This window comes from Salvelinus alpinus, chromosome 16 (assembly GCF_045679555.1).
Source record: "Salvelinus alpinus chromosome 16, SLU_Salpinus.1, whole genome shotgun sequence".
NCBI lineage: Eukaryota > Metazoa > Chordata > Actinopteri > Salmoniformes > Salmonidae > Salvelinus > Salvelinus alpinus.
In genome coordinates, this window is record NC_092101.1 from 3,598,701 (window position 1) to 3,742,879 (window position 144,179).

At 42.2% G+C, this 144,179-nt stretch overlaps 1 long non-coding RNA gene across 1 annotated transcript; it reads right to left on the reverse strand.

Moving 5' to 3' along the window:
* Nucleotides 1–8,469: 8,469 nt before the first annotated feature.
* Nucleotides 8,470–96,832, reverse strand: LOC139541759 (uncharacterized). The gene is made up of 3 exons (XR_011668394.1): nt 96,740–96,832; nt 10,163–10,418; nt 8,470–10,056 (listed from the first exon to the last, which is right to left on the reverse strand). It is a non-coding gene; the product is annotated as an uncharacterized lncRNA (long non-coding RNA).
* Nucleotides 96,833–144,179: the final 47,347 nt, after the last annotated feature.

Sequence of the window (144,179 nt, forward strand, 5' to 3'; positions counted from 1 at the left end):
TCTAGTGAGATTGCTAAGGCGAACACCGCCATGTTTAGTTTTGCCCAACCCAGGTCGAGGCACAGACACGGTCTCAATGGGGATAGCTGAGCTGACTACACTGACTGTGCTAGTGGCAGACTCCACTAAGCTGGCAGGCTGGGTAACAGCCTGCTGCCTGGCCTGCACCCTATTTCATTGTGGAGCTAGAGGAGTTAGAGCCCTGTCTATGTTGGTAGATAACTTCTTTGGGGTAGAAGGCAGCATTTTCACGTCCGGATGAAAAGAATGCCCAGAGTAAACGGCCTGCTACAAAGCCATAAAAGATGGAATATGCATATTATTAGTATATTTGGATAGAAAACACTCTGAAGATTCTAAAACTGTTTGAATGACGTCTCTGAGTATAACATAACTCATCAGGCAGGCAATAACCTGAGAAAAAATCCAACCAGGAAGTGGGAAATCTGAGGTTGGTCGATTTTCAACTCAGCTCCTTTTGAAGATACAGTGGGATATTGGTAATGTTGCACTTCCTAAGGCTTCCACTAGATGTCAACATTCGTTAGAACCTTGTCTGATGCCTCTACTGATTAGTGGGGCCGAAGGAGAGAGGAATGAGTCAGGTCTGCCATGAAGTGACCATGCTCTGTCCATGCGCGTTCACATAAGAGCGAGCTCTGTTCCATCGCAATTCTGAAGACACAGGAATACTCCGGTTGGAACAATATTGAAGAATTATGTTAAAAACATCCTAACGATTGATTCAATACTTAATTTGTCATGTTTTTACGGACTGTAATATAACTTTTTTAACTTTTCGTCCGTACTGTCCGCTGGACATGCCCGCGCGTTGTGAGTTTGGAAAGTGTACTGAACGCTAGAACAACAAGGAGGAATTTGGACATAAATTATGGACATTATCGAACAAAACAAACATTTATTGACGAACTGTGATTCCTCGGAGTGCATTCTGATGAAGATCATCAAAAGTAAGTGAATGTTTATATTGTTACTTCTGACTTCTGTTGACTGTATAATATGGCGGCTATATTTGTGTCTTGATTGGGGTCTGAGCACCGAATCAGATTATTGTATGGTTTGCTTTTTCCGTAAAGCTTTTTAGAAATCTGACACAGCGGTTGCATTAAGGAGAAGTGCATCTAAAATTCCATGCATAACAGTTGTATCTTTTAGCAATGTTTATTATGAGTATTCCTGTAAATTGATGTGGCTCTCTGCAAAATCAAAGGATGTTTTGTGACTTCTGAACGTAAGGTGCCAATCTTTGAATATAAATATGAACTTTACCGAACAAAACATACATGTATTGTGTGACATGAAGTCCTATGAGTGTCATCTGATGAAGATCATCAAAGGTTAGTGATAAATTTGATCTATATTTCTGCTTTTTGTGAATCCTCTCTTTGGCTGGAAAAATGGCTGTGTTATTCTGTGAATAGGCACTCACCTAACATAATCGTTTGGTTTGCTTTCGTCGTAAAGGATTTTTGAAATCGGACACTGTGGCTGGATTTACAACAAGTGTATCTTTAAAATGGTGTAAAATACATGTATTTTTTAGGAATTTTAATTATGGGATTTTTGTTGTTTTGAATTTGGCGCCCTGAAGTTTCACTGGCTGTTGAAGAGGTGGGACGCTAACGTCTCACGTACCCTAGAGAGGATAAGATGAGAGCACCCCTCCAGCTAGGATGGAGTCTGTCACTCCTCAGCAGGCCAGGCTTGGTCCTGTTTGTGAGTCCCAGAAAGAGGGCCAATTATCTACAAATTCTATCTTTTGGGAGGGGCAGAAAACAGTTTTCAACCAGCGATTGACTCTGCTGTAGAGCTCATCACTCCCCCTAACTGGGAGGGGGCCAGAGACAATTACTCAATGCCGACACATCTTTCTAGCTGATTTACACGCTGAAGCTATGTTGCTCATACAATGTGAGCAAATGAGGTGAGATAAGGGAGGTAAAGGCAAAAAAAGGCCATGGTGGCGAGGTAAATACAATATAGCAAGTAAAACACTGGAATGGTAGATTTGCAGTGGAAGAATGTGCAAAGTAGAAATAGAAATAATGGGGTGCAAAGGAGCAAAATAAATAAATAAATACAGTAAGGGATGAGGTAGTTGTTTGGGCTAAATTATAGATAGTCTATGTACAGGTGCAGTAATCTGTGAGCTGCTCTGACAGCTGATGCTTAAAGCTAGTGAGGGAGATAAGTGTTTCCAGCTTCAGAGATTTTTGCAGTTCGTTCCAGTCATTGGCAGCAGGGAACTGGAAGGAAAGACAACCAAAGGAGGAATTGGCTTTGGGGGTGACCAGTGAGATATACCTGCTGGAGCGCGTGCTACGAGTGGGTGCTGCTATGGTGACCAGTGAGCTGAGATAAGGCGGGGCTTTACCTAGCAGAGACTTGTAGATAACCTAGAGCCAGTGGGTTTGGCGACGAGTATGAAGCGAGGGCCAGCCAACGAGAGCTTACAGGCCGCTTTGGTGACAAAACGGATGGCACTGTGATAGACTGCATCCAATTTGTTGAGTAGAGTGTTGGAAGCTATTTGGTAAATGACATCGCCGAAGTCGGGGATCGGTAGGATGGTCAGTTTTACGAGGGTATGTTTGGCACCCTGAGTGAAGGGAATAGTAAGCTGATTCTAGATTTCATTTTGGATCCAGGTCTCATGTGGAGATTCTGCAATTCCGTCCACAACAATGTTGTTCCGCCTTGATTGTCCTTCGGGATATGATTTTTCTTTCATTGTTATCATGGATTAACATACAGAACTAATGTTCTTTCTCAATAGCCTACATATTGCTGTCATCTTGCCATTCTCATGTTTAAACTCATCAAGCTGACCCTCGGAGAACTGCAAACTGTACTTCATGTCCTGGACCTCTCTGGTCAGGTCATCTCTTGTTTTATTAGTTGACTCCACCAGTATTTGGACACAACACTTGAAGCTATTTTCTTGTTTTTGTGACAACTGCTTGTAGAACTATTTGTGTTCGTTTAAAAGATCCTTCACCTGTGATAAAAGGACACCACTGTCCTCAACGGTGCTACTGCAGGCTTTGGTCTTTGTCATGGTAGAAACGTAGGTTAACTGTTACTCCTCGCATTTCCAGACAGGACAGGTCACAGGGAAGAAACAACAACAACTAACAGCAGGAATCTAGACAGCCACAAGACCGGGACAATCCGCGGTCCCAGCTACAATAGCTAACCGCCTCACGGGCTGCGTTCCAGCCCTCAAGAAAACCTGCTAGCTTGATAGCCAGCTAGCTACGCCAAGCAGCTCCTCAGACCCGGCCTTAATCAGAAGGATCAGTGGACAGATAGTAGCAGTCCCAGTAACTGATGCCAACTGCGTCCAAACTCAAAAGGTAGCTAGATATTCACCAAACTTTCCAAAGCAAAGCCCACCACATGCACCATTTTCTTAACCACAACTGAATGGATCCATAAAGAATATCTGTGGGAATAAATATCCTTGATTGATGAAAATATTGTAATAAAGTAGACAAATGCAATTGACGGCTAGAAATTCTTGCTTACTGAAACTCCCAAAGCCAATCCAATTGTTATAATACATTTGAAGCAATAGCCTACCCGTGTGCGTGTTCAACTATTTCAGCAACGCTTCACGCAGCTTTGAGACAGGCGTGGGGACTCGTCTTGATAAATCAATGTACCAGCTGTGAGAGAAGCACCAGCTGTGAGAGACCTGATTACTGTAGCGTTAGTGGTGGAGTTACTGACCACTCTCACACACACTAACACTCTCTCGCTGCCTGTCTCTCTCTCTCGCTCTCATTTTCTATGTCTTGTTCTCTCTCTCCCTCTCTCTTTGGTACTTATCTCACAGCTGGTACCTCCACATTTCCACCACACACAGTTTGCACAGATTCACCACTGCTGAGTACTTCGGTATGTGGTTAGACAATTCTGGCTTGCTGAGTCAGTGGCTAAATGGTCAGGGTGAGGACTACAGAAAGTCAGGTACAAGAGCTATGGCTCATCTGCCTGCTCATCCTAGGATGCAAGAGGTGGCAAGGAGAGGCTCATGCTGGCTGTCAATCTTTTATAAAAAGAACGGCAACCTAATAGCCGATACAAATAATATAAAATATATACCCAATACACACAGGTATTTGCAATCAATGAGTCTAGCTCAAAACAATCCAGTCATTAGCAGGAGCTCTGTGAACAATTTACAATACAGTGTATTCAATCAAAGCATACTGAACAAAACATGAACGCAACATGTAAAGTGTTGGTCCTATGTTTCATGAGCTGAAATAAAATATAGCACAAACAGGTGTCTCACTGAACAAAAATATAAATGCAAGATTTTACTGAGTTACAGTACAGAACAGTACAGAAATCAGTCTATTGAAATAAATTCATTGGTCCTTAGTCCCATATGTTCACTTGGCTACGCATGCCTCTCTCTAATATCAATATGCCTCGTCCATTACTGTCCTGGTTAGTGATTACTGTCTTATTTCCCTGTAGAGCCTCTAGCCCTGCTCAATATGCCTCAACCAACCATGTTTTTCCACCTCCTACATATGCGATCACATCACCTGGTTTAAATGTCTCTAGAGACTATATATATCTCATCATTACTCAATGCCTAGGTTTACCTCCAATGTACTCACATCCTACCGTACCTTTGTCTGTACACTATGCCTTGAATCTATGCTATCGAGCCCAGAAACCTGCTCTTTTTACTCTCTGTTCCGAACGTGCTAGACGGCCAGTTCGTATAGCATTTAGCCGTACCCTTATCCTACTTCTCCTCTGTTCCTCTGGTGATGTAGAGGTTAATCCAGGTCCTGCAGTGCCTAGCCCCACTCCCACTCCCCAGGTGCTCTCATTTGTTGACTTCTGTAACCGTAAAAGCCTTGGTTTCATGCATGTTAACATTAGAAGCCTACTTCCTAAGTTTGTTTTACTCACTGCTTTAGCACACTCTGCCAACCCGGATGTCTTAGCCGTGTCTGAATCCTGGCTTAGGAAAACCACCAAAAACCCTGAAATCTCCATCGCAAACTATAACATTTTCCGCCAAGATAGAACTGCCAAAGGGGGCGGTGTTGCAATCTACTGCAAAGGTAGCCTGCAGGGTTCTGTATTACTATCAAAGTCTGTACCCAAACATTTCGAGCTACTACTTCTAAAAATGCACCTTTCCAGAAACAAGTCTCTCACTGTTGCCGCTTGCTATAGACCTCCCTCTGCCCCCAGCTGTGCCCTCGATACCATATGTGAATTGATTGCCCCCCATCTATCTTCTGAGCTCGTGCTACTAGGTGACCTAAACTGGGACATGCTTAACACCCCGGCCATCCTACAATCTAAGTTTGATGCCCTCAATCTCACACAAATTATCAATGAACCTACCAGGTACAACCCCAAATCCGTAAACACGGGCAACTTCATAGATATCGTCCTAACCAACCTGCCCTCGAAATACACCTCTGCTGTTTTCAAACAAGATCTCAGCGATCACTGCCTCATTGCCTAGATCCGTAATGGGTCTGTGGTCAAACCATCACCACTCATCACTGTCAAACGCTCCCTAAAACACTTCAGCGAGCAGGCCTTTCTAATCGACCTGGCCGGGGTATCCTGGAATGACATTGACTTTATCCCGTCAGTTGAGGATGCCTGAGTATTCTTTAAAAGTGCCATCCTCACCATCTTAAATAAGCATGCCCCCATCACTGCAGTGGTCTTCCCCCTCTTCAAAGGGGGTGACACTCTATTCTCAGACTGTTAAAACTTCTTGTCAATATGGGGGCGCTGTTTCCACTTTGGAAAAAATCGTGCCCAAATTAAACTGCCTCGTACTCTATTCTAGATCGTACAATATGCATATTATTATTACTATTGGATAGAAAACACTCTCAAGTTTCTAAAACTGTTTGAATTATATCTGTTTATCTTTCATTTGCTGTACACCATGTATTTTTCATAAATGTTGATCTGAGGTCGAACAAGAGCTCTTGGAATGACTTGTCCAGAATTTCCTTTCTCTACCTAGGCGCGGGAAGCACCTCCGTATTGTCTTTATGATAAGCGTTCGTTATACACGGCTAATATCTCCGGCTTGTTTTTATTTGATACATATTAGAAAAACATCAAAGTAGGTTTTTTCAACCGAGTTTCATCAGTTTATTCAACGTTTAATGGGACTTTTGGAGTTTTCCGTTCTCTGCGTCGAGAGAAATTGGGAACGTCATCAACATTGGCTAGCCTTGTGGAGCGAATTCGACAGGAGAGAAGGACATTCTAAAACCAAACAACGATTTATTCTTGACCAAGGACTCCTTGTACAAGATTCTGATGGAAGCTCAGCAAAAGTAAGAACAATTTATGATGTTATTTCGTATTTCTGTGGAAAATGTTGAGTCCTATTATCCGTGTTTTGGTGGGCGCTGTCTCGCTATAACGTAAGCTGTTTGTTATGGTAAAGTTATTTTTAAAAATCTAACACGGCGGTTGCATTAAGAACCAGTGTATCTTTCATTTGCTGTCCAACATGTATTTTTTAGTAAAGTTTATGATGAGTTCTTTGGTCAGATTAGGTGAGTGTCCAAACTAGCTCTGGACATTCTGGTGAATCAATGCTACATATTCACAATGTATAACCACGGTTTGCAGCTCTAAATATGCACATTTTCGAACAAAACATAAGTGTATTGTATAACCTGATGTTATAAGACTGTCATCTGATGAAGTTGGTCAAGGTTAGTGATTAATTTTATATATTTTGCTGTTTTTTTTCATTTGCTGTACACCATGTATTTTTCAAAAATGTTTTATGATGAGTATTTAGGTATTTCACGTTGCTCTCTGTAATTATTCTGGCTGCTTTGGTGATATTTTTGATGGTAGCTGCAATGTAAAACTATGATTTATACCTCAAATATGCACATTTTCGAACAAAACATACATTTATTGTATAACATGTTATAAGACTGTCATCTGATGATATGCGGTTGAGTCTTTTGCTATTGTGGTTAGCTAATAGAAATACATATTGTGTTTTCGCTGTAAAACATTTGAAAAATCGGAAATGATGGCTGGATTCAGAAGATGTTTATCTTTCATTTGCTGTTTTGTACTTGTGATTTCATGAAAATTATATTATATGATATCCCTGTCGCGTTAGGCTAGGCTATGCTAGTCAGCTTTTTTGATGAAGAGGATCCCGGATCCGGGAGAGAGAAGCGGTAGAGTTAAAGACCTATATCCATTCTGCCCTGCCTTTCTAAAGTCTTCGAAAGCCAAGTTAATAAACAGATCACTGACCATTTAGAATCCCACCGTACGTTCTCCGCTGTGCAATCTGGATTCCGAGCTGGTCACGGGTGCACCTCAGCCACGCTCAAGGTACTAAACGATATCATAACCGCCATCGATAAAAGATGCAGCCGTCTTCATCGAACTGGCCAAGGCTTTCGACTCTCTCAATCACCGTATTCTTATCGGCAGAATCAATAGCCTTGGTTTCTTAAATGACTGCCTCGCCTGGTTCACCAACTACTTCTCAGACAGAGATCGGTGTCAAATCGGAGGGCCTGTTGTCCGGACCTCTGGCAGTCTCTATAGGGTTACCACAGGGTTCAATTCTCGGGTGCGACTCTTTTCTCTGTATATATCAACAATGTCGCTCTTGCTGCGGGTGATTCCCTGAGCCAACTCTACGCAGACGACACCATTTTGTATAAATCTGGCCCTTCTTTGGACACTGTTAAAACAAACCTCCAAACGAGCTTCAATGCCATACAATATTCCTTCCGTGGCCTCCAACTGCTCTTAGATGCTAATAAAACTAAATGCATGCTTTTCAACCAATCACTACCCGCCCGCCCGACTAGCATCACTACTCTGGACGGCTCTGATTTAGAATATGTGGACAACTACAAATACCTAGGTGTCTGGCTGGACTGTAAACTCTCCTTCCAGACTCATATTAAACATTTCCAACCCAAAATTAAATCTAGAACCAGCTTTCTATTTCGCAACAAAGCCTCCTTCACTCACTCCGCCAAACATACCCTAGTGAAACTGACTATCCTACCGATCTTCGACTTTGGCGATGTCATTTACACCATTGCTTCCAACACTCTACTCAGTAAACTGGATGCAGTCTATCACAGTGCCATCCGTTTTGTCACCAAAGCCCCATATACCACCCACCACTGCGACCTGTATGCTCTAGTCGGCTGGCCCTCGCTACATATTCGTCTCCACTCGTAGCACGCGCTCCAGCATGTATATCTCACTGGTCATCCCCAAAGCCAACACCTCCTTTGGCTGACTTTTCTTCCAGTTCTCTGCTGCCAATGACTGGAACGAATTGCAAAAATCGCTGAAGCTGGAGACTTATATTTCCCTCACTAACTTTAAACATCAGCTATCTGAGCAGCTAACCGATCGCTGCAGCCGTACATAGCCCATCTGTAAATCACCCATCCAATCTACCTACCTCATCCCCATATTGTTTTTTAAATGTACTTTTCTGCTCTGTTGCACACCAGTATTTCTACTTGCATATCATCATCTGCACATCTATCACTCCAGTGTTAATTTGCTAAATTGTAATTACTTGCTACCATTGCCTATTTATTGCCTTACCTCCTCAAGCCATTTGCACACACTGTATATAGACTTCGTTTTTTCTATTGTGTTATTGACTGTTCGTTTGTTCATTCCATGTGTAACTCTGTGTTGTTGTTTGTGTCGCACTGCTTTATCTTGGCCAGGTCGCAGTTGTAAATGAGAACTTGTTCTCAACTAGCCTACCTGGTTAAATAAAGGTGTAAAAAATCAAAAATAAGTTTTGTAGTGATTCCTATGTTGTTGATATAAATATTAGTTGCTGGTCTGTGGTGTGTAATGAGGGGCAACCAGATGCTGCGCTTGACAAATTTCTGAATTAGTTTTTTACAATGACTAAAAAGCACGCACCCATTCAAGAAAATGACTTTAAGAACAGTTAAATCCCCTTGGATTGATGGGGAATTGAGAAATGTTATGGTTGAGAGGGATGAGGCGAAAGGTATGGCAAATAAGTTTGGCAGCAAAACTGATTGGCAAACATACTGCAAATTGAGAAACCATGTGACTAAACTGAATAAAGAAGAAACTCTACTATGAAACAAAGATAAATGACAAAGATTGATAGTAAAAAGCTTTGGAGCACCTTAAATAACATTTTGGGCAAAAAGACAAACTCAGCTCCGTCATTCATTGAATCAGATGGCTCATTCATCACAAAACCCAAAATCAACTCAAATAATTTTTTTTAATTGGGAAGATTATCACATTTTGGCAAAACATTGACACTACACATCCAAGTATATCTGAACAAATTATGAAAGACAAGCATTGTAATTTTGAAATCTGTAAAGTGGGTGGGGAAGAGGTGAAACATGTATTGTTGTTTATCAACAATGACAAGACACTGTGGTCTGACAACTTACTGAGGATAATAGCGGACGATATTGCCACTCCTATTTGCCATATCTCCAATTTAAGCCTACTAAAAAGTGTGTGCCCTCAGTCCTGGAGGGAAGCAAGTATAGTTACCTAAGAATAGTAAAGCCCCTTCACTGGCTCAAATAGCTGACCAATCAGACTGTTCCCAACCCTGAGTAAACCTTTGGAAAAAAGAGTGTTTGACCAGATACAATTCTATTTTACAGTAAACAAATTGACAGACTTTCAGCACGCTTATAGGGTAGGACATTCAACAAGCACAGCACTTACACAAATGACTGATGATTGGCTGAGAGAAATTGATGATAAAAAGATTGGGGGCTGTTTTGTTAGACTTCAGTGCGACTGAATTATTTGACTTCAGTACATTTCTAACACAAGACCTCATGCAACCACAAAGTGTCGGAGAGCAATATAGTTTGCAAAATAGTTGGGAGGAGATTCCATGGCACATGGTTTATGAATTGACACGCAATTCTTCATAGCCCAGCTGCTGTACGTGTGAAAATCCCCCAATTTGGCCCTAACAGTTCTTCATCAACATGATACCTGAAAAAGGAGGCAAAAGTGAATTATTGTGGAACACGTAGCAGTCCGTGAGGTGTAGGCTACAACATGTTATGTACCTTTTTGCTTTGTAAATAGCTAAACTTACCATCAAAAATCAAATATGGGCCTGGTCCCTGTTGAGAAATTGCCCCCCACACATGGAGGTTGAGGGGATGCTTGCGTTTCGGCTTGCTTGATCTTCTTTCTTTTTTTTCCTGTTGCAACTTTGAGCAAATTGCTCAAAGGCCACGGTTGATTCATCTTTGAAGATGGCGTCATTGAATGTCTCGCCAGCTTGGATCCATGCCTGGTCCTGCAGGACGTGAAGTTCTTTGTTTGTCAGACGAATCACTGGGTCGAAACTATAGAACAGTACAAAACAAGAGAACGCACATGTTTAATGTTCTGAAAAATAAAATACATACACTACCATTCAAACATTTAGGATCTCTTAGAAATGACCTTGTTTTTGAACGAAAATCAACATTTTTGCCCATTAAAATAACATCAAATTAATCAGAAATACAGTGTAGACATTGTTAATGTTGTGAATGACTATTGTAGCTGGAAACGGCAGATTGTTTATGGAATATCTACATAGGCGTACAGAGGCCCATTATCAGCAACCATCACTCCTGTGTTCCAATGACACGTTGTGTTAGCTAATCCAAGTTTGTCATTTTAAAAGGCTAATTGATCATTAGAAAACCCTTCTGCAATTATGTTAACACAGCTGAAAACTGTTGTCCTGATTAAAGAAGCAATAATACTGGCCTTCTTTAGACTAGTTGAGTATCTGGAGCATCAGCATTTGTGGGTTCGGTTACAGGCTCTAGTTTGAGAAACAGATGCCTCAGAAGTCATCAACTGGCAGCTTCATTAAATATTACCCGGAAAACACCAGTCTCAAAGTCAACAGTGAAGTAGCTACTCCGGGATGCTGGCCTTCTAGTCAAATCCTCTAATTTGAAGGGGTGTCCACATACTTTTTGCATATATGGCGTATAAAAAAGATTAACATATTTTCATTAAAAACATTAGTAAATTTGTTTTATTTAATTCTTCCACCAGACGATATACAGTGCATTTGGAAAGAATTCAGACCCCTTGAATTTTCCCACATTTTGTTATGTTACAGCCTTATTCTGAAATAGATTAAAACGTTGTTTCCCCCCACATCAGTCTACATACAATACCCCATAATGACAAAGCTAAATTATGTTTAACATTTTTTTCTCCCCAAAAAATCCAAAATTAAATGGAAATATCACATTTACATAAGTATTCAGACCCTTTACTCAGTACTTTGATGAAGCACCTTTGGCAGCGATTACAGCCTCGAGTCTTCTTGGGTATAACACTACAAGCTTGGCACACCTGTATTTGGGGAGTTTTTCCCCATTCTCCTCTGCAGATCCTTTCAAGCTCTGTCAGGTTGGATGGGGAGCTTCACTGCACAGCTTCTTTCAGGTCTCTCCAGAGTTCAATCGGGTTTATGTCCGGGCTCTGGCTGGGCCACTCAAGGACATTCATAGACTTGTCCAGAAGCCACTCATGCATTGTCTTGGCTGTGTGCTTAGAGTCGTTGTCCTGTTGGAAGGTAAACCTTTGCCCCAATCTGAAGTGCTGAACGCTCTGGAGTAGATGTTCATCAAGGATCTCTCTGTACTTTGCTCCATTCATCTTTCCCTCGATCCTGACTAGTTTCCCAGTGCCTGCAGCTGAAAAACATCCCCACAGCATGATGCTGTCACCACCATGCTTTACCGTAGGGATCGTGACACTTGGCATTCAAATCAAATTAAATCAAATTTTATTTGTCACATGCACCGAATACAACAGGTGTAGACCTTACAGTTGTCATGACTCTCGCTCCTTGGTGAGGATCAAAGGTGCCGGATCAACTAGGCCAAATGCTGACAGATAGCCAAACTCTCTCTCTCTCCTGGGGGAGTTGGCCCAGTTTCATGACTTTACAAATACCTGGCAGAAACTCTCCCTTTGGCTCTGCTGTATGGAGAATGGAATGTCTGAGTGTTACAGAGAGACTCTTGCCAAAGAACTTCAACATCAAACAATGAACATTGAAACAATTTTTGTAATGATGACAGATGGAATATGGGAAATTAATGTCTATTTTGTGATGTCATTAAAATGATCAGAAAGACGTTATAACGGAAATATTTGTAACTTTAACTTGTTACGGCTAGACGTTCTGCTAACGGAATCCCTCGACAACATCAGGTGAAATGGCAGAGCGCCAAATTCAAATTAAATTACTATAAATATTCAACTTTCATGAAATCACACATGAAATACACCAAATTAAAGCTACACTTGTTGTTAATCCAGCCAACGTCTCAGATTTCAAAAAGGCTTTACGGCGAAAGCACACCATGCGATTATCTGAGGATAGCACCCCAACAAACAAACACATGACATTCATATTTTAATCCGCCAGGCGCAACACAAAACGCAGAAATAACGATATAATTCATGCCTTACCTTTGAAGATTTACTTTTGTTGGCACTCCAATATGTCCCATAAACATCACAAATGGTCCTTTTGTTCGATTAATTCTGTCGTTATATCTCCAAAATGTCCATTTTATTTGGCGCGTTTGATCTAGAAAAACAACGGTCCCAACAAGCGCAACATGACAACAAAATATCTAATAAGTTACCTGTAAACTTGTTCCAAACAACTTTCCTAATACAACTAGGTATTTAACGTAAATAATCGCTAAAATTTAAGACGGAATAAACAGTGTTCAATAGCGGATAAAAACAAAGTGGAGCGAGCTTTCATGTCGTGAGCCCCAACCACAACAGTACACTAGACTCGACCCTCGTTCTGAACTGCCCTACTTCTTCATTTCTCAAAAGAAAAACATCAACCAATTTCTAAAGACTGTTGACATCCAGTGGAAGCGACAGAAACTGCAAGCAAGTGCCTTAGATGCCCATAGAAAATCCATTGAAAGAGAGTGACTTCAATTTTTTTACCCTTGATGGATTTTTCACAGGTTTTTGCCTGCCATATCAGTTATGTTATACCCACAGACGTTATTCAAACAGTTCTAAAAACTTTAGAGTGTTTTCCATCTAAATCTACCAATTATATGCATGTCCTAGCTTCTGGGCCTGAGTAGCAGGCAGTAACTTTGGGCACTCTTTTCATCCGGATGTGAAAATACTTCCCCCTAGCCCGAAAAGGTTAAGAGCTTTCACAATGTATAGATCAGATTTGCATCAAAATGTTGTATAAAATAAATGATTCAGTAAAATAATACTTTTGAAAAGATAGAAATGTGATTTTATCCTTCTAAATGAGATAATGGCTTTTCATATGAACCTGGGCCAAATTAGTAACCACTCCCACGTGAGCACAGACATTGTGTCAACAGGACGGGACGCCCTCCAAGGCCAATGTGCTTAAAATATAATATAATTTCATGAAATCACAAGTCCAATACAGCAAATGAAAGATAAACATCTTGTGAATCCAGCCAACATGTCCGATTTTTTAAATGTTTTACAGCGAAAACAGAACATATTTATGTTAGCTCACCACAATATCCAAAAACACACCGCCATTTTTTCACAGAAAAGATAGCTTTCACAAAACCCACAAATAGAGATAAAATTAATCACTAACCTTTGAACAACTTCATTTGATGACAGTCATATGACATCAATTTATACAATACATTTATGTTTTGTTCGATTATGTGCATATTTATAGCCACAAATCGTGGCTATACATTGGCGCCATGTTCAGAAATGGCTCCAAAATAGCGAAAGTAATTACAGATAGCCACGTGAAATACAGAAATACTCATCATAAACTTTGATGAAAGATACATGTTTAACATATAATTAGATACACTGGTTCTTAATGCAACCGCTGTGTTAGATTAAAAAAATTACTTTAGTAAAAAGCACAGCATGCAATAATCTGAGACAGCGCTCAGCCATTGTCCTCCATGTTGGAGTCAACAGAAATACGAAATTACATCATAAATATTCCCTTACCTTTGATGATCTTTCATCAGAATGCAGTGCCAGGAATCCTAGTTCCACAATAAATCGTTTTTTTGTTTTATAATGTCCATTACTTCTGTCGAATTAGCAACTTTGGCTAGCATGTGTAGTTCACGTGTCCATCGAACTTTACGCTAATGAATGAAAACTTCAAAAAGGGATATTACAAATCGAATAAACTGGTCAAACTCAGTTGAGAATCAATCTTCAGGATGTTTTTCTCATATATATCCAATAACGTCCCAGACGGAGCATTTCTTCATGTCTATCTAACGCATTGCAGACAAGGACATCACATGCGTAGTGTGCGTGGCCAAGAACTGGCAATATGCCTGACCAGTCACTCCATTGGCTCTCATCCGGTCAGTTTTAAAAGGAGACCAGACAGCGTGGAGTGGTAGCTAGACGGTTGGAAATGGTTAAAACTACAAAACCAGAAAATGGTAAGACCCTTTGAAACTCTCGACGAGTGATAAAGGTGAAGACTAGACGAAAATATGCAGTCTAGGACTATTGACCAATACGAGAGGGAAGGACAAATTCCTCTCACCATCATAGGTACCTCTGAAGTATATAGTCTAACGGACATAAGGAAATACAGATCCCTTTGGACACCGCGTGGTACACCTCTGATGTATCCATTCTAATGGACACTCCAGAACAAAAGAAGCCTACAATTAAAAAGGACATTGTGACCTCTGGTGGAAACCAGAGACTTACATTGAACCACTTCCCATAGATGGATCGAGTTCAAAAGAGAGACGACAAAGACACCCTTGCGTGAATATATACATTAGTGGTTGTTCATGAGTGGTCGTGGTCGAGTGGTCGTTCATGTGGAAAGTATTCATATTCCAATAATCATAGCTTCCGCAAGTATATACGATAAGTCCACTCTCTTTGTCCCTCCCACTCTTTATTTTTCCCCACCCCTTTCCATTGTGTAACAAGCCATCATGTCGGGTTTGTCCACTAGGGACTTTTCATATGCACTATGTTAGTAATCGATAACCTATACTGTGTGTTTGTGTGTGTGTTTATGTATTTGTGTGTGATTATTTAGTTAGTAAATAAATAAGCCAATTTGTGTATCACTGATTCACCACTTAGGCTAGGGTTCGTGCAGATTTACGGCGTCAACGATGTTCAGAATGAAAATGATATGAGGAATTGACTGCTATGATGTCGATATATATTCTTGAGTTAATTCGGGAAACGGTAACTCATTAAATTAACTTTTCCCTTGGTGCCCCAAATTTCTAATTAATTAATTGTTACATGATTAATTTAATTGGGTACTAATTAAACGTAGGGGGTAATTATTTGATGAATAGCAGTCAACACAATGATAGACACGTCACAATATATTGTAGCCCCGTGCGAGGAATCTAAGATAGGCTTAATTCAACATGAAAGGCTCATTCTATTTGAAATTATAAAGCAGATTACGTTATACACCCAGATTACATTATACACCATTGGAGCTGTAGGCAGGAATTGTTGAGGTGTGTGTGTGTTTCCATTTGAAAAAAGATACATGGAGGTTAACTCCGGTGTTGTTTCTCTGACATTGTCAGTGTGTAGGGTCAATTACTGAATGCTACGAGCCAGGTCAGACATGGGCTGACCGGTTTAGGTATACTGAGATATAGATTCGTTGGGCCAGGCGTAGTACTATTTCTGTCACTTTCAGGAGCGAGTAGACTTGGTCATTATTAATTTCATGAGCGAGGACATATAAGCCGGCCAATTAGAGACATTTTAGGAGAGATATCAGGTTGACCAAAGCGAGTAATTATCTCTCCATCTCTCGCGTTTCAGTAGCGTGAGTAGACTATGGTGTATTCCTTTGTTCCTGTAAAACATTGCAAAAAATACTGAACGTAAGACGTTATTAGGAAAATCGTTCCCTTGTTGAAGGGGATCCTATTTTACTCGGAAGTAAGAATTCCGGTACAGAGTAGGATTAGCTTTACACAAAATGCTAAGCTAACAAAAAGAGAGCAGCCAGTTTTCCTTTGTTCAGTGGGAAACGGAAGTTCCGCCTCCTTTAGACTCCCGTTTGATTTCAGTTTTCTGCGATGAGTGACCCCTAGTGGTGAAGAATCGGAAGCAATTTTCTTTTAAACCTCTTAAGGATCCGCCCCTTTTTAAAATGTTCACTTAAAATGACATACCCAAATCTAACTGCCTGTAGCTCAGGCCCTGAAGCAAGGATATGCATATTATTGGTACCATTTGAAAGGAAACACTTCAGGTTGTGGAAACGTGAAAGGAATATAGGAGAATATAACACATTAGATCTGGTAAAAGATAATACAAAGAAAAAAGCTACCGTTTAAAAAAAAATGTTGTACCATCATCATTGAAATGCAAGAGAAAGGCCATAATGAATTATTCCAGCCCATTCCAGCCCATGTGCCGTTTTGATTTTTGCCACTAGATGGCAGCAGTGTATGTACAATGTTTTAGACTAATCTAATGAATCATTGTATTTCTGTTTCTGTCAAAATGTTGTATTAAGACTGCCCAAATGTGCCTAATATGGTTATTAATAACTTTTCATGTCCAAAACTGTGCACTCTCCTCAAACAATAGCATGGTATTCTTTCACTGTAATAGCTACCGTAAAATGGACAGTGCAGTTAGATTACCAAGCATTTAAGCTTTCTGCCAATATTAGATATGTCTATGTCCTGGGAAATGTTCTTGTTACTTACAACCTCATGCTAATTGCATTAGCCACCGTCCCACCGATCAATTTCTTCATCTGTTTATGCGTCAGGTCCACAGACAGCAAACAGCTTTGGATTTTGTGTGAGCAAGCCTCACAAACAAAATCGGTTGCACTGCACAGAGTTTTCATGCACCTGCCGATTTGACATTTCCCGAGTGGGAGCTGTGATGCTTGTGGAAGAGAGAGAGCAGACCCTGCTGCTGCCTTGGCGGCCTGCTTGGCAGCTGTAGCTTCTTTCTTGGCGTTCATGTGGTTGTCACAAAGCTCACATGCCAGATCCATGATGAAATGTCTCCTGCTGACTCTCTTGTCAAGGCATAGCTTGTATAACACGTGCACATTGATAGCAGCCATGTCGAGGACGTTGTAAAACACTGCAACAAGTCAGCGGTGAGTACCTCCTTTTACAGACTACAGTCTTGCCATCTGGTCGAGTGCATCCACACCAACCTACTGCATGAAATAGAAAATGATAGAATTATATAGAATAATACTACTAATAGTAATAACAATATGAATTTAAAATAATAAAAGGAGATCATATTTGGTGTTTGGCAGATGGAAAGGCTATCTGTATATGGCAGAAATATACACTACCATTCAAAAGTTTGGGGTCACTTAGAAATGTCCTTGTTTTTGAATGATGGTGTTGGAGTTGTGCCTGGCCGTGCAGTCATGGGTGAACTGGGAGTACAGGAGGGGACTGAGCACACACCCCTGAGAGGCCCCGGTGTTACCTACCCTCACCACCTGGGGGGCGGCCCGTCAGGAAGTCCAGGATCCAGTTGCAGAGGGAGGTGTTTAGTCCCAGGGTCCTTAGCTTAGTGAAGAGCTTTGAGGGCACTATGGTGTTGAATGCTGAGTTGTAGTTAATAAATAACATTCTCACATAGGTGTTCCTTTTGTCCAGGTGTGAAAGGGCAGTGTGGAGTGCAATAGAGATTGCATCATCTGTGTATCTGTTGGGGCGGTATGCAAATTGGAGTGGGTCTAGGGTTTCTGGGATAATGGTATTGATGTGAACCATGACCAGTCTTTCAAAGAACTTCATGGCTACAGACGTGAGTGTTACAGATTTCGACATCGAAACTCAATCAAAACTTAATTTCAAATTTTCCGGTTTGTTGGTTATGTATTGGGTAAAACGGCACCGAGCTTTCGTTGGGAACAGTTGCTCATCAACAAGTGATGCAATTATTTACATAACTTTTCTAGGTGTCTGAGACGGTTGGTAAACTTGTCTGTCATGAAAATGCAGGTGACAATCTCCGAAGCGATTGCGTGTCATGGTCTCTCTGAAAAAGTCCACCCCATACCCATCAGACCAAAATGACTCCACATCCATGCTCCTTCCGCAAAATGCTCAGAGGACATAGAAGAGTGCAATAAATGCTTTGAGGTCATCCATAGACATATCCCACGTAATGTTTCCTTTTATGTGCGAATGAGCGACAGTACAATCTCTGATGTGCTGCAACATCTGCATGTCACATAAACAAAGAAAACTGTTTAGTGCGCAGGCAATTTGTCTCTTTGCGTAACGTGTAGGGCCTGCTCTCTCTGTGAGAATATTCTAGGAAGGTCGCCTTCCTGTTGTGCTCTCGTCACTATTTATACCCAAAACATGCCATCCCTCCCAGACTCCTGTCTCACCTAGGCAGTGGGGATCACTGTCTCAGTTGGCTCTGTTCTGGTTAATCTGCAGCGAGGCTCAGGTATCGGAGGCGGAGGCTCGAAGTTAACATCAGAATCAGACGAAGACTCATCATCAGCAGCATCGATTTCAAGCTCAATATCCGATCCTCCATCTGACCTGATCTAAATTCTGCAGCGTTTGCAATATTGTCAGTGCGTCCATTCGTTTGGTTCTGCTTGCCATTGTAAACATTGTATGTTGTACTCAGAGTCTGAATTGACTCTCTGAGGGATGATTAAATACCATTTACAGCCTTTCATAATAAAATAATGAGATCGCCCACAACGCCCACAATTCTTCATAATTTAACTATTGTTCTAAATTCAATCATCCTCTTCACCCTCATCTTTCAGATCAATCACCCTCTTCACCCTCCTCCTCATTCAGTTCATTGAAGTCACATGCACCATTATCAGTTTCTATCTGGTTTCTATCGCCCATTCATCCATTAATGACAGAATAGCATATTTTAATTTTAAATTCTTTATGTTACTAGTTTTTGCTTAGTAGGCAGAGAAATGCTGCTGCACGAGTGGCCATGTGCTGAATGCACGGACAGCACGGATATTCTCGGGAAAAAAATGTATGTGGAAATAGTGCTGCACCTCTTGAATTATATTTGACAACGGTAAGTGTAATAGTAACTGCAGAATATGCTCAACAGATTGTCAATAGGCTAACTCGTATTATGACTGAAATAATGTTCGGTATAGTTTAGGTGTAGTGTCGATTGGCCAGCTGTGCAGGCTGACTGGCTATATTTGTTTTTCGCTCATCAAATTGGATAGAGTCAAGGATATGGTTTGCATTATTCTAAAGGCCTACTGCAACACATAGCATGGTTTTGTTTTTGTTTCCCTTACAATACATTCAATTAGTAATAGAGTTAAAGTAAATAAAAGTCCGATAACAGCTTCTTTTTACAAAGTAAAATGTAAAAAGGGAATTGGTGTCAACCCCCAAGACGCGTGGTCAAATGATTTGCTGCTGATAAATAGGCATAACACAAACTCATCATTGCACTATTGTCTTTCTAAATTAAATCAACCCATTCACCCGCCTTATTATTCAGTTAGGCCTCATTTAATTTCAATTGTGAAGTAAGGTGCACAATTATCACCCATTCTATCCATTTGTCATTCATTAAGTGGGCTGGCATTGTTTGCGTCGCTGGATAGTCAGGGATATGTTTTGCATTATTCAAAATGACTTCTGCAACATGTAGCAAGTTTTTGTTTCCCTTACAATACATTTCATTAGTAATAGAGTTATAGTAATTAAAACAGTCCCATTACAGCTTATTTTTCTTACAACCCCTTCACCCTCCTTGTCAATCATGTTAGGCCCAATTTAAATTCATTTTTGAAGGTGTACAATTATCACCCATTCATCTATTTGTCATTAATTCAGTGAGGAGAAAGAGAAGCATTAGCTGGGTACCAACGTGCTACAGCACATTGTCTTGGCAGGTTAAGTTAGGAATAGGTGTGAAAAAACTGGTAAAAAGGCACTAAATACTTTTCTGTTTGTGATGTAAAAATGCAGACAAATGAGCAGTGCGCAATACAAACATTTAGGAAAAGTCAGGGAAGGAGCGGACATTTTTGGCAAATATTGTATTTACAAAATCAAATGTCAGTGGCCGTTGGACTAAGGCGGTTCTAGTGTTGATGGGCGGGGCAAAGGTTTATGAGGGTGGGAATTATGCTGAATGTGTGTTGACAAAGAAGAGCTCTTCAGTATGCGTACCAAAACATTCAAGGGCCATTTTGCTTATAAATTGGGATTATAAATGTATCATATTTCAAAGCAGAATTACTATCCCATTGTTCCTCAAATGCAGTGTATGATATACCATTTTGTAGCTCTGAGTCTGTACTTTTATCCAATGTAAAAAGCACAATTTCAAATTTTGCAACGTAAGACTGAAAAGAGGTGCCAAAATATTTAGCCAATCAGCTCTGGGTAGTCCTGGAGCAACAAAACCACCCTACAGGGAGTGCCAGTTTGGATTTGGCTTCACACCAATCTAATCACATCAAAAGCAAAATGAAATTGTCTAAAAAAACATGTCTGTTTCTTGTCTGCTTGCGTTGTCCTGCAGTATCTAGCTAGCTAAATCATACCTTTCCTAAGCCATAACTTGTGGTTTTGAATTAAGTCTCCATACAGGCCAAATATTATAACGGCTATTCTGATCTAATCATAAATTAATATATTGTGACACTAGCCTGATACAATTTAAGTTCATTATGTAGTCTAGATGTAGCCTAGTAGGCTCATTTTAATAAGCTAGCTAACATGGCTAGTTCATTTTTAACCATATGAGTAATCCAAGATGGCGCAGCAGTGCAGATGTGGTTTGTAGTCCTCTCATGTACTTTTGTATGTGTCTTTAAAAAAAATATATTTCAATTTATTCTCAATCTATTTTCCATTTTTTTTATTAAATATACCTTCCGGTAACCCGCCTCACCCAATGTGAATTTTCCGAGAAGTTAGAACTGCCAAAGGGGGAGGAGTTGCAATCTACTGCACACTTTCAAACAGTTCGAGCTTCTAATTTAAAAAATGAATCTCTCCAGAAACAAGTCTAACTTTTGCCGCCTGTTATAGACTCCCCTCAGCTCCCAGCTGTGCCCTGGACACTGTATGTGAAATGATTGCACCCCATCTATCTTCAGAGTTTGTTCTGCTAGGTGACCTAAACTGGGATATGCTTAACACCCCGGCAGTCCTACAATCTAAGCTAGATGCCCTCAATCTCACACAAATTATCAAGGAATCCATGAGGTACAACCCTAAATCTGTAAACATGGGCACCCTCATAGATATTATCCTGACCAACTTGCCCTCCAAATACACCTCTGCTGTTTTCAATCAGGATCTCAGCGATCACTGCCTCATTGCCTGCATCCGCTATGGGTCCGCGGTCAAACGACCACCCCTCATCACTGTCAAACGCTCTCTAAAACACTTCTGCGAGCAGCCTTTTCTAATTGACCTGGCCAGGGTATCCTGGAAGGATATTGACCTCATCCCGTCAGTCGAGGATGTCACGCCCTGGCCTTAGTTATCTTTGTTTTCTTTATTATTTTAGTTAGGTCAGGGTGTGACATGGGGGATGTATGTGTTTTGTATTGTCTAGGGTTTTTTATATGTTTATGGGGCAGTGTTTAGTCTAGGTGTATGTATGTCTATGGTTGCCTAGATTGGTTCTCAATTAGAGACAGCTGTCTATCGTTGTCTCTGATTGGGAGCCATATTTAGGCAACCATAGTCATTAGGTAGTTTGTGGGTGATTGTCTATGTCTAAGTTGCCTGTGTCTGCACTTTTGTTTATATAGCTTCACGTTCGTCGGTTTATTATCTTGTCTAGTTTGTATAGTGTTTGTTTCGTTTTGTTTTCGTCTTCATTAATTAATAAAGATGTATTCATTTCACGCTGCGCCTTGGTCCTCCTCTCTTTCACGTTACGACGATCGTGACAGAATCACCCACCAAAATCGGACCAAGCAGCGTGAAAGGAGGGAACAGCGCTTTGTGGAGGAATGGACCCGGGAAAAGGATGAGGGGAGAACAACCTGGGAAGAGATAGACAGGTGGGCGATTGATCCAGAGAAAGTGCCGGAGCCCGCCTGGGATTCACTGGAGCAGTGCGAGGAGGGTTACAGGATAATGGAGTTGGAGAAAGGAGCACGACGGCGCGGTAGGAAGCCCGAGAGGAAACCCCAAAAAGTTTCTTGGGGAGGGGCACATGGGGAGTGTGGCGAGTTCAGATAGGAGACCTGCGCCAACTTCCCGTGCTTACCGTGAGGAGCCGAAGAAGGAACCAGAGCCAGTCAGGCTGATATTGGAGGTGAGCAATGGGAGTGATACAGAGACTGTGAAGGATTTAATGGGGAGTTTGGAGGAGAGTGAAATGAAGGAGCTGCTGTGTTGGTGCTTGAGGCATAACATCCACCCGACAGAGCGTGTGCGGGATGTGATGTTACCTGAGTCAGCTCTCTATACTCGTCCTGAGGTGCGTGCTAACCGTCTGGGAATGACAGTGCCAGTCCCACGAACCAGGTCTCCTGTGCGCCTCCCTAGTCCTGCACCTCCTGTAGCAGCCCCACGTACTAGCTCTCCTGTGGCAGCCCCTCGTACCAGTCCTCCGGTTCCGGTACCACGCACCAGGCCTACAGTGCACCTCGACAGTCCAATACGCCCTGTTCCTCTTACCCGCACTCACCCTGAGGTGCGTGTCCTCGGCCCAGTACCACCAGTGCCAACACCACGCACCAAGCTTCCTGTGCGTCTCCAGAGTCCAGTACGTCCTGGTCCTCCTCCCCGCACTAGCCTTGAGGTGCGTATCCCCAGCCCGGTACCACCAGTTCCGGCACCACGTACCAGGCCTATAGTGCGCCTCGGCAGTCCAGTACGCCCTGTTCCGCCTCCCCGCACTAGCCTTGAGGTGCGTGTCCCCAGTCCGGTACCACCAGTTCCGGCACCACGCACCAGGCCTACTGTGCGCCTCAGCCGGCCAGAGTCTGCCGTCTGCCCAGTGCCGTCTGCGCTGTCCAGCGTCGTCTGAGCTACCTGTCTGCCCAGCGCCGCCAGCGCTGCCCGTGTGCCAAGCGCCATCTAAGCTGTCCGCCTGCGCTGCCCGTCTGCCCAGCGCCGTCTGAGCCGCCCGTCTGTCCTGAGCCACTAGAGCCGCCCGTCTGTCAGGAGCCGCCAGAGCCGCACGTCTGTCAGGAGCCGCCAGAGCCGCCCGCCAGTCAGGAGCCGCCCGCCAGTCAGGACCTGCCAGAGTCGTCGGTCAGCCAGGACCTGCCAGAGTCGTCGGTCAGCCAGGACCTGCCAGAGTCGTCGGTCAGCCAGGACCTTCCAGAGTCGTCGGTCAGCCAGGACCTGCCAGAGTCGTCGGTCAGCCAGGAGCTGCCAGAGCCGCCAGTCAGCCAGGAGCTGCCAGAGCCGCCAGTCAGCCAGGAGCTGCCAGAGCCGCCAGTCAGCCAGGAGCTGCCAGAGCCGCCAGTCAGCCAGGAGCTGCCAGAGCCGCCAGTCAGCCAGGAGCTGCCAGAGCCGCCAGTCAGCCAGGAGCTGCCAGAGCCGCCAGTCAGCCAGGAGCAGCCAGAGCCGCCATCCAGTCAGGAGCTGCCAGAGCCGCCCGCCAGTCATGAGCTGCCCGCCAGTCATGAGCTGCCCGCCAGTCATGAGCTGCCCGCCAGTCATGAGCTGCCCTCCAGTCATGAGCTGCCCGCCAGTCATGAGCTGCCCTCCAGTCATGAGCTGCCCTCCAGTCATGAGCTGCCCTCCAGTCATGAGCTGCCCTCCAGTCATGAGCTGCCCCTCAGTCATGAGCTGCCCCTCAGTCCGGAGCTGCCCCTCAGTCCGGAGCTGCCCCTCAGTCCGGAGCTGCCCCTCAGTCCGGAGCTGCCCCTCAGTCCGGAGCTGCCCCTCAGTCCGGAGCTGCCCCTCAGTCCGGAGCTGCCCCTCTGTCCGGAGCTGCCCCTCAGTCCCCTCAGTCCAGAGCTGCCCCTCAGTCCGGAGCTGCTTCTCAGTCCGGAGCTGCCCCTCAGTCCGGAGCTGCCCCTCAGTCCGGAGCTGCCCCTCAGTCCGGAGCTGCCCCTCAGTCCGGAGCTGCCCCTCAGTCCGGAGCTGCCCCTCAGTCCGGAGCTGCCCCTCCGTCCAGTGGCGCCCTCTAGGATGGTCTTCAGTCCGGGACTCGCTGTAAGGGTCCTCGCTCCAGAGGCGCCACCAAAGCGGGTATTGACTATGGTGGAGTGGGGACTACGTCCCGCACCCGAGCCGCCGCCGTAAGAAGGCCCACCCGGACCCTCCCCTTCTATGTCAGGTTTTGCGCACCTTTGGGATGGCACCTTTGGGATGGGGTACTGTCACGCCCTGGCCTTAGTTATCTTTGTTATTTTAGTTTGGTCAGGGTGTGACATGGGGGATGTATGTGTTTTGTATTGTCTAGGGTTTTTTGTATGTTTATGGGGCAGTGAATAGTCTAGGTGTATGTATGTCTATGGTTGCCTAGATTGGTTCTCAATTAGAGACAGCTGTCTATCGTTATCTTTGATTGGGAGCCATATTTAGGCAACCATAGTCATTAGGTAGTTTGTGGGTGATTGTCTATGTCTAAGTTGCCTGTGTCTGCACTTTTGTTTATATAGCTTCACGTTCGTCGGTTTATTATTTTGACTAGTTTGTATAGTGTTTGTTTCGTTTCGTTTTCGTCTTCATTAATAAAGAAGATGTATTAATTTCACGCTGCGCCTTGGTCCTCCTCTCTTTCACGTTACGACGATCGTGACAGAGGATGCCTGGTCGTTCTTTAAAAGTAATTTCAACACCATCTTAACCTCTCTTGGGTACGTGAGACGTTAGCGTCCCACCTCTTCAACAGCCAGTGAAACTGCTGGGCACCAAATTCAAATACAGAAATACTCATTATAAAAATTCAGAAAACAAAACATATTTTACATAGGTTTAAAGATGAACTTCTTGTGAATCCAACCACGGTGTCAGATAAAAAAAAAAGCTTTACAGCGAAAGCATACCTTACGATTATTTGAGAACATAGCCCACTAGACAAATCATTACAAACAGTAACCAGCCAAGTAGAACAGTTACACAAGTCAGAAATAGATATCAAATTAATCCCTTACCTTTGATGATCTTCATCAGCAGACATTCATTTACTCAATAAATGTTCCTTTTGTTCAATAAAGTCTCTTTATATCCAAAAACCTCAGTTTTGTTCGTGCGTTTTCTTCTGTAATCCACAGGCTCAAATGCAGTCAAAACAGGAAGACAAAAAAAATCAAAATTGTATCCGTAAAGTTCATAGAAACATGTCAAATGATGTTTATATTCAATCTTTAGGTTGTTTTTAGCCTAAATAATCGATAACATTTCAACCGGACAATAACGTCGTCAATTTAAAAGGTAAACAAGAAAGGCACTCTCTCGGTCTCGCGCATGAAAAAGCTCTGTGACACTTTAGGGTCCACTCATTCAGACTGCTCTTACTTATTCATTTTTCAGAATACAAGCCTGAAACAATTTCTAAAGATTGTTGACATCTAGTGGAAGGCATAGGAACTGCAATTTGAGTCCTAAGTCAATGGATACTGTAATGGCATTGAATAGAAAACTACAAAACCAAAAAATAAACTACTTCCTGAATGGATTTTTCTCAGGTTTTCGCTTGCCAAATCAGTTCTGTTATACTCACAGACAATATTTTAACAGTTTTGGAAACTTTAGAGTGTTTTCTATCAAAATCCACCAGTTATATGCATATCATATCTTCTGGGCCCGAGAAGCAGGCAGTTTAATTTGGGCATGCATTTCATCCAAATTCCGAATGCTGCCCCCTACCCTAGAGAAGTTAAATAAGCATGCCCCTTTCCAAAACAATTGAACTAAGAACAGATATAGCCCTTGGTTCACTCCAGACCTGACTGCCCTCGACCAGCACAAAATCATCCTGTGGCGTACTGCACTAGCATCGAATAGTCCCCGCGATATGCAACTTTTCAGAGAAATCTAAAACCAATACACGCAGTCAGTCAGGAAAGCAAAGGCTAGCTTTTTCAAACAGAAATGTGCATCCTGTACCTCTAACTCCAAAAGGTTTTGGGACACTAAAGTCCATGGAGAATAAGACCACCAGCTGCCCATTGCACTGAGGCTAGGTAACACTGTCACCACCGATAAATCCACGATAATCGCAAATTTCAAAAAGCATTTTTCTACGGCTGGCCATGCATTCCTCCTGGCCACCCAAAACCCGACCAACAGCCCCGCAACCCCCGCAGCTACTTGCTCAAGCCTCCCCAGCTCCTCCTTTACCCAAATCCAGATAGCATATGTTCTGAAAGAGCTGCAAAACCTGCACCCATACATACAAATCAGCTGGGCTAGCAAATCTAGACCCTCTCTTTCTAAACTTATCCACTGCCATTGTTGCAAACCATTTTACCAGTCTGTTCAATTTCTCTTTCGTATCGTCCGAGATCCCTAAAGATTGGAAAGCTGCCACGGTCATCCCCCTCTTCAAAGGGGGTGACAGTCTAGACCCAAACTGTTACAGACCTATATCCATCCTACCCTGCCTTTCTAAAGTCTTCGAAAGTCAAGTTAATAAACAGATCACTGACCATTTCGAATCCCTCCGTACCTTCTCCGCTGTGCAATCCGGTTTCCGAGATGGTCACGGGTGCACCTCAGCCACGCTCAAGGTACTAAACGATATCATAACCGCCATCGATAAAAGACAGTACTGGGCAGCCGTCTTCATCGACCTGACCAAGGCTTTCGACTCTGTCAATCACTGTATCCATATCGGCAGACTCAACAGCCGTGGTTTCTCAAATGACTGCCTTGCCTGGTTCACCAACTACTTATCAAACAGAGCTCAGTGTGTCAAATCGGAGGGCATGTTGTCCGGACCTCTGGCAGCCTCTATAGGGTTACCACAGGGTTCAATTCTCGGGCCGACTCTTTTCTCTGTATATATAAACAATGTCGCTCTTGCTGCGGGTGATTCCCTGATCCACCTCTATGCAGACGACACCATTCTGTATACATCTGGCCCTTCTTTGGACACTGTCAACTAACCTCCAAACGAGCTTCAATGCCATACAACACTCCTTAAGTGGCCTCCATTTGCTCTTAAACGCTACTAAAGCCAAAGGCATGCTTTTCAACTGTTCGCTGCCAGCACTCGCCCGCCCGACTAGCATCACTACACTGGACGGTTCTGACTTAGAATATGTGGACAACTACAAATACCTAGGTGTCTGGCTAGACTGTAAACTCTCCTTCCAGACTCATATTAAACTTCTCCAATACAAAATTAAATCTAGAATCGGCGTCCTATTTCGCCACAAAGCATCCTTCACTCACGCCGCCAATCATACCCTCGTAAAACTGACTATCCTACTGATCCTCGACTTCGGCGATGTCATTTATGAAATAGCTTCCAATACTCTACTCAGCAAACTGGATGCAGTCTATCACAGTGCCATCTGTTTATCACCAAAGTCACTTATACCACCTACCACTGCGACCTGTATGCTCTAGTTGGCTGTCCCTCGCTACATATTTGTCAGCAGACCCACTGGCTCCAGGTCATCTATAAGTCTCTGCTAGGTCTCAGCTCATCTCAGCTCACTGGTCGCGATAACAACACTCACCTGTTGCACGCGCTCCAGCAGGTATATCTCACTGGTCGTCCCCAAAGCCAACACCTCATTTGGCCCGCCTTTCCTTCCAGTTCTCTGCTGCCAATGACTAGAACGAATTGCAAAAATCGCTGAAGCTGGAGTCTTATATTTCCCTCACTAACTTTAAACATCAGCTATCTGAGCAGCTAAACGATCGCTGCAGCTGTACATAGCCCATCTGTAAATAGCCCACCCAATCTACCTACCTCATCCCCTTATTGTTTTTATTAACTTTTCTGCTCTTTTGCACACCAGTATTTCTTCTTGCACATCATCATCTGTTCATCTATCACTCCAGTGTTAATTTGTTAAACTGTAATTACTTCACTACGATGGCCTATTTATTGCCTTACCTCCTCACGCCATTTGCACACTATATAGACTTTCTTTTTTTTATATTGTGTTATTGACTGTACGCTTGTTTATTCCATGTGTAACGCTGTGTTGTTTGTTTCGCACTGCTTTGCTTTTTCTTGGCGGTTTCCGAGTTGGAAGTTTCCGAGCTGGAAGTTAGGCTAGCAAGCATTTTAGCCAGGTAGCCTATGACAACAAAAACGAAAAGCGTGTTCTACTGTATCACGGAGTCATAGACCGTTTTACCAAGATGAAAGAGAGGAGGATGGCATGGCCTACAAGTAGGGTTATTCAACATGTTTTTTCTACTTGCACACACACACACAGAAATCAGTGCCATGGAGAGCCACATGTTATTTAGCAATTGTTATGTTTGTTCCTTATGTAATGACAAACCGGGGCGTAGGTTTAACTACTTTTAATGAACATATACTTCAGCTAGAACACTCCATGTTTAGACATGCAAGGCATTCTTTAACCATCTCCCCCGCCCGCATAGCCTGCTGGGTAACGTAGTCTAAATGATATTAACACATAACAACACAGCAATGTTGTTCTTTTATCTTTAAGTTTGTTTTCGCTGTATTAGACTTAGCATATAGCCTAGTTGATTTAATGATGTTTAAATGTTTAAGTTGAAATGGTTGTAAAGTCTGCTTCCAACTCACACCCTCAAACACGTAGATCCCCTGAATGCAGCTCACTTTCCAGCTCACACTCTCAAACACCTAGATCCCCTGAACGCAGCTCAATCTCCAGATCCCAATCACCTGAATTCTAATCACCTGTTCACACACATGTCATTACTACACATTAATTGGTTCAGTTCTTTGCACCCCATCCCTGTGAGGTATTGTTTGTTTTGTGGCACACGTCTTTCAGAGCTCAGTTTTTCCCCATGAATGATAGTTGCCTGCCTCACTAAAGATGCCTTTTGCCTATTCCCTGCCTGTACTGGATTTTCTATTTTCTACCTATTGCCTAATATCCTGGACTACGTTACTAGCCTTTTCCCTGGACCCAGCTACCCCCCCCCCCATGTGGTCCTTTGCAATAAACACCTGCTGCGCACTGCGCTTAAAACTAGCTCTTGATCTCCCCTCGTGTTCACTACAATGGTGCTGTAATAGCAGATGTAGTACTGTTTTCTTTGTGCTGACTTGCTGTCACTCTCCGTGCTTGTAAATCAGTAGTTGTTTGGTAAACTATTGGAAACATTAACTTGCTTGACCATGCTGTAGGTCATGTAACTGTTTGTTAAATGCAATATTTGCATTGTGGATTTCACCGGACAGATGTTGATCTCCGGTTTAATGATGAAACAAACATATGTGATTGTCCGCAGGCCGCAGGCAGTGTTTGGTACACGAACACACACACATATTCATCATGCCTCCCTGCTCCGTTATCAGCACGTTAACAATGTGGATAGACACACAAGTTAACGTCCCTATCTTAGTACATCCATTTCTCACATTATTCTTACCTCCCGTCAGTAACAGTTTATGGTATAAAGAATATACAGACAAGCGTTCATGTTTAATTTAAGTAACGTTTATTGTACTTATAAATGTTATGGATGAGCACGTTCTTTGGTTCTGTTCCTCTCTCCATCTCTGTAGCTGCCGGGTATGCTGGGTTAGGGACCAGAGCTACGCTATTCGGGCTGGCTTTGTAGTGCCTGTCCTGAATGGCTCGTTCATGTAAATTGGCATATTGAAAGGCACCATGTCAGTAGTGGTGTGATTTTGTAAATGTTATATTGGTATATTGTATCATGAGAAACGTGTTGCAATGTGTATATAATTCATTGTGTTTACCTGAGGGGAAAATAAAGGTAATTGCTTAATTAATTAGTGCTGGGTATGTTCTAATGGGAGGGGTTTACCCTACAAAAGGAGCCTCTCTTTCAGTTCAAGGGAGGAACCATTTTGGATTGAGCTGTGGATGGGGCAGCATTGTTTTGAGCTGTCCCATAATGGATACTTTGGATGGCAGTACTGTTGTTTTTCTTCCGGATTCACTATGTAAATAAACACCTTTTCACAGAAGAACTTTTCCGTTATCTTTTTATTTGACAGTTCGGTTTTTTTCAGTTTAGCCTTCTGGCCTACTCTACCTGACAGTGATGCTGACTTTATTCTGCCACTGTGTGCATGTTGTCTCAGCCTTATTGTATATCACGGTGGCTTATGAATTAATGGGTTACAGAGCAAAAATAACAAAATGTACTGAATAAGAATCACATGCCTTTCAATATTTTACCTAGATTTTAGCTGATGCAGAGAAGCATATTTTGTTTATAGTAAAAATGACCCCAAATCAAAATCTGATCAAATGTATTTGTCACATGCTTCATAAAAAACAGGTGTAGACTAGCAATGAAATGCTTACTTACGGGTCACTTTACAACAATGCAGAGTTAAAGATAAAAACATATGTACAGTTAAAGTCGGAAGTTTACATATACCTTAGCCAAATACATTTAAACTCAGTTTTTCACAATTCCTGACATTTAATCCCAGTAAAAATTCCCTGTTTTAGGTCAGTTAGGATCACCACTGAATTTTAAGAATGTTAAATGTCAGAATAATAGTAGAGATAATGATTTATTTCAGCTTGTATTCTTTCATAACATTCCGAGTGGGTCAGAAGTTCACATGCACTTAATTAGTATTTGGTGGCATTGCGTTTAAATTGTTTAACTTCTTTGGGGTAGGGGGCAGTATTTTCACATCCGGATGAAAAGCATGCACAGAGTAAACTGCCGGCTACTCAGGCCCAGATCCTAGGATATACATAATATTAGTAGATTTGGATAGAAAACACTCTGAAGTTTCTAAAACTGTTTGAATGATGTCTGTGAGTATAACAGAACTCATATGGCAGGTAAGAATCTGAGAAAAAATCCAACCAAAAAGTGGGAAATCTGAGGTTTGTAGGTTTTCAACTCTTTGCTTATCCAAGATACAGTGGAAATGGGGTCATGATGCACTTCCTAAGGCTTCCACTAGATGTCAACAGTCTTTAGAATCTTGTTTGAGGCTTCTACTGTGAAGTGGGGGCAAATGAGAGGAGATTGAGTAAGGTCTCTCCCAGAGTGCCACGAGCTGACCATGCTCTGACCATGCGCGTTCAAGTGAGAGTTAGCTGCGTTCCATCGCATTTCTGATGACAAAGGAATTCTCCGGTTGGGACATTATTTTAGATTTTTGTTAAACATCCTAAAGATTGATTCTATACATCGTTTGTGTCACGATCGTCTATAGGTGGACCAAGGCGCAGCGTGATTAGAATACATTCTTCCTTTTAATAATGAAGAACACTTAACAAACAATACAAAATAACAAAATGAACGTGACTGCTATACCACTGAGTGCAAACATGCAACATCACATAGACAATTACCCACAATAGCCTAATGCCTATGGCTGCCTTAAATATGGCTCCCAATCAGAGACAACAATAAACAGCTGTCTCTGATTGAGAACCAAACCAGGCAACCATAGACTTTCCTAAACATCTATACTGAACACAACCCCATCCACTCTACAAAACCCCCTATACAATACAACCACCCAAGACGAGACAAATACACACAAACATCCCCCATGTCACACCCTGACCTAACTGAAATAATACAGAAAACAAAGATAACTAAGGCCAGGGCGTGACAGTTTGACATGTTTCTACAGACTGTAACGGAACTTTTTGGACTTTTCGTCCGTACTTTCTGCTGGACTTGCACGTGCGTCGTGAGTTTAGATTGTGTACTGAACGCGCAAACAACAAGGAGGAATTTGGACATAAATGATGGACATTATCGAACAAAACAAACATTTATTGTGGAACTGGGATTCCTGGGAGTGCATTCTGATGAAGATCATCAAAAGTAAGTGCATATTTATAATGCTAATTCTGACTTATGTTGACTCCAACATGGCGGATATCTCTTTGGGTTGATTTGTCGTTTGAGCGCCGTACTCAGATTATTTCATGGTTTGCTTTTTCCGTATTTCTTTTGTTGATATCTGACACAGCGGTTGCATTAAGGAGAAGGGGATCTAAAATTCAATGTGTAACACTTGTATTTTCATCAACATTTATGATGACTATTTCTGTAAATTGATGTGGCTCTGCAAAATCACCGGATGTTTTGGAACTACTGAACATAACGCGCCAATGTAAACTGAGATATTTGGATATAAATATGAACTTTACGGAACAAAACAAACATGTATTGTGTAACATGAAGTCCTTTGATGAAGATCATGAAAGGTTAGTGATTCATTTTATCTATATTTCTGCTTTTTGTGACTCCTCTCTTTGGCTGGAAAAATGGCTGTGTTTTTCTGTGACTTGGCTCTGACCTAAAATAATCGTTTGGTTTGCTTTCGTCGTAAAGCCTTTTTGAAATCGGACACTGTGGCTGGATAGGAACTGAGAAGTGGTCTGTGGTCACCACCTGCAGAATCACTCCTTTATTGGGGGTGTCTTGCTAATTGCCTATAATTTCCACCTTTTGTCTATTCCATTTGCACAACAGCATGTGAAATGTATTGTCAATCAGTGTTGCTTCCTAAGTGGACAGTTTGATTTCACAGAAGTGTGATTGACTTGGAGATACATTGCGTTGTTTAAGTGTTCCCTTTATTTTTTTGAGCAGTGTATAATTCAAACAGTTTTAGAAACTTCAGAGTGTTTTCTATCCAATAGTAATAATAATATGCATATATTATGATCTAGGACAGAGTAGGAGGCAGTTCAATTTGGGCACCAATTCATCCAAAAGTGAAAATGTCGCCCCCTATCCTAGAGAAGTTAAGGACAACAGTCAAAGAATTGGAGTGGCCATCACAAAGCCCTGACTTCAATCATATAAAACATTTGTGGGCAGATCTGAAAAAGTGTGTGCGAGCAAGGAGGCCTACAAACCTGACTCAGTTACACAAGCTCGGTCAGGAGGAATGGGCCAAAATACACCCAACTTATTGTGGGAAGCTTGTGGAAGGCTACCTGAAACGTTTGACCCAAGTTAAACAATGTAAAGGCAATGCTACCAAATATTAATTGAGTGTATGTAAACTTCTGACTCACTGGGAATGTGATGAAAGAAATAAAAGCTTAAATAAATCATTCTCTCTGTTATTATTCCAACATTTCACATTCTTAAAAAAAGTGTTGATCCTTACAGGGAATTCCTACTTGGATTAAATGTCAGGAATTGTGAAACTGAGTTTAAATGTATTTGGCCAAGGTGTATGTAAACTTCCGACTTCAACTGTAACATGGAACCCAAACCGGCTGCGTGCGTGCTCCATTTTGTGCCATCGTGCATACATTTATTTTGTCCCCCCCCCACATCAAACGCGATCACGACACGCAGGTCAAAACAAACTCTGAACCAATTATATTAATTTGGGGACAGGTCGAAAAGCATTAAACATTTATGGCAATTTAGCAAGTTAGCTTGCAATTGCTAGCTAATTTGTCCTATTTAGCTAGCTTGCTGTTACTAGCTAATTTATCCTGGGATATAAACATTGAGTTGTTTTTTTACCAGAAATGCACAAGGTCCTCTACTCTGTCAATTTATCCAAACATAAAACGGTCAACCGAAAATTGTTCTGGTCATCTCTTTTCCTTTCAGGCTTTTTCTTCTCTTGACTTTATGTTGCGATTGGCAACTTTCATAAATTGCGTACATTACCGCCATTAACCTCAATCATCTTTCATTCACCCACGTGGGTATAACCAATGAGGAGATGGCACGTGGGTACCTGCTTCTATAAACCAATGAGGATATGGGAGAGGCAGGACTGCGTCAGAAATAGAACTGATTCTATTTTAGACTTTGGTAACGAAGATGCTCGTTGGCGCGCGCAATAATTGAATAACATCGATTTCTAAAAGTATTTTGCGCCGGGAGCGGTGTGGTCAGCCTGTAAGGGTGCAGTGAGATACCCTATGGGTTGGACGATACTTTTCTCATCATTCATCTTGAAAAAACTTATACTGTACTTAGAAACTTAAAATCAACCATTTCTTTAAACACTTTATTATCCAATTGTTGAAAGTGAATGTGGGCGATGGAGAGAAACAAAATGGTGCAGTTTGAGGCCATGTGGCGGATAGTGATGCGGGCGCTGGAGATGGGTGTGTGAGCAGGTGGGTCTGGGCAGGTGTGATGTACAGTAGTTGTTTGTATGTGTAAGTTGTCTTGTCTAAAAATATCAAATAAAATAATTCAATTTTTTTTAGTATAAATATGAATAGGATTTATTTCATTTACATTCTTCATTGTAACCACAATGTCACAAATAATTGAACAGGCACAACATGAGCAGATTACTTTGGTCAAAACATTTCTTTATTAAAGACTATCAGAAAGAATGTTGGTACTTATTTATTTTGCTCCAACGCCACAAATGAGTGCTGCGAAATAGCCTAGGTGTCACGTCCTGACCATAGTGCTTATGTGTTTTGCTTGTTTTGGTGTTGGTCAGGACGTGAGCTGGGTGGGCATTCTATGTTGTGTGTCTAGTGTGTCTGTTTCTGTGTTCAGCCTAATATGGTTCTCAATCAGAGGCAGCTGTCAATCGTTGTCCCTGATTGAGAATCATATATAGGTGGCTTGTTTTGTGTTGGGATTTTGTGGGTGGTTGTTTCCTGTGTCAGTGTTTGTGCCACACGGGACTGTGACGGTTGGTTCGTTTGTTGTTTTTGTATTTTGTCTAGTTTTCGTGTTATTAAATCATGGAAACTTACCACGCTGTACATTGGTCCTCCGATCCTTCTCGCCTCTCCTCGTCCGATGAGGAGGACGACTTAGACTGCCGTTACACTAGGTCAAGCCTAAACTAATATATTACATTGCCTAAATAAACTAGTACATTTAATAAATAAATGAAGTAGCTCAGGTCTTGAAAATATGGGCAACCTTTTTCCCCTCCCTATCCTCGATGGATTCTTTCATTCAGGTTCTTCTTCACATCAGCAAAGAAGGACTCCGTGTTTCAGAAACTCATTTCATATCGAGGGACTATCAGTCTTTCACACTGTGGTAAATAAAGACAGTTTGTTATTTAGAATGATTTATTTCTATTTTTAGAGGAAGAGAAACCAAAAGCCCACCGTACCTATTTTTCGAAAAATCGTCAGTCCACATGTCAAATGTAATTGCGCTATTGTATTTACCCAAGTTCTCTCTCAACTCCTGGACCACCCACCAGTATTTTTTTTGTTTTCTGATGCAGGACTCTAGTGCCAGAGAAGAGAGACTCTCAGACTGAAACATTCACACCTCCGTTAATTTACAAAAATATAGTACATTTGTGCCACAGTTTAGACTACCGTTAGATCAGCGTTCTAACTCCCCCTTGTGATAGTCTGGTGCAATGACAGAATGACGCAATTTACCATAATCTGCCAAAATCTACCACAAATGGTCACAGCATAAACTTAAAACTTTTAACCGAGGAACCACTGTCGGCCTAAGGCCGAGACAATAATAAGACATAGTGTCAGAATACATTTAACTACACATTTGTTTCATTACAAAACCAGAGAGCAACATCTGTCAGGTGAAGTCCATTAAACATATTGCATGTAACAAATAGTTACATGACCTACAGCATGGTCAAGCAAGGCAATGTATCCAACATTTTCGGGACTACTAAACAACTATTGATTTAGAACCACGGAGAGTTACCGCAAGTTGCAAAGAAAACAGAAGCTGCCTCCACTATTCCAGCACCATTTCAACATGATCTAAATCAGTGACAACTAAAAGATACCAAAAACAATTTAGTCCAATCAACGTAAGCTACATATGATGCGGCTGTCCATGGTACTGGTGTGTGAGTATGTGCAAGTAGAAAAAACAGAAACGCCAATGACATCCTCCTCTTACATGTTGCCTAAACGTCTATGATTGTCACACAGTACACACTTGTAGTTTTTGTTTTTCTAGGCTACCTGGCTAAAATGCTTGCTAGCTAGCCTAACTTCCTTTCATGGGCAATGATGCACCAGGCCAGCTAGTTAACATTAGCATTCTACATTTAGCTACATGTTGAACTTCCACCCTCTCAAGCCAGGAGCACAATGTATTCATTTATGGTTGGATAGGAATCGCTGTTATAATCATCGGCCAGTACGGAATATTAAATAAAACCACAAATCCCTATCTCCTACCATGTTTAATTTAGGAATGGGCCAATTTTAGCTAGGACAATGACACAACGACAATTTAATGACGTTTGACTTCTGATGTGATGTGTTTGGTCTGAAGCCAAATCCAAACTGGCTTCCCAGGACCATTCATAGCTTATCTCACTCAGTTTAGCTCAACGCTGATTGGATATTATATTTTCTTTATCAAGGGATGCTAAATGCTTGCTGGCTTCCCTTGCATTCAATGCTACGGGCGACAACAATATCATACGCTTTTTGACGTGACAGCATCAGATACACTCTTAGAAAAAATGGTTCCGGGCGCCTCCCGAGTAGCACAATGGTCTAAGGCACTGCATCGCAGTGCTAGAAGCATCACTACAGATCCAGGTTCGATCCCGGGCTGTGTCGCAGCCGGCCGCGACCGGGAGACCCATGAGGTGGCGCACAATTGGCCCAGCGTTGTCTGGGTTAGGGGAGGGTTTGGCCGGCTGGGATGTCCTTGCCCCATTGCGCTCTAGCAACTCCTTGTGGCGGCCGGGCGCATGCACGCTGACTTCGGTCACAAGCTGATTAGTGCGCACATTGGTGCGGCTGGCTTCCGGGTTCAGCGAGCAGTGTGTCAAGAAGCAGTGCGGCTTGGCGGGGTCGTGTTTCGGAGGATGCATCGACCTTTGCCCTTCCCGGGTCTGTACGGGAGTTGCAGCGATGGGACAAGACTGTAACTACCAATTGGGGAGAAAAAGGGGTAAAAAGTACCAAAAAAAAAGGGTTCCCAAATGAGGACACTTTTTGGTTCCAGGTTGAACCCTCTGTAGAAAGTGTGCTATATTGAACCTAAAAGGCTTCTACTTGGAACCAAATGGGTTCCACCTGCAACCAAAAAGGGTTCTTTAAAGGGTTCTCCCATGGGGACAGTCGAAGATCCCTTTTAGGTTCTAGATATTTTTTTTCTAAGTGTAGATCAGGTACACATTCTGAGACAGTGGGGCGCTGTTTCAATCTCTGATGCTTTCTCCGGTATATACATTCAGCCTCTTTCGAACTGAAGGACGTTTATAGAACAAAGGTAGATGAAATATAAACTACTTATTATGTTTGTATTGATTTCTTCTTGGTCAATTTTTTGGGGAAGCCTGGCTTCCCTTGGCATCCATGAATACACGTCATTGCTGCAGAGCAGTATTTACAGTGAGCTCCAAAAGTATTTGGGACAGTGACACATTTTTGGTTGTTTTGGTGGTGTACTTTGGATTTGACATGATGCAATGACTATGAGGTTAAAGTGCAGACTGTCAGCTATAATTTGAGGGTTTCCCATCCATATCGGTTGAACCATTTAGAATTTACAGCACTTTTTATACATAGTCCGCCCATTTTAGGGGATCAAAAGTATTCTGCCAATTTCACTTATGTGTATTAAAGTAGTAGAAAGTATTTGGTCCCATATTCAGAGCACGCAATGACTACGTTAAGGGTGGCTCTACACATTTGTTGGATGTATTTGCTGTTTGTTTTGGTTGTGTTTCAGATAATTTTTTGCCCAAAATAAATGAATGGTAAATGATGTATTGTGTCATTTGTCACTTGTATTGGAAATAAGAATATAATATGTTTCTAAACAATTCTACACTAATGTGGATGCTACCATGATTACGGATAATTCTGAATGAATTGTAAATAATGATGAGTGACAAAGTTTCAGACGCACAAATATCATACAACCCCAAAAATGCTAATCTCTTCTGTAATTGTAAAGGTGAGAGGTTAGCATGTTGTTGGGGTATGATGTTTGTGCGTCTAACTTTCTCAATCATTATTCATGATTAATTCAGGATTATCTGTAATCATGGACAAGCGAATCATATAAGTGAATTTGTCCCAATACTTTTGGTTCTTTAAGGCTGCGGGGCAGTATTGAGTAGCTTGGATGAATAAGGTGCACAGAGGTGCCCTGAGTAAACTACCTGCTCCTCAGTCCCAGTTGCTAATATATGCATATTATTTGTCTATTTGGATAGAAAACACGCTGAAGTTTCTAAAACTGTTTGAATGCAATAATCTGAGGTCGGCGCTCAGAGCCCAATCAAGACAGAAATATATCCGCCATATTGTGCAGTCAACAGAAGTCAGAAATAACATTATAAATATTCACTTGCCTTTGATGATCTTCATCAGAATGCACTCCCAGGAATCCCAGTTCCACAATAAATGTTTGATTTGTTCAGTAATGTCCATCATGTATGTCCAAATAGCTACTTTTGTTTGCGCATTTGGTAAACAAATCCAAAGTCACGAAGCGCATTCACTAAAGGTAGACGAAATGACAAAAAGTTCCGTAACAGTCAGTAAAAACATGTCAAACGATGTATTGAATCAATCTTTAGGATGTTTTTTAACATAAATCTTAAATAATGCTCCAACCGGAGAATTCCTTTGTCTTCAGAAATGCGATAGAACAGAGCTCGCTCTCACATGAACGCGCATGGTCAGCGCATGTTCAGGTCATTTTAGACCTTACTCAATCCCGTCTCATTCGACCCCACTTCACAGTAGAAGCATCAGACAAGGTTCTAAAGACTGTTGACATCTAGTGGAAGCCTTAGGAAGTGCAAACTGACCCATATCCCACTGTGTATTCGATAGGCGATGAGTTGAAAACCTACAAACCTCAGATTTCCCACTTCCTGGTTGGATTTTTTCTCAGGTTTTTGCCTGCCATATGAGTTCTGTTATACTTACAGACATTCAAACAGTTTTAGAAACGTCAGAGTGTTTTCTATCCAAATAGACTAATAATATGCATATATTAGCAACTGGGACTGAGGAGCAGGCAGTTTACTCTGGGCACCATTTCATCCAAGCTACTCAATACTGCCTCTGCAGCCACAAGATAAACCTCAGTGTAACGTCTGCTTCCAACTCACACCCTCAAACACCTAGATCCCCTGAACACAGCTCACTCTATAGATCCCAATCACCTGAATTCTAATCACCTGTTCACACACTATTTAGTTCAGTTCTTTGCAACCCATCACTGTGAGGAATTGTTTGTTTGTGACACAAGTATTTCAGAGAGCTGGTTTTCCCGTGAGTTACTCCTCCCGTGTATGATAGTTTTTGCCTGCTTCACTAACGACACCTTTTGCCTATTCCCTGCCTGTACTTTAGCCTATCGGATTTCCTGTTGTCTACCTATTGCCTGATCTCCCGGACTACGTTACTAGCCTTCTCCCTGCTTGTACTGTTGCCCTTTTGGACCCCCTGTGTATGACCTTCTGCCTGCCCCTGGACCCAGCTACCTGCCTCCTCCTGTGGTCCTTTGCAATAAACTCCTGCTGCGCCCTGCGCTTGAAACCAGCTCTCTGTCTTCCCTCGTGTTCATTAAACGTAGTCATTGTATCATTTCAAATCCAAAGTGCAGAGTACAGAGCCAAAACAACAACAAAAATTGTCACTGTTCCAAAACTTTGAGCTCACTGTATGTGAATAAAAAGGACCACAATTTTAGATTTCTCCACTATGTTCCAGTGAACTCCTCTCATAAACACAAAATATGGTCTTTGGATATTATTGTTCCCAAAGGTGTATTTTTCACAATATATTCTCCCAAAAATGCTTGTGAACGTATGGAACAATACCAAATGACATGGCTTTCAATGTGCTTCTAATAACAGCAGGCGGAATTCACTGTATCATTGTTGAGGCTGAACTAATGAAGGTTGTAGTATTGCCCATGTCGGGAGTGAATATCTCCGATATAGTGTTGTTTAATTTCTAAGCAAACAGCTTGAGGCAGGGCTTTCTCCTATAGATCTCCATTTTTATGGGATGGTCTGCCTACCCATGTGAGAGACGCAGACTCGGTCTCAACCTTTAAGTCTTTACTGAAGACTCATCTCTTCAGTAAGTCATATGATTGAGTGTAGTCTGGCCCAGGAGTGTGAAGGTGAACGGAAAGGCTCTGGAGCAACGAACCGCCCTTGCTGTCTCTGCCTGGCCGGTTCCCCTCTCTCCACTGGGATTCTCTGCCTCTAACCCTATTACAGGGGCTGAGTCACTGGCTTACTGGTGCTCTTTCATGCCGTCCCTAGGAGGGGTGCGTCACTTGAGTGGGTTGAGTCACTGACGTGATCTTCCTGTCTGGGTTGGAGCCCCCCCTTGGTTTGTGCCGTGGCGGAGATCTTTGTCGGCTATACTCGGCCTTGTCTCAGGATTGTAAGTTGGTGGTTGAAGGTATCCCTCTAGTGGTGCGGGGGCTGTGCTTTGGCAAAGTGGGTGGGGTTATATCCTTCCTGTTTGGTCCTGTCCGGGGGTATCATCGGATGGGGCCACAGTGTCTCCTGACCCCTCCTGTCTCAGCCTCCAGTATTTACGCTGCAGTAGTTTGTGTCGGGGGGCTAGGGTCAGTTTGTTATATCTAGAGTACTTCTCCTGTCTTATCCGGTGTCCTGTGTGAATTTAAGTATGCTCTCTCTAATTCTCTCCTTCTCTCTTTCTTTCTCTCTCTCGGAGGACCTGAGCCCTAGGACCATGCATCAGGACTACCGGGCATGATGACTCCTTGCTGTCCCCAGTCCACCTGGCCTTGCTGCTGTTCCAGTTTCAACTGTTCTGCCTGCGGCTATGGAACCCTGACCTGTCCACCGGACGTGCTACCTGTCCCAGACCTGCTGTTTTCAACTATCTAGAGACCACAGGAGCGGTAGAGATACTCTTAATTATCGGCTATGAAAAGCCAACTGACATTTACTCCTGAGGTGCTGACTTGCTACACCCTCGATAACTTCTGTGATTATTATTATTTGACCATGCTGGTCATTTATGAACATTTGAACATCTTGGCCATGTTCTGTTATAATCTCCACCCGGCACAGCCAGAAGAGGACTGGCCACCCCTCATAGCCTGGTTCCTCTCTAGGTTTCTTCCTAGGTTTTGGCCTTTCTAGGGAGTTTTTCCTAGCCGCCGTGCTTCTACACCTGCATTGCTTGCTGTTTGGGGTTTTAGGCTGGGTTTCTGTACAGCACTTCAAGATATTAGCTGATGTACAAAGGGCTATATAAAATAAATTTGATTGATTGATTGATTGATTTAAAGTGTCCGAAGTCATTCATAGTTTGCTGGAACCGTCACCTTATTGTGTGTGATGTTTGTGTGTCTATAACTGGTTCATTGACAAAATTAATGTACCGCAACTTCAATTTTGTAATACCAAGAGTAAACAGTATTGGGCATGCATAGTAAATCATAATAACCATAAAATTATTAATAGCATACTAAATACAATCCATTACAAAGCCCTATAATAAGGCCCAGGCATTCGTCATAACCTTTTGAGAGCAGATGTGTATACAATTAAATGGTCTTAATTGGTAATGTAGACAGTACCATGATGGATCAATTTAATTACACCTTATGGGTATTACTACCCAGTAAATTGGGGGTTCCTCATTATTTTTTTATTTATTTAACCTTTTCAGTTAAGAACAAATTCTTATTTTACAATGACGGCCTACACCGGCCAAACCCTCCCCTAACCCGGACGACGCTGGGCCAATTATGCGCCTCCAAATGGGACTCCCGATTACAGCTGGTTGTGATACTGCCCAGGATCAAACCAGGGTCTGTAGTGACGCCTCTAGCGCTAAGATGCAGGGCCTTAGACCGCTGCGCCACACGGGACAAGACTAATGTGTTACAAAAAGGTCTAACGTTATCCCATTCCCTCAAGAGGATGAAAAAAATGAATGGCAAATGTCATATATTTTAATTACCATGAGAGCTACTTTGCCATGGACGCCGTGCACCTTGTTTGAATTAGTTCAGCCTTGCCCCCATTCCTGTAATTACTGCACCGTCTCTGAATGGACTTAGCAGGCTAGTGTAAAGAAGGCCCCAGCGTGGGCTGCCATTTCCCAAAAATGTATTACCCTCTTGGATCCCTGATAAATGTCATGCCATTTTCTCCTGGGTCAGAGGGGTTGCAACTATGGTGGTGGTCAAAGAGCCTGTGCCTTCATATACCAACAGGAGGGCCAGACATAAAAAAATAGGTGTAAATGTATTAATAATGCCTCTGCTCATTGATATATCTGATCATATTTAGAAAGAGAGAGGGGGGGAGTTGGTAGATGCCAGGACCAGGGTGTGTATATAAAGGTACGCTACTGTAAGCTGTTTTTTCCTTCATCTTTTAAAGAATTGATGGAATACAGATCCATAGTCACAATTCCGAAGCTAGGCTGTACATTACAATCCAAGATGGCGGACCAATTTTTCTCTCCATATCCCCAGATTCCTACTGCAAACTCTGAACCTTTTCATCTGGATCATCACAGCTAGCTAAACGCAACCCGGGTTGACTACTCCAGGCTAACGTTTCCGTCCCGGAGCTGGCACCAACTAGCCTGGAGCTAGCCCATGCTAGACCCATCTCCCGGCTAGGGCTCCTGGGCTACTCCTGAAGCCCACTACTCGGCTACAATATCCGGACCACTTCTACTGCCGGTTCGGGGCATGGAACCCCGCCAATCCTTCACGACTGGAATACCGACATATTCTGCCCGAGGATCCCAACAGGCCCCTCAGGCGCAACGTCCCCTGAAGGCCCATTCTGCTAACCGCGGCCTGCTAGCTATCTAGAGCATATTGGGCTGTTAGCTGATCCATCGGCCAGTTTCTTGGACCGCTATACCCATTTTGCCAATTGGACTTTGACCTCTCTGCTACTTGGAACCCTACTAATTTCACGACTGGTCTATTAACGTCACCGCACGAGGAGGCAAAAACAGACTTTCCCACATCGCGATGTCCATCTAAGGCCCTTATGCTAGCTTGCTAGCCTCGGCCTGCTAACTGCTTGCCTCGGCCTGCTAACTGTCTGAATCACCGTGTCCGCATCCAGCCCAACCACTCACTGGACCCATACGATCACTTGGCTATGCACGCCACTCCCTAATATTAATATGCCTTGTCCATTACTGTCTTGGTTAGTGATTACTGTCTTATTTCACTGTAGAGCCTCTAGCCCTGCTCAATATGCCTCAACAAACCATGTTGTTCCACCTCCCACATATGCGATGACATCACCTGGTTTAAACGTATCTAGAGACTATCTCTCTCATCATTACTCAATGACTAGGTTTACCTCCAATGTACTCACATCCTACCGTACCTTTGTCTGTACACTATGCCTTGAATCTATGCTATCGTGCCCAAAAACCTGCCCCCTTTACTCTCTGTTCCGAACGTGCTAGACGGCCAGTTCTTATAGCCTTTAGCCGTATACCCTTTTCCTACTTCTCCTCTGTTCCTCTGGTGATGTAGAGGTTAATCCTGGACCTGCAGTGCCTAGCTCCACTCCAACTCCCCAGGTGCTCTAAAATTGTTGACTTCTGTAACCGTAAAAGCCTTAGTTTCATGCATGTTAACATTAGAAGCCTACTCCCTACGTTTGCTTTATTCAATGCTTTAGCAAATTCTGCTAACCCGGATGACTTAACCGTGTCTGACTCCTGGCTTAGGAAAACCACCAAAAACCCTGAAATTTCCATCCCTAACTATAACATTTTCCGCCAAGATAGAACTGACAAAGGGGGCGGTGTTGCAATCTACTCCAGAGATAGCCTGCAGAGTTTTATCTTACTATCCAGGTCTGTACCAAAACAATTCGAGCTTCTAAAATGCACCTTTCCAGAAACAAGTCTCTCACCGTTGCCGCTTGCTATAGACCACCCTCAGCCCCCAGCTGTGCCCTGGACACCATATGTGAATTGATTGCCCCCCATCTATATTCAGAGCTCGTGCTGCTAGGTGACCTAAACTGGGACATGCTTAACACTCTGGCCATCCTACAATCTAAGCTTGATGCCCTCAATCTCACACAAATTATCAATGAACCTACCAGGTACAACCCCAAATCTGTAAACACGGGCACCCTCATAGATATCATCCTAACTAACTCGCCCTCCAAATACACCTCTGCTCTTTTCAACCAAGAGCTCAGCGATCACTGCCTCATTGCCTCCATCCGTAATGGGTCTACGGTCGAATGACCACCCCTCATCAATGTCAAACGCTCCCTAAAACACTTCAGCGAACAGGCCTTTCTAATCGACCTGGCCGGGGTATCCTGGAACGACATTGACCTCATACCGTCAGTAGAGGATGCCTGGTTATTCTTTAAAAGTGCATTCCTCGCCATCTTAAATAAGCATGCTCCATTCAAAAAAAATAGAACCAGGAATAGATATTGTCCATGGTTCACTCCAGACCTGTCTGCCCTTCACCAGCACAAAAACATCCTGTGGCGTTCTGCATTAGCATCGAATAGCCCCCGTAATATGCAACTTTTCAGGGAAGTTACGAACCAATATACACAGATAGTTAGAAAAGCTAAGGCTAGCTTTTTAAAACAGAAATTTGCATCCTGTAGTACAAACTCAAAAAAGTTCTGGGACACTGTAAAGTCCATGGAGAATAAGAGCACCTCCTCCCAGCTGCCCACTGCACTGAGGCTAGGAAACACTGTCACTACCGATAAATCCACAATAATTGAGAATTTCAATAAGCATTTTTCTACGACTGGCTATGCATTCCACCTGGCTACCCCACCCCGGTCAACAGCCCTGCTCTCCCAACAGCAACTCGCTCAAACCTCCCCCACCTCTCCTTCACCCAAATACATATAGCTGATGTTCTGAAAGAGCTGCAAAATCTGGACCCCTACAAATCAGCCGGGCTAGACAATCTGGACCCTCTCTTTCTAAAATGATCTGCCGAAATTGTTGAAACCCCTATTACCAGCCTGTTCAACCTCTTTCGTATCGTCTGAGATCCCCATAGATTGGAAAGCTGCCGCGGTCATCCCCCTCTTCAAAGGGGGATACACTCTAGACCCAAACTGCTACAGACCTATATCTATTCTACCCTGCCTTTCTAAGGTCTTTGAAAGCCAAGTTAAATGCAAGTAAAACTAAATGCATGCTCTTCAACCGATTGCTGCCCGCACCTGCCCGCCCGTCCAGCATCACTTCTCTGGACGGTTCTGACTTAGAATATGTGGACAACTACAAATACCTAGGTGTCTGGTTAGGCTGTAAACTGTCCTTCCAGACTCACATTAAACAATCCAAAATTAAATCTAGAATCGTCTTCCTATTTCGCAACAAAGCATCCTTCACTCATGATGCCAATCATACCCTCGTAAAACTGACCATCCTACCGATCCTCGACTTCGGCAATGTAATTTACAAAATACCAATACCACACTCCAACACTCTACTCAACAAATTGGATGCAGTCTATCACAGTACCATCTGTTTTGTCACCAATGCCACATATACTACCCACCACTGAGACCTGTATGCTCTCGTTGGCTGACCCTCGCTTCATACTCGTCGCCAAACCCACTAGCTCCAGGTCATCTACAATTCTCTGCTAGGTAAAGCCCCGCCTTATCTCAGCTCACTGGTCACCATAGCAGCACCCACCTGTAGCACGCGCTCCAGCAGGTATATCTCACTGGTCACCCCCAACGCCAATTCTTTCTTTGGCCGCCTCTCCTTCCAGTTCTCTTTTATCAATGACTGGAACGAACTACAAAAATCTCTGAAGCTGGAGACTCATACCTCCCTCACTAGCTTTAAGCACCAGCTGTCAGAACAGCTCACAGATCACTGAACCTGTACATAGCTCATCTGTAAATAGCCCATCCAATCTACCTCATCCCATACTGTATTTATTTATCTTGCTCCTTTGCACCCCAATATCTCAACTTGCACATTCATCCTCTGCACATCCTACCATTTCAGTGTTTACTTTCTATATTGTAATTACTTTTCCACCATGACCTATTAATTGCCTTACCTCTCTTATCCTACCTCATTTGCACATGCTGTATATAGATTTTCCTATCGTATTATTAATTGTATGTTTGTTTATTCCATGTGTAACTCTGTGTTGTTGTATATTTCGAACTGCTTTGCTTTATCTTGGCCAGATCGCAGTTGCAAATGAGAACTTGTTCTCAACTAGCCTACCTGGTTAAATAAAGGTGAAATTAAAAATAAATAAATATCTATGCTACCCCCTTCTAATCAGCGTCTCATTTAATTTGCTGATCGCTGGTCATTGCATTAATTTATGTCATGGCACAGTGACCCTGAGAAATGACTTTGAAACGGAAGGCATGAGCCTGTTTCTGAGTCTGATTTATAGGAGAGAAATGTGGTTGTAAAGATGGGGAGAACTCTGTCATTGATAAAGAGATGCTCTGGTTTTTTGACACCACACTCCACAAAGCAAGTCCTGCAGGCTCTAGTTTTATCTTATCTCAATTATTGTCCAGTCATATGGTCAAGTGCTGCAAAGAAGGACCTAGCTAAGCTTCAGCTGGCCCAGAACAGAGCGGCATGTTTTGCTCATTGTAATCAGAGGGTTAATATCAATAATATGCATGCCAGTCCCTCTTGGCTAAGAGTTGAGGAAAGATAGACTGCATTGTTTCTTGTTTGTATGAAACATTGGTTGGGGCTGTAGTCAGCTACACACTTCTCTAGGAGTAGTCGCTCCGGGTTGGAGCGAGCGGTCGCACTTCGCACTTTGGTCCGCAGTCTACACTGCTATCTGCCATCTGCCCAGCAGTTAGCCAGCTAGCAAACGTCCACCGTCTACCGAATAGCAGCACTTTGGTCCGCAGGTAGTATAACTTTTCATTACATTTCATTACATTTCATTATAGTACAACGGTTTAATTTGTCTAATCTTAGCAATTTCTTCTTAGCTAGCTACATAGCCGTCTTTGTATCAAAGATAATTGCGTAATTATCGTATTCCGTCGTCCTAACGCAGTCTACACTGCTATCTGCCATCTGCCCAGCAGCTAGCCAGCTAGCAAACGTCCACCGTCTACCGAATAGCAGCACTGTAGCAACTATTACACCCAACTGAACGACTTGATTAGTGTAGTGTTAGCTAGCTACATAGTTGTCTTTGCTGTCTTCGTATCCAAGATAATTGTGTAGTTTAGAGTGTGTAGTTTTAGAGTGATTATCTTAATTTACCGAGGCTAGCTAGCCAGCTATCTGTCGTCCTTAACGTAGGAGACACTGCTAGCTAGCCAACAGCTAGCCAACGTCTACCGAATAGAACTTCTGCACTCAACAACCCGGTCGCATTCCGCTTCGCTCCACAGGTAGTATCACATTTTCATTTCATTTCATTACAGTACAACGGTTTGATTTGTTTGATCGTAGCTAGCTACATAGCTAGCTACATAGCCGTCTTTGTATCAAAGATAATTGTGTAGTCTAGAGCGATTTTCTAGGTTAGCTAGCCAGCTATTGTCGTTCTTTTAACGCAACGTAACGTAATCAACACTGCTAGCTAGCCAGCTAGCCCCCGAATAGCAGCACTGTAGATACTATTACACTCAACGGAACGACTTGATTAGTGTAGTGTCAACAACGCAGCCACTGCCAGCTAGCCTACAAAGTCAACAACTGCCAGCTAGCCTACAAAGTCAACAACGCAGCCACTGCCAGCTAGCCTACTTCAGCAGTACTGTATCATCTTAATCATTTTAGTCAATAAGATTCTTGCTACGTAAGCTTAACTTTCTGAACATTCGAGACGCGTAGTCCACTTGCCACTCCAATCTCCTTTGCATTAGCGTAGTCTCTTCTGTAGCCTGTCAACTATGTGTCTGTCTATCCCTGTTCTCTCCTCTCTGCACAGACCATACAAACGCTCCACACCGCGTGGCATCGGCCACCCTAATCTGGTGGTCCCAGCGCGCACGACCCACGTGGAGTTCCAGGTCTCCGGTAGCCTCTGGAACTGCCGATCTGCGGCCAACAAGGCAGAGTTCATCTCAGCCTATGCCTCCCTCCAGTCCCTCGACTTCCTGGCACTGACGGAAACATGGATCACCACAGATAACACTGCTACTCCTACTGCTCTCTCTTCGTCCGCCCACGTGTTCTCGCACACCCCGAGAGCTTCTGGTCAGCGGGGTGGTGGCACCGGGATCCTCATCTCTCCCAAGTGGTCATTCTCTCTTTCTCCCCTTACCCATCTGTCTATCGCCTCCTTTGAATTCCATGCTGTCACAGTTACCAGCCCTTTCAAGCTTAACATCCTTATCATTTATCGCCCTCCAGGTTCCCTCGGAGAGTTCATCAATGAGCTCGATGCCTTGATTAGCTCCTTTCCTGAGGACGGCTCACCTCTCACAGTTCTGGGCGACTTTAACCTCCCCACGTCTACCTTTGACTCATTCCTCTCTGCCTCCTTCTTTCCACTCCTCTCCTCTTTTGACCTCACCCTCTCACCTTCCCCCCCTACTCACAAGGCAGGCAATACGCTCGACCTCATCTTTACTAGATGCTGTTCTTCCACTAACCTCATTGCAACTCCCCTCCAAGTCTCCGACCACTACCTTGTATCCTTTTCCCTCTCGCTCTCATCCAACACTTCCCACACTGCCCCTACTCGGATGGTATCGCGCCGTCCCAACCTTCGCTCTCTCTCCCCCGCTACCCTCTCCTCTTCCATCCTATCATCTCTTCCCTCTGCTCAAACCTTCTCCAACCTATCTCCTGATTCTGCCTCCTCAACCCTCCTCTCCTCCCTTTCTGCATCCTTTGACTCTCTATGTCCCCTATCCTCCAGGCCGGCTCGGTCCTCCCCTCCCGCTCCGTGGCTCGACGACTCATTGCGAGCTCACAGAACAGGGCTCCGGGCAGCCGAGCGGAAATGGAGGAAAACTCGCCTCCCTGCGGACCTGGCATCCTTTCACTCCCTCCTCTCTACATTTTCCTCTTCTGTCTCTGCTGCTAAAGCCACTTTCTACCACTCTAAATTCCAAGCATCTGCCTCTAACCCCAGGAAGCTCTTTGCCACCTTCTCCTCCCTCCTGAATCCTCCTCCCCCTCCCCCCCTCCTCCCTCTCTGCAGATGACTTCGTCAACCATTTTGAAAAGAAGGTCGACGACATCCGATCCTCGTTTGCTAAGTCAAACGACACCGCTGGTTCTGCTCACACTGCCCCACCCTGTGCTCTGACCTCTTTCTCCCCTCTCTCTCCAGATGAAATCTCGCGTCTTGTGACGGCCGGCCGCCCAACAACCTGCCCGCTTGACCCTATCCCCTCCTCTCTTCTCCAGACCATTTCCGGAGACCTTCTCCCTTACCTCACCTCGCTCATCAACTCATCCCTGACCGCTGGCTACGTCCCTTCCGTCTTCAAGAGAGCGAGAGTTGCACCCCTTCTGAAAAAACCTACACTCGATCCCTCCGATGTCAACAACTACAGACCAGTATCCCTTCTTTCTTTTCTCTCCAAAACTCTTGAACGTGCCGTCCTTGGCCAGCTCTCCCGCTATCTCTCTCAGAATGACCTTCTTGATCCAAATCAGTCAGGTTTCAAGACTAGTCATTCAACTGAGACTGCTCTTCTCTGTATCACGGAGGCGCTCCGCACTGCTAAAGCTAACTCTCTCTCCTCTGCTCTCATCCTTCTAGACCTATCGGCTGCCTTCGATACTGTGAACCATCAGATCCTCCTCTCCACCCTCTCCGAGTTGGGCATCTCCGGCGCGGCCCACGCTTGGATTGCGTCCTACCTGACAGGTCGCTCCTACCAGGTGGCGTGGCGAGAATCTGTCTCCTCACCACGTGCTCTCACCACTGGTGTCCCCCAGGGCTCTGTTCTAGGCCCTCTCCTATTCTCGCTATACACCAAGTCACTTGGCTCTGTCATAACCTCACATGGTCTCTCCTATCATTGCTATGCAGACGACACACAACTAATCTTCTCCTTTCCCCCTTCTGATGACCAGGTGGCGAATCGCATCTCTGCATGTCTGGCAGACATATCAGTGTGGATGACGGATCACCACCTCAAGCTGAACCTCGGCAAGACGGAGCTGCTCTTCCTCCCGGGGAAGGACTGCCCGTTCCATGATCTCGCCATCACGGTTGACAACTCCATTGTGTCCTCCTCCCAGAGCGCTAAGAACCTTGGCGTGATCCTGGACAACACCCTGTCGTTCTCAACCAACATCAAGGCGGTGGCCCGTTCCTGTAGGTTCATGCTCTACAACATCCGCAGAGTACGACCCTGCCTCACACAGGAAGCGGCGCAGGTCCTAATCCAGGCACTTGTCATCTCCCGTCTGGATTACTGCAACTCGCTGTTGGCTGGGCTCCCTGCCTGTGCCATTAAACCCCTACAACTCATCCAGAACGCCGCAGCCCGTCTGGTGTTCAACCTTCCCAAGTTCTCTCACGTCACCCCGCTCCTCCGCTCTCTCCACTGGCTTCCAGTTGAAGCTCGCATCCGCTACAAGACCATGGTGCTTGCCTACGGAGCTGTGAGGGGAACGGCACCTCAGTACCTCCAGGCTCTGATCAGGCCCTACACCCAAACAAGGGCACTGCGTTCATCCACCTCTGGCCTGCTCGCCTCCCTACCACTGAGGAAGTACAGTTCCCGCTCAGCCCAGTCAAAACTGTTCGCTGCTCTGGCCCCCCAATGGTGGAACAAACTCCCTCACGACGCCAGGACAGCGGAGTCAATCACCACCTTCCGGAGACACCTGAAACCCCACCTCTTTAAGGAATACCTAGGATAGGATAAAGTAATCCTTCTCACTCCCCCCCCCCTTAAAAGATTTAGATGCACTATTGTAAAGTGGCCGTTCCACTGGATGTCATAAGGTGAGTGCACCAATTTGTAAGTCGCTCTGGATAAGAGCGTCTGCTAAATGACTTAAATGTAAATGTAAAACATGAATGTGTTGGATGTGCCAAATAGTTTGCATTGTCAACTTACGTAGAGCACTGACACACACACACTTACCCCACCAGACTTGCCACCAGGGGTCTTTCACAGTCCCCAGGATCAGAACAATTTCAAAGAAATGTACAATATTATACAGAGCCATGATTGCATGGAACTCCCATCTCATATAGCGCAAGTGAACAGCAAACCTGGTTTCAAAAAACAAATAAAGCAACACCTCATGGCACAACGTCTCTCCCCTACGACCTACGTTTTGTGTGTACATACTGACGTGTGTGTAACTGTTAGATACAAACACACACACACTGCAAGTTAATGTTTTTAAATGTATGTTGAAAGTATTTTGTCTGTAATGTATTTTCGTTCTGTGTCAGACCCCAGCAAGACTAGCTGTGGTCATTGGCGTCAGCCAATGGGGATCCTAATAAAATACATTAAAATAAAACATGAATGTGCCTTTTTAGACTACACTAAGTTTGTCCAGACCATGTTGCACAGATTACCATAGTCTTGCCAGTCAGAACCTGAATTACATTTTTAGCACCTGTCCTCAGCGATTATTGTATATGACTTGAAAATGTGTATTGTGTTGATGTTTTTTTGCATCATTAAAATGAAACAGAATATATTGCGTAGGTAAACCTGCTGTAATTCAGGTAGCATAAGACCACTGAAAATACTTAACCCCATGTCCATCAATTACTCAGATGCATTTGGTCATATGACTGTGTTAAGAATGATGCAAAATGTAGATTTGTTGCATTGCCTCTGCTTTGAGCAGCGGCAGTACTGTAAAGCCAGTCACCGTGGTGCAGTCTAATCCTCAGAGCTTGAAGACATGGAGCTAATGGAGAGAGAGTGCGTCTCTGTTTCAGTAGTCGTGTACACAGAGAGGGTGAAATAGAGGTTATGGAGGCTCTTCAATATTTTACAGGGGAACCCCTCCCAGGCCATAATTAGACAGATTACCTGTTAGCCATGCTTCTCTGTACTGAAATGTATTAAAACGGGTCTATCCTCGAGGCAAATGGAAAGGCAAGTCAAAAAGAATTACATGCTGTCTGGGCAACGGTGAATCTTCTATTAATGGCCACGGCAAAAATGAAACTTTCTCATGTGGAGTTGCGATAAAAAATTTAACGGTTTGAGTACAAAAGGTTTGGTTAATTATTTAGAGGCCTTGTGGCTGTCAGTGGCATTCAGATGTTCAGATGAGTTCATTCACTCAAACGTTGAGTTGTTTGGGGTAGTTCTACGGTAGACACATGAAATCGACCACAAACTGTTAGTGTAAAAATATTTTCTCTATTGTGAAAAATAAATAAATAATATTGGTATTAGGGTTCTAGTATCTAAAATAATTGTCATAATTTTGATGCCATTCAATTTGGCTTTAAATGTAATTTATTAATTTACTCAAACCCATAGTCACTGCAAAGTGCACCTCTTTCAAAATGTATTTGAGTAAATTAATAATGAAATTGAATGGCATCAAAATTAGGATAATTATTTTAGATAATATAACAATAATAGCTTCACCTTACAAACAGAGGATATCAAGCAGACATGCCAACATATTTACTTTGCTGAAGAGAGCCATGCTTGGGAACTGTGGTGAAATCCTGGTGGACTGTCTGTGTCCAAAATTATAGAGAATCTGTTTTTCTGTTCTCCACAACTGCTGATTACTGATCAGACTGATGAAAGGAATAGGGTGTGCGGGGGCATCATGCAACCCAAAGATCTGGGGGGGGAAACAAAGTATGTAGTCCAGAGAGGGGCCCCTCACCGATAATTGGAGAATGTAGAATTTTTCATAAACAAGAAAATGGATTTTCCTGTAAATGATTTGTATTTTTCTCCATATCTAAACATACCTATTGAGCTGTCTGTATACTGCAAGGGTGGTGGAGAGTGGTGGATATGGCCCTGTTGAATAACTGCATTGACCCTTCTTTGCACAAACTCTATGCACACACACTGGACTCTACCCACACACTAACACAGTCTTACACTGACACCCCAACACACACACACTTTCACCACATACATTGCTGCTACTGTCTTATCTATCCTGTTGCCTAGTCACTTTACCCCTACCCACACTGAGTGTATAAAACATTATCAACCCCTCTTTCCATGACATAGACTGACCAGGTGAATTCAGGTGAAAGCTATGATTCCTTATTAATGTCACTTGTTAAATCCAAGTAAATTGGCTTGATGAAGGGGAGGAAACAGGTTAAATAAGGATGTTTAATCCTTGAGACATTTGAGACAATTTTTTATTTAACTTTTACTTGGTACTCATCCCGGATCCGGGAGCACCCCCATCAGTAAAAAAGCTGACTAGCATAGCCTAGCATAGCGCCACGAGTAAATACTAGCATCTAAATATCATGAAATCACAAGTCCAAGACACCAGATGAAAGATACACATCTTGTGAATCCAGCCATCGTTTCTGATTTTTAAAATGTTTTACAGGGAAGACACAATATCTATTTCTATTAGCTAACCACGATAGCAAAAGACTCAACTTTTTTCTCTCCAACATTTTCTTACTGCATAGGTAGCGTTCACAAATTCGACCAAATAAAGATATAAATAGTCACTAACCAAGAAAAAACTTAATCAGATGACAGTCTGATAACATATTTATTGTATAGCATATGTTTTGTTCGAAAAATGTGCATATTTCAGGTATAAATCACAGTTCTACATTGCAGCTGCAATCTGAAATAGCATCGATGCAGCCAGAATAATTACAGAGACCAACGTCAAATACCGAAATACGCATCATAAAACATTTCTGAAAAATACACAGCGTACAGCAAATGAAAGACCAACATCTTGTGAATCCAGCCAATATTTCAGATTTTTTAAGTGTTTTACAGCGAAAACACAATATAGCATTATATTAGCTTACCACAATAACCAGAAACACAAGCAATTTACCAGCAGCAAAGGTTAGCGATCGTAACAATCCAGCAAAAGATATATAATTTTTGACTAACCTTGATAAACTTCATCAGATGACAGTCCTGTAACATAATATTACACAATGCATATAGGTTTTGTTCGAAAATGTGCATATTTAGCAGCACAAATCGTGGTTATACAATGTGATCAGTAGCAACATTTCAGGCATTCTGGCCGGCGCCATCTTGGAGAGGCACCTAATCTAATCAATAAATAATCATAAACTTGACTAAAAAATACAGGTTGGACAGCAAATGAAAGATGCATTAGTTATTAATGCAACCGCTGAGTTAGATTTTTAAAATTAACGTTACTAGACATACAGTGTGCGTTACAGCCAGACCAGTGCCGAAATTAATGGCGGACAAATCATTTTACATTTTTCCACAGAAATACGGATTAACATCATAAATAGCTCTTACTTTTGGAAGAGCTTCCATCAGAATCTTGGGCAAGTTGTCCTTTGTCCAAAAGAATCGTTGCTCGGTTGTAAAACGTCCTCTTCAACTTTGGAAATAGCAGCAAACATTAGCTATGTGGCGCAGACATGCCCAAATCTTCAAAACGCAATACAAAGGAAATTCCGAAAATTGCAATATACTCACATAAACTGATATAACTCGGTTTAAAATAACTTTGTTATGATGTTTCTAACACCTATATCGAATAAAATCAGAGCCGGATATATCTAAGGCCTATAACTTGAGCTTTTGAGAATGCCATCCTGAGGTCCTTCTTTGCGTCATGACGAAGGTTGAAAAGAGTGCACCCCCCATGCCATGGGCTTTTATAAGGTCTCAGATCTGCCTAGAAACTCCATTCCAATTCTCATTGGTTACTGACATCCAGGGGAAGGCGCGTGCAGTTCATGTCGACCCATAGGATACATACAGAGTTTTAAACTGATCCTAGAACAGAGTCTACATTTTCAGATTTTGCAGTACCTGTCAGGAATTTCGCTGCCAAACGAGTTCTGTTTCACTCAGAGAAATAATTCAAACGGTTTTAGAAACTAGAGAGTGTTTTCTATCCAATAGTAATAATAATATGCATATTGTACGAGCAAGAATTGAGTACGAGGCAGTTTAATTTGGGAACGATAAATGGTAACGTTGAAACAGCACCCCCTAGGCACGCACCCCCTAGGCAAGTCAGTTAAAACTTCTTAAGACTAGGGGGCGCAGTTTTCGCTTTTGGCTAAAAAGGCGTACCCATTTGAAACTGCCTATTTCTCAGCCCCCGAAACTAGAATATGCATATAATAGTCAGATTAGGATAGAAAACACTGAAGTTTCCAAAACTGTAAAAAATTTGTCTGTTAGTTAAAAATATCAGAACTGATATTGCAGGCTAAAACCTGAGGAAAATCCAACCAGGAAGTGGCCTTGTTTTTGAGACCTCTCTGTTCCCATGCATACCTATTGCCCATTGAAAGTGATATCAACCAGACTTCTTTTTCTATGTCTTCCCTAAGGTGTCAACAGCCTTTATACATAGTTTCAGGCTTTTATTTTGAAGGATGAGCGTGAACGACCACATTGCGTAAGTGGATAGGTGGGGGCTCTCCGAGTTATTTTTGTGAAAGGCAGCCATTGTTTCCCTCGGTCCTAGTGAAAAGCCAACTTTCCCGGTTGATATACACTGCTCAAAAAAATAAAGGGAACACTTAAACAACACAATGTAACTCCAAGTCAATCACACTTCTGTGAAATCAAACTGTCCACTTAGGAAGCAACACTGATTGACAATAAATTTCACATGCTGTTGTGCAAATGGAATAGACAAAAGGTGGAAATTATAGGCAATTAGCAAGACACCCCCAATAAAGGAGTGGTTCTGCAGGTGGTGACCACAGACCACTTCTCAGTTCCTATGCTTCCTGGCTGATGTTTTGGTCACTTTTGAATGCTGGCGGTGCTCTCACTCTAGTGGTAGCATGAGACGGAGTCTACAACCCACACAAGTGGCACAGGTAGTGGCACATTTGATCTAGCCAACAGCTCGCATATACAGTGTGGGTATAGCCTACGTAATGAGATGATTATTGACAAAAGAGCGAGATTATTTGAATTTGTCAAACGGCAGCCAAGCATTGATCATCATGAATAAGACCCTCAATATTTATTGGAAAGGAGCATCAAGCTCATCCCCTTGCACTTTCATCGCTCTTTGAAGTTCATCATAACTTATTTCATCTGTAGCGGAATGAACTGCATGTTTCCCGAGTAGTAGTGGGAGGACCACACAAGTTTATTTCGATAGGATGATTATTATTATCAATATTTGCACATAATGGCATTTCCACCATTTCAGGCATAGTACAATTTACCTACACAAAAACATCCTTGCACGTCGAATGAACAAATTGTCTTTCAGCATTTATAAAATTGTACTGAAAAATCCTGTTTCCATCACAGCGGTCGTGTGATGGAAACCTTGGATGGAAAAGTGGCTAGTGTCCTTTGGAAAGCATAAATTTGTAAAAATTTCTAAAAACATAATTCCACTTTGACATTATGGGGTATTATATGTAGGCCAGTGACAAAACAATATACATGTAATCTTGGACAACAAACTGTGTAAAAACAGGGTGAGAATACTTTCTGAAGGCACTGTATACAGTTGAAGTCGGAAGTTTACATACACTTAGATTGGAGTCATTAAAACTCATTTTTCAACCACTCTTTTCAACCACCACTTTTCAACCACTAAATTTCTTGTTAACAAACTATAGTTTTGGCAAGTCGGTTAGGACATCTACTTTGTGCATGACAAGTAATTTTTCCAACAATTGTTTTCAGACCGATTATTTCACTTATAACTCACTGTGTCACAATTCCAGTGGGTAAGAAGTTTAAATACAATAAGTTGACTGTGCCTTTAAACAGCTTGGAAAATTCCTGACAATGACGTCATGACTTTAGAAGCTTCTGATAGGCTAATTGACATCACTTTGCCACAACTTTGGAAGTATGCTTGGGGTCATTGTCCATTTGGAAGCCCCATTTGCGACCAAGCTTTAACTTCCTAACTGATGTCTTGAGATATTGCTTCAATATATCCACATAATTTCCCATCCTCATGATGTCATCTATTTTGTGAAGTGCACCAGTCCCTCCTGCAGCAAAGGACCCCCACAACATTATACTGCCACCCCCGTGGTTCACGGTTAGGATAGGGTTCTTCGGCTTGCAAGCCTCCACCTTTTTCCTCCAAACATAACGATGGTCATTATGGCCAAACAGTTCTATTTTTGTTTCATCAGACTAGAGGACATTTCTCCAAAAAGTACAATCTTTGTCCCCATGTGCAGTTGCAGACCGTAGTCTGGCTTTTTTATGACGGTTTTGGAGCAGTGACTTCTTGCTTGCTGAGCAGCCTTTCAGGTTATGTCGATATAGGACTTGTTTTGCCGTGGATATAGATACTTTTGTACCTGTTTCCTCCAGCATCTTCACAAGGTCCTTTGCTGTTGTTCTGGGATTGATTTGCACTTTTTGCAACAAAGTACGTTTATCTCTAGGAGACAGAACTGCTCCTTCCTGAGCAGTATGATGGTTGCGTGGTCACATGGTGTTTATACTTGCGTACTTGTACAGATGAACGTGGTACCTTCAGGTGTTTGGTAACAGCTCCCAAGGATGAACCAGACTTGTGGAGGTCTTGGCTGATTTCTTTAGATTTTCCCATGATGTCAAGAAAAGAGGAACTGAGTTTGAAAGTAGGCCTTGAAATACATCCACAGGTACATCTCCAATTGACTCAAATGATGTCAATTAGCCTATAAGATTCTTCTAAAGCGATGACATCATTTTCTGGAATTCTCCAAGCTGTTTAAAGGCACAGTCAACTTAATGTATGTAAACTTCTGACCCACTGGAAATGTGATACAGTGAATTATAAGTGAAATAATCTGTCTGTAAACAATTGTTGGGAAAATTACTTGTGTCACGCACAAAGTAGATGTCCTAACCGACTTGCCAAAACTATAGTTTGTTAACAAGAAATGTGTGGAGTGGTTTAAAAACAAGTTTTAAGGAGTCCAACCTAAGTGTATGTAAACTTCCGACTCCAACTGTATGGGTGAGAGCATTTTCACCATCCAGGTGTACAGCGAGACATGTATCCTAACGGGTTATATTGCTCTGTTATTGCACCTGACTGTTGTTGCGTCCCAAATGGCACCTTTAGGGTACAATTTACAATAGGACAAATATATTATTGAATTCACAAAAACAAAAAACAATTATAAAACAATGCATTTGGTGGACTCGGTAGGATGGACGAACTGATGGTTGAAGATGCGGCAAAGGCAATCAACATCGCTCTAATCACAGTCCGAAGACAGTTGAAGAATCTTCAAATCAAATCATATGTTATTGGTCACATACACATGGTTAACAGATGTTAATGCGAGAGTAGCGAAATAATTGTGCTTCTAGTTACGACCATGCAGTAATATCTAACAAGTAATCTAACAATTTCACAATTAACTACCTTATACACACAAGTGTAAAGTAATGAATAAGAACATTTACATATAAATATATGGATGAGCGATGGCTGAACGGCATAGGCAAGATGCAGTAGATGGTATAGAGTACAGTATATACATATGAGATGAGTAATGTAATGTAAACATTATATAAACATTATATCAAGTGGCATTGTTTAAAACCTATTACGGCTAGACGTTCCGCTGCGGCGCCTTCTTCACCACTCTGTCTGTGTGGGTGGACCATTTCAGTTTGTCCATGATGTGTTCGCCGAGGATCTTAAAACTTTCCACCTTCTCCACTACTGTCCCATCGATGTGGATAAGGGGGTGCTCCCTCTGCTGTTTCCTGAAGTCCACGATCATCTCCTTTGTTTTGTTGCTGTTGAGTGTGAGGTTGTTTTCCTGACACCACACTCTGAGGGCCGTCACCTCCTCCCTGTAGGCCGTCTCGTCGTTGTTGGTAATCAAGCCTACCACTGTAGTGTCGTTTGCAAACTTGATGATTGAGTTGGAAGTGTGCATGGCCACACAGTCATGGGTGAACAGGGAGTACAGGAGAGGGCTGAGAACGCACCCTTGTGGGGCCCCAGGTTTGAGGATCAGCGCGGTGGAGATGTTGTTTCCTACCCTCACCACCCTGGGGCGGCCGTCAGGAAGTCCAGGACCCAGTTGCACAGGGCGGGGTAGAGACCTAGGGTCTCGAGCTTAATGACGAGCTTGGAGGTACTATGGTGTTAGATGCTGAGCTGTAGTCGATGAACAGCATTCTTACATTGGTATTCCTCTTGTCCAGATGGGTTAGGGCAGTGGTTTATTCTCCAGGTCTTTAACTGTATTCCAGAACTTTTGGGGTTAGACCAACAGAGAGAGAAGTGCTCCTTAATGTAACTAACTTTGGCCTTCCCGATAGCCTGAGTTAACTTGTTTCTCATTTGCTTGAATGAGAGCCAGTGAGCCTGAGTATGCGTGTGGCGAGCCCTTCGCCAAATGCAATTCTTGAGGTGGAGTAACTCTGCAAGACCACGGTTGAACCAAGGGCTGAACCTGTTTTTAATTCTCATTTTCTATATGGGGGTGCGTTTGTTAACAATACCACTGAAAATATAAAAAAGGTCCAAGCGTCTTCAACAGAGGGGATCAAGCTGATTCTACACCATTTTACAGAGGCAAGTTCATGAAGGAAGGCTTGCTCATTAAAGTTTTTAGCAAGCGTCGATAGCAAATCAGGACAGGTCGTTTCACTGAGCAGCCATTATGAACACAGTCTGTAAAACAGTGATCACTAAGGTCATTACAGAAAACACCAGACTGATACCTATCAGGATTATTTGTGAGGATAACATCAAGGACAGTAGCCTTTTCTGGGTGTTTGGAGTCATACCTTGTGGGATTGGTAATAATATGATAACGATTTAGGGAGTCCCATTGCTTTAGGTCTTGGTCAGGTGGTTTAAGCATGTCCCAGTTTAGGTCACCTAGCAGGACAAATTCAGACTTAGTGTAAGTGGCCAGGAGAGATCGTAAGGCATGTAGGGTACATGCCGGTGCTGATGGAGGGCGATAGCACCCAGCAACAGTCAACAAAGAGCTATTTGAAAGTTTAATGTTTAAAACCAGCAAATCGAATTGTTAGGGGACAGACTTGGTGGAGACAACCAAGCACAGAAGGTGATCCTTGGTAAAGATTGCCACTCCCCCACCGTTGGAAGATCTGTTTTGCCGAAAAAGGTTATAACCAGAAAGGTTAACGTCAGTATTCAAAACACTCTTCCTTAACCACGTCTCAGTAATAACCAACACATCTGGATTGGAGCTGTGAACCCACACTTTCAATTGATCCATTTTAGGTAATACGCTTCTAGTGTTAACGTGCAGAAAACCCAGGCTTTTACGAGTTCAGAAATCAGTGAAGCAGATATCAGAGCACAAGTCAGAATTGGGGCTAGCAACAGTAGATAGGCCAGGGTGAACATGCACATGTCCAGATATCATCGACAGTAATGCAATCAAGGCAAGGCATAAGACAGAGAGAGCTCTGCAGTGCTGATTTATGACATCTGAATGTGCATGAGATGGCAACAAGATCATATTGTACAGCAATTCCATCAGGTAATATGAATACAAAGCCGGTGAGAGGTGGTTAGAATAGGATGGGAGGCCAAAAGCCAGTGTAACCAATAGAGATTCAGTTAGGGAAAGTCCCGAGTTAGGGAACAAACATTGTCTGTCTCACAGTTGGGTAAAGAACGTTTGTAGTCAACAAAGCATGCAGGAGTCATGAGACAAATACCAAAATAGCAAAATGCGCAATCATTTTTAAAAATATATAACGACTTGGGGCTAGCCATTGTAAGTTCATAGTCACTCGCCCCAACAGTGCGTGTGTCCTGGAGGCGAGCGAAAGCTCAGGAGAGAGGGGGGAGTGTGGTGGGGGTACCTGTACCAGACAGGGGGAGACAGGCCAGGGCAGACGGTAAACAGATCGCCAGGTGGAATCCAAGCAGCGCAACGGGAGTAGGTGTCACACCCACTTGGGAGAAGCTTTTATTTCTGGAGGCAGATTTCTTGTAGAAAATGCCAGTGGATGGTCTTTGAACAGCAGGAAGGGGCTTCAAAGGAGGCTTCAATGACTCCTGCCACTTGTTGGGCCCAAAGGCCTTGAAATCTTTCACTTCACACCTCGGTGCTAATTGAAGTTGTATCTGGTCTGTCCTAGCAAGCCTGGCAGCCTTAACTCAGCATTCAGTCCCCATAAAGTAAAATATATCATTGTAATGTACTTTATTTTTTTATTTTTTTTATTTCTTCTTGGCTTTTAAAATAGCATCAGACCAAACACTACTCACTCAGTTCCAGGTTGGATGTTGTCCTCAGGTCTCTGCTGTTTGTTTGCTAGAGCACCCTCCGTATAGCTTGGAAACAGGAAACCTTGGTAGCAGTAATCTATCCGGATAATTTTGTTCAAAATTAGGTTATAGGTTGGGAGTTTTGATCTGTAGCGAAGGCCATGCTGTGGAGGGTAGCGGTCTGAGCCAGCAACCTGTATGCAGCACCCAGTCTAAGCTATCAACTGCCTTTTCTCTCATGCCTTTTCGCTCAGGGGTGCGACGTGAGTCCATGTGGAGTGAGCATGGAGAGATATTCCGTCCAAACTTCTCTCATGCTGCTGGTGTACTGGTAGGAAAAAGGACAAAGGCATAATGGACTGTACAGGACAGTGGTGGCTCAGGTGAGAGAAATCGGACATTATCAAAAGCCATCCACTTTGAACATGTGGCATTGGGAGGACGAACTTAAACGCCAGAAAAATGAGTGCGGGGAGGGAGGGGGGTGGTCAACCGTACCCGTAATTAATGTAGGCTTATCCAAAATTGTTAGAGGTATATTATTTTCAGGGTGATTGTGGAGGTCTGCACACTGTGAAATGTATAGTACTTTAGACTGGAAATGCATTGAGATACCGATCTGTCATTAGCATGCCACATGCGACAAAATCTACAGCTCAAATGTCATTGCCAGAATCCATAAAAGGTAACACACCTACTCATTCAAGGGTTTTACTTTATTTGTAATAATTTCTACATTGAAGAATAATAGTGAAGACATCAACATCATTAAATAGCACATATGGAATCAGGTAGTAACCAAAAAAGTGTAAAATAAATCAACATATATTTTAGATTTGAGATCCTTGAAAGTAGCCACGCTTTGCCTTGATGACAGCTTTGCACACTCTTGGCATTCTCTCAACCAGCTTCACCTAGAATGCTTTTCCAACAGTCTTGAAGGAAACTCACCCCAAACCATCTCAAATGGGTTGAGGTTGGGTGATTGTGGAGGCCAGGTCATCTGATGCAGCACTCCATCACTTTCATTCTAGGTCAAATAGCCCTTACGCAGCCTGGAGGTGTGTTGGGTCATTGTCCTGTTTGAAAAACAAACGATAGTCCAACGAAGCGCAAACCAGATGGGATGGTGTATCGCTGCAGATTGCGGAGGTAGCCATGCTGATTAAGTGTGTAATGAATTCTAAATAAATCACAGACAGTGTCACCAGCAAAGCACCCACACACCATCACACATCCTCCTCCATGCTTCAGGGTGGAAACCACACATGCAGAGATCATCCGTTCACCTACTCTGCGTTAGAACCAGAAATCTCAAATTTGGACTCATCACACCAAAGCACAGATTTCCACCAGTCTAATGTCTATTGCTTGTGTTTCTTGGCCCAGCAAGTCTCTTCTTCATATTGATGTCCTTTAGTAGTGGTTTATTTGCTGCAATTCGACCATGAAGGCCTCATTCACGGTCGAATTCATGGTCAAATTCCTCACTCTGCGTCTTCCTTTCCTGTGGCAGTCAGTTTCATCATAGCGCTTGGTGGTTTCAAATCATCATCAAATCAAGTTTATTTTATATAGCCCTTCGTACATCAGCTAATATCTCGAAGTGCTGTACAGAAACCCAGCCTAAAACCCCAAACAGCAAGCAATGCAGGTGTTTCATCATAGTGCTTGGTGGTTTCATCATAGCGCTTGGTGGTTTCATCATAGCTCTTGATGGTTTTTGTGACTGCTCTTGAAGAAACTTTAAAAGTTCTTGAAATTTTCCGCATTGACTGACCCTCATGTCTTAAAGTAAAGTAATTACGGACTGTTGTTTCTCTTTGCTTATTTGAGCTGTTCTTGCCATAATATGGACTTGTTATTTTACCAAATAGAGCTATCTTCTGTATAACACCCCTACCTTGTCACAACACAACTGGCTCAAGCTCATTAAGAAGGAAAGACATTTAACAAGGCACACCTGTTAATTGAAATGCATTCCAGGTGACTACCTCATGAAACTGGGTGAGAGAATGCCCCCCGCAGATGCATCTACCCTCTGTCGGTAGCTGAAACCCAGGCCATGGAGGAGTACAAGGTGTCATCCGCACGTCCACGTCTCCTGTGTCGGCAGGTTCCTGTCTCCGTGGCCAAGAAGGATGGAGGGTTACGCCCATGTATTGATTACAGAGGACTCACTGAAATCACCACCAAATACCGTTACCCTCTCCCGTTGGTGTCGGCAGCCATCGAACAGCTCAGCAGGACCTGCGGTGTGCATACAATCTCATCCACATCCGGGAGGGGGATGAATGGAACACAGCTTTTAACACGATGTCTGGTCACTACGAGTACTTGGTGATGACATTTTGCTTAGCCAATGCTCCGTCCGCGTTCCAGGCATTCGTCAACGAGGTGTTCAGGGACATGCTCGGACGTCAGGTGGTCATGGATATTGACGACATCCTGATCTACTCGGCTACCTTGGGAGGATCACATCGCTCACGTCCAAGTAGTCATGGAACGCCTCATGGCTAACCAACTTTTTGCCAAGGCTGAAAAGTGCCAGTTTATTCAGGGGGACGTCTCTTTCCTTGGCTACCAAATCAACCCTCAAGAAGTGAAGATGGACATCAAGAAGGTAGATGCGATCAGGTCATGGCCAGTCCCAACCATTATTAAATTATTATGGCTGCATCCCGCTACCGGGATCGATATGACAACAGCCAGTGAAAGTGCAGGGCGCCAAATTCAAACAACAGAAATCTCATAATTAAAATTCCTCAAACATACATACAAACATCTTATATCCTTTTAAAGGTAATCTTGTTGTTAATCCCTCCAAGTGTCCGATTTCAAATATGCTTTTCAGCGAAAGCACTACAAACGATTGTTAGGTCACCACCAAACCACAGTTCTCCTCATGTGAACGCGCATGTGAAAGCATGGTCAGCTCGTGGCAGTGATTACTAATTCCTGTCTCCTTCGGCCCTCCTTCACATTATAGTCATCAGACAAAGTTCAGAAAACTCATCAATATCTCGCTGTAATTTCAATGAGAGCTTGGTTGAAAATCTGCCACCTCAGAAACAATTCAAACAGGAAGTGGAACTTCTCAGGTTTTTGCCTGCCATATGAGTTCTGTTATACTCACAGACATAATTCAAACCATTTTAAAACTTCAGAGTGTTTTCTATCCAATGTGAATAATAATATGCATATATTAGCAACTGGGACTGAGGAGCAGGCAGTTTACTATGGGCACCTCTGTGCACCTTTCATCCAAGCTACTCAATACTGCCCCTGCAGCCATAAGAAGTTAAGATGAGGAAAGGGATGCGTTCATGGTGGTTGTGAGTAACTGTGAGGGAAATGGGAATTGTGGTCTGGTGCACCAATCCTGTTCCTAGGGGACGGTTGACAAGGGCAAGGACTGGGATAGGGGGTTGTAAAGGGACTGGAGGAATGCGTAATGATAATGCCACTGACTGGTCTAGGAAATTTCCTGCAGCACCTGAGTCCACAAGGGCAGGACTCAGTGGGGGGAAAGGATAGTCAGGGAAGGTGACAGGGAGAAGGTCAGGCTGGGTGGAGAGGGAGGAGCAAGGCACGTCTACGCCTACCTGGGAAGGTGCAGGAGCGCTCCTCGGCCTGTCGCTTCCTCGCCTGGTTCTCCTTCTGAGACAGGTGTTCCAGGGGTGGTCAGACTCCCTGCAGTAGGAGCAGAGACCCCGTTGACGGCGGCGTTGACGTTCCTTAGGGGAAAGTCATGCACACCTCCATGGGCTCAGTCTCGCTGGAGGTTCCTGGGAGAGACCCGAACCCCCGGGATGGGCAACGATGGGCATGCAGAAGATTATCCAGGCGGATGGCCATGGTGATGAGCTGGTCCAGCTTGAGGTCCTCATCATGACAGGCCAGATCTGGACGTCCGCCTGTAGCCCACTGCGGAAAACCGTCAACAGGGCCTGGTCGTTCCATCCAGTGGATGCAGCCACCGTCCGGAAAGCCAGAGCGTACACCGACGCTGTCCTGGACCCCTGGCGTAGATGGAGGAGATGCTCACCTCCCTCTGGGCCCTCTGTAGGGTGGTCGAAGATGGCACGGAAGAGTTGGGTGAAGCGCTCATAGGACTGCACTTCTGGTCCGTCCCTCTCTAAGACGGCATGCGCCCATTCACGGCCTGTCAGCACCGAGATCACCAAGGCCACCTTGTCCCTCTCGGAGGCCGGCCCGGCATGGCGGCACAGGTGTAGGAGAAACCCCCTACAATGAGCTGGGGTGCCGTCAAACCAGTGAAACCGGGTGATGTAGATGGTGGTGGGATGGCTGGGACGACCATCGGACCTGATGGCTGGGACGACCACGACCGCGGACCTGGTGGTGTAGCCTGCAGTTGGTGTACGGCCCGGAGCACCTCATCGATGGCAGTCCTGAGGCCACTCCAGGCACGAGTCGTGGTGGTGGAACTTCGCTCCAACAGCGGAGAGGTTGGGATGTCCCGCTGCTTCCTGATTTCGTGGGTTGGTCATACTGTCACTGGTGTAGAGAGGAGTAGGCAGGAGGAAGTTGAAGTTTTAGAACTACTGAATTTGTTTAACGTCTCTGGGATATGTGGGACGCTAACGTCCCACTTGGCCAAAAGCCAGTAAAACTGCAGAGCGCCAAATTACTATAAAAATCTAACTTTCATGAAATCACACATGCAATATGCCAAATTAAAGCTACACTTGTTGTGAATCCAGCCAACATGTCAGGTTTCAAATAGGCTTTTCGGCGAAAGCAAACGATGCTATTATCTGAGGATAGCACCACAGTAAACAAAGAGAAGCATATTTCAATCCTGCAGGCGCGACACAAAACGCAGAAATAAAAATATAATTCATGCCTACCTTTGATGAGCTTCTGTTGTTGGCACTCCAATATGTCCCATAAACATCACAAATTCACAAATGGTCATTTTGTTCGATTAATTCCGTCTATATATCTAAAATGTCCATTTATTTGGCGCGTTTGATCCAGAAAAACACTGGTTCCAACTTGTGCAACATGACTACAAAATATCTCAAAAGTTACCTGTAAACTTTGCCAAAACATTTCAAACTACTTGTAATACAACTTTAGGTAATTTTTAAAGTAAATAATCGATAAAATTGAAGACGGGATGATCTGTGTTCAATACAGGATTAACTTCTCTGCGCTACGAATCCCGTTAGCGGGATCACTTTCCTAAACAACCGCTAGAATTGCAGGGCGCCAAATGCAAAAATATTACAAAAAATATTAATAATCAAGTGAAATATACCAAAACACAGCTTAGCTTGTTTTTAATCCACCTATCGTGTCAGATTGTGAAAATATACTTTACAGCGAAAGAGCGAAACAGTTAGCCTTATATTAGCTTGGTTAACTTGGTCACGAAAGTCAGAAAAGCAATAAAATTAATCGCTTACCTAAGATAATCTTCGGTTGTATGCACTCACGAGACTCCCAGTTACACAACAAATGATATTTTTGTTCGATAAATATTACTTTAATCACAAAAAAAAACGCCATTTGGGTTGCGCGTTATGTTCAGAAAATCAAAGCCTTGTTCCGTTCGACAAGTTCCAAAAAGTATCCGTAATGGTCGTAGAAACATGTCAAATGTTTTTTATAATCAATCCTCGGGTTGTTTTTAACAAACATAATCAATAATATTTCAACCGGACCATAACGTATTCATTAAGAGACAAAAGGAAAATGGAGAGCTCCTCTCGCGAGCGCAGGAACTATTCGGAGGACACCTGACTACTTTTAAAAAATCACGCTCATTTTTCAAAATAAAAGCCTGAAACTAGGTCTATAGCCTGGTCACAGCCTGAGGAAGCCATTGGAAAATGAATGTGGTTGATACCCCTTTAAATGGAAGAAAGACGGTCTAGGAAACACAGATCAAAAAATATATATATCACTTCTGGGTTAGATTTTCTCAGGTTTTCGTATGCAGAATACGTTTTGTTATACTCACAGACAATATTTTGACAGTTTTGGAAACTTTGGAGTGTTTTCTATCCTAATCTGTAAATTATATGCATAATCTACGATCTGGGCCAGAGAAAATGTCTGTTTACCTTGGGAACGTTATTTTAAGAAAAAAGAAATTCTGACCCCTAGCGCTAAGAACTTAAAACAAACTGTAGCTAGCTTTCTGGTCACGCGCCTCTATCTAACAGTACACTTCAAGTTACCCTCTTTCTGAATGGCCGTACTTCTTCATTACACAAAGGAAAAAACCTCAACTAATTTCTAAAGACTGTTGACATCCAGTGGAAGCGGTAGGAACTGCAAGAAGGTCAATTACAAATCTGGATTCCCAATGAAAATCCATTGAAAAGAGAGTGACCTCAAAAAAAAAATTCTGAATGGTTTGTCCTCGGGGTTTCGCCTGCTAAATAAGTTATGTTATACTCAGCGACATGATTCAAACAGTTTTAGAAACTTCAGAGTGTTTTCTATCCAAATCTACCAGTAATATGCATATCTTATCTTCTGGGGATGAGTAGCTGCCAGTTGAATTTGGGTATGCTTTTCATCCAAATGTGAAAATGCTGCCCCCTATCCTAGATAAGTTAAGCAACATAGATCAAAGCGGGACGAAACCCAAACGCTGTTGTGCTCAAAATATATCTTCATAAACGAAAAGGCACAGGGCGAACCCAAAGTGCAAAATATAAAGTACTCAGGAAATAGTAGGAGAGATTCCTCTCAGGAAAACAAGTATCATTTACAATTACTGACAAAGACAATTGGCAGAGGGAGTATATATACAGTGATAGAGTGGGGATTGGAAACCAGGTGTGTGTATTGATGACGAGACAAGGTTGGAATTGATGAGTGAAGGGCGTTTGCCAGCAGTAGGTTCGGCAGCAGCTAGGACAGCGAAGCCGAACTCCTGAGCTTGACAGGAGGGGGAGCCAAAGCGAAGGCTGATGTGACAACATACACTAAAACAATACAATACATATCACAACACATTTTTACACATTACTCTACCATAACATATCTACAATACAAAATCAACAATACAGCAAAATAACAATATTAAAATATACGTGTTTAGTATGTTTTTTAGCATGTGTTAGCAAATGCTGTGTGTGTGCCTGTCTCTGTCTTCACAGTCTGCGCTGTTCCATTATGTGTAGTTTTATCTGTTTTCTTTTATCTGATTTTACTGCTTGACTGAGTTACATGAGTGGATTAGAGTTCATTGTAGTCATGGCTCTATGTAATATTGTGCATTTCCCGTAGACTGTTCTGGACTTGGGGACTGTGAAGAGACCTCTGATAGCATGTCTTGTGGAGTAGATATGGGTTTCTGAGCTGTGTGCTAGTAGTTTAAACAGACAGCGTGTGATTTAAACATGTCAACACCTCTCACAAAGACAAGCAGTGACGCAGTCAATCTCTCCTCAAAAAAATTTCACCTCTTTACAAAAGATTTGTGATGCACCATGTTGGGCTACCCCTCATACCTTTATGAGGCTTTACTGGCTGGAAGTCACTGCACCTTCATTGGCACATACTGTCTTCAGTGTCAGCGCCTCTGAGGGATGGTATTGTTGGAAGACTACCCTGGCTTCGTGGAGAATGTCTGCGATACGGGAGTTGGCCATATCTCACAAAGTGATAGATCAAAACAAGTACTTGAAAGAGAACTCAAGGTTACTTACATAATCCCGGTTCTTTGATAATATGAGTGAGATGTATTATATATATATTTTTTTACCTTTATTTAACTAGGCAAGTCAAGTTTAGAAAATATTCTTATTTTCAATGACGGCTTAGGAACAGTGCCTTGTTCAAGGGCAGAACGACAGATGTTTACCTTGTCAGCTCAGGGATTCGATCTTGCAACCTTTGCCGTTACCAGTCCAACGCTCTAACCACTAGGCTACCTATTACCGTATTTCCCTCACAGAATGCAAGGAAGAAAGACATGCTTGAGATTAACCAGTGGGCGGTCTCCGGCAGACGTTGTGTGATTCTTCCTGTAGTGAATCTGCTAGGCGACTTCCCATAAAGTGATCTCACTCATAATATGAAGCATGAAAAATGCTAACTGTTTTTGGTTTTTGGACAAAAACATTCGGAGACAGTGGCCAGCTAAAGAACAAACAAAAAAACATGGATCGCTGTTTTACCCTGTCGATAGACTGCTTACAGACTAAGGAAAACTGGTTGAACTTTTTGGGGAGAACTATCCCTATAAGAATATACTTGGTAATGCACATTCCCTTTCTCCATTACAAAACAACACCCAAGTGTCATACAGCACAAACATAAAAAAGGTATATTGCTCTCAGTAGAGGGCAGTTCCTATCACTGCTTTTGACCAAAATGTCCCACAGTAGTACTGCACGGAAGCAATTTAGCTGACTATCAGGGAACTGTGAATAACTAGATACAAGACTACTCTCGCGAGGGGGACAGTGAGACATGGCTCCCGATCAATTCTATTAACTCTTGGTTCACTATATCTACATAGATGTAATGATTATTACATGAACCTATAATCTGTAAAGGGCAGCGAGCAGATGGTCAGACCAAAATTTATGATAGGTTTACGAGTCATTAGTAATAATGCTCTCTGGCAGGGGAAGTGCTGTTCATCCACAATGAAATGCAAGGGTGATCTGCTGTGCTTGCCATCTTCTGGGTTGGAGGGAGTTTGGTAGGATACCATTCTGGACGTGAAACCCTGGATTGAGAGATTGAAGAGTGGTTAGCATTTGTGCTGTGTGGTAGGCATATTTGATCTCAGTGTGTTTCGAGCTCTGCTCGAAGTCAGATGAATTTGAACAAGCTTGTTGAGTAAAATTAGTAATTCATGTTTGCTCAAAACAACTGAAAACCACACCGATCATTTCCCAGCATGCTTTCTTGCAGGTTCATTTTCAGAATTGTCATTTTTTTCAAAGCGTATGTTTTTGCATGTACTTTGATTCATTGATTAATCTTATCCTACAAAAACCTAAATAGCATTTTTCTAAACTAATCTTATCTTTCACTTGTTGGATTTATTGCACCCGTTACTGAGATGACTGTTCCAGTTTGTATGATTTAGGTAGTCTCAATAATCAATCTTCTCTACCCCGGCAATCATTATGGATGCAGGTTGCAAGTGACTAAAAGTTCAAATATTTGGATATCCTCACTCTGGCTTGGCTAGATTCCAATAGGATTTACACATCACTTTTCAAGCCAGCATTTTGTGACTTGCATGATTGATGTGGCCTGTAAACCAGGAGTTTCAGACCACTGTGTTAGGGTGTAACTAGGCCTTCAAGGAACGCCTTATGATACACAACATGTAATGTATTGTGATAAAGACTTCAATTTTTAAGATAACATATTCACTTAGACACTCACTTGGTGAAGGCTACATTACTTAAAACACTTGAATACGACAACCATGTCTCTGTCGCTAACAAATAAAGTCAAAGGTGGTAACTACAATTCACTCAAAAGGAAAGGCACTCTGGGGAAAAATGCAAATTAGGTTGAATACATTTTCAAGTTGAATTGTACAGTGCATTCGGAAAGTATTCAGACCCCTTCACTTTTTCCACATTTTGTTAAATTTTGAGTCACATTGCAAAGGGTCTGAATACTTACGTAAATAAGGTATCTGTTTTTTGATGCAATACATATGCAAGAAATTACAAAAAGCTGTTTTTGCTTTTTATGGGGTATTGTGTTTAGAGTAATGAGGATGTGTTTAATTTAATCCATTTTAGAATAAGGTTGTAACGTAACAAAACGTGGGAAAAAGTCAAGGGGTCTGTCTGAATGCTTTCTGTTCACTCAACCTAAAATTTAGGGTGTATAATGGTTCAGCAATTCGCCCAAATGTTGAGCAAACTCACAATCCTATTGCAGCTGTACATTGAATATTTTTTTTGGACAGTGGTGTGAATTGTGTGAAAGAGGTGCTTACCACTGTGTCATCAATGTAATTACTTTGATTCAAATAAATAAGATGTTGCACAGAGTTTGATCATCTTGATATTTACTATTGGTCCCACAGTATTATGTCAACCTGCTTGAATCATTTGTTTTTGATGCCTTACGGTAGATACAATAAACAGCAGCTATATGACAATGCATCCTTGGTAAACCTTGTCATCCTTGCTGAACCTTGTTGAACAGATTTTGAATTATTGATAGTTATCTCAATGACTTGATTGTCTCATATCCTGGATAAATAGAGGGAGAGAAGGATCATAAAATATTCACTTTAATAGTGCCTTTCTAACAGGAAATTAATTCCAATGTCACTTTTGGTATGATCAGCCGTGTCCTCATGCAGAAAAGGTCAAGGACAACTCCGCCACTTTGAACATTTGGGTTGTTATTATAAAGGGTGTTAGAGTGGTTAGAGCATTGGGCTAGTAACCGAAAGGTTGCTTGTTCGAGTCCCGGAGCCGACGAGATAAAACATTTGCAGATCCCCCCCATGAGCAAGTCACTTAACCCAAATTTATCCAGTGTCACCGACATGCAAAAAATAAATGTCCAACCTTTTTGTTCAGGTTACACATTTGTACAAGGTTTGTACAGGTTACATTTGTGTGAAACAATTTCAATATAAATCACCTATTTGAACATTTAGATTTAGTGTCATTTTATGATTTCATGTCTATTGACTGTTTAGTGATGAACAAAACTGGAAAATGCTTCTCTGTGACGTTTTCAAGTAGGATCCCTGAGATTACTAATAAAATTAATTATGGAATGTCATTTACAGCTATCTCTATAACCTGTTTGTAGTTTTCTGATCATATTGTAACTAGAGGTCGACCGATTATGATTTTTCAACGCCGATACCAATACCGATTATGGGAGGACCACAAAAAGCCGATACCGATTAATCGGACGATTTTTATATATATACATGTATTTGTAATAATGACAATTACAACAATAGTGAATGAACAATGAACACTTTTATTTTAACTTAATATAATACATCCATAAAATCTATTTAGTAAAATCAATTTAGTCTCAAATAAATAATGAAACATGTTCAATTTGGTTTAAATAATGCAAAAACAAAGTGTTGGAGAAGAAAGTAAAAGTGCAATATGTGCCATGTAAAAAAGCTAATGTTTAAGTTCCTTGCTCAGAACATGAGAACATATGAAAGCCGGTGGTTCCTTTTAACATGAGTCTTCAATATTCCCAGGTAAGATGTTTTAGGTTGTAGTTATTATAGGACTATTTCTCTCTATACCTTTTGTATTTCATATACGAGCCAGGCGGCCCAAACTGTTGCATATACCCTGATTATGCGTGCAATGAATGCAAGAGAATTGACACAATTTGCCTAGTCAATATTGCCTGCTAACAAGAATTTATTTTAACTAAATATGCAGGTTTAAAAATATATACTTCTGTGTATTTATTTTAAGAAAGGCATTGATGTTTATGGTTAGGTGCAACGATTGTGCTTTTTCCGTAAATGCTCTTTTGTCAAATCATCCCCCGTTTGGCGAAGTTGGCTGTCTTTGTTAGAAAGAAATGGTCTTCACACAGTTCGCAACGAGCCAGGCGGCCCAAACTGCTGCATATACCTTGACTCTGTTGCACAGAACGCAAGAGAAGTGACACAATTACCCTAGTTAAAATAAATTCATGTTTGCAGGCAATATTAACTAAATATGCAGGTTTAAAAATATATACTTGTGTGTTGATTTTAAGAAAGGTGTTGATGTTTATGGTTAGGTACACATTGGTTCAACGACAGTGCTTTTTTTGCGAATGCGCTTGTTAAATCACCCGTTTGGCGAAGTAGGCTGTGATTCAATGATAAATTAACAGGCACCGCATCGATTATATGCAACGTAGGACAAGCTAGATAAACTAGTAATATCATCAACCATGTGTAGTTAACTAGTGATTATGTTAAGATTGATAGTTTTTTATAAGATAAGTTTAATTCTAGCTAGCACCTTACCTTGGCTCCTTGCTGCACTCGCATAACAGGTAGTCAGCCTGCCACGTAGACTCCTCGTGGAGTGCAATGTAATCGGCAATAATCTGTGTCCAAAAATGCCAATTACCGATTGTTCTGAAAACTTGAAATCGGCCCTAATTAATCGGCCATTCCGATTAATCGGTCGACCTCTAATTGTAACTCCCTTGTGTATGATGCTCTGGTTGTCTTCATCTAATAACATCTGTAAATATTTTAAATAGATGCTCAACAACCTGTTGAATGATATTTCCAGTCCTCTTACTCGAATATGTTTCTGTTGTTCAAGGTTTAAACCCCCATGATTCCATTCTGCAAAACCACACATTGTCGAAGTTGCAGCTCCAGCAACCATTGCGCCCTTTCCAAACAGCCTATATTTTCATTGTGAATTACTTGTAAACTTCATACTTTACATTAGTTCCAATAGGCCTACTGTAGTTAGATGGTTGCTTGCACAGTCACTAAGGCTATATTTGGTTGTTATTTTTTTTAAACACTTTATTTCAGATACAGCAGGGTTAGCTACTTAGTTAGCTAGCATTGTAATGAACACAAGGGGAGACAGAGAGCTCGTTTCAAGTGCAGGCGCAGCAGGTGTTTATTGCAAGGACCACAGGAGGAGGCAGATAGCTGGGTCCAGGGGTAGGCAGAAGGTCATACACAGGGGGTCCAAAAGAGCAACAGTACAGGCAGGGAAAAGGCTAGTAATGTAGTCCGGGAGAACAGGCAATAGGTAGATAACAGGAAATCCAATAGGCTAAAGTACAGGCAGGGAATAGGCAAAAGGCATCAGAACTATCATACACTGGAGACGTAAATCACAGGAATCACAGCACCCCCAAAAGACATGTGTCACAAAACAAACAATACCTCACACTGATGGGGTGCAAAGAACTGAACTAAATAGTGTGTGAACAGGTGATTGGAATCTGGAGGGTGTACGTTCAGGGGATCTACGTGTTTGAAGGTGTGAGTTGGGAAGCAGATGTTACAAGCATCATGAGATACTCGGATTCTGTAGTGAGTTGCCTGTAAATTTCATAATAAATGTTGTTTTCTAACAGCAAGCCTACATGTTGTTTGGACTATTGTTTAAGACAGTCGCTAAGATTAAACTTGTCATTTATTGTTGCAAACACTTATTTTGGATGAACCTAACTAGCAATAGAATACAGTAACTTATGGTTAGCATTTGTTAGCATCTATTTATTTTTTGTTGTTGTGTGTAAAATGTAGTTGATTGGTGACAATGACATGAAAGTATTCATACCCCTTGACTTATTTCACATTTTTCTGTGTTACAGACTGAATTCAAAATATATTAAATCTATATTAAATATATTCCCATCTACACACAATAACCCAAAATAAAAATGTGAAAACATGTCAAATTTTTTGAAAATGAAATACAGAAATATTTAACTTACATCAATACTTTGTAGAAGCACCTTTTTCAGCGAATACAGCTGTCAGTCTTTCTGGGTAAGTCTCTAAAGAGCTTTCCACAACTGAATTATGCTACATTTACCCATTATTATTTTCAAAATTCTTCAAGTTCTGTCAAGTTGGTTATTCATCATTGTTTGACAGCCATTTGCAAGATTTGCAACAGATTTTCACTACCGTTCAAAAGTTTGGGGTCACTTAGAAATGTCCTTGTTTTTGAAAGAAAAGCTACTTTTTTGTCAATTAAAATAACATCAAATTGATCAGAAATACAGTGTAGACATTGTTAATGTTGTAAATGACTATTGTAGCTGGAAACGGCATATTTTTTTATGGAATATTTACATAGGCGTACAGAGGCCCATTATCAGCAACCATCACTCCTGTGTTCCAATGGCACGTTGTGTTAGCTATTCCAAGTGTATCATTTTAAACGCCTAATTGATCCTTAGAAAATACTTCTGCAATTATGTTAGCACAGTTGAAAACTGTTGTTCTAATGAAATAAGCAATAAAACTGTCCTTCTTTAGACTAGTAGAGTGTCTGGAACATCAGCATTTGTGGGTTCGATTACAGGCTCAAAATGGAAAGAAACAAAGCACTTTCTTCTGAAACTCGTCAGTCTATTCTTGTTCTGAGAAATGAAGGCTATTCCATGCGAGAAATTGCCAAGAAACTGAAGATTTCGTACAACGCTGTGTACTACTCCCTTAACAGAACAGCGCAAACTTGCTCTAACCAAAATAGAAAAAGGAGTGGGAGGCCCCCGTGCACAACTGAGTCAGAGGACAAGTACATTAGAGTGTCTAGTTTGAAAAACAGACGCCTCACAAGTCCTCAACTGGCAGCTTCATTAAATAGTACCCGCAAAACACCAGTCTCAACGTCAACAGTGAAGAGGCGACTCTGGGATGCTGGCCTTCTGGGCCCCTTAGTTCCAGTGAAGGGAAATCTTAAAGCTGCTGCATACAATGACATTCTAGACGATTCTGTGCATCCGACTTTGTGGCAGCAGTTTGCAGAAGGCCCTTTCCTGTTTCAGCATGGCACTGCACCCTGTGCACAAAGTGAGTTTCATGCGTAAATGATTTGTCGAGATCAGTGTGGAAGAACTTGACTGGCATGCACAGAGTCCTGACCTCAATCCCATCAAACACCTTTGGGATGATTTTGAACGGTGACTGCGAGCCAGGCCTAATCGCCCAACATCACTTCCCAACCCCACTAATCAAATCAAATCAAATGCTCTTGTGGCTGAATGGAAGCAAGTCCCAGCAGCAATGTTCCGATATCTAGTGGAAAGTCTTCCCAGAAGATTGGAGGCTGTTAAAGCAGGAAAAGGGGGACCAACTCCATATTAATGCCCATGAGTTTGTAATGAGATGTTCGACAAGTAGGTGTCCACATACTTTAGGCCATGTAGCGTAAATTCCTCCTATTAGCGTCATCCTTTTCACCATTTAGCACATTACCTTAAATTGAGTTTTCCTAAAAGGAGCATTTACCTAAACTGCATTAAAATGATATCAGTGAGCAGGTTAAGATAAAATAACATATTTACTCTATTACAGTAACCCAATTCTGCAGAGTGACAGAAGGCACTGAATTCACTTGTAAAACATGATGATTTAGTGCCATCTACTGTTAATAAAAATCACATTGCTCAAATTAAATTATACAAATAACAACATCACGGTCGTGGTGATATTTTAAAACAAATATTACTACCTCCTTCACAATTCTCAAAATTGAAGTGAAAATATTTCTTTCATGTTTCATGGGCAGGCCCAACATAGGCGCTAATAACCGCTCATAAACACCTATGACTACCTTAATCTAACATTAGGACCAAGGCTGTAGAATGCTTTATTAAGTGTTTTATACAAGCTCATTTAGAGATAGAGCATTATGTGCTTGTCAAGGGGTATGTTCCCATTCCCCTTCACACCCTCTCACGAATGTTATAATAATACAATTCATTTATAATATTTTTGTAGAATCTCAAATCACTTTACTCTGTCTTACACACCAAACATGATTGTAGAACCCCTTGACACAATTTCCTACTGAGCATTTCATAGAACATTGTAGCATTTGGCATCACAGGGCATTATGACTGTTCATGACCCCTTGACACAATTTCCCAATGATCATATTATATTCAAGCAATAAGGCCCGAGGGGGTGTGGTATATGACTAATATACCACGGCTAAGGGCTGTTGTTAGCATGACGCAACGTGGAGTCCCGGGATATTGGCCATATTTCAAAATCCCCCGGGTGCCTTATTGCTATTATAAACTGGTTAACAACGTAATTAGAGCAGTAAACATACATGTTTTATCATACCCGTGGTATATGGATGTCAGCCAATCAGCATTCAGGGCTCGAACCACCACGTTTATAAAGAACATTATAGCATTTTGCTTCACACGGCATGATGCCTGCTCATAATCTTTATGAACAACTATTGGCATCTATGTCATGCATTATAGTGCATTGCTATAATAAGGCATTATAAATGCATTATAAAGAGGGTATTGAAGTGTTACCAAGCATAACAATGAGGACTTGAATAAATGCTTGAAATATTTACAAACCAAGGTAAACATGTAGTTTAATTTACCAAGTTATGTCATATTAAAGATCCAGTAGGACGTAGTACTGGGTAAGCAAAGGTTTTACAACATGGTGACCTCCTTAATAAGCGTGTTGCCACCAGTGACAAGTTGGATTATGGGAGTTTGGTATCTATTAGCATATCAGGGACACAGATTAACATACATTAACATATATTACTTCTGAATTAAACATGGTACAGAGTACTACTTGGACTGGCATCTGAAAACGGCATGCTCTGATGTCAATTCAAGGAAGATCGCCATCCTGCATAGAAATATTTTCTTCGAGTTATGTTCAAATAACAAACTAATTTGTAGGTGCTGATTATATCTTGTAGTACCATATCACGCTTCGTTGATCTCTGACTAAGATCTTTGCAGTATTTTTTCCTTGTCCTATAGTAGTACAGTGTTTGTAATTGTATAGCATTCCGTAAATGTTTTACCTTGATGAATTTACCTTTGAGGTTCTTTCAAGCGTTCCTGTGAGAAATGGCTTTATCAAAAACACTATTCAAATAGAATTGGATTTGATTTGATTACGCAATAGAATATATTGGGCCTTTTAGGTATTATCACTGTAATGGACGGTTGTTCCTTGTCCTGAACAGTGACATAGTTGAAAATGGCCCTAATTTAATTTACATAGGCATGATATCAGAGTAACTACAGTTTAATAACATATGTAATAATTAGTACGCACATGCAGATATGGAGTGCTTATGAAACTTTTGTCAGTCATCTTGGTATTTTTTATATTTAAAAAACTAGTGGTAGTAGGCACTGTGATTGACCCAAAGTTTTACCCAAAACAGTTGTTGACATAGCATTACAACAGTCCTACACAAATGATACAATCAACTAAATATGTTGAATTATGTCCCCGGAGCTGGAAATTCAAATGCTCTCTTAACCAAGACAGTAAATCCACGAATAGATAACTAAAAAATGAGAGTCCCAAAGAAGGGGTATTATGTAAACATATCAAATATCACTGATTCCATTATAACCCTTTTTGTCATGGCTCTTTTGTGCCTCACTATCTGCAGGGAACACTCAGCAGGGGTTCTATCTTTCGACAAACAGAGATTATGCCCAAGGCTCAGGTAGAAAATGAGATATAGTGCTCTTCAAGATGAGCACTAAGCAGATAATGCCTGATCCTTCCAATAGTCATCACTCCTGATTGACTGGCCTAGCTGGCACACATTTCAGCCCTCACTGAGGTAAATCCATGTCATTGCCAGTACGGTGTACAATTTAGTAGATGCAGCATTTTATAAGAGCACTGAACAACTGAGGCAATCGTGAACAATGAAAAAATAGAATTTTAGCACACAGACTATTAACACCATTCCACAAATGAATTGCACCGTTTTAGAATCCAAGCCACTGAAGCAGACTGACAGTTATTTTCTATGTTGTGTCAGGTTGGAACATGGAATAGAGCTGACTACTTGAATTACATGGTCATTGCTGGCATCGTCTGGCTATGGGGACCTGCTGACACCTCCAAACAAAACCTGACCCATCACGTCCGAAGCCACTTGGCACTCACAGTGCAGATATAATCAAAAGCACACCTGCTTCAGTTCAACAGATTCCATAGCCAAGCTGCCTACTCTCTGTGATTACATTATAAAGCTCTCCACCGGATTTAAACATTTTCATACAGTGTACTAGTTCATGTAATGATCAAGCTCACCAAAAATGTGGCACACTGCCGTCAAGGATTATCATACATGTACATACTTAGATGTGCCATTTGTTAGTGTTAAATTCATTGTCTTTCATTGGACCGGGCGCATCCAAGTTATGTAATTGTGTCTCATTCATTTCTTATACTCCCATTATGTCTCTGAATCACAGGGGAAATACAGTATAGTAGGTATAGCATTTGAACTGGAAACACTGACACACAAAGCACTGACAATTAACGTAATGCACTGCTTTACGTGTAACCAAACCATCAATGAAGTGGAACATATGGATACATTTCATATGTAGCACCCACAGTCCAGTTTTCAGTCCTCATGTGCTCCATGTACTCGTTAAATTCCAAGCGTTTTTTGAGTAGTCCAATCTAAATTCATAATGATTGATGACCTTATGGGGCATTTTCATACTATTAGAACACCTTCACTGCACAGTGTAACCCATTAATCTGTGCAAAGTTGCATTGCTTTCTGCAAAATGAGGATGTTCCATGCAGTATGGGGCTCTCTCCACACAACATTACACAAGCTGTGAGAAAGTGCTCATGTGGTCTAACTACTTGGCACAACTGTCTCTACTGTGAGACAGATTATGACATTTCTAGACACTCTTCTATTTTGTGACATAATTTTGAACAAAGGGGATCTGGACTGATCTCATGATGTAATACCATGCAATATGCTTCTTGGTATGCTGACTATTTGCCTAGAATACTGAGAGGAACCTATGGTATTAGAAGTGGCCCTAAACTCTTTTGGAAACTATTTATACACTATATATACAAAAGTATGTGGACAGCCCTTCAAATTAGTGGATTTGGCAGTTTCAGCCACACCTGTTGCTGACAGGTGTAAAAAAAAAAATGAACACACCGCCATGCAATCTCCATAGACAAACATCGGCAGTAGAATGGCCTTACTGAAGAGCTCAGGGACTTTCAACGTGGCACCGTCACAGGATACCACCTTTCCAACAAGTCAGTTTGTCCAATTTCTGCCCTGCTAGAGCTATCCCAGTCAACTGTAAGTGCTGTTATTGTGAAATGGAAACGTCTAGGAGCAACAACGGCTCAGCCGCAAAGTGGTAGGCCACACAAGGCCACAAGAACTGTTCGTTGGGAGCTTCATGAAATGGTTTTCCATGGCTGAGCAGCCACACACAAGCTTAAGATTTCCATGCACCGGTTGGAGTGGTGTAAAGCTCACCGCCATTGGACTCTGGAGCAGTGGAAACGCGTTCTCTGGAGTGATGAATCACGCTTCACCATCTGGCAGTCCGATGGACAAATCTGGGTTTCGCGGATGCCAGGAGAACATTTCCTGCCCGAATGGAAGGCGGAAGGCCCTTTCCTGTTTCAGCATGACAATTCCCCCGTGCACAATGCGAGGTCCATACAGAAATGGTTTGTCGAAATTGGTGTGGAAAAAATGGCTTGCACAGCGCCCTGACCTTAACACCATCGAACACCTTCCGGATGAATTGAAACGCTGCAGCAATGTTCCAACATCTAGTGGAAAGCCTTCCCAGAAGAGTGGAGGCTGTTATAGCAGCAAAGGGGGGACCAACTCCATATTATTGCCCATGATTTTAGAATGGGATGTTCGACGAGCAGGCGTCCACATACTTTGTGTCATGTAGTGTGCTTCAGAAAGCGGCAGAACTATAAGAAAACCTGACATCCTTAGATAAATAGAAATGTCAGATATCTTAAAGTGCTATTTCTGCCAATTTCCTGGCTGTATTGAGCTTTGTGGTTTTGGCCAGGGAATACAGAAGCCTTGGAGAGATTTCATACAGACATTTGTTGATATTCCATTGGTTTGTGGACACCCCTGTCAATCAACATTTTGCTAAACTAATAGGGTCAGAAGGTCTAGCCTTGTGCGGTACTTTTAAATAAGTGTGATCGTCAGGCAATAGCTATATCTTAATATGAATAGGTTTCATATCTCCCACTGTGGGGATATAATTTTCCTTGAAATTAATAATATAGTTGACTTGACAATGATAAACTTATAGAAATAATGTCCGCACACACACACAGAGAGAGAGATTCAGTGTAGATAAGCATGCGGTTTCAGAAAACTCAATGAGATTTAAAAAAAAAAAAAATCTGTTTGTCATGCCCTGATCTGTTTCACCTGTCCCTGTGATTGTCTCCACGCCCTCCAGGTGCTGCTTATTTTCCCCAGTGTATTTATCCCTAGGTTTCCTGTCTCTCTGTGCCAGTTAGTCTTGTATGTTTAGTCAAGTCAACCAGCGTGATTTTCCCGTACTCCTTTTCTCTTCTCTTTTGTTAGTCTACCCGGTTTTGACCACTGCCTGACTCTGGATTACTTTCCCGCCTGCCTGATCATCCTGCCTGCCCTGACCTTGAATATGCCTGCCCTTCGGTACCTATTGGTCGTGGACAGGCAAAAGGTCAAAACCAGTTCAGAGTCCATTCTCTTGCCAACCCCTTTTTGGATTAATAAACATTGTAAGACTCAAACCATCTGCCTCCTGTGTCTGCATCTGGGTCTCGCCTTGTGCCCTGACACTGCTATCTATTTGGTAAACAGAGCTGATATTCTTAATTTTTCCAATTAAATTGAGCATGATCCTTTTACAACAGATTTCCATATTTGCTTTTGATAATTGCAATCTCAGCAGAGTAATATCTTAAACTGAAACAGTCCTAAGACACATTGATAAGTCTTACACTCATTACCACATCTATCACACTTAAGACATCATCAATGAAGATTGTGGAACTCAATACAGCAAGAAAGATAGCACTGTTAGACCATTTTGTATTTATTTGTGGTGGATTTCTTATTTTTTCTTCAGTGTGATTAGTGAGCTATTCTGGAACAGAGTGCATAGTACTTCCTTCTTGTAACAGACTAGGCATGCAATTATGAAATGAATTCATCCAAAGCAAGTAAATTATGATCCCTCAATTTCCTGTTCTAGCCTATGTTTTTATTCAATAACGCAAAACGGATAAAATAACATGGATCTAGAGCCTTCCTGTCTGCTGTGATGTCACCACAAGGCAGCATAAGGCCTTCTAATCACTGATACTGAGGGCAGAGGGAGATATGCCTGCCTGTGATTTGATCTGCATAGGGGAGCACCTGATCTCCATGCAAGGCCACCATTCTGCTGTGCATCAAAGGGATCTGGCTGTAGGGGCATGGCATTGAGTTGACAGTCCTAACCCAGCATTGTGTGACGTGTTGCAACATGGAAGGCAGAATCTCTCTAGCCCCGAGAAGTCACAGAGGGATGAACATGCCACTAATCTCTGTCTCTCACTCTGAGGCGAGCACAAGTAACGCAAACTGTGGCTTTAGATAATTTGGCTTTACACCAGTGACCTCGGATAGAGACATCTCTGGGCCTACTGTGATCTTTCAACCAAATCCTCCTAGAGTGGTTGCTCAATTTAAAGTTTTGCAATTATGCTGCGGGACTTAGAGGTAATTTGTGGTTTAGTACGATACCCTGCGTCACTACTTCATTGCTCCAGACCAGCGCAAGGGAAAGTTAGAGCACTGATTTTGCTTTTGCTTTTCCTACTGTGTCTCTAACTGACAATGAATGGGTGACATAAACCAAATAGAAATTGATAATTGTGCACTTACTTTAACTGTTGGTACAGTAAGGTTTTTATTCTAAAAGCAACTTAGACTACAATTAGGGTGTGGAAATGTTAGGATTATTTTGCTCTTACTGTAGTAATGTAGCCTACTCCCGACCAGTCACGTTGTACAGCGCCCGAGTGGCGCAGTGGTCTAAGAGACTGCATCGCAGTGCTAACTGCATTACTACAGATGCTGCTTCAATACTTGTGTCAGCCGCGGCTGGGTTTCTCAGCGTTTGGTTTCTATCCCTCTAAAAACAGAAAAAAATTATTCTAAATAACAAACTGGCTTTATTTACAAATTAGGAACAACGTCTCACCCCATGTTCAAGAATGGCCTTTTTCTCGCTCACTTTAGGTTATTTGAAGAAAAAAAAATCTCCAAAATATCATTATGTTTTTTATACAAGCCATTGAAAGTTGGTTGCAATTTCAGTTTAATCCACCAGAAAAGACAGAACAAATATTGCAAATATTGTGGTTAAACTCAAATATACTTATTGATAAAATGCCCCTTAGATATTCATTTAGAATACTCCAATCCTCTAAATCAAATTATTGGTGGAGAGAGAGTCACGTCATTGAAAAAAAATATTCTTAGATATACTGTAGGCCTCCTGTAGGCGACTTGAGTGTCAACAGTGCTTAGTAATGTGCTGTTAAAGGTGGTGTTGGTCTTACTTAAAAAGCATATTGAAGTTAGAAGCAATAGGATTTGAAGCAATAGCCTACCCGCTGTGGTCAACTATTTTAGCACCCTTTTGCGCTGCTCTGAGACCAGCATGGGGACTAGGCTTGATAAATCAATTACATTTTTATTTTCACTGAATCTCCGTTTGGGTATTTTTAGACTACAATTAGGGTGTAGAAATGTTATGCTTGGAAAAGAAACACCATGATATTAATTAAACTACATTTCTTAATATCAATCTAATATAATATGTTCTTACAAAGTACAGCCAACATTGAAGGCTATCAAATGCTTCTCAAAGATGCCCTCTGGTGGTCAAACTAGCATTAACTAGCATTAATGGTAACAATGGCTGACAATTAAATAACGTGCCATAGAATTCTGTGGCAGCCCGAAAGGTGTGCTGCAGTATGACGCAACTTTTAAAGGAAGAACCACTGTGCTTAGTGACTTCAGACAAGAGCATGTTTCCACCCCGCAAGGCTAAAGCTGAACCCCCAAACAGACAATATATCAATCTGGTATTGTCTTTGTATTGTTCGGGGAATAATGCTCTGTACGCTTGGAGAGAAATGACTGATTGGGAGCTTGAGAGACTTTTTGTCCAATATTGCCCAATCATTCCATTATAAGAGTTTGCAACATTTCTCAAGGGGCAGTGGAGCTCACAATAAACCAAAAACCCATGACAGTGCCTTGCAATCATCTGGCGCATGAGTGCGTTTCCTTACAATTCTCAAGGACAATAAAAGATCAACGAAAAGAAAAATGGGGAACCCATAATCACATCTCAATAATGTCCATGTGTGACTAACAAACCACCTCTGAGTCGTCCAATGTCCCATGATGATTTTGACACAGTTAATAAATTCTCACTTTTACGATACGTTTTGAATTCTCAATGTAAAGATACATTCGGATAAATTCCCAATGACATTAAATTGATAAATTATCACCTTTATGAGGCATTTTTATAAATGATCAGTATTTTCCTCACACAATTTATAATGATAAATATACCAAGATTACATGTCAACTGTTTTGTACAATATCCCCAGATTTCAACCGCCAAATGCCAGTTCAGGCATTAGATAGTACTTTGACTGTATCCTCCATTGCATCCCAAGTGGGAATATTATCAGGGAGGCTTGTGGTTTCATTGATTTCAAGTCTGCAATCATTCTCCATCTGATGTAGTGGGTAGAGGGAGGATAATGGAGTCTCTTCTGGCTTAAGGCAGGCACAATCTGACAGCAGGGCAAGTTCTAAATAACCTCTGTACAAACTATCCATCTAATGGGAGTAATGGGCCGGTTCACTATAACCACTGGCTGCCACATCATTGTCACTTCTCATTTGAGTCCAGACACAGGATTTAAATAGATTTTACCCAATGTGAGTGGAAATTTTATTAAAATAGATGTTTCGATGACAGGTTTAGTTGAAAAGCTGTATTGATTTGATGTCCTGACCAATTTCATTACAAGGTTGCTGTGAAAATTCCTTGATGTGAAATGACATATTCAAAGTTGCCATGCATCCACTCCATTGCATACATTGGGATAATGGATTGTGATCTAAAAGGAACCTGGATCTAAAGGGAACCTGGAATGCCGGTCTTTTAATATTCAGTGACTATCTGTAGATAACGCAACACAACAACAGCATCACCTTTGTGGCTGTATTTTACCACAGTTTCTTATTCAACAGTACAGAGAAGTGATTTAATTGCCCACCAATATTTGAAATAGTATAATAAATATGAGCAGAAATGCAGTACTCATAGGACAACCAATTGTATCGCTCTTTGGTTACAAAAGCGTAAGGTACAAAATATCCACTGTCACTTTCCACTGTACATTATCTCTGTACAAGTAGTCTGTAATGGCTCTCTGTCAGGACTGAGTTTCAAACCATTAAATGGGCAATCTGCAGATCTCCAACAACAACAAAGTGTACACCCCGTCACTGTTTGTTTCAGCTGGTGTACAAAACCAACAGTAAAAGACGCAAAAACCAACTTAAATCAAATCATATTTATTTATAAAGCCCTTCTTACATCAGCTGATATCTCAAAGTGCTTTACAGAAACCCAGCCTAAAACCCCAAACAGCAAGCAATGCAGGTGTAGAAGCACTTAAGCATGGGTAGCATAGAAATAGCGTACATAGAACAGATCTACCGCTTATTAGACTTGCTTTTAATTAGAACAATAGATCTATAACTCACATTCCTAGGTGAATTTGGTTGGGTTGCCCAAAAAGTGACATATTACCACGTTAAGAAATGTAACCACTCTTAAATTAATCGACAGAGCTATGGATTCAAGGCCTGACAACCATCCATTAGATCAAAATTATAGTTTTAACCATGTTTTGAGGCTATTAAGTGTTTGTTAACAATTATGTCGTAATTTTTTTTATTATTTTGTTTTCTGATAGGGTGTGACACTTGAACTGAGCTCACAAGGCACTATTCAAAAGTCAATGGATACATATCATTAATTTTAAAGTAACAAAACATTTATGAAGCAATCACAGATTGCCAAAAGAAGCAATTTGTGGTGAATCAGGACAAACAGAAATAAAATCACATTCACACACTCAATGGTGGAGAGCAACCAAGACAAGGGGAAAATATACCCTCACTGATAAATAGCTGCAAAACCTCCACATGCAAAAAGTAAAGCTCTGCACATTTGGTCTTAGCAAATGCTTATTGAGTGAAGAAGTGAACTTGGATTTCAATTTCCAATGACAGCATAAACATTTCAATTGATTTTATTATTACAGTGTAATTATATATATGAAAATACACTAACAAGTATTGTAATAATCCATAGTTACAGTGTACTAACAGCATGTAACAGGTGGTGAATGCTTGTTACCTTGTTTGTTACAAATGTTCAAGTTTCCGATAGCATTCAACGTGAGTGTTAGCCCAGGCCCAGGTCAACCTTTCGTTTGAAATGCATGGAAACTTATGAGCGCTATGGCAAAGTAAAAAAATAGTTTAAATTGTTCAAGGGATATTTATTTATTTTTGCAATGAGACCCTTTATCTACTTCCCCAGAGTCAGATGAACTCGTGGATACCATTTTTCTGTTTCTGTGTCCAGTATGAAATAAGAGGAAGATTTGGGATCCAATGCTAACTAGCAGATACCATATACTTCCAGTCATTGTGCTAACGCTAGTTAGCAATTGCGCTAGCGCTAGTTAGGAAGCGGTAGAGATTTTTCCATTTCCGTCAGGGAGAGGGTTTAGGATTTTGTTATTTAGTCCAGGGGAGGGTCATGTAATTTGATTAAATGTCATATTGCTCAGGGTTTGAGAATTAGTTGCTTATTATATCATGATGATGATGCCCCTCATCCCTGATTCTCTGCTGGGAGTGTAATATCAAGTAAACCTAGTGTGGTCTCAATTCGATGATCCATAGCCTATACTATAGGCCAGGGGTCTCCGACAGGTATCCACGAGCCCACCTATGAGTAGCGCGGCAATTAATTCTGAATGTACATGCATTATTTTTATGTTCCATCGCAAACTGTCAAACATAAAGCTCCCGCCTAATATCCAATCAAAACCACGTTGACATTATCCCACCCCTGGTTAGCCACTGTTGGCTTAAAAACCCAATTAATTTCCAGCAATATTGCTCCTGTCTGTTTGTTTGCTGCACGCATTTGTCCATCATTCGGTGTGTAGCCAGTTAGTGATGCTAATGATAACCGTCTGTGGGTAGACAGAAATACTTTCCCCAAAATCCTACTCAATTAAATGTTAACTGCAAAGTAGGCTTACCTGACAGAACTCTATACTTATTATTTGTATCAATTGGGTGGCAATGTTTTGAAAACTCTGCCATGACATGTGTTGCAGCAGTAGGCCTAACAGCAGAAACATAGCTACATTCCTCTCTTTTTAGATGCGCAATAAATGGGAAATTACACTTCAAAATCGAATTTTCTCAGTTTATTTTTCCAGACCTCAAAAATTGCCTTCTAATGTGATTGTTTACTCAGAACATATATTTTTGTTGTTGAGAGTAAAACATTTTTTATTAATTTAACATGGGTGCTGAAAGTGGCTATGTCGAGAAGGCCTAGTTCATTTAAACAGTCTTCATTTGTAATTTGACTTTAGGATACTGACTACAAGAGGGCTTTGTGTTGGAGACTATCTCTTCCTATTCAAGTAACAAGAGGTAAGCCTACCTGTTTGACAGATGGATTTATGATTATATCCAGAGGATGTCACCATGCTCTCCCTAAATATCGCAGTGTCAGTGAAGGGTTTGGTGTGTTAAGTTAAAACCAGGGCTCGAACTGTGTGAAGATAGTGGCTTTTGTTAAAGAAAATGGCCAAATGCATAGGCTTACCTCTTGTCAGTAAAAAAAAAAAAAGAACGGACCTGATGATATGAAGCGATCTATAACACAGCTTTAGTCCACAATGCTTTATGCTGCAGTAGAAACAAGCTGTATAATGCCTGGGAAAGACAATGCATATGGGATATCTTTGGGGTTGTCTCTATGACATTCAGAAGCTGCGCTATGACTTTCTATAGCCGAGGAGACAGAACATTTACTTTGCTTGGGAAGTAATGTGTGACTCTGTCACTGTTAGTTGATGTTCAACATGTCAATAGGCTATTAAACAACATGCTAACTAAATCATTCAGGAGCAAGCCAGGTAGCCTAAGAAAAAAACAAAATTAATTATTTTGGCTGTTTTATAATTATAATTATTTCAAGGCCTGCCATTTAAGAAATACATTTTGAAGCACATGCTACAAGCTGACAGGAGCATTTAGCATTTCCACAACACATCAACAACAGCACTTCAACAGCATGCCTATACATGTGTCATTTAAGCTGTGTAATTACTTGGAATGAAATAACAATGAAACAAAATGCCTTATTAGGCTATACAGTCATTCACCAGTGCCTTTGAATTCCCTTTAAGAAACACGAGTTTGGCCACTCTTTGGTTTGAGTATCATGCGGTGAGCTTAGCATGCCTAGTTTGTTAATTTAGCCTAGCAGATGCTCTTATATTCCCATTCCCTAATTACAGTCAACACAATCTATTTTGTAAAAACAATATCTAATAAAATAGAATACATTCGAAAATGATAGTTTCCCAAATGAAGAAAAGTTACACGTGCATGAAGGCCTATCTGATAATATGCAGCTACTGTGTTAAAAAATGAATAGCTGTTTCTCTCATTAATTGATGATCAGATACTTCAGTTGGAGCTGGTTCTGTTGCATTCCTTTCTTACAGTTGATAGACAACTTTAGCACTGCTCTAAACTTAGTCCCTTTTTTAACAATAGCCTGTATAGAAATCGAAACGTTTCCAGTCCTGCAGCGTGTGCTCATTCATTGTCATGCTCGTTGCGGTATTAAAAAAAGATTATGCTCCATCTCCAGTCATGTAAAATGAATTACAATTACATGAAATGTGTTCATAAAAGGCAATTTTTTTCTCAGAGCGCAAATAAGGGGATAGATTCAGGCAGTGCTTTTATTATAATGGAGATCTTTTCACCCCTACCCTTGTCCGCAGTGGTCTGCGAATCCACAACCTTCTGGCTAATTTGCCATGCAATGCTTACAAAACTGAGAACGAGTGAGCGTTAACGGCATGTTCTATGCTATCCACTTTATGTTTTAATGAGTATTTTGCGTTCAGGGAGGGTCTGATCAACATTTATCTTGCTGAAGGGAGGGCCAACCATTTTCATTTCAGAGGTCCGATTTTCTCCAGGTATCCCTCATTATAAACAACATACTGTCCCTTAGCAACTTCCTTCAAACTGCACCCAGAGACATAAAAAAAATGGTATCCACAAGTTCATCTGACTAAAGATGAAGGGCCTCATTGCCAAAATCCGAAGTGTTCCTATAAGTCATCTACCGGTGCATTTGACGTGGAAAGCAACAGTAGCTAAGGAGGGTGGGACTTGACAATGGGTGAATTCCTTTAATAAGCAATAAACAGTTATGGCTAAAATTGTGAGCAGTCATTCAGTACTTGCGGAATTGTGAGCCAATTAAGCTTGGTTGAATAATGGTTTATAAAAGCACCTAAAAGGGTCATAAGACAACCTCTTATTCCATAATTTAACCTTGCAAGTGTTTCATGGTTGAAGAATATTCTCACTTTTGGATGGGATAAATTGGTGCACTTATTTATCCCAGGAATTAAGGCATCACGTCAAGATTTGACCATCTGTGTAATAACGACGACCTCAAACGTTCCCACAACAAAGAACTGTGATCAAGAAGAAGGTTGTGTGCGAAATCCAGACATAAGAGAATGCCACGAAAGAAAAAAAGTGTTGAAGAGGAGACAAAAACGTCCACACAGGAAAGAGAAGATAGGTTTTTTATGCAATGTGTTTTGCTTTTTCCCTACAGAAATAGTTCTGGACAATTTTGCATAGGTAGTTAGCTAGTTAGCTAACTTTTTTATATTTTTTATTTACCTATATTTAACCAGGTAGGCCAGTTGAGAACAAGTTCTCATTTACAACTGCGACCTTGTAACGGCTGTCGTCAGAAGAAGGTGAAGACCAAAACGCAGCATGGTAAGTGTCCGTCATATTTAATAGAAACTGAACACTAAAAAGCAAAAACAAAAAGTGACAACCGAAACAGCTCCGTCAGGTGCAACACACACTAAACAGAAATGAATCACCCACAACACAAAATGGGAAAACAGGCTAACTAAGTATGGCTCCCAATCAGAGACAACAATAGACAGCTGCCTCTGATTGGGAACCACACCAGGCCAAACACATAGAAAACCAACAGCATAGAAAAAGAACATAGACTGCCCACCCTAGTCACACCCTGGCCTAACCAAAATAGAGAATAAAAAGCCTCTCTATAGCCAGGGCGTGACAGACCTGGCCAAGATAAAGCAAAGCAGTGCGACACAAACACAGAGTTACACATGGAATAAACAAACGCACAGTCAATAACACAATATAAAAATCTAGATACAGTGTGTGCAAATGAGGTAAGATTAGTGAGGCAAGGAAATAAATAGGCCGTAGTGGCGAAGTAATTACAATTTAGTAATTAAACAGTGATTAAAGTGATAGATGTTTAGAAGATGAATGTGCAAGTAGAGGTGCTGGGGTGCAAAGGAGCAAAAAAAAAAAAAAAATATGAGGTAGTTGGATGGTGTCACGATCGTTATAGTGAGTGGACCAAGATGCAGCGTGGTATGGTTCCATCCTCTTTATTAGGTAGTGAAACTCAAAGAAAACAATATAGCGCAAAACGAAACGTGAAGCTCATGTAGTGCTCGCAGGCAACTATACCTAGACAAGATCCCACAAAGCACAATGGGGAAATGGCTGCCTAAATATGATCCCCAATCAGAGACAACGATAAACAGCTGCCTCTGATTGGGAACCATACCAGGCCAACATAGATATATAATCACCTAGATGACCCACCCTAGTCACACCCCGACCTAACCAACATAGAGGGAAAAAAATCTCTCTATGGTCAGGGCGTGACAGTACCCCCCCCCAAAAGGTGCGGACTCCGACCGCAAAACCTGACTCAATAGGGGAGGGTCCGGGTGGGCATCTACCGTCGGGGGCGGCTCCGGTGCGGGGCGAAGTACCCACTCCGCTCGCGGATACCTCATCTTCAATGGCGGCTCTGGTGCCGGGGATCGTCACTGGAAGCTCCGGACCGTGGATCGTCGCCAGAGGAACCGGACCGTGGCTCGTCGCCGGAGGAACCGGTCAGTGGGTCGCCGGATGCTCTGGACTGTGGATCGTCGCCGGGTGCTCCGGACCGTGGATCGTCGCCGGAGGCTCCGGACCGTGGATCGTCGCCGGGGACTCCGGACCGTAGATCGTCGCCGGAGGCTCCGGACTGGGAACCCTCGCAGGAGGCTCTAGACTGGGAACCCTCGCAGGAGGCTCTGGACTGGGAACCCCCGCTGGAGGCTCTGGACCGCAGACCGTCGCTGGAGGCTCCGGACCGCAGACCGTCGCTGGAGGCTCCGGACCGCAGACCGTCACTGGCGGTTCCGGACCGTGGACAATCGCCGGAGGTTCCGGACCGTGGACCGTTGCCGGAGGTTCCGGACTGTGAAAAGTCGCCGGAAGTTCTGGACTTGTAACTGTCGCCGTAAGCTCTGGACTGGGAACTGTCGCCGGAAGCTCTGGCCTGGGGACTGTCGCCGAAAGCTCTGGACTGACGATCGTCGCCGGAAGCCTGGTACGTGGCCCGGCACTGGTGGTACCGGGCTGGTGACACGCACCTCAGGGCGAGCGCGAGGAGCAGGCACAGGACGTACTGGACTGGGGAGGCGCACTGGAGGCCTGATTCGTGGGGCCGGTACAGGTGGCACCGGGCTGGTGACACGCACCTCAGGGCGAGTGCGGGGAGGAGGCACAGGACATACTGGAGGTCAGGAGCTTAGAGCTGGCACAATGCGTCCTGGACAAATGACCACCTTCGTACGGCAAGTGCGGGAAGTTGGCACAGGACGCACTTGGCTGTGAAGGCGCACTTGGGATACAGCGCGTAGAGCCGGAGCAGGATATCCTGGACCAAGGAGGCGCACTGGGGACCCAGGCGCGCTGAGCCGGCACAACCCGTCCTGGACAGATACCCACTTTAGCACGACAAGTGCGAGGAGCTGGTACAGAATGCACCGGGCTGTGAATGCGCACAGTGCGTATCAACGCAAAGCATGGTGCCTGACCGGTCACACGCTCCCCACGGTGAGTACGGGGAGTTGGCTCTGGTTCAAACCCTGGCTCCGCCATCCACCCTGTGTTCACCACCCAATATTTTTCTGAGGCTAGCTCTCGGGCTTCCGTCTTGGCCGCGAACTGTGAATTGGGGGCGAATGAGAGGAGATTGAGTAAGGTCTCTCCCAGAGTGCCAGGAGCTGACCATGCGCTGACCATGCGCGTTCATGTGAGAGTTAGCTGCGTTCCATCGCATTTCTGAAGAGAAAGGAATTCTTCGGTTGGAACATTATTGAAGATTTATGTTAAAAACATCCGAAAGATTGATTCCAGACATCGTTTGACATGTTTCTACGGACTGTAATGGAACTTTTTAAACTTTTCGTCCGTACTTTCCGCTGGACTTGAACGCGCGTCATGAGTTTAGATTGTGTACTGAACCCGCGAACAACAAGGAGGAATTTGGACATAAATGATGGACATTATCAAACAAAACAAACATTTATTGTGGAACTGGGATTCCTGGGAGTGCATTCTGATGAATATCATCAAAGGTAAGTGAATGTTCATAATGTTATTTCTGACTTCTGTTGACTGAACAACATGGCGGATATCTCTTTGGGTTGATTTGTCGTCTGAGCGCCGTACTCAGATTATTGCATGGTTTGCTTTTTCTGTAAAGTTTTTTAGAGATGAAGAGATGAACGTACTATGGTGCAAAAGTGCAAATCAATCCCAGAACAACAGCAAACGACCTTGTGAAGATGCTGGAGGAAACAGGTACAAAAGTATCTATATCCACAGTAAAACAAGTCCTATATTGACATAATCTGAAAGGCCGCTCAGCAAGGAAGAAGCCACTGCTCCAAAACCTCCATAAAAAAGCCAGACTACGGTTTGCAACTGCACATGGGGACAAAGATCGTACTTTTTGGAGAAATGTCCTCTGGTCTGATGAAACAAAAATAGAACTGTTGGCCATAATGATCATTGTTATATTTGGAGGAAAATGAGGGAGGTATGCAAGCCGAAGAACACCATCCCAACCGTGAAGCACGGGGGTGGCAGCATCATATTGTGGGGGTGCTTTGCTGCAGGAGAGACTGGGGCACTTCACAAAATAGATGGCATCATGAGGTAGGAAAATTATGTGGATAGGTTGAAGCAACGTCTCAAGACATCAGTCAGGAAGTTAAAGCTTGGTCGCAAATAGGTCTTCCAAATGGACAATGACCCCAAGCATACTTCCAAAGTTGTGGCAAAATGGCTTAAGGACAACAAAGTCAAGGTATTGAAGTGGCCATCACAAAGCCCTCACCTTAATCCCATAGAAAATGTGTGGGAAGAACTGAAAAAGCGTGTGCGAGCAAGGAGGCCTACAAACCGGACTCAGTTACACCAGCTCTGTCAGGAGGAATGGGCCAAAAATTCACCCAACTTATTGTGGGAAGCTTGTGGAAGGCTACCCAAAACATTTGACCCAAGTTAATCTTAGCGCAAAGATCCAGCTGGCGGGATCAAATTCGACAACATCCGGTGAAATCGGAGCGCACCAAACTCAAAATACAAAATCGTAATATTAAACATTCTTGAAAATAGGAGTGTAATACGTGATTATTTAGCTTAGAATTTTGGTGATCTAACTGCTTTGTCAGATTTCAAAAAGACCTTACGGAGAAAGCATAGCATTCGATTGTCTGAGGACAGCGCCCCATATCAACATGTCTTTCAAACCAGCACTGGTGACATAAAATCATAAATAGCGATAAAATGAATCCCTTACTTTTTAAGATCTTCCTCTGGTTGCAATCCCAAGGGTCCAAGCTACACAATGAATGGTCGTTTTGTTCGATAAAGTCCTTCTTTATATCTCAAAAATGCAGTTTAGTTGGTGCCATTGAATTCAATAATCCAGTATTCCAAAAAGTTACCAGTAAAGTTTGTCCAATCCAGTCAAAAGATGTTTTTATTAATCTTCAGGTTGTCTAATATCTAAATAATTAATAATATTTCAGACGGAGAATAGTATGTTCAATAGCAAAGGAAAAGAACGAAGAGCGCTCCCACGTTCACGCACGAAAAAATACTACTTTTGCCCTGGCGCTCAACTTGGAACGACAACAAATACTTCTTCATTTTTCAAAAGAAACAAGTCTAAAACCTTTTATAAAGACTATTGACATCTAGTGGAAGCCATAGGAATTGAAATCTGGGAGGCGGAAATTAGATCTTTCAATAGCATTGCATTTGAAGTCATTCCAAGCGCAACAAAACTTCTGGATCGATTTTCCTCGGGTTTTCACCTGCTATATCAGTTCTGTTATACTCACAGACATTATTTTAACAGTTTTAGAAACTTCAGAGTGTTTTCTATCCAATTCTCATATATGCATATCTTAGCTTCTGGGCCTGAGTAACAGGCAGTTTACTTTGGGCACATCAGATAGGCGGAAATTCAGGAAACTTGTCTTACTCGCAGAGAGGTTAAACAATTGAAAGGCAATGCTACCAAATACTAATTGAGTGTATGTAAACTTCTGACACACTGGGAATGTGATGAAAGACATTAAAGCTGAAATAAATAATTCTCTCTACTATCATTCTGACAGTTCACATTCTTAAAATAAAGTTGTAATCCTAACTGACATTAGACAGGCAATTTTTATTAGGATTAAATGTCAGGAATTGTGAAAAACTGAGTTTAAATGTACTTGACTTAGGTGTATGTTAACTTCCGATTTCAACTGTATTTAAGGAATATGGGAATTCTGACCTCTCAAACGACATGATGAAAAGACTTTGCTTTGCCTGGATTTTGCTACTCAAAAGTGTATGGGCTTAGAGACATTTAGTAGCACTGGCATTATCTTAACTCTATCGAATGTGGTAGCCATCTGGACAAAGGTGAAGGGATCTCCCAAAAAGACAGTAACAACAAGGACCGATTGAGGTCGGAACATGAGTTCAAAAAAAAAATTAAAGAGCACCCATGCAACAAACTTTTGCTGTGGTGGTCTTTTTGGGATATTCCATCACCTTGGATTTTTAATACTTAATATGTGCATATTTGACCTCAATATTGATCCTGTACTTTTGACATAAAATGAAAAGCTTGAGAATACTGCAAGTCCACATACAGGTAAGGACTCAAAGATTCATTTTGAAAAGCATACATAGTCCTGATTCATAACCTTCAGAATGAAAAATAAAGTAAAAAGAAATTGGTCAATTTACTGAATACCAAATAGCAAATAATTGTCTGCACAAAGATTGTCTAGTCTTATTTATTTTTATTTTGTTATCGAATTAATTGTTCCATTATCGTTTGCATTACATGTTGTCGTTCTTTTCCTCTTTTCAGATTTTCGGTTAGGGTTAAGAATGACAGTTAGTTTGCAAATATGTTCATATGTTCATTGCAAACATTTCTTGAATAGTTTTTTTCACTTTGCCATTTTCAAGTATTTGTTGTCGATTAGTGACAAAAAATATAAATCCATTTTACTTCCACACTGTAATACACCCCAAAAAATGTATTTGAAAGGAAAAAAATTCCAAGGGGGTGAATACCTCTTCTGTGGATAAGAACATGTGTTCCTTTAGACAAATTGTACAGAATGTGCACTTGATGCTTTTATTATGTTATTCATTTTACTGTAATAATTGTTAGATCAAAGGCAATAGATTATAGCAAAACATATTTCAAATGGCTGAACAACTTTAGTGCAAAGACTACCATTTATTAAACTAGATACATTCTCAAATATGTTCCACCTTATTTCTAGAGCTTGAGTCATAAAACTACTGGACTTAAAACTTTAAAATAACAACAGTAGTTCAGATAACTGTGGCTAAAGGACTTCCTCTCCAAATGAGTCTGGATGTTATTCATCAAGTTGCTTTCAAAGCAAAACTGGATTAGGTTATCCTCAGTTTAGACTAAGTATACACAGCAAATTTGTTTTAATAATCATTAACTCAATGGGTGATCATTTTTTTTAAAGTAACATACCAGAAGAAAGCATTTCTAGAGATTATCATGAATTAATTAGTCAGCATGAATAAATTACGCAGCAGGCTAGAAATGTACTACTTCTAGGTTAGTAACCACAGGGGATAAAAACACCTTGCTTCCCCAGTCCCTTGGGCTGAAAAGAGGCTGTCTCCCTCACACATTGCTACGGTCAGAACAACATCTTGTGCATCTGCTACGATACCGGATACATTTCAGTCTCATTCAGTTTAACACACAGTACAGAATGTTGCTCCTAAAGCACATGGATGCATTTTAAATCACAAAGGCCAACCACAGATAAGGGACTTTTTCTATGGCTGTGAATATGCAGCATACAGATGACACAATTTTACCATTGATATTCAAGGAAAACAATGAATGACCTTTTTTTTTAGATGAAACAATAACAGCTTAAAGAGTGCACTTCAGTTTATCTTTATGAAATCAATATTGGTTGGAGAGCCTTACCTGAAGTTGAGTGCTTTGTTCAGAGTTGGACCGTAAGTGTCTAGTGCATTGGGACAAAGGGAGTTCTCTGGTTCACATGTTGTTTGTCTATGGGTACTTTGCTATGTGGCTGGAAGCGACACTCCTAAAGGCCCATTGTGAATAGAGGTCAGGATAATAGACACACTCACACAACAAAGACTGATAATCCTGTCTCGCCCCACAGCTCCTGTGTTGCCGTCAATACATTTTAAGGGCAGTTAAATTGCAGTGAGGGGAGGTTGAACGAACTGTGGTCAGGAAAGACACCCAAGCTCACATTATGAACAGTAACCGGTGTCAATTCACAGCAATTCAGATGCAGTCAGATATGTCAGTGGCCGGACCTCAAATTAATAAATAAATAAAGCAAACCACAAGTGCTTGGCGATATAGCCTTTTGAGTCATTTGAGTCTCCCTATGGTCTATTTGAGTGAAAAACACTTAGCCCTTCAAAAACGGGGTCTAAGAGCACCTCTTCCTTCATCTCAGATTACCTTATTGTTGGGTAGGTTGCAATTCAGAGCGTTCCTCTTTATTCAAGTTTCTGGAAATGTGCTAAATAGAACAGGAATTGTAACTCAATATTGGTTCCTGCTTCATCAGTGTTGGAAGGTATGCCAGGGCTAATTGATTGCTAGAAGACTTATCTCTCCAAACATACAAGATGCACAACGAGGAAATATGAGAGAATAAAACAAGAGGACGAAGGGGTGACCTAACACACAAACACAATCCAATTTCATGACGGTTAAAGATGTCAACTTTGCTGCAGAATCTGTTTTTCGTCTGAATATAAAACGGCTTGTGACGAAAGGTTAGTTGTCCAATTCATTATGGTACTACGGTTATATCGCCTTGCATAAAATCCTTCAGCCTTCAGACCTCAGACTTGTATCGACGATCAAATCTAACCTCAGGCTCTTCATTTTGTTTAGCCAGATGATGTTTTAATACCTGTTGCACTTCTTGATTTGAGTGAAATAGGGAGTGGGTGTGTCAAGAAAAGGGAAGCCATCTTGGCTGACTGGATGTTGTGGTCAGAAATTATTACTAATTAGGAAACTGTTTACAGTTTAAATGTCTAGTTCTCACCTCATACAAGTGGGAACATTTTCAAAGACTTGTATGGGATATTTGTATTGATCATCAAGATACGTTTCCTTTGTGTGGACTATCGACTTCCAACAACCAAAGTGTAAAAGGCCTAATTATAGACTTTTTAAATAAAACAGACTTGATTTTGCATTTGTGAATCAGAGACTGAGCCTTTTAGTTGGTTTTGGGGAACTCTGGTTTGATTCTGTATTGTATGCCATCTGATTTATTTATGAATACAAATCATTCTTCACATGAAATCCATGTCCTCCCATGTTTTTTTATTAGTTACGTGCTAACTGACTGTGGAGACAAGGATATATGTCTGCTCCAGATTTCAACTTACATTTCAAGCAGTATCTGTAATCTACTTATTGCAATTAACTTTAGCTTATCAACCTTCAGTAAAATACCACATATCAAACAACTGCCTCGGGAAGTTAGACCAAATTAATGAATGCAGAATATATCTACACTTACAATGTGAGACGAGTTAGGACTTACTGAGATACGTGGTTGCCTTAGGCCAAGGATTATTGAGAAGCAAACGGGTACCTTCAGTCTTTCTTCAGCAAATCCTTAAGGATGTGCTCTGGGACAAGCCTGGGCAGTTGCTGAGGCCTGGGCTGTACCATGAGTGGGGAGAGGTATTTTAAAAAGTTTGCCTATTCCATTTAGTTTTCAGTATTCAGTAATTTTTTCTATAAAAATGTTCTCTCAAATTAGCTCTATTAGTCTTACTTGCTTATTTTGATTATCAGTAAAGGCTTAAATTGACAATGTTGTTATACAAATATTACCCATTGCATATCTTCCTAACTGAGAAAGAAAACACCAAAACAGAACATTTACATGAGCAAAAATAAAAGGGATAGCCACAAGTCGCAGCCTCTTAATTTCACTATTTTTCATTTGGAGAGAACTATATCAAAATGAATCATTATTTCAGAATGAAGGCTAACTTGATTTACTGTGCTTTTTTTGACTGCCTCTACTGAATGAGTCACCTTTCAGCAGTGCATAAATAATGTACTAACTGCCTTTTAACTCCTGCAGGCGATAACTTCACAAGCATGTGGACAGCAATCCATGAATGGAGGAGGCTTGGCCGAGTTCAGAGACATGTCAACAACTATCACTCACAATATTTTAAAGATGAAGTGTTGTCAGGAGCAGTGTGGAGGATTTGAGCACCTAAAGAACGTGTTCCTTAGAACATGTGGAACCACAAATTAAATGTCTACAGAAGTCACAGTTGTGTGTTCAATCTTTGTCTTTACAAAAATTATACATACAATTAATTTAAGTAAGTATAAGTAAGATCAAATAACATTGATACTCAGGGCCGGTTTCAGCGATAAGCAGTCGCTTAAGGCCCCCTAACAAACTCAGTCGAGTTCTCAACTTACTATTGAGAGTAAGAATAGTAGAATACACCAGGTGCAATTTCTAAATTTGGTTGTGCATCAGTGGTTGTTGGAAGTTAGCTTTAAAACAGCAATGATCTCACCACCACATGGCAAAATGGGTAGAATTGCAGGAAACTTTTAAACTGCAACATTTTACACCCATGTAACCATTGGCAACATAAAACTGCAGGAAATTAACATAAAAACAAAACATTTCTCTCCATCGTCAAATGGGGAGTCATTCAAATGTTTTGCCGTGAAGTGGGGGGCCCCCCAACCAAATAATGAATTTGAATGACCACATTTGAATAAAGCAACTGGAAGTCAATAGTTCAGTCCTCTGAAAGTACTCTTATTATTACATTTAAATGAAATGTGAGAGACGTGCCCATTTCTCTCTCAACAAGAGAGACATTGTATTAATGACAGCTATCAGCTGGTTCTTCATGGGGAAAATGGATTGTGTTTTCCCAAAAGAAATGACACCGAAGCCCATAAAAGCCTACTGTGTCAGCCAGGCAGATAGTGTGACCCCACCTGGACAGTCAAACCCTGACATTGCTAAAAAAAAAACTGAGTTGAACACACACAGCCCTCTACAGAGGTTATAGCCCAAACAAGTTCTTCTTTCAGGCAGAAATAAAAAATATGAGCCTGTGCGACTTTCAACAAGGCTACCTCAAACAAGGCTCTCTTGAATACCAAGCTCACAGAATAATATTATTAAATATGACAAAAAATCCTATAACTGCCCCTTTCATTTCCATTTCAGCTTTAAGTTGTGGAAATATGACAAGGGGACAGCACCAACCCTCACCAAGTAGTTTAATACAATTTATATTAGTCCTTACAAAACATTATGTAGACCCGAACACGACATAGCAATTTCCTCTCCTGAACACATACAGTACATGCTCTCTTTTTTTATTCAGTAATACAAATGTACCTTTGTCCTGACTAAACACTATGTGGTAGTATACACTGTACTGATAGTATTTCTGCTAAAATGTCAAAATGTACAATTATAATGTTTATATATTCCATTGCATTAAATGGAGATAAAACCAGGTTGGAGAGAGCCCAGGGATCCTATTAGCTGGGTCTCAGCAGTGGAGGTTGAACTGTCAGGGAATAAGGGGGAGAGATTCTTCTCCTGTAGTCTGGAATGCCATGAGCATCCTCTGCTGGTAAAGAAACAGTTCAAAAGACCGGTTCATAATGAAACACACCAGTGGGGCATACTAATTTATATGCAACATGCGTACATATGAATAATATTTTCTGAATATGTTACATCAACATCCCACATGTCAAATAATATTTCATTAACGGACTTACCGTCACTATTTAGGAAACAGGTAATGACGTCATGTGTTACAGGCTTCTTCTCTTCTATGGTATATTGGCAATCACACAATTTCATGTGCATCCCGCCGGATGGAAACATATGCGGGATGGAAACAGGATTCCCCCAAAAACATTTGTTATAAATAAATTAAACAGGTCTGATCCCTACACAGGCTCAAGGGGAGTCTTTCGATGTAAAACCCTTGAGTCCCAAAAACTTTTCTGCTGCAGCCACAATAACGTCTAGTTTCTTCAACTTTTTTGAGACTTGCTCTGTACAGTTTTTAACTGTGGCAATGAACGCAACAAAATCCACCTTTTTAACACACAGGGTATCTTTTGTCTGGCAGCAAACATTTACTACAGGTATCTGTGTTGTGGTATCTCAACTACCATCAATTCACTAGCGTTACTTATTTTCTCAATTATTTTAATCGCCTCCGCATAGGAGATTCGATTGACCACTAACTTTTGCCACCTCAATTTATTTCACCCTTACAGGGCACTCCAAGAACTCAGGATCAATTGCAACAACATCGTCCTTCTAAACACACACACACACCTTTCTTCAGTATACTCTGTCCGTCTGCACACACTTGAAAATTGGCCAAATCCTTTACAATTCGTACACTGCAGTGGTTTGGGGACGAAAGCCCTTACGGCGTATCTTACATAACCAAACTTCACGTGTAGTTATTTGCTCTTTATCCAAAAACAACAGACTTTCTTATTTTTCTCCATTCACTCAGCGGGTCAGATGCCGGGCACCAACCACACCAGGAATTCTCTTCAGGTATTCAACCTGAACATCCTTCATCACCGCTTAGATGACTCCTTTGATGGGTGCTCTACGCCGAAGTTCAAAACACAAAAGTTATGTTGTCCGGATTCTTTTGAGGCCCACTGCAATCTTCCTCTACTCTTCAGAAATACAATGAATCAAAATAAGTCCACCCCTGGTCACTCTAACAGACTCCACTTTTCCAAGGGCATACTTCACCACCTCAAACGGGTTTCCCCACATACGCATCCTTACTCAACAAACGCATTCTAAGAAGTGATTCATTATTATTTACAGACGTATCCTCCAATCCAATTTTAGACAATTTCTTTTTTGTTCCAGTTTTTTATATTATTGTTGTCCATTCAGAACATTCACCAAATTTCTTCACCAAATTTACTCAACGCGCTGCTTAATTCGAACTCCGCCTCCACTTCCGCTATCTTCCTCCCTAGTTTCCGCTCTACCACCGCCATCGTGTTACAGGCTTTGAATTCTGTCCATTTTAGCATGTCTAACCTACCACATTAGCACGTTGTGGTAGGCACTGAGTGGAGTCCCCTCGATAGTCAGGATGGGTTTCACCTCCGCAAGACCAGCTGGTATTTAAGACCTGCTGGCCCAGTGCCTCAGTTGGCAAGAGCTACACCTCACTTTAGCCTGTCCACTTCAGAGAGCCTAAAAAAGCCTTCATCAGGTGGGTTTCCCCTGTCCAGTTTTTCTTCAAATCTGTTGGTAATCTTTATCCTAAATAGTTGTGGGTTTTTATTTTAGTTTGTCTGTTCTCAGGCAAATCTGAAGTTTTACTGTTCCCATTTATTTGAGTGTTCGAACAACACTTTGGTTGTAGAATTTCTGTCACTGACAACCAACATTTGGGTTATAAGTATGGTGTCCATATTGACAGAATTGCATCGTCAGTAGGGGTTGAGTCATTCTCAATAGGAGTTGAGTCAGTGTCAGTAGAAGTTATGTCCATCTCAATAGGAGTTGAATCTTTGTCAGCAGGAGTTAAATCTTTGTCAGCGGGAGTTTAGTCTTTGTCAGCGGGAGTTGAATCTTTGTCAGCAGGAATTTAATCTTTGTCAGCAGGAGTTCTCAACCTCAGTAGGTGTTGTATCCGTATGTTGTGACTTTGGCTATGGACATTTGATATTTAATTGATTGTATTTATTGTAATTTTGTTATCCTATCCAAATCATTCAAGCATGGGCACCATACAGTTTTTTTATTATTTATTATTTGTTTCCCTTGAATTAACTCTTATCAGTAACACGGAACCCAAACCGGCTGCGTGTGCACCATCATGCATACATTTATTTTGTCCCCCCACACCAAACGCGATCACGACACACAGGTTAAAATATCAAAACAAACTCTGAACCAATTATATTAATTTGGGGACAGGTCAAAAAGCATGAACCTTTCTGGGATATGTGGGACGCTAGCGTCCCGCATGGCCAACATCCAGTGAAAATGCAGAGCGCAAATTTTAAATAAATTACTATAAAAAAATTAACTTTCATGGAATCACACATGCAATACACCAAATTAAAGCTACATTTGTTGTGGATCCAGCTAACGTGTCAGATTTCAAAAAGGCTTTACGACGAAAGCACACCAAACGATTATGTTAGGTCAGTACATATTTTTGATTGAGAAGGGGTCAAATACTTATTTCCCTCATTAAAATGCTAATCAATTTATAACATTTTTGACATGCATTTTTCTGGATATTTTTGTTGTTATTCTGTCTCTCACTGTTCAAATAAACCTACCATTAAAATTATAGACTGATAATTTCTTTGTCAGTGGGCAAACGTACAAAATCAGCAGGGGATCAAATACTTTTTTCCCTCACTGTAGCCACAGAAAAACACAGCCATTTTTCCAGCCAAAGAGAAAAGTCACAAAAAGCATAAATAGAGATAAAATAAATCAGTAACCTTTGATGATCTTCATCAGATGACACTCACAGGACTTCATGTTACACAATACATGCATGTTTTGTTCGATAAAGTTCATATTTACAGTGGGGAGAACAAGTATTTGATACACTGCCGATTTTGCAGGTTTTCCTACTTACAAAGCATGTAGAGGTCTGTAATTTTTATCATAGGTACACTTCAACTATGAGAGACGGAATCTAAAACAAAAATCCAGAAAATCACATTGTATGATTTTTAAGTAATTAATTTGCATTTTATTGCATGACATAAGTATTTGATACATCAGAAAAGCAGAACTTAATATTTGGTACAGAAACCTTTGTTTGCAATTACAGAGATCATACGTTTCCTGTAGTTCTTGACTAGGTTTGCACACACTGCAGCAGGGATTTTGGCCCACTCCTCCCTACAGATCTTCTCCAGATCCTTCAGGTTTCGGGGCTGTCGCTGGGCAATACGGACTTTCAGCTCCCTCCAAAGATTTTCTATTGGGTTCAGGTCTGGAGACTGGCTAGGCCACTCCAGGACCTTGAGATGCTTCTTACGGAGCCACTCCTTAGTTGCCATGGCTGTGTGCTTCGTGTCGTTGTCATGCTGGAAGACCCAGCCACGACCCATCTTCAATGCTCTTACTGAGGGAAGGAGGTTGTTGGCCAAGATCTCGCGATACATGGCCCCATCCATCCTCCCCTCAATACGGTGCAGTCGTCCTGTCCCCTTTGCAGAAAAGCATCCCCAAAGAATGATGTTTCCACCTCCATGCTTCATGGTTGGGATGGTGTTCTTGGGGTTGTACTCATACTTCTTCTTCCTCCAAACACGGCGAGTGGAGTTTAGACCAAAAAGCTCTATTTTTGTCTCATCAGACCACATGACCTTCTCCCATTCCTCCTCTGGATCATCCAGATGGTCATTGGCAAACTTCAGACGGGCCTGGACATGTACTGGCTTAAGCAGGGGGACCTTGCGTGCGCTGCAGGATTTTAATCCATGACGGCGTAGTGTGTTACTAATGGTTTTCTTTGAGACTGTGGTCCCAGCTCTCTTCAGGTCATTGACCAGGTCCTGCCGTGTAGTTCTGGGCTGATCCCTCACCTTCCTCATGATCATTGATGCCCCACGAGGTGAAATCTTGCATGGAGCCCCAGACCGAGGGTGATTGACCGTCATCTTGAACTTCTTCCATTTTCTAATAATTGCGCCAACAGTTGTTTCCTTCTCACCAAGCTGCTTGCCTATTGTCCTGTAGCCCATCCCAGCCTTGTGCAGGTCTACAATTTTATCCCTGATGTCCTTACACAGCTCTCTGGTCTTGGCTATTGTGGAGAGGTTGGAATCTGTTTGATTGAGTGTGTGGACAGGTGTCTTTTATACAGGTAACGAGTTCAAACAGGTGCAGTTAATACAGGTAATGAGTGGAGAACAGGAGGGCTTCTTAAAGAAAAACTAACAGGTCTGTGAGAGCCGGAATTCTTACTGGTTGGTAGGTGATCAAATACTTATGTCATGCAATAAAATGCAAATTAATTATTTAAAAATCATACAATGTGATTTTCTGGATTTTTGTTTTAGATTCCGTCTCTCACAGTTGAAGTGTACCTATGATAAAAATGACAGACCTCTACATGCTTTGTAAGTAGGAAAACCTGCAAAATCGGCAGTGTATCAAATACTTGTTCTCCCCACTGTATATCCAAAAATCTCAGTTTACATTGGCGCCATATTCAGAAAGGCCTCCAAAATATCCAGAGTAATTGCAGAGAGCCACGTCAAATAACAGAAATACTCATCATAAACTTTGATGAAAGATACATATTTTACACATAATTAAAGATACACTTGTTCTTAATGCAACCGCTGTGTCTGCTTTAAAAAAAACTTATTAAACAGACAGATTATTTCACTTATAATTCACTGTATCATAATTCCAGTGGATCAGAAGTTTACATACATTAAGTTGACTGTGCCTTTAAACAGCTTGGAAAATTCCAGAAAATGATGTCATGGCTTTAGAAGCTTCTGATAGGCTAATTGACATAATTTGAGTGAATTGGAGGTGTACCTGTGGATGTATTTCAAGGCTTACCTTCAAACTCAGTGCCTCTTTGCTTGACATCATGGGAAAATCAAAATAAATCAGCCAAGACCTCAGAAAATAAATTGTAGACCTCTACAAGTCTGGTTCATCCTTGGGAGCAATTTCCAAACGCCTGAAGGTACCACGTTCATCTGTACAAACAATAGCACACAAATATAAACACCTTTTGACCACGCAGCCGTCATACCGCTCAGGAAGGAGACGTGTTCTGTCCTAGAGATGAACGTACGTTGGTGCGAAAAGTGCAAATCAATCCCAGAACAACAAAAGGACCTTGTGAGATGCTGGAGGAAACAGGTACAAAAGTATCTATATCCATAGTAAAACGAGTCCTATCGACATAACCTGAAAGGCCGCTCAGCAAGGAAGAAGCCACTGCTCAAAAACCGCCATAAAAAAAGCCAGACTATGGTTTGCAACTGCATATGGGGACAAAGATCGAACTTTTGGAGTAATGTCCTCTGGTTTGATGAAACAAAAATAGAACTGTTAGGCCATAATGACCATCGTTATGTTTGGAGGAAAAAGGGGGAGGCTTGCAAGCCGAAGAACACCATCCCAACCATGAAGCACGGGGGTGACAGCTTCTGTCACGACTTCTACCAAAGTTCGTTCCTCTCCTTGTTCGGGCGGTGTTCGGCGGTCGACGTCACCGGTCTTCTAGCCATCGCCGATCCATTTTTCATTTTCTATTTGTTTTGTCTTGTTTTCCCACACACCTGGTTTTCATTCCCTCATTACGTGTTGTGTATTCAACCCTCTGTTCCCCCCATGTCTTTGTGTGGAATTGTTTGTTGTAAGCGCTTGTGCACATTGTTGTCTGGTGCGCGACGGGTTTTGTACCCATACGTTGTTATTCTGGATGCCGGTGGTTTTGTATATTAAACTGCTCCGGTTATTACTCAGTTCTGCTCTCCTGCGTCTGACTTCTCTGCCACCAGTTACGCACCCCTGACAGAAATCCGCACCAATCTATGGAGTCAGCAGGAGTAGGTGCCCCTGGTATGGGGGTCGAGGAGCGCGTCCAGTGATGCTCCACCATCTCGGCGCCACCTTGGACCGCGTTGTCCAAGCTATGGACCGCTGGGAGAGATAGGGAGTTCCTCCGGCACCTATAACCAGCACAACAGGGACCTCCACTACTCGCTCTCCCTGCACCCGGTTCCAGTGGGATTCGCCTCACCCTCCCCGGGGAGTACGATGGGACATTTGCTCGCTGCCAGGGTTTCCTGCTTCAGTTGGAATTATACCTGGCCACTGTCCACCCGGCTCCTTCGGGCAGTGAAAGGGTGTCGTCTCGTCTCATGCCTCTCGGGGAAAGCCCTGGAGTTGGCCAATGCCGTGTGGGTGGAAGGAGATGCTGGACCACTTTGATGAGTTCACCCGTCATTTCTGCGCAGTCTTCGACCACCCGCCCGAGGGTAGAGCGGCAGGTAAACGTCTTTTCCACCTGCGTCAAGGGAAGAGGAGCGCACAGGAGTTCGCTTTGGACTTTCGGACCCTGGCCACCGGAGCGGGATGAAACGACCACTATCATTGCAGTTTGCGCGAGGACGTCTGTCGAGAGTTGGCCTGCAGGGACACCACACTCACCTTTGACCAGCTGGTGGACCTGTCCATTCGGCTGGATAACCTGCTGGCTACCAGCGGACGTCCAGAGCGGGGTCTGTCGGTTCCATCCCCCAGAACCACCGCTCCGATGCCCATGGAGCTGGGAGGTGCTGCGCTCAGGGAGACCGGAGGAGTTTCTGTCTCGTGCACCATCTGTGGCCGCAGAGGTCACACTGCCGGTCGGTGCCGGGTTGGTTCCTCTGGGGGTCGAGGAAGCCGGCAGGGCACTCTGGCGTCACCCCAGGTGAGAAGGCACCATTCTCATCCAGAGCCCTCTGTTGCACACATGTTTTTGTTTGTTACTTTTCCTGAGTTTTCCCCGCATTCCTAGCATAAGGCGCTCATCGGTTCAGGCGCAGCTGGGAATTTTATAGACAGACCATTTGCACATAGTTTAGGGATCCCCATCGTTCCTGTGGCTATGCCCTTCCCAGTTCACGCTTTAGACAGTCGACCTTTAGGGTCAGAGTTAATTAGGGAGGCCACCGCTCCTCTGGGCATGGTGATGCAGGGGGGGTCACACGGAGAGAATCAGTCTCTTTCTCATTGACTCTCCTCCGTTTCCCGTGGCGCTAGGCCTACCCTGGTTAGCTTGTCATGACCCCACTGTTTCATGGCAATGGAGGGCACTCACGGGGTGGTCGCGAGAGTGCTCAGGGAGGTGTTTAGGGGTTTCCGTAGGTGCTACTACGGTGGAAAGTCCAGACCAGGTCTCCACCGTGCGCATTCCCCCCGAATATGCCGATTTGGCTCTCACCTTCTCCAAAAAGAAGGCGACTCTATTACCACCCCATCGACGAGGGGATTGTGCGATAAATCTCCTGGTAGACACCGCACTTCCCAGGAGTCACGTGTATCCCCTGTCACAGGCGGAGTAGGCGGCTATGGAAACATATGTCTCCGAATCCCTGCATCAGGGGTACATTCGGTCCTCCACTTCAACCGCCTCCTCAAGTTTATTTTTTGTGAAGAAGAAGGAGGGAGGTTTGCGCCCGTGTATTGACTATCGAGGCCTTAATCAGATAACTGTGAGGTACAGTTACCCGCTACCTCTTATCGCCACAGCGATTGAGCCAATGCACGGGGCGTGCTTCTTCACCAAACTAGATCTCAGGAGTGCTTACAACCTGATGTGTATCCGGGAGAGAGACGAGTGGAAGACAGCGTTCAGTATGACCTCAGGGCATGATGAGTACCTCATCATGCCTTACGGGTTTATGAATACTCCATCAGTGTGTCCCTGGTGCGCAAGGTGCTTGGTCGACTGTTGGAGCATGACCTGTACGCCAAGGATGAGAAATGCCTGTTCTTCCAACAGTCCGTCTCCTTCCTAGGGTACCGCATTTCCACCTCAGGGGTGGAGATGGAGAGTGACAGCGTCTCAGCCATGCGTAATTGGCCGACTCCCACCACGGTAAAGGAGGTTCAGCGGTTTCTAGGGGTTGCCAATTACTACTGGAGGATTATCCGGGGTTTTGGTCAGGTAGCGGCTCCCATTACCTCACTGCTGAAGGGGGAACCGGTACGTTTGCAGTGGTCGGCTGAGGCGGACAGGGCTTTCGGTCACCTGAGGGCTCTGTTTACCTCGGCTCCCATGCTGGCCCATCCGGATCCCTCTTTGGCATTCATAGTGGAGGTGGACGCGTCCGAGGCTGGGATAGGAGCCGTGCTTTCTCAGCGCTCAGGTACGCCACCTTCTTCTCAAGGAAGCTCAGCCTGGCGGAGCGAAACTATGACGTGGGAGACCGGGGGCTGTTGGCTGTCATCAAGGCGTGGAGACATTGGCTTGAGGGGGCTGAACACCTTTTTCTCATCTGGACTGACAACCGCAATCTGGAGTACATCCGGGCGGCGAGGAGACTGAACCCTCGCCAAGCAAGGTGGGCCATGTTTTCACCCTTTCTTACAGACCAGGTTCCCAGAACGTGAAGGCAGATGCATTGTCCTGGCTGTATGACACAGAGGTGCGGCCCATGGATCCCAGCCCCATACTCCCGGCCTCTTGCCTGGTAGCGCCGGTAGTGTGGGAAATGGACGCGGACATTGAGCAGGCGCTGCGTGCAGAGCCCATTCCCCTCCAGTGTCCCGCTGGGCGTCTGTATATTCCGTCTGCTGTCCGTGACCGGCTGATCTATTGGGCCTACACGTCACCCTCCTCTGGTCATCCAGGCATCGGTCGGACGGTGCGCTGTCTGAGTGGGAAGTACTGGTGGCCCACTTTGACTAAGGACGTGAGGGTTTATGTTTCCTCCTGCTCGGTGTGCGCTCAGTGTAAGGCTCCTAGGCACCTGCCCAAAGGTAAATTACACCCCTTCCCCGTTCCACAACAGCCGTGGTCACACCTGTCGGTGGACATCCTTACCGATCTACCTCCCTCACAGGGTAACATCACGATCCTGGTTGTTGTGGACAATTTTTCTAAGTCCTGCCGTCTCCTCCCGCTGCCCGGTCTCCCTACGGCCCTACAGACTGCAGAGGCCTTGATTACACACGTCTTCCGACACTACGGGGTGCCTGAGGACATAGTGTCTGATCGGGGTCCCCAGTTCACTTCGAGGGTCTGGAGGGCGTTCATGGAACGTCTGCGGGTCTCGATCAGCCTTACCTCGGGTTTTCACCCCGAGAGTAATGGGCAGGTGGAGAGAGTTAACCAGGAAGTGGGTAGGTTTCTGAGGTCTTATTGCCAGGACCGGCCGGGGGAGTGGGCAGCGTTCGTGCCCTGGGCAGATAATGGCCCAGAACTCCTCCACTAACCTCTCCCCCTTCCAGTGCGTACTGGGGTATCAGCCGGTTCTGGCTCCTTGGCATCAGAGTCAGACCGAGGCTCCTGCGGTGGACGACTGGTTCCAGCGCGCGGAGGAAACATGGGACGCCACCCATGTTCTCCTTCAGCGCTTCGTGCTGCGCCAGAAATCCGGCACAGACCATCACCGCAGTGAGGCCCCGGGGGACCGGGTCTGGCTCTCAACCCGAAACCTTCCCCTCCACTTTCCCTGCCGGAAGCTGGGTCCGCAGTTTGTGAGGCCATTTAAAGTCATGAGGCGACTGAACGAGGTGAGTTACAGGTTACAGCTACCCTCCGATTACCGTATTATCCCCTCGTTCCATGTGTTTCTGCTCCATGTGTTTCTGCAGGAGCAGCGCGTCAAGGGGGACTACTATCACGACTTCTCCCGAAGTCGATTCCTCTCCTTGTGCGGGCGGTTTTCTAGCCATCGCCGGTCCATTTTCCATTTGTTTTGTTTTGTTTTCCCACACACCTGGTTTTCATTCCCTCATTACGTGTTGTGTATTTAACCCTCTGTTCCCCCCATGTCTTTGTGCGGAATTGTTTGTTGTAAGTGCTTGTGCACATTGTTGTCTGGTGCTTGACCAGTTTTGTACCCATAGGTTGTTATTCTGGATGCCAGTGGTTTTGTATATTAAACTGCTCTGGTTATTACCCAGTTCTGCTCTCCTGCGTCTGACTTCTCTGCAACCAGTTACGCACCCCTGACATCTTCATGTTGTGGGAGTGCTTTGCTGCAGGAGGGACTGGTGCACTTCACAAAACAGATGGCATCATGAGGATGGAAAATTATGTGGATATGTTGAAGCAGCGTCTCAAGACATCAGTCAAGAAGTTAAAGCTTGGTCGCAAATGGGTCTTCCAAATGGACAATGACGCCAAGCATACTTCCAAAGTTGTGGCAAAATGGCTTAAGGAAAACAAAGTCAAGGTATTGGAGTGGCCATCACAAAGCCCTGACCTCATTCCTATAGAAAATTTGTGGGCAGAACTGAAAAAGCGTGTGCGAGCAAGGAGGGCTACAAACCTAACTAAGTTACACCAGCTCTGTCAGGAGGAATGGACCAAAATTCACCCAACTTATTGTCGGAAGCTTTTGGAAGGCTACCAGAAACATGCAACACAAACTCAAAAAAGTTCTGGGACACTGTAAGGTACATGGAGAATAAGAACATCTCCTCCCAGCTGCCCACTGCACTGAAGATAGGAAACACTGTCACCACCGACAAATCCACTATAATTTCAATAAGCATTTTTCTACGGCTGGCCATGCTTTCCACCTGGCTACCCCTACTCCGGTCAACAGCACTGCACCGCCCACAGCTACTCGCCCAAACCTTCCCCATTTCTCCTTCTCCCAAATCCAGTCAGCTGATGTTCTGAAAGAGCTGCAAAATCTGGACCCCTACAAATCAGCCGGGCTAGATAATCTGGACCCTTTCTTTCTAAAATTATCTGCTGAAATTGTAGCCACCCCTATTACTAGCCTGTTCAACCTCTCTTTTGTGTCGTCTGAGATTCCCAAAGATTGGAAAGCAGCTGCGGTCATCCCCCTCTTCAAAGGGGGGGACACTCTTGACCCAAACTGCTACAGACCTATATCTATCCTACCCTGCCTTTCTAAGGTCTTCGAAAGCCAAGTCTACAAACAGATTACCGACCATTTCGAATCCCACCATACCTTCTCCGTTATGCAATCTGGTTTCAGAGCTGGTCATGGGTGCACCTCAGCCACGCTCAAGGTCCTAAACGATATCTTAACCGCCATCGATAAGAAACAATACTGTGCAGCCGTATTCATTGACCTGGCCAAGGCTTTCGACTCTGTCAATCACCACATCCTCATCGAAAGACTCGACAGCCTTGGTTTCTCAAATGATTGCCTCGCCTGGTTCACCAACTACTTCTCTGATAGAGTTCAGTGTGTCAAATCGGAGGGTCTGTTGTCCAGGCCTCTGGCAGTCTCTATGGGGGTGCCACAGGGTTCAATTCTTGGACCGACTCTCTTCTCTGTATACATCAATGATGTCGCTCTTGCTACTGGTGAGTCTCTGATCCACCTCTACGCAGACAACACCATTCGGTGTACTTCTGGCCCTTCTTTGGACACTGTGTTAACTTCTTCTGGCTGCAAGCCCGACGTCGGTACACTTATGACAACAGCCAGCTCAAGTGCAGGGCGCGAAATTCAAAATATATATTTTTTTAATATTTAACTTTCACACATTAACAAGTCCAATACAGCATTTGAAAGATAAACATCTTGTGAATCCAGCCAACATGTCCGATTTTTTAAATGTTTTACAGCGAAAACACCACGTATATTTATGTTAGCTCACCACCAAATACAAAAAAGGACAGACATTTTTCACAGCACAGGTAGCATGCACAAAACCAAACTAACTAACCAAGAATCAACCAAACTAACCAAGAAACAACTTCATCAGATGACAGTTTTATAAAATGTTATTCAATAAATCTATGTTTTGTTCGAAAAATGTGCATATTTGAGCTATAAATCAGTTTTACATTGCAGCTACCATCACAGCTACCGTCAGAAATAGAACCGAAGCAGCCAGAGTAATTACAGACACCAACGTCAAATACCTAAATACTCATCATAAAACATTTCTGAAAAATACATGGTGTATAGCAAATGAAAGACAGGCATCTTGTGATTCCAGCCATTATTTCCGTTTTATTAAGTGTTTTACAGAGAAAACACAGTATAGCATTATATTAGCTTACCACAATAGCCAGAAACACAAGCCATTCGCCAGCAGCAAAAGTTAGCGATCGTATCAATTTGTAAGTCGCTCTGGATAAGAGCGTCTGCTAAATGACTTAAATGTAATGTAAATGTAAAATGTAACAAACCAGCAAAATATATATAATTTTTGACTAACCTTGATAAGCTTCATCAGATGACAGTCCTATAACATCAGGTTATACATACACTTATGTTTTGTTCGAAAATGTGCATATTTAGACCTGAAATCAGTGGTTATACATTGTGCTAACGTAGCATCTTTTTCCCACAACGTCCGGATATTTTTCTGACACTCACATATTCTGACCAAATAACTATTCATAAAATTTACAAAAAAATACATGTTGTATAGGAAATGATAGATACACTAGTTCTTAATGCAATCGCCATGTTAGAATTCTAAAAATAACTTAATTACGACATCCAGCTTAGTTATAGCGAGAGAGTGCCCAAAATCTGGGCACAAACTACTAGTACAACATGTTCGACAGATATATGAAATAGCATCATAAAATGGGTCCTACTTTTGATGATCTTCCATCAGAATGTTGTACAAGGGGTCCTTTGTCCAGAACAATCGTTGTTTGGATTTAGAATGTCCTCTTCTCCAGTCAATTAGCACGGAAAGCTAGCAAAGTGGCGCGAAGCTCTCCTTCCTGAACATACGCAGACAAAGCAACACGCCTAACGTCCCGAAAAAAATTCAATCATCTAATAAAACTATATTGAAAAAACATACTTTACGATGATATTGTCACATGTATCAAATAAAATCTAAGCCGGAGATATTAGTCGTCTATAACGACAGCTTTACAGAAGGCAATACCAGGTCCCTTCTCGCGCGTTCCAGGAAACAGGAAATTGGGGTCACGTCATGCCAAGAGCTTTTATTCGACCCCAGATCAAGTAATACACTCCATTTCTTCTCTCACTCCCTGTTGACATCTAGTGGAAGGTGTATGAAGTGCATGTATACTGATAAATATGAAGGCCATTTATAGGCAGGCCCTAGAACAGAGCATCGATTTCAGATTTTCCACTTCCTGTCAGGAAGTTTGCTGCAAAATGAGTTCTGTTTTACTCACAGATATAATTCAAACGGTTTTAGAAACTAGAGAGTGTTTTCTATCCAATAGTAATAATAATATGCATATTGTACGAGCAAGAATTGAGTACGAGGCCGTTTGAAATGGGCACCTTTATCCAAGTTACTCAATACTGCCCCTGCAGCCATAAAAAGTTAACTACCCTGCAGGCGAGCTTCAATGCCATTACAACTCTCCTTCCGTGGCCTCCAATTGCTCTTAAATACAAGTAAAACTAAATGCATGCTCTTCAACCGATCGCTGCCTGCACCTGCCCACCTGTCCAACATCACTACTCTGGACGGCTCTGACTTAGAATATGTGGACAGCTACAAATACCTAGGTGTCTGGTTAGACTGTAAACTCTCCTTCCAGACTCACATCAAACATCTCCAATCCAAAATTACATATAGAATCGGCTTTCTATTCCGCAACAAAGCATCCTTCACTCATGCTGCCAAACATACCCTTGTAAAACTGACCATCCTACCAATCCTCGACTTCGGTGATGTCATTTACAAAATAGCCTCCAATACCCTACTCAATAAATTGGATGCAATCTATCACAGTGCCATCCGTTTTGTCACCAATGCCCCATATACTACCCACCACTGCGACCTGTACGCTCTCGTTGGCTGGCCCTCGCTTCATACTCGTCGCTAAACCCACTGGCTCCAGGTCATCTACAAGACCCTGCTAGGTAAAGTCCCCCCCTTATCTCAGCTCGCTGGTCACCATAGCAGCACCCACCTGTAGCACGTGCTCCAGCAGGTATATCTCTCTGGTCACCCCCAAAACCAACTCTTCCTTTGGCCGCCTCTCCTTCCAGTTCTCTGCTGCCAATGACTGGAACGAACTACAAAAATCTCTGAAACTGGAAACACTTGTCTCCCCCACTAGCTTTAAGCACCAGCTGTCAGAGCAGCTCATAGATTACTGCACCTGTACATAGCCCATCTATAATTTAGCCCAAACAACTACCTCTTTCCCTACTGTATTTATTTATTTATTTATTTTGCTCCTTTGCACCCCATTATTTATATCTCTACTTTGCACATTCTTCCACTGCAAATCAACCATTCCAGTGTTTTACTTGCTATATTGTATTTACTTCGCCACCATGGCCTTTTTTTTGCCTTCACCTCCCTTATCTCACCTCACTAGCTCACATTGTATATAGACGTATTCTTCTGCTGTATTATTGTTTGTTATTGTATGTTTGTTTTACTCCATGTGTAACTCTGTGTTGTTGTATGTGTCGAACTGCTTTGCTTTATCTTGGCCAGGTCGCAATTGTAAATGAGAATGTGTTCTCAACTTGCCTACCTGGTTAAATAAAGGTGAAATAAAATAAATAAATAAATTTGACCCAAGTTAAACAATTTAAAAGCAAGGCTACCAAATACTAATTGAGTGTATGTAAACGTCTGACCCACTGGGAATGTGATGAAAGAAATAAAAGCTGAAATCAATCACTCTTTCTACTATTATTCTGACATTTCACATTCTTAAAATAAAGTGGTGATCCTAACTGACCTAAGAAGGAGTAAATGTCAGGAATTGTGAAAAACTGAGTATAAATGAATTTGGCTAAGGTGTATGTAAACTTCAACTGTACATGTCAGCTGTGCTCTAGGAATGCCACAGGCCTCACAAGACTCGTCTGAAGGTCCCCTGTAACCAGTTGAAAATATTTATGCCAGTACAGTATATGTGGGACCTGATTCAGGAAACTAGGTGTATGCTGCACGTCACAGGAGAGCCGTTTGAACGTATATATATTTTTAAAATCAAAATGCGTTTTTTTTTGCATAAATGCTTTCTCAAACATGTGAACTTTCATGTGCCTTAATAACAAACTTATATGACATATGTAAATACGAATAAAATTGGTAAATTACGAGCCGGGTTAAGCCACAGAAATTCAGCAACCTTCCCAATAAGCATTATTAGCTGAGATAATGAGTGGGCTGGACATGCCGAGAGATGAGCTCGGATTGGTCTGCCGTATAGCAGGCTTCTGTCTATTTGAGCTCCTCAGTCTGTGTTGGTAATTCTGTCGAACACGCCTTTTTTTAAATGTATTTTGTAGTGGAGCTGCATAAATGTGGCTCTACACTTTCTGTAGGATCAAGTTTTGAAATCAGTAGAATTAGATTATGATACCTAAAGAGATGGAGAAAACACCTGTCTCCGGATTACATCTTCAAACTAAGGGCAACCGTGGTATGGCATTCCTGACAGTGAGACGCATCCATCATGCATGATGATGTACACAGGTAAGTTAGCTAGCTAACTGAGAGAGCCTAATGTTAGATAGTTAACATTGAACCTGGTTTGTTAGCTCCCAGCACTGTGGTATTGTTGGCACTGTTCATTGGTGTTTAACTAGCTAACATTAGCTGGCTGGCTCGTTAGCTAACGTTATGAGACATGTGTACAACACCCGTTGAATATGGCCGGTGTCAGTAAACGTCTGCAAAAAAGCGTATGAAATTGTTCCCAGCAGAGCTGGTTAGGCTGTTTTCATGTTATCCAGAGGTAAACAAATCATCGGCCAGATCGTCAAGTGTGCACTCCGAGAGCAAAACGAGATGGGTGGGGCTAAAGCTTAAGAGGGTGTGAACGATGCTGAATGGACGTAGATAAATAGCTCTTCACTAGATAGCAAAACATTCAAAGGCCATTTTCTCAAAAGTGAGTTTACAAGTTGATTTAACTTTCTAAGTAGCTCTGAGTCTCTACTTTTGTAAAAAAAAAAATATATACAATTTCAAATGTTGCTACATAAAACCGAATCCATGTGGTGAGTCACATATGGAGACTGTTAATTTTGTCAATAGGGGGGCGCTATTTTCAGTTTGTAAAAAATCGTTCCCAAATTAAACTGCCTCGTACTCAATTCTTGCTCGTACAATATGCATATTATTATTACTATTGGATAGAAAACACTCTCTAGTTTCTAAAACCGTTTGAATTATATCTGTGAGTAAAACAGAACTAATTTTGCAGCAAACTTCCTGTTAGGAAGTGAAAAATCTGAAATCGAGGCTCTGTTCCAGGGCCATCCTATTAATTTGCCTAAAATCTATGGATCTACATGCACTGCATACGCCTTCCACTAGATGTCACGAGGCAGTGAGAGGTGGAATGGGGTGTATAGCTTGATCTGAGGTCAAACGAGAGCTCTTGGAATGACATGACCCCAAATTTCCTTTGTTTAGCAAGGCGCGGGAAGGACCCTGGATTGCGTTCTGAAAGCTTTCGGTAAAGACGTTAGATATCTCCAGCTCTGATTTTATTTGATATATGTGTTAAAAACATCATAAAGTAGTTATTTTAAACCGAGTTATATCAGTTTATATCAGTTTATTGCGTTTTTCGGCATTTTCTTTTCTGTGCGTTATGTGAAGTTGGGCACCTTTGTGCCACATGGCTAGCTTTGGTTGCTAATTCGTCAGGAGAAGACGACATTCTACAACCAAACAACGATTACTCTGGACAAAGGACAACTTGTCGAACATTCTGATGGAAGCTCATCAAAAGTAGGAACTATTTATGATGTTATTTCGTATTTCTGTTGAAAATGTTTAGTAATATTTTCCGCCCTGATTTTGCACGCTGTCTCGCTATAACGTAAGCTGTATGTCGTACTAAAGTTATTTAAAAAAATCTAACACAGCGGTTGCATTAAGAACTAGTGTATCTTTCATTTGCTGTCCAACATGTATTTTTTAGTAAAGTTTATGATAAGTTATTTGGTCAGATTAGGTGAGTGTCAGAAATATATCCGGACATTCTGGGAAAAAGTTGCTACGTTTTCACAATGTATAACCACGGATTTCAGCTCTAAATATGCACATTTTCGAACAAACCATATATGTATTGTGTAATATGATGTTATAGGACTGTCATCTGATGAAGATTGTGAAGGTTAGTGAATAAATGTATATCTTTTGCTGGTTTTTTCGCTATCGCTACCTTTGCGTTGAATGAATGCGGTTGTGTGGTTGGCTATTGTAGTAAGCTAATATAATGCTATATTGTGTTTTCGCTGTAAAACACTTAAGATATCTGAAATATTGGCTGGATTCACAAGATGTTTGTCTTTCATTAGCTGTACACCATGTATTTTTCATAAATGTTTTATGATGAGTATTTAGGTATTTCACGTTGGTCTCTGTAGTTATTCTAGCTGCTTAGGTGAGATTTGTGATGGTGGCTGCAATGTAAAACTATGATTTATACCTGAAATATGCACATTTTTCTAACAAAACATATGCTATACAATAAATATGTTATCAGACTGTCATCTGATGAAGTTGTTTCTTTGTTAGTGACTAATTATATCTTTATTTGGATCGAATTTGTGATAGCTACCTATGCGGTAAAAAAATTGTGAAATATGCGGTTGAGTCTTTTGCTATCGTGGTTAGCTAATAGAAATACATATTGTGTTTTAGCTGTAAAACATTTTAAAAATCAGAAATGATGGCTGGATTCACAAGATGTTTATCTTTCATTTGGTGTCTTGGACTTGTGATTTCATGAAAATTATATTATATGATATCCCTGTTAGGCTAGGCTATGCTAGTCAGCTTTTTTGATGGGGGGATCCCGGATCCGGGTTTGTGACTCGTGAGAAGTTAAGTACATCAAATACATGAACAATAAATGTTTCCTGATCTTTCTTATATCGCTCAGATATAGGACAGAAACTTCAGAACAAGCTTCTTTTAGATTTTTTCGGGGGGGCCTACCTGTTCCATGTAGTGAATCTGTTATTCAATGCGTTTGTAAGGGCTAATCGCAGTAAGGCCCTGCAATGTATATGCTGGGAGTTGAGGGGGGGGGGGGTACACGGGGTGGTTGGCGGAGCCGAGCAATGAGCCAGAGACCGTCAGGAAGTCGAAGGAGGAACTCGATGAAAGATTCCGTAGAGAGGTGGTGGCGATGAGAGTGCTGCAGCGTGGGCATGCTGAGGAGCGTGACACCAGTCCGGTGTCATCTGCACCGGTTTCATGCATCTGGCCTCCAGTGCGCCTCCACAGTCTGGTACGTCCTGTGTCTCCTCCACGCACTCGCCCTGAAGTGTGTGTCACTGTTCCGGTACAATTTGTGCCGGTTCAATGCACCAGGTCTCCAGTGCGCCTCCACAGCCCAATACGTCCTGTGCTAGCTCCCCGCACTCACTGTGCGGAGTGCGTCATCGTTCCGGCACCATCTGTGCCAGCTCTATGCACCAGGTCTCCAGTGCGCCTCCACAGCCCAGTACATCCTGTGCCTCCTCCTCGCACTCTCTCTGAAGTGCGTGTCCCCAGTCCGGTACGTCCTGTGCCTGCTCCCCGCACTCGCCTTGAAGTGCGTGTCCCCAGTCCGGTACGTCCTGTGCCTGCTCCTCGCACTCTCCCTCAAGTGTGTTGATTTCTATGTTTGCCTGGTACGGTTCCCAATCAGAGTCAGCTGTTTAACCTCATCTCCGATTGGGTATCATATTTAGGCAGCCATTTGACCACTGTGTTTTGTGGGATCTTGTTTCTGTGTAGTTGCCCTTGAGCATCACATTTTTGTTTGCTGTTAATTGTTTTTGTGAGTTTCCTTTATTAAACATGTGGAACCCAAATCACGCTGCACGTTGGTATGAGTATATCTCCAGGTCGTACGACGAACGTGACACAATCTATATTACACGTATTATTATCTGAAAGAGGCTTTGATACTAGCCTGTCTGAGGGGCTGCGTGTGTGAGCCAGGGTGGGAAACCTGAGGCGTTAAGTCTGGTGTGTTTGATACAATAGTGAAAAACAGAGTTAGAGTGGGGTATGAACATATATTACATATGGAGACCATGGCTAAGGGAAACGCTGGCACCCTAAAAACTTTTTAAATTATTTTCATTTATTCTCCCCTGGGAAAACTAGTCTACAGCTGTGCCTACATTTTATCATCTTAACGTATAATTCCCACTGGATATGTAGCCTACAGATGTCTGCCTCGACACCAAGGCAGGAATATATTTAACAATCATCAAATGCAGTGAGTATTTAATACGGATCCCAATTAGCTGCTGACTCTTCTTGGGGTCCAAACACATTAGGGCGTTTACACATAAGATAACTTCTTGAGGCTAGGGGTTCCGCTAGCAAAACCCCTCGACAACATCCGCTGAAAAGGAGGAGCGTGAAATTCAAAAACATTTTTGTGAAATATTTTACTTTCGCACATTCACAAGTGCAATACACCAAAATTAAGCTTAACTTCTTGTTAATCTACCCACCGTGTCCGATTTCAAAAAGGCTTTAGAGCGAAAGCACACCATATGATTATGTTAGGTCAGCGCCTAGTCACAAAAAAACACAGCCATTTTCCAGCCAAACAGAGGAGTCGCAGAAATAGAGATAAAATTAATCCCTAACCTTTGAAGATCTTCATCAGATGGCCCTCATAGGATTTCCTGTTACACAATACATGTATGTTTTGTTCGATAAAGTTCATATTTATATCCCAAAATCTCAGTTTACATTGGCGTGCGCGTTGTTCAGTAATGTTGTGCCTCGAAAACATCCGGCAAATTTTCAGAGAGCCACATCAATTTACAGAAATACTCATCATAAACTTTGATAAAAGATACAAGTGTTATGTACAGAATTAAAGATATACTTTTCCTTAATGCAACCGCTGTGTCAGATTTCAAAAAAGCTTTACGAAAAAAGCACACCATGCAATAATCTGAGTACGGCGCTCAGACACAAAAACAAGCCATACAGATACCCGCCATGTTGTGGAGTCAACAGAAGTCAGAAATAGCATTATAAATATTCACTTACCTTTGATGATCTTCATCAGAATGCACTCCCAGGAATCCCAGTTCCACAATAAATGTTTGTTTTGTTCGATAAAGTTCATAATTTATGTACAAATACCTCCTTTTTGTTCACGCGTTTAGCCCAGTAATCCAAATGCTCATTGCGCGATCACTTAGTTCAGACGAAAAGTTTAAAAAGTTATATCACAGTTCGTAGAAACAGTTCGTCAAACCATGTACAGAATCAATCTTTAGGATGTTTTTAACATAAATCTTCAATAATGTTTCAACCGGACAATTCCTTTGTCTTCAGAAATGCAATGGAACGCAGGTCCCGCTCACGGCCATGCGCGTGACCAGCTCATGGCATTCTGCCGGACACGTGGTTGACACAAAATCCTGGTTGGATTTTTCTCAGGTTTTCGCCTGCCATATGAGTTCTGTTTTACTCACAGACATCATTCAAACAGTTTCAGAAACTTCTGAGTGTTTTCTATCCAAATCTACTAATACTATGCATATATTAGCCTCTGGGCCTGAGTAGCAGGAAGTTTACTCTGGGCACACTTTTCATCCGAACGTGAAAATGCTGCCCCCTATCCCAAACAAGATAAAACAGGACATCATATAACAACATTATTACACCACTACATATCTACAATATAAAATGCATAATACCACCATAAAACCATATTATAATTTATGTGTGTACAATGTAATACTCTAATGCACACGCGCACTAGAGTAGGTATGCTAGCGTGTGTGTGCGTGTATGCATGTGTATGTTCCTGTGTGTGTTTCTCTTCAGTCCACACAGATCCATAAGGTGTATTTTTGTGTTTTTCAATCTGATTCTATTGCTTGCATACCTCATGTGGAATAGAGTTCCGTGTAGTCATGGCTTTGTGTAGTACTGTGCGTATCCCATAGTCTGTTCTTGACTTGGGGATTGTGACGAGACCTCTGGTGACATGACTTGTGGGGTGGGCATGGGTGTCCGAGCGATGTGATAGTACTTTAAAACAGACACCTCGGTGCATTCAGCATGTCAACACCTCTTACAAAACAAGTAGTGATGAAGTCAATCTCTCCTTCACTTTGTGCCATGAGAGATTTACAAGCACAATATTAATGTTAGCTCAACATGTACATTTCAGGGCCAGCCGTGCTACCCTGTTCTGAGCCAAATACATTTCAGAGTTCCCTCTTTGTGGTACCTGACCACATGACTGAACAGTAGTCCTGGCGTGACAAATGAGGGTCTGTAAGACCTGCCTTGTTGATAGTGTTGTTAAGAAGGTAGAGTTAAGCTTTGTTATAGACAGACTTCTCCCCATTTTAGCTACTATCAACATGTTTTGAGCATGACAGTTTAGAAGTCAGGATTACTCCAAGCAGTTCAGTACACTCAACTTGCTCAATTTCCACATTATCTTTCAAGATTTAGTTGAGGTTTAGGGTTTAATTAATGATTTGTCCCAAATACAGTGCGTTTAGTTTTTGATATATTTAGGACTGAATTATTCCTTGCCACCCATTCTAAAACTAACTGCAGTAATTTAACTCGCTAAAGTAGCTGACGTGTATAGTTATCCGCATACATAGACACACTGGTTTTACTCAAAGCCAGTGGCATGTCATTAGTAAAGATTTAAATAAGGGGCCTAGACAGCTGCCCCGGGGACTTCCTGATTCTACCTGGATTATGTTAGAGAGTCTTCCATCGAAGAACACCCTCTGTGTTCTGTTAGACAGGTAACTCTTTATTCACAATAGAGCAAGGGGTTTAAAGCCATTACACATACGTTTTTCCAGCAGCAGACTATGATCGATAATGTCAAACGTCGCACTGAAGTCTAACAAAACAGCTACCACAATCTTTTATCATCAATTTCTCTCAGCCAATCATCAGCCATTTATGTAAGTGCCGTGCTTGTTGAATGTCCTTCCCTATAATCGTGCTGAAAGTCTGTCAATTTGTTTACTGTAAAGTAGCATTGTATCTGGGCAAACACAATCTTTTCCAAAAGTTTACTAAGGTTTCGTAACAAGCATATTGGTCAGCTATTTGAGCCAGTAAAGGGGGCTTTACTATTCTTGGGTAGAGGAATTACTTTTCCTTGGCCTGAGGGCACACACTTTCTAGTAGGCTTAGATTGAATATATGACAAATAAGTGTCAATATCGTCCGCTATTATCCTCAGTAATTTTCCATCCAAGTTGTCAGACCCCAGTGGCTTGTCATTGTTGAGAGACAAAAAAATGCTAATCTTCCACACTCACTTTACAGATTTCAAAATGACAATGCTCCTTCAGTATTTTGATTGGTTAAAAGTAGATATGTAGTGTCAGATTTTTGTTGCTCGCATATCATGCCTAAATTTGCTAATCTTGGCTCTGAAAAAATCATTAAAAAGTAATTTGCAATATCAGTGGATTTTGTGATGAATGAGCCATCTGATTCAATGAATAATGGAGCCGAGTTTAACTTTTTGCCCAAAATTCTATTTAAGGTGGTCCAAAGTTTTTTTTTTTTACTGTCATTCATCTTTGTTGCATAGTATTTGTTTATTTGTTTATTTTATTGAGTTTAGTTTTTTTTTAAATCTCAATTTGCAGTACGTTTGCCAATCGGTTGTGCTGCCAGACTTATTTGCCAATCCTTTTGTCTCATCCCTCTCAACCATAAAATGTTTTAATTCCTCATCAATCAACTGGGATTTAACTGTTTTTAGACATTTTATTAATGGATGCATGCTTCTTAGTAACTGGAATAAGCAATTTCATAAATGTGTCAAGTGCAGCATCTGGTTGCTCCTCATTACACAGGAAATATTCAAAATAGAAATCACTACAAAACTTATTGTATGACATCGTATACACTATATTAGGCCCAGCCTTTGGAACTTTGGTTTTACTAAATATGTCTACTATATTTTGATCAGTATAGCCGATGAATTTGAATGATGAATTTGAATACAGCTTTAAAGCTAATGTCTGCAGCATTATTAAAGATTTGATCAATACGTGTTGATGATTTCATTCCTTGTCTGTTTGTAACTACCCTGGTAGGTTGACTGAACCAGGTTGCAGGCACTGGTTAGAGTTTGAAGCTTTTTCTTGAGTGGGCAGCTTGATGAAAGCGAGTCAATATTTCACCCAGAAAATATACCTCTCAATGTATATTACATGCATTTCACACATTATCCAGATTCTGATTGTTAGCACTTGGTAGTCTATAACAGCTTCCCACAATAATGGGGCTTTACTTGAGGCAGATGAAACTGTAGCTATATAACTTCAACAGTATTTAACAAGAGATCCTCTCTAAGCTTTACAGGAATGTGGTTCTGAATATAAACACCAACACCTCCACCGTTGGTATTTGACTTTTCTGCCGATGTTATAATCATGAGCTGCACACAGTGGACTTCTTACTTCCTACTACTCCTCAGTTCTAACAGTATAACTCTTCTTCATAGGCGGCACATGTTTCCTTGCAGGTAACCATGGTTGACAGAGGAAGAACAATGATTCCAAGCACCACCCTCCTTTTGAAGCTTCCAGTCTGTTGTTCGAACTCAATCAGCATGACAGAGTGATCTCCAGCCTAGTCCTCGTCAACATTCACACCTGTGTTAACGAGAGAATCACTGACATGATGTCAGCTGGTCCTTTTGTGGCAGGGCTGAAATGCAGTGGAAATGTTTTTGGGGGATTCAGTTCATTTGCATGGCAAAGAGGGACTTTGCAATTAATTGCAATTCATCTCATCACTCTTCATAACATTCTGGAATATATGCAAATTGCCATCATACAAACTGAGGCAGCAGACTTTGTGAAGATTTATATTTGTGCCATTCTCAAAACTGTTTGCCACGACTGTAGGTACAAACGGCTTCTTAAAAGCTTCTCCCCCAAGCCATAGGACTACTGAACAATTAATAAAATGGCCACCCGGACAATTTGCATTGAGCGCCTTTGTTTTTAAACGGCTCTTACTCGCTGTTTATCTATGCATAGTCACTTTACCCCTACCTACATGTACAAATTACCTTGACTAACCTGTATCCCGCACATTGTCCCGGTACCCTCTGTATACAGTCTCATTATTATTTTATTGTTACTTAATTTTTTTTAACTTTAGTTTATTTAGTAAATATTTTCTTAACTCTATTTTCTTAAAACTGCATTGTTGGTTAAGGGCTTGTAAGTAAGCATTTCACAGTAAAGTCTGCACCTATTGTATTCGGCGCATGTGAGAAATAAAATTGTATTTTATGTATTGCTACCACTATCATCAGATGTATTATCTAAGTGAGTTTTAGAGATACTCAGAATATGAATATCATTTGTTACTAGCAAGATAATGATTTCATAAACCTTGTTTCTTAAGCTACATATGTTAATCTGGGATATTAATAGCACTTCGGTGATGCTTGATTGTTTTCATTGCTTTACTGGGAAGCTTTGCAGAAGTAGACATGCTCATTTTAATTTATGTTGCACCCATTGAGCTGCAATAATCCCGTAGACAGTTGTGAAGAGAGAATCCTGCTAAGGCGTTCAATGCCACGACTCAGAGATGGCACAGGGCCAGATATGATGGGTATTTTATTAGTGTCTAGGAGATTAGCTCTTTCAAATCCAGTTTCAACTGTTCAGAGCTACCCTTCATAATGTCCTTAAAACCCACATGGACTACGATAGAATCAATGTTCATGTCCTGGTGTAGTACATTCCTGAGCAGCTTAGTAATGTCATTTACTCAAGCTCTGAGATAGCAGTGTTTTTGCACCAGGAGAAGTTCTTACCACGGAGCTGCCCAAAATCACGGCTGGTGAGAGTACAAGAAAATCCACAGTCCCACACTTCACAGGATTCAGTGAACCCTTTAAGGATGGGAGAGAGGCAGAATAACTTGAGGCCATAGCTCCCGGGGTCTGGTGCAGGCCTCCGACAGATGAAGAAGCCCTGCTCGATCTAGAGTAGGGACGGAAGGTTGCTGACGGCTCGTTGATTGGCATGCTCCTGCTGTTCTCCTTCGACTCCGCTATCAGATGGGGGAGGAGAGGAAGGAGATTGCTCGCCACTCTGCGTTTCTTACGTAGACTGGCGACCTACTTGATCAATGAAGCCACATCAAACCTATAATCCTTGGCAATAAACTGTCGCTGAATTGGAACTACGATTGATCCAGCCTGTCCTGAAACAAAGCATAGTAGATACAGCTCCTACAGCGCTGTAACTGTTCATTTACTTCTCCAGACAAGGGCTCTATTGCAAAACCCATCTGAGACTAACTTTGTTAGCTTGATGGCTTGCAGCTTAGAAGCCTGTCAAGCAGGCTTCAACCTGCCTGTTAAGCAGGAATCCGGGACAAGAAATTAAAATAAGTTAAAAGCTAAACGCGCCTTGGAACTCATGCAAAAACATGTTCAGTATTTATATTTAACCTCTCTGGGGTAGGTGGGACACAATCGTCCCACCTGGCCAATAGCCAGGGAAAATACAGAGCGCCATATTCAAATAAAATGATATAAAAATCAAACTTTCATTAAATCACACATGTAAGATACCAAATTAAAGCTACACTCGTTGTGAATTCAAAAAGGCTTTTCGGCGAAAGCATAAAATGCTACTATCTGATGATAGCACAACAGTAAACAAAGAGAGTAGCATATTTCAACACTGCAGGCACGACACAAAACGCAGAAATAAAAATATAATTCATGCCTTACCTTTGACGAACTTCTTTTTTTGGCACTCCAATATGTCCCATAAACATCACAAATGGTCCTTTTGTTCGATTAATTCCGTCGATATATATCCAAAATGTCAATTTATTTGGCGCGTTTCATCCAGAAAAACACAGCTTCCAACTTGCGCAACGTCACTACAAAATGTCTCAAAAGTTACATGTAAACTTAACCAAAACATTTCAAACTACTTTTGTAATAGAACGTTAGGTATTTTTAAACGTTAAAAATCGATCAAATTGAAGACGGGATGATCTGTGTTCAATACAAAAAGAAAACAAACTGACGCAACTTTTCTGGTATTGTGCCTCTCTCAAACAATTTACCTTAAGTGACTCTCATTTAAGATGGCCGTACTTCTTCATTACACAAAGGAAAAACCTCAACCAATTTCCAAAGACTGGTGACATCCAGTGGAAGCGGTTGTCCCAATGAAAAATCATTGAAAAGACAGTTACCACAACAACAAAAAAAGATTCTGAATGGTTTGTCCTCGGGGTTTTGCCTTCTACATAACATGATTCAAACAGCTTTAGAAACTTCAGAGTGTTTTCTATCCAAATCTACTAATAATATGCATATCTTAAGTGTCCAAGTATTGCCAGCATACAGTGTTCAGCTGTGCACTCTGATGAATTATTATGGCTTGGATAAGTTTTAGCTTGGTCGGGGCGGAGGAGAGTGAGAAAAGGGTGGATCAAGTCATGTAAGCAACAAAGAGACAAAGTTTATGCGGATGATCAGATGGAATGGTGTGTGCTTGTAAATCAGCTATATTGTGTGCAGAGACCTTGGCATGAGGGAGGCGAGGTTGTAGATATAATGGGTTATCGTAAACTATGGAGCTAGACAGGATAATCGAGGTTTTTGCTTTGGCGTCATCTATGGGCTGAATTCTAAGTGGTTACATTTGTATAAAACTTCAAGAATTACTGAATACAAACCCAACTAAAATGGTTTTACCCAAATCTGGCAACCCTGTTTAGCTTCGCACTACAGCTAGGCTACGCAGTTGTCTTGTATTTGAAATAATAATCTGTGAGAACATTTTACTTGCTTTGTGATTTGTCAAAACTGTAAATTACTTGTCAAGTCATATGCTCCGGTTCTTGTATACACTGTAAAAAGCACATTGAAGATTTGTAATATGCTGAAAAGTGGCCAAACTAAGGTATTTTGGCAATGTGTGCAGCCATCTTCAACTTTGTTTATTTGTGTCTTATAGTGAAAGGCATTCTGGGAATAGGGAATTTTCACTTGTCAAACATAAACAAACATGGCTGCAATCGTAAAGAATTCAGTCACTATTAGCTTAGCTGACACATATCTCTTTTCTAAACATTACATTTCTCCCTTGTGCTCACCAGAGATGTGGTACATTGTAAACAAGTGTAGCTGTTAGGTCGCTAATTTATGTTTTGTGTTTTTGTCAGCGCAACCTGTTATTTAGACTGATTGATGGAATGAGTGTCTGTGGATGTGTTCCGTGTGATGCTTGGATGAAGTTCGCATTTATCTTTTACAATATAAGGTGAAATTGAGGAATAAAGTTGTGAAGTCCTTTATCTCCCATCAGTACAAAACTTTGTTAGATGCTTTTCAGAGAACAATACTGTTTAGACGCGTTTGCTGCATCACACGTTCTGTTCCAATCAGATATTTACAATGGTATGCTGCAAGGACCCCTCAACAATGATCACAAATATGTGATCGTATGCATCAAAGGGTTAACAGTCTTAATGTAATCAGTTCCTGCCAGCACGTTTAAACAGACACAGCATCACACAAAGGAGAATTCAATGCATTGTGGTATTTATGTGAGTGTCCTCAGGTCCAGTGGGGAGAGATGGCGGAGTGGTAGGCATGGAAAAGGGGACCAGTGGTCTTGGTGTTGGCGCTTTCAGTCAAAGGACCTGCTTACCTCTCGTAGGAGCTCATGCATATGCTCACCTTTCTTTCTCGGTTCAGTTCTCAATTTGTTCAGTCCAAAAGCGATAAAGTTTAAGACACTGGGGTTTAATATAATGTTCGGGTCCCCTTCTGGGAGAGATAGGAAACTCAATGGTTCGCCGCGAGTGATCAGTGTGTTCAGCAAAGTTCCTCTCAGGTGATTGTTACCATCTGACTGAGAGAAACAGTCAGACCTGCGTTAGGTTTCTCAAGCGGTGAATCATTGAACCTATTTGTAAGTCGCTCTGGATAAGAGCGTCTGCTAAATGACTTAAATGTAAATGTAAATGTAAGGTGGTGGCCACACCTCCCAAAGTTCCGATCTGATTTCTGGTTAGTAAATCCTAATATTTATAGGGAGTTTTACAGAAGGCCGGTCTCTTTTCATTGTGACCACCCCGTTGATTATAAAGATTCAGCATTGCAATGTTCATATGATATAAACCTGAGATTTTCCCACAAGTGTTCACAGAATACCAAAAAGTGATGTTGAACAAGAAAAAACTATCTCCAGGATAAAATATGTAGTCTCCAGAGTTCAAACATGGTCCTGGTCAAATATATACCTTTCATGTTACACTTTTAATACATATAAATAAGAGGATAATTATCACAATTTATTGTATATTCAGGTTAGACCAACGGGTCATGAGTCCAACATTTTTAATACAGTGAAGACAAGTCCTTTTTCTCTCTGGGTCATTTTCTCTGTTGCTGAGAAAAATGGGAGAGAAGGTTCCTTTGTTGGAACATAGCAGTAGCACCAAAAGCCACTGACCTCCCCCCTTCATAACATGTGGGTCATAAAGGGGGTCTGATAATTATCTCCTGACCTTCACCAGACCGTTCTGAGTCATAACAGGATGTTGTGAAAAAATGCTTTGTTTGCCTTGTGATAGGCTTGAAAGGAACGCTGTCGATTACAGAATCTCTAAATCTTGCCACAGAATGTCATGAGATATCCACTCGTGGGATCACAACACAACAAGCCTCAGTAGGAATTTACAGACTCTCCTAGATCTTTATCTCCTATCCTATTCCTCCTATTATCTCCTTCCTTCCTTCTTCTCTAACCTTCCCCTCTTTTGCTTTCCTAGCTGCCTTTCTTCCGATCATTTCCTCGCTTCCTTTCCCTTTCCATCCCAATTTCATTTACTAGCTTTTCCTTTCCTCATTTCCTAGCTCTTTTCCTCTTATCCTTTCTAAGCTTCCTTTCCTTCCTCATTTCCTAGTGCTCCTTCCTCTTTTCCTAGATTACTTTCCTCCTTTCCTAGCTTCCTTTCCTGAATCTGTTATACAAGTTCACATGTACAGTATATTTTGCTAAACAAATTAAGTACGATCTACTCAAAGGTTACACTTCCTCACTTTCACTCAGTAGATATTACTCAATTATTAATTATTGTAGATTGTACTCAGATTGAATGCAATTTAATAGAACAAATTAGTGTATAGAACTTGTGTAATAGTTTGACCTTGATTATGTCTGCCGTAATCTACACTGATGTGTGATGTTCCACAAAGGCACATTCTCTACAAATATTTCCATCATGGCTGCACAATATCCACAATTCATCATATTGAAATTCTTTGTAGCAAGTGTATCAAATAATTGTCGACAGCAGATACTTAAGCAATAGGAGAAAGTTATTAATTGTTCATTTGTATCATGCATCATCATCAAAAGTTAATCTGTCAAATTAAGCATAATCTCTAAAACTAGCAATCAGGCAAGCCAGGGCCAATGTTACACCAGTACAGTTTAAATTAAGTTAAACTACAGCCATTATCAGTAAAATATTTTTAATGAATGAAAGCCGGAAATTAAATGTAGGCAAGCCAAGTTCTGCGAGTGTGTATGACGACGTGAAGCTAACTGGACTTGAAAGCATGTCCATGCACTGTTTTGTTTTCCACACACAAGCTACAAAGACCCTAGTCCATGCTGCTGCCTAAGGTTCCACACAGTGAGTCAATCGCTTTACTTGGCTAACATTAAATAGTTCTGAAATGTAATATTTGACCATTGTTTGGTATAGTTTTGGAGAATTCCTACATTAAGATTCCTCTTGCCAGGCACCATGTTTTGAGGTTAGCTAGCTTTTCATTTCTTATTGAACCTTTATTTAACTAGGCAAGTGAGTTAAGAACAAATTCTTATTTACAATGATGGCCTACCCCTGCAAAACCCAGACGATGCTGGGCCAATTGTGCACCGCCCTATGGGACTCCCAATCACGGCCGGTTGTGATTCAGCCTGTAATCGAACCAGGGTCTGTACAGTAGTGACGCCTCTAGCACTGACATGCAGTGCCTTAGACAGCTGCACCACTCGAGAGCCAAATAGACAAGTAATCTAGCTAGCTAGCTAGATTGACCAATATTGACTCTGGTTTGTAAAAAATTACCCGAATTGGGTTATTTTTAATCCAGCGATTTTTAACTAACAATAATTCATTTTGGTAAAATAATATGAATAGCCTTATTACACATAACTCAATTTCTACTGTTTTAAGATGCCAAAATATTAATTGTTTTTAGTAACTGTTTTCAGTATTTTAATTTTGTTTCTGATTGTTTTAGTGCATGTATTCAACAAGCTTTGGACGACGGACTTCCACAGGGCCGTGGAATTGATTTAGTTTTTGTTGTTTTATTTAAAAAATGGTCTTAATTATCTTTTAAACTTCCATTGGTTAATCTATTGATCAGTTATCACTTGGCTCATGTAAATAATTCTGTACTTGTCCTAAGGTCAACATCTCCATAGTGCTCAGATTGCTTTCATGTACAGTCAAAAGTTTGGAGACACCTACTCATTTAAGGCTTTTTCTATTTTTTTTAAATGTTCTACATTGTAGAATAATAGTGATGACAACAAAACGATGAAATAACACATATGGAATCATGTAGTAACCAAAAAAGTGTTAAACAAAACAAAATATATTTTGTGTGTGGTAAATCTGACTAGGTTGATGTGTCTGATATTGGATGTGATTTAGTGAGAGTGTGTACAATGTCTGTATAAGACTATAATGTGTGCTGTCAAAATAAATAATAACTCATCCAATTTATATGGTTGAGTATCTATGTGTGTAACATGAAGTGAGTATAGCCTTAATATTCATGATGATAATTGCAATCCATATTGTATCACCGTCATAGTTGCATCATAATTTCCTTGAATATTGTTCAACACACAGTAACCAAAAAACTGATTTTTTTTATTTAAAAATTCATACTGAGTTTGCAACAAACAGAATGTTTGCCACAAGTTCACAAGTTGCTGCAAATTTACCACAACAGTTTGACACAAAACTAATTTGCATGCGAAAATTTGAGCTTGCCGCAAATTTGTGGCAAATTGGCCAAAGGTTTGCCACAACTGTTTGCCAGAAGCCTGTTTTTTTCGGTAAGGGATTCTAAATCTTCATCATACTTCTTATTATTGTTATTTGAAACGCCACTGCTCCTACACCATTGAAGCTAAAAACGTCATCCAAATTTTAAAACGTTCATATTGAATTATTGACGACTAGTGCTGGAATCACATTTGATGGCTTCCACAACATGTGAACATTATCAGAAAAATAAGTGGTTTTGATAGATTTAACAACTAGAAATGGGCAGATGTTTTGGTAAGTGGTGTCAGGTGTGGTCACGGGATGTTTCCAAGTTTCTGAGCAAGGGAGCAATAGTTTGCATTACGCATAAAAGGTTCTAGGCCTTGCTTTGCCTCACCCAGATCAACTGTATGTCCCTGGAAAGCTTATCTCATTGGCTACAAGACTGTCAAGGTGCCATAGTAGCCAATCCCCTGTGTAATGGATGCCTACAGCGCGTATGCAGTCAACATCGTATTTTTGATGCGCAAAGATATAGTCACTTGGTGGACATTAAGATGTTGCCATTAAGTCATACATCATCAGATAACATTGGCAACTTAAGGATGAATTTGATACCCCCATGTAGCTATAGCTCAAACACAAATTTAAGCTTACCTTGTAAGATGTTTGCTTTTCGGTGAAAACATTGTGCAGAAAATAAACATTTTGAATCTCGGCGCTGATGATCAATAACGCTAAGTCACAGGCAGACAAATTAGATATCCTCATGATAAGTGGAGTCCCGGGTTTTGGTGTGTATCAATGTATTTTGTGTTTATTTAATTTATGCTTCACAGCGCTAAATGTAACGTAGGTACAAGCCATCTTGAAATGAGGTCATCGTCTCAGCCTAACCGTATACATTTGTATGCCCATATATGGTAGGAAGTCGTACCAAAGATTTGAAGGCACCGAGCTATAGCCAAGATGCTTAGCTTTCTGCAGACACTCTGCTTTTGCAGATAGGGGCTAACGTTCTCATTCCAGACTGAATTGAATAAAAATACATGAAAGAGTCCCCAAATATGGATATTTACATTAAAGAGGTTTTAACTTCTACTTGCTACGCATCCCGGATCCGGGAGCACCCCCATCAGTAAAAAAAGCTGACTAGCATAGCCTAGCATAGCGCCACAAGTAAATACTAGCATCTAAATATAATTAAATCACAAGTCCAAGACACCAGATGAAAGATACAGATCTTGTGAATCCAGCCATCATTTCTGATTTTTAAAATGTTTTACAGGGAAGACACAATATGTAAATCTATTAGCTAACCACGATAGCAAAAGACACAACTTTTTTTTCCCACCATTTTTTTCCTGCATAGTTAGCTATCACAATTTCGACCAAATAAAGATATAAATAGTCACTAACCAAGAAATAACTTCATCAGATGACAGTCTGATAACATATTTATTGTATAGCATATGTTTTGTTAGAAACATGTGCATATTTCAGGTATAAATCACAGTTCTACATTGCAGCTGCAATCTGAAATAGTGTCGATGCAGCCAGAATAATTACAGAGACCAACGTCAAATACCTAATTACTCATCATAAATCATTTCTGAAAAATACACAGCGTACAGCAAATGAAAGCCCAACATCTTGTGAATCCAGCCAATATGTCAGATTGTTTAAGTGTTTTACAGCGAAAACACAATATAGCATTATATTAGCTTACCACAATAGCCAGAAACACAACCGCATTTACCAGCAGCAAAGGTTAGCGATCGTAACAATCCAGCAAAAGATATATAATTTGACTAACCTTGATAAACTTCATCAGATGACAGTCCTGTAACATCATATTACACAATGCATATAGGTTTTGTTCGAAAATGTGCATATTTAGCAGCACAAATCGTGGTTATACAATTTTGATCAGTAGCAACATTTCAGGCATTCTGGTCGGCGCCATCTTGGAGAGGCACCTAATCTAATCAATAAATAATCATAAACTTGACTAAAAAATACAGGTTGGACAGCAAATGAAAGATGCATTAGTTATTAATGCAACTGCTGTGTTAGATTTTTAAAATTAACGTTACTAGACATACAGTGTGCGTTACAGCCAGACCAGTGCCGAAATTAATGGCGGACAAATCCTTTTACATTTTTCCACATAAATACAAAATAAATCATAAATAGCTCTTACTTTTGGACGAGCTTCCATCAGAATCTTGGGCAAGTTGTCCTTTGTCCAAAATAATCGTTGCTCGGTTGTAAAACGTCCTCTTCAACTTTGGAAATAGCAGCTAACGTTAGCTATGTGGCGCAGACATGCCCAAATCTTCAAAACGCAATACTAAGGAAATTCTGAAAATCGCAATATACTCGCATAAACTGATATAACTCGGTTTAAAATAACTTCGTTATGATGTTTCTAACACCTATATCGAATTAAATCACAGACGGATATATCTAAGGCCGATAACTTGAGCTTTTCCGAACGCCATGCTGAGGTCCTGCTCTGCGCAATGACGAACAATGAAAAGAGTGCACCCCCCATGCCATGGCCTTTTATATGGTCTCAGATCTGCCTAGAAACTCCATTCCAATTCTCATTGGTTACTGACATCCAGGGGAAGGCGCGTGCAGTTCATGTCGACCCATAGGATACATACAGAGTTTTAAACTGATCCTAGAACAGGGTCAACATTTTCAGATTTTGCAGTACCCGTCAGGAATTTCGCTGCCAAACGAGTTCTGTTTCACTCAGAGAAATAATTCAAACGGTTTTAGAAACTAGAGAGTGTTTTCTATCCAATAGTAATAATAATATGCATATTGTACGAGCAAGAATTGAGTACGAGGCAGTTTAATTTGGGAACGATAAATGGTAACGTTGAAACAGCACCCCCTATATTGAGAAAAATTAAACCATTTCTTTTTTTGTCTATTTTCCTTCGCTTTCATGTTAAGGCCCAATTTTGAAATTGGTTACAGCTGTTTTAGTAACCGCATCAACAACAATTTCATTAACTTTTTATAAACAACTGAAATGCTGACCACTTCCCCAACAAGTTAGACAAAAAGTTAGAGGTTAGGACATCTACCTCTCTGCTATTTAAATCTGTTTGTGGAACAAAAATATACTCTACGGATCAAACAATACAGTTGTTTTAGTAACTGCATTAACACATTTTTCCTAACTTTTTCCAAACAACTGCCATTTTGACCACTCCCCGAGCAAGTCAGACAAAGACGTAGAGCATACAGTGCCTTTAGAAAGTATTCAGACCCCTTGACTTTTTCCACATTTTGTTATGTTACAGCGTTATTATAAAATTGATTTTAAAAAATCCTCAGCAATCTACACACAATACCCCATAAAGACAAAGTGGACACAGGTTTTTATACATTTTTGCAAAATGTAAACAGAAATACCTTATTTAGGTAAGTATTCCTTTGCCATGAGACTAAAAATTGAGCTCAGGTGAATCCTGTTTCCATTCACCACCTGTGGTAAATGCAATCGATTGGACATGATTTGGAAAGAAACACACCTGTCTATATAAGGTCCCACAGTTGACAGTGCATGTCGGAGCAAAAACCAAGCCATGAGGTCGAAGGAATTGTCCGTAGACTGGATTGCGTCAAGGCACAGATCTGGGGAAGGGTATAAAAAAGGTCTGCAGCATTGAAGGTCCCCATGAACACAGTGGCCTCCATCATTCTTAAAAGGAATATCTTTGGAACAACCAAAACTCTTCCTAGAGCTGGTCGCCCAGCCAAACTGAGCAATCGGGGGAGAATAGCTCCAGAGTTCCTCTATGGAGATGGGAGAACTTTCCAGAAGGACAACCATCTCTGCAGCTGTCACGTTCTGACCATAGTTCTTGTGTGTTTTGCTTGTTTTAGTGTTGGTCAGGACGTGAGCTGGGTGGGCATTCTATGTTGTGTGTCTAGTTTGTCTGTTTCTATGTTTGGCCTAATATGGTTCTCAATCAGAGGCAGGTGTTTTGTGTTGTCTCTGATTGGGAATCATATATAGGTGGCTTGTTTTGTGTTGGGGTTTGTGGGTGGTTGTTTCCTGTCTCTGTGTTTTCTCTGCACCAGCTAGGACTGTATCGTTTTGCCACATTTATTATTTTATTATTTGTAAGTGTTCACAGTTTCGTATTAAACATGTTGAGCACTGGCTACGCTGCGTGTTGTTCCGATCCTTGCTACACCTTCTCTTCACGTGAAGAGGAGGAAGGCTGCCGTTACAGAACCACCCACCAATCTCGGACCAAGCAGCGTAGCAACGGGCAGCAGCGACAGCAGCAGCAGCGGCGACAGCAGCAGTAGCAGCGAGTTCAGGAGTGGACATGGGAGGATGAGCTGGACGGAAAAGGACCCTGGGCAGAGCCAGAGGAATGTCGCCGCCCTAAAGCAGAGCTGGAGGCAGCATTATGAAGCGCTAGCAAGGCAGAGTGGCTGGAAGCCCGAGAGGTTTCCCCAAAAATTTCTTGGTGGGGGCTAAAGGGGTGAGTAGCTGGGTCAAGTAGGAGACTTGAGCCAACTCCCCCTGCTTACCGTAAGGAGCCAAGGATGGAACCAGAGCCAGTGAGTGCGGTATTGGAGGTGAGCGAAGTAGAGACTGTGAAGGATCTAATGGGGAATTTGAAGGAGAGAGAAATTAGGGATTTGCTGGTTTGGTGCATGAGGCACGACATCCGCCCGACGGAACATGTCGGGGATTTGATGTCACCTGAGTCAGCTCTCCATACCCGTCCTGAGGTGCGGGCTAGCCGTCTGGTGAAGACTGTGCCAGCCTCACGCACCAGGCCTCCTGTGCGCCTTCCTAGCCCTGCACGTCCTGTGCCAGCTCAGCGCACCAGCTCTCCTGTGGCAGCCCCATGCACCAGCTCTCCGGTGCCGGCGCCACGTACCAGGCCTCCAGTTCCAGCACCCCGCACTCGCCTTGAGGTGCGTGCCCTCAGCCCAGTACCATCGGTGCCAACACCACGCACCAGGCTTCCTGTGCGTCTCCAGAACTCTGTTCCTCCTCCACGCACTCTCCCTGTGGTGCGTGTCTCCAGCCCGGTACCAGCAGTTCCGGCACCACGCACCAAGCCTCCTGTGCGTCTCCAGAGCCCTGTACGCACTGTTCCTTCTCCCCGCACTCGCCCTGAGGTGCGTGCCCTCAGCCCGGTACCACCAGTGCTGGTACCACGCACCAGGCCTATAGTGCGCCTTGAGAGTCCAGTGTGCCCTGTTCCTGCTTCCCGCACTCGCCTAGTGATGCGTGTCTCCAGTCCGGTACCACCAGTTCCGGCACCACGCACCAGGCCTACTGTGCGCCTCAGCAGCTCAGAGCTGCCTACCTGCTCAGTGCCATCTGAGCTGCCCGCCTGCCCAGCGCCGTCTGAGCTGCCTGCCTGCTCAGCGCCATCTGAGCTGCCTACCTGCTCAGCGGCATTTGAGCTGCCTGCCTGCCCAGTGCCGTCTGAGCTGCCTGCCTGCCCAGCGCCGTCTGAGCTGCCTGCCTGCCCAGCGCCGTCTGAGCTGCCTGCCTGCCCAGCGCCGTCTGAGCTGCCTGCCTGCCCAGCGCCGTCTGAGCTGCCTGCCTGCCCAGCGCCATCTGACCCATCCGTCTGCCCAGCGCCATCTGAGCCGCCCGTCTGTCCCGAGCCGTCAGAGCCGCCCGTCTGTCCCGAGCCATTAGAGCCGTCCGTCAGTCAGGAGCCGCTAGAGCCGCCAGCCAGTCCGGAGCTGCCAGAGCCGCCAGCCAGTCCGGAGCTGCCAGAGCCGCCAGCCAGTCCGGAGCTGCCAGAGCCGCCAGCCAGTCCGGAGCTGCCAGAGCCGCCAGCCAGTCAGGAGCTGCCAGAGCCGCCAGCCAGTCAGGAGCTGCCAGAGCCGCCAGTCAGTCAGGAGCTGCCAGGGCCGCCCGCCAGTCATGAGCTGCCCTCCAGTCATGAGCTGCCCTCCAGTCATGAGCTGCCTTCCAGTCATGAGCTGCCCTCCAGTCATGAGCTGCCCTCCAGTCCGGCAGTCCGGAGCTGCCCTCCAGTCCGGAGCTGCCCTCCAGTCCGGAGCTGCCCTCCAGTCCGGAGCTGCCACTCAGTCCGGAGCTGCCACTCAGTTCGGAGCTGCCATTCGTTCGGAGCTACCTCTCTGTCCTGAGCTACCTCTCTGTCCTGAGCTACCTCTCGGTTTGGAGCTGTCTCCTCAGTCTGATGGGGCCCTTTGTGAGGGTTCCTAGGCCAAGGTCGGCGGCGAGGGTCGCCACTCAAAGGATGCTAAGGTGGGGGACAAAGACAATGGTGGAGTGGTGTCCTCGTCCAGCGCCGGAGCCGCCACTGCGGACAGATGCCCACCCAGACCCTCCCCTATAGTTTTAGGGGGTGCGTTCGGAGTCCGCACCTCAGGAGGGGGGTACTGTCACGTTCTGACCATAGTTCTTGTGTGTTTTGCTTGTTTTAGTGTTGGTCAGGACGTGAGCTGGGTGGGCATTCTATGTTGTGTGTCTAGTTTGTCTGTTTCTATGTTTGGCCTAATATGGTTCTCAATCAGAGGCAGGTGTTATGTGTTGTCTCTGATTGGGAATCATATATAGGTGGCTTGTTTTGTGTTGGGGTTTGTGGGTGGTTGTTTCCTGTATCTGTGTTTTCTCTGCACCAGCTAGGACTGTATCGGTTTGCCACATTTAATATTTTGTTATTTGTAAGTGTTCACAGTTTCGTATTAAACATGTTGAGCACTGGCTACGCTGCGTGTTGGTTCGATCCTTGCTACACCTTCTCTTCACGTGAAGAGGAGGAAGGCTGCCGTTACAGCAGCACTCCACCAATCAGAACTTTATGGCCAGACGGAAGCCACTCCTCAGTAAAAGGCACATGACAGCCCGCTTGGAGTTTGACAAAAAGCACCTAAAGACGCTCAGACCATGAGAAACAAGATTCTCTGGTCTGATGAAACCAAGATTGAACTCTTTGGTCTGAATGTCAAGTGTTAAGTCTGGAGGAAACCTGGCACCGTCCCTACCGTTGAAGCATGGTGGTGGCAGCATCATGCTGTGGGGATGTTTTTCAACTGCAGGGACTGTGAGACTAGTCAGGATCGAGGGAAAGATGAACGGAACAAAGTACAGAGAGATCCTTGATGAAAGCCTGCTCCAGAGTGCTTAGGACCTCAGACTGGGGCGAAGGGTCACCTTCCGACAGGACAACGACCCTAGGCACACAGCCAAGACAATGCAGGAGTGGCTTCGGGTCAAGTCTCTGAATGTCCTTGAGTGGCCCAGCCAGAGCCCTGACTTGAACCTGATTTAACATTTCTGGAGAGACCTGGAAATAGCTGTGCAGCGACCCTCCCCATTCCAATATGACAGAGCTTGAGAGGATCATTAGAGAAGATTGGGAGAAACTCCCCAAAAACAGGTGTGCCAAGCTTGTCACGTCATACCCAAGAAGACTCGAGGCTGTAATTGCTGCCAAAGGTGCTTCAACAAAGTACTCAGGAAAGAATCTGAATACTTATGTAAATGTGGTATTTAAGTTTTTTAATATACATTTGCAAAAATTATTTATTTATTTTTTGCTTTGTCATTATGGGGTATTGTGTGCAGATTGATGAGGAATATAAACATGTAATACATTTTAGAATAAGGTTGTAAGAAAATGTGGAAGAAGTCAAGGGCACGAATACTTTCCGAATGCACTGTATGTCATTGATGTATACTGGTATTAGTAGGAGACCTACATCACAAGATTGTAAAATACATTTTCATGGAATAATATTCGTACAATGGATAAAATAAATGGACATCAAATAACACATACTAGTACAAAAAGTATGTTGATTGGAAAGGTGGATGAGAATTTCTACTTCACTGTGCTGTTGATGATTTTACCAGACAGTTTTAAAGCATTTCTGTTAAAACATGTACCTATTAATGATCAGTTTGTGATGTTACCTAGCTGACTTCTTATGAAAATTTCGGGTAAGGTACTGCCTGGTAACTGCAAAATATTTGTATCTCCTCTAATAAAAGAGGGGAGTTGAGAGACTATATTTTGCTACTGACAGAGACAGACATGAGACCATAGTTTATTTGGTAATGTACATTTTTGTCTTCTTCTAATGCCTCTTAAGGGGGAAATTATTTAAAAGTAACTGAAAGTAATCAGATTACTTTAGAGAGTTTGGGTAGGGCTGTGGCAGTCATGATATTTGGTCATGCGGTTATTGTCATGCAAAAGTCTGCCGTGCTCACTTTATGTTAACTGTTAATTAACATAAACACATTTACCTCTTTTCTTCGATCATGTCTCATTGCTGCATCTCCCCAATGGGCTAGGGAGGCGAAGGTTGAGTCATGACTTGCCAAACAACGCTTCTTAACACCCGCCCGCTTAACCCGAAAGCCAGCCACACCAATGTGTCTGAAGAAACACTGTTCAGCTGATAAGGGAACTCAGCCTGCAGGCGCCCGGCCCACCACAAGGAGTCGCTAGAGTGCGATGTGCCAAGTAAAGCTCCCCCCGGCCAAACTCTCCCCAAACCCGGACAATGCTGGGCCAATTGTGCACCTTAGGGAGGTGCCAATCACGGCCGGTTGTGACACAGCCTGGGCTTGAACCCGGGTCTGTAGTGGCGTCTCTAGTACTGCGATGCACCAAATTATGTACCAAAGACATCTTAAATCAGATGATATTATGTTTTTCTGCAGTGCATAATATGTGGTAGGGAATTTATTGTACAATGGCACAATACATTTTCTGGGCTTGGGTTCATTGTTTGGCCTATTTATTGTATATGCATAAGCTCTAATATGCCTATGGGTGTTTTTAATTAATCATCACCTTAGAAAGTGCTGTCCATTTCATTGTTAGGCTTTGAAACAACATCCACAATGAGCATGTTTTACACTCAGTTTCAACCTGTTGTTGAACTTCCATATTCAAATTGATAATTCACAGTGAATTGAGTTTTATAGCCACGATACTGTTTTGATGATGTGTTTAATGTCATTTTCGATTGCATTTGCATTGATGTCAGAGTGGTTAGAGAGACAAAAAAGCCTTGAGTAACAGGCCGTTAGCAACCTGATGGTCATTAGCGATTTGGGAACTAGCAACGCATGTCCATGACATTTGCACGCCTCATGACTGCAGGTGTGATGGTAATATGGTCACCGCCACAGCTCTAAATTGATTACAATTTTGGACAGGTAACTAGTAACTGTAATGGATTACATTTAGAAAGTCACCTACCCAACCTTGCGGACAACTTTATGACCAAGGATTTCAATCTTCTGTGGTGCAATATTACAGGGAATGAGATGGGTCGAACATATGAAAGGTTTTCTGGGTTACCCATTTCCATTTGTTATATTGAGATATCTTATTAAGGTCAGAGCCATTTATATTTGCTAAATCGTTTCTGGGGGAAAAAGGTTTGCCCAGAAAATCTGTCAGGTTTTAATAACACACTTCAGGCATCCTGCAGTAATTGTGAAAGTAATTAAATGTGTGGGCAGACTAAAATTCCTGGATGTTATTATAAGGGAGAGGAAAGAGGTCAGACATCTTCTTGTCTTTATGGATGAATGAATTCCTGTGCAGTTGACGAGCTCATAATATAAAATGAAAGATGCTTGAGTTCAGTTATTTTAAAGGTGAAGTTCACGTTCAGTACATGGCAAGGCTGCATATTCTTCTTTAATTTATGATCATTGACGACCTTAGTTTGCGGTATGACAAAGTTTGGCAAAGGTGATTGTCGTTGGCTAACACTGGTCGTCCTTTCAGAGACATTTTCATTTCGTTTGGAATATTTAACATTTAGGATTTTCAGTTGCACAATAAGGTATATCTTTCTCAGTGCGACTTGAATTGTTTGTATCTGTATTAGTATCAATTAAGCTATTACACCTACATCTGTAAAGCATTTACTCGTCTCAACAGACATGGAAAATAAATAAATATTGTTATTTTTTCCGCTGCCCTAAAGATGACAAATGCATCTACTATTGATACTTTGTGACTATATGAATATAACAACATGCAACTGTTATTATTAAAACAAACGTGACGAGTTGTTCAGCTAATGGGCAAATTACAAAGACATTTTAACATTCAAACTATACTTTCTTCCGTAAGTTTAACTAACAAGATACACATGGTGTGCACATGTAGACTTTCAAACAACTACTCAACTAAAACATGAGAGGGGAAGAGGAGTTGTTGGGGAAGACTTTTTACTCTATTATAACATTGCAAACCCAAAACCCCCAAATCTGGTTTTGCCAGTTGGTTTTGCCAAAGAGGGATTTTGTATATAAAACATACATTGTTCAGTGACAGCTCTGCCCAGGCTTGAAACAGAAACGAGGGCAAATGCTCAGACCTGTGTGCAATTTACAAATGAATTTCCCTAACGCCTCAGTGCTTCATAAAAGCATTTGTCCTGACTCAGATTGAACACAGCTGAATGATCTTATCCATATTCCTAACATCTTTACATGAAAATGTTTTCCATTTTCTGAAACACATAGTTACATTTTCATATTCATATTCTCAGGTGCAACAAGCGTTACTGATTGCCCTTTTTTTTCCCATCTAACCTCTTGTTAGGTTATGAAGTGGAACTGAGTGGCAGCAAAATCCGACTTCGCCAGCTTGACTGCAATTGGAATCCCCTTGAGGTGGCACATGCACCATAGTCTTGCTTTACACCGTGAACTTTTTAATTTCCATTTCAACATGTAATGCATCTGCCTTTTGAGAGTGGTTTTCCATTGACATGAAAGAAAATGCACATACATGCTAGTTATTAGCATGTAAGAAAGGCCCGAAAAATTGCATGGACTGTTCTCTCTGCATCCGTCTGGTAGGCGGTACCGGAGCATTGGGCCTCGGACCAACTGGCTCCGAGACAGCTTCTTTAATGACAAGTGATTAGACTCTTGAACAGAAAACAACTGTTGAACAGAAAAAAACTGCCTGCCACCCTTTCCCACGGACTATCTGCACTTACTTTCTGCACTGTCTTTATGCTCACCCACAGGTCTATATATTTCTATATAAAGCCCTCTTGCATAAACTTCCGCCATACCTTACCTCATTATTAACCTTCAGACGTATAAGTTACCAGACCCGGACTCAGGGATGGTTAACCCTGAAGATCTTTTCCATCTCCACGAGTTAGGTGAATCTGCTTTTAGTTTCATTTGGAATGATCTTCAAAAGTCCTTAAAGTTGCTGGATTTGGTGCCTCAAGGGCAATTCAGGCAGATGTTGGAGGGCCTATTTACTGAAGATTGTGATTGTGTTTTGCTTTTATTGTTCTGTATTTGCTTTTCATGTATTATTTAATTGATGTGTATATAGATACTATCTTAGGTTGAATTGTTGTTTATTGATTTGTTGATTATTGATGTGTTTGACAGGTTGTCATTGTAAATACGAATTTGTTCTTAATTGACTTAAGCCCTATTCACACGGGATCCGTTTTACTGGGGGAGACAGGGTTAAGTAATTATGCACAAATCACCACATTCGTAATTTTGTATTCATTGGTTTACAAATGTGGGAGCCAAACTCTAGTTATCAGTGTAGCCGGATATCGCCTGGACATGTTGAAATATCACACCTAGAATAAAAACCTCCAGGCTTCCATCATAACGGTGAATTTATATTAGAGGGCAGTTGATTTTTTAAATATCTTGTCTGAATCAAACAAGCTGGAAGTAGAATCCTAAATCTTGTTCTCCATTAGTGTACTCCAATTAGGAGAGGTATGGGTAGGGTTAGGGGAAAATAATAAAGGATAATATATTAAAAGAAGATATGTATGTGTGTATGTAAAGTACGAGTCAAAAAGTTTGACACACCTACTCATTCAAGCGTTTTTCTTTATTTTTACTATTTTCTACATTGTAGAATAATAGTGAAGACATCAAAACTACGAAGTAACACATAAGGAGTCATGTAATAACCAAACAAGTGTTAACTTCTAACGAGTCAGAAACCCGGATCCGGGAGCACCCCCCACCCCCCACCAGTAAAAAAGCTGAATAGCATAGCTAGCATAGCGTCACAAGTAAATAGTAGCATCTAAATATCATTCAATCACAAGTCCAAGATACCAGATGAAAGATCCACTTCTTGTGAATCCAGCAATCATTTCTGATTTTTTAAATGTTTTACAGGGAAGACACAATATGTAAATCTATTAGCTAACCACGTTAGCAAAAGACACCATTTTTCTTTGTCCACCATTTTTTCTCTCCACCAGTAGCTATCACCAATTCGGCCAAATAAAGATATTGATAGCCACTAACCAAGAAAAAACCTCATCAGATGACAGTCTGATAACATATTTATTGTATAGGATAGTTTTTGTTAGAAAAATGTGCATATTTCAGGTAGAAATCATAGTTTACAATTGCACCCACCATCACAACTCGACTAGAATAAATACAGAGAGCAACGTGTATTACCAATTTACTCATCATAAAACATTTCATAAAAATAGACAAAGCATAGCAATGGAAAGACACAGATCTTGTGAATTCAGACAATATTTCAGATTTTCTAAGCGTTTTACAGCGAAAACACAATAAATCGTTATATTAGCATACCACAT